This window comes from Phyllostomus discolor, chromosome 7 (genome assembly GCF_004126475.2).
Source record: "Phyllostomus discolor isolate MPI-MPIP mPhyDis1 chromosome 7, mPhyDis1.pri.v3, whole genome shotgun sequence".
In the NCBI taxonomy this organism is placed as follows: domain Eukaryota; kingdom Metazoa; phylum Chordata; class Mammalia; order Chiroptera; family Phyllostomidae; genus Phyllostomus; species Phyllostomus discolor.
In genome coordinates, this window is record NC_040909.2 from 14,055,613 (window position 1) to 14,199,791 (window position 144,179).

At 41.7% G+C, this 144,179-nt stretch overlaps 1 protein-coding gene and 1 long non-coding RNA gene across 3 annotated transcripts; one reads left to right on the forward strand and one right to left on the reverse strand.

Annotated features, from left to right (window-relative positions):
- Positions 1 to 44,389: 44,389 nt before the first annotated feature.
- LOC118501566 lies at positions 44,390 to 65,107 on the forward strand. Its single transcript, XR_004904187.1, has 3 exons — positions 44,390 to 44,399; positions 55,522 to 55,526; positions 64,004 to 65,107. It is a non-coding gene; the product is annotated as an uncharacterized LOC118501566 (long non-coding RNA).
- Positions 45,749 to 103,797, reverse strand: LOC114501438 (programmed cell death 6 interacting protein). Of its 2 annotated transcripts, none has more exons than XM_028517947.2 (18): positions 103,422 to 103,797; positions 97,526 to 97,580; positions 95,996 to 96,065; positions 90,083 to 90,210; positions 87,650 to 87,803; positions 86,420 to 86,520; positions 84,055 to 84,186; positions 76,688 to 76,910; positions 75,556 to 75,679; positions 73,350 to 73,527; positions 67,315 to 67,426; positions 66,328 to 66,497; positions 58,122 to 58,370; positions 57,646 to 57,780; positions 56,484 to 56,578; positions 51,296 to 51,419; positions 50,121 to 50,314; positions 45,749 to 49,284 (listed from the first exon to the last, which is right to left on the reverse strand). In XM_028517947.2, exons 1-18 carry the CDS (start codon positions 103,628 to 103,630, stop codon positions 49,110 to 49,112), a joined length of 2,628 nt encoding a protein of 875 aa, XP_028373748.1. In that variant the 5' UTR covers positions 103,631 to 103,797; the 3' UTR covers positions 45,749 to 49,109. The 2 variants fall into 2 exon arrangements, with proteins under 2 accessions (XP_028373748.1, XP_028373749.1); XM_028517948.2 differs by having other exon boundaries at positions 84,055 to 84,171; positions 103,422 to 103,790.
- Between the last annotated feature and the right edge of the window lie 40,382 nt (positions 103,798 to 144,179).

Sequence of the window (144,179 nt, forward strand, 5' to 3'; positions counted from 1 at the left end):
TTTTCATACCACAAACGATGGACCCAGTATACTTGCATTTCCTCACTGATGTCTCGAAATCTTTCTCAGGAATGAATATTTTCCCATTTCTTTGCATCTACTAATAATGACTTCACTGTCAAGGAAAAGGGAGAGCGGGAACACTCCCGTGTCTAAGAGGAGAGAAGTCCCAAGCCTCGGCCCTCCCGAAACTGCCTGGGAGGGCCCGAGATAAACCCAGGATTAGGATCCAGGTAGGAGAGGCGCTCCCAAATCCTGTGTGCTTGACACAGAATTTTATCCATCTTAGCGATCTACCTTCCCAGGCAAAATTAGAGGCAACAAATGAGAGAGAGGCCTCCTACAGGCAAGGATACAGGGGATCTGCTGAAGGGGGCGTGGTGCTTCGAGTACCATACTAACTACAGTCACAACGATGGCCTGAGGACAGCAGAAACAGGGTGCATTTAAATAATCTGGGGTCTCAGGAAGTGAGAAATACTGAAGAAATAAGGCTGGTCGTGAATCGATCGTTGCTGAGGCTGGCTGTTGGGATCACAGGTAGGGTTTATTATGTGATTCCCTCATGTTTGTATATGCTTGAGATTTTCCATGATAAAAAAAAAAAAACGATAGTGAAGGCTGAATTGATCTTAGGGTATTCTGCTTTCAAAAGGTGGAAATCATATCATGGATTTTAAAACCATTTCTTTCAAAAAAAAAACAATTCAACTAAAATAGAAGGTACTTTCAAGGCTAGCCTCTAGAAAATACACATGTACCTAAAAATAGCTCATTTCTTGTCAGTAATTTCTTTACGTGGAGAGGGAGAAGTGTGTTTGTGTCAGTATCTACCCCCCTCCCTCTGCCAGGGCCCAAATCTGCTCTTTCTCCACCGATAACCTCTTCTCCACGTAGACCAGGCAGCTCTGAGACAAGCCATGGGAGCATGGGCGGTGGTGATGCTGAGCCTTCTGCCAGCTTCTGCCTGAGGAGAGGCGCCCTCCCAGGTAGCCCGCAGGTGCCCAGAACCCCAGATTTCCACCTGCAGCTGGCTGTCTATGTTACCTGGCAAGGGGCTGAGCTGGATTCAGGCTCTGACATTTGGGCTCAGACACACATGTGTCATCCCTGGCCTCTTCCTGGAGGCTGGAGGGTTTCCCCTGCACCCTCGGGGTATCAGCCCTTCGAGGGGACGAGTGCTGCAGAGCAGTGCACTCCCTCAGGCTAAAAGCAAATTGAGTTTTCAGGAAACACGAGCCATCGAGTCTGAGGGGGATCCGATCAGTCAATTCCAAAGCGTGTTAATTTGCTCTTCATTTGTTCACATCAGGGTTGTCTCAGTGGTTGGAGCTCGACATCCTGGGCTGGGACCAGCAGCCATCCGTGGCATTCCGGAGGGGGGGGGCGGGGTCCTTTGCAGGCTGCAAATGATTTCCTGTTTGTGAACACTTAGAGCTGCCAGCCCTCTCTGCATGCTCCTGTCAAGAACCATTTGAGGTGATTATTCTTGAGGAAGCAGTACATCAGGGCTGTTCGTGACTAACGGACAGACACTCAAGGCTGTCGTGGCCATCCGCTATTTTTACAGCAGTCCCCATCCCACAAAAGGACACTGTCCGTCATGTTATGACTCGAAACGAGCCTGAGCACCAGCCCCAAAGCACCCCCTCCACCGCCCCCACTCCCAATACCGTCCGTTTTAATTCTTAAACATCTCTCAGTTCCGTCCAACATGCCATTCCCACTGCCAACCCCCTCAGTCACTCTCATTTCCTCGAGCTTAGTGACATCTGTGAGAAAGTTGGAATGAGGCCAAGGTCAGGAGGAAGTCCCTCTGTACCCGAGGAAGAAGGACATGCCACCCTTGTGGGGGCACTTGGCATCACAGAATGTTAAGTCCATCCTGTGTCCCAGAGAGTGGCTCAACCCATCACCGAAAACATAGAGGCTTTCGGGCTCAACATCCATGAAGGGGATTGGCTTGAATTCGTCCCTGAAAGTCACTCGAGGGGGGGAACAGAGAATCAAAAGCTCCATCCAAAAGAGAACGAGAAGGGAGTCGAGGGGCCCAGTTAAGGCAAGTCTTGGGGTTACTGAGATACAAAGTGGACGGCTGTGTCTCCATCAAGGCAGACAGACTCCACGGGAAACTCGTTCTACTCCTTGAGACGCTTCAAAGCAGTAGCCTGTTGACCTAACCCAAAGCAGCTTCTGTTCATGGTGGTTTTCAAAATTGGACTTTAAAGGCCTTCAGCTAAAACATGCCATTGTCATTTCTCCCCAGGCCCCACCACACCTGACAATATGGCGCCCGGCCTCATTCACACATTTCTGCAACCTTCTGAACCCTTGAGACATGTATGCTTTCACCCCCATAACCTAAGTATCAATGCCAGCACTAAGCCCTAAGGGAGCACGCCATATAGTATGGTACACTTTCCTCCTTGACCCAGTGTCTCTGGAGAAGGAAAGAGCTGGGTGCTGGCCCAGGACCCCAGGCCAAATCCAGGGAGTGAGGCAAGCCAAGTGTCCATCAGGCATTCACAGACGACTAAACCAACAGGGAAAAGCAGAGCATCCTGAAAGCAGACTAGGGCAAAGCAGGGTTGTATAGCCAGTTTCCAAGGGCAGACAAAGTGGGAGCAGAAGTCAGAGTCATCACCCAGCTGAGGAGCTGCTCTCTGGTTCGTGTTGCAGCCTCCACTTCAAGAACCTAGCACTCAGTCACATCAGCCACATTCTACTGGCCAAGCAGGTCAGAGGGCAAGGCAAGATTCAAGGAATAGACTCTACCTCCTGATGGGAGAAGCTTCAAGATCACAGAGCAAAGAGGTGTGGGCAAAGGAAGAGACAGGAGCTGTGGCCATTTTTGTAATCCACCATATTATCTTTGCGTTCCTCGAAGGAGGCCTCTGAGAAATCTCCCAGTGATAAGAGAGGACTTTTCCTTATATGCCTTCTTATCCCTTCTGGGTTTTAAAACCATTAAAAACCAAATGAATAAGTAAATTCAACTAAGCCGTTTTTAATGTGTAGTAAGGAAGATGATGAAAACTTTAGCTAAAGAAAATATGAGTCTTACCCTAGCTGGTGTAGCTCAGTCAACTGAGTGCCAATCTGTGAACCAAAGGGTCACCAGTTCGATTCCCAGTCAGGGCACATGCCTGGGTTGCAGGCCAGGTCCCCAGTGAGGGGCACGTGAGAGGCAACCACAAGTTGACGTTTCTCTCCCTCTCTTTCTCCTTCCTTTCCCCCTCTCTAAAAGTAAATAAATAAAATCTTATGTTGGGAACCACCCCACCTGGTTTCAGAAGCTGTAACAGCACCCTATGGCCAAGGCTGAGTGAGTGACCTTCAGACCACAAGCCACTAAGGAGACAAAACTTATCTCCCTGGCAGGAGCACCGCTTCTAGTCCTTTCTCTTCACCCTGCCTGGCCCACAATGCTTGATCAGTTAGCCAATGGCAGGTAAGATTCCCCAAGGGGGAAACAACCTAAGACAGGGCCCTAGGCCCTCCTATGATCATAGGAGGCCTCAGGGAAGGACTTGGGGGGCTACAGCAAAAGGGGGTGATGGACCCTCACCCCTTGGCTTTGACATAGCCTGAGTCCTCATTCTGTCTTTGAGGAGTCTCCTAGTCTCTTGGTACCTTACTTCCCCTGCCTGACTTAAGCCTGAAACAATGCCTTAAGCCTGAAACAATGCCTTAAGCCTGAAATAATGCCAGTGGTGGGTGCAGCCCTGTGCTGGAAAGGATGGGTTCCCTAGGACGATCAGGCCTAAGAAAGAATATGTAAAATTCTGTGAAACCTGCTTTGTTTAGAATGCTCTCAATTAAATGATGAGGGTTCAAGCAGGCAGTGAGTTTGTTCCCCAAAGTTTTGTAGCCATTTAGCTAACAGACCGTGACTCAAAATAAGCCCTCATAGTTCTTTGTATGCTATCTATTGTTTGATCCTTACTGTCTGACAATGATTAATGAGCTTTACTTGTATTCTTATGCAAAATGAACCCAATAAAAGCCCATGGAGGAAAAGGCTCTTGGCTCTTCTCCTGTGAGAGATCAGCCACCTTTCCTCCCCAAGCAGATCATGTCTTGGTAGACTTACTCTCATCCGTGGCAGTTGGGGGGGGGGGCATCCCTGAGAGCAGGGCCCCTCCCCCAAATCTTAAAAACAAAATACAAGACTTCATGATCCCCTTAGGAATTCAGATGGATAACCACATGTTGGTCAGGTCTGCATTTCCAACAACCCAGTTTGTTAACTTCCTGGTATTTTGGTTCTCTCTAAAAATTCTGTAAAGATTGAGGTGACGGAAGTGTCATTCCAGAGAGGTGGTATCATGTGATATTATGTACATGTGCTCTGAGGTCATACTTCATGGGTTCAAATCCTAGTTCTGCTATTTCCTGTCCGTGGAACCTCAGGCAATGCATTCATCCTGTATAAGTCCCAGTTCACTTCTCTGTCAAATGGAGATTATAACACTTATTCTGTAGGATTTGGGTAAAAACTAGAGGAAATATATAGAACACCTAGAAAAATGTGTAGCACATAATAGACACAACAAATGGTGTTATTCAGAAAGGAGAAACGTGTATTTTATTCCCACAAACCATTTCCTACATTGCCTCCAAATAATCCCTTTCTGATCAGATAACTGGCTAGTGCTCCCACAGGAAGTCCCACTAGTCAACCCTTAAAAAGAGATGTGACAATCTTCTTATTGGTTATGATTATCAAAGCCCAGGTGTCCTTGTAAATAACACCAGTGTTAATCGCTGTCACTCAGAAAGCAAATCTATCCCTCAATCAATTAACTGCACCATCAAAAAGACACTGGGCCTTTTTTATACCTCGAGATGAGTTGAGGCTCCAGGAACCTGCAGAGAAGTAACCTGTTTCGAAATAAAGTGTGGGGTGTGGAGAAAATGAGAGTCTAATTCGGAACTTAGACAGCTAATAAGAAAACAGTATGCGGCCATCTGCTCCAGGAGGTGCCCCGGTAAACCCCCGAGAAATGAGTCTCAGGTCGACAAGATGCCTCCTAGGATTTAGAAGGATGGCTAGGATGGATCAAGTGGATTATCAAGGCTTTAACTAGGCTGATTGCATCCTTGCCAGCTTAATCACAAAGGCACTTCTTTGGAAAGGTAGGGCTCTCTGTTTGCTGGGAGCTTAGAAACAAAGCTCATGGCACCCAACCCGTGGGGCCCAGGCCTCCTGGGAAGCTAAAATGTGGCTGAAGGCTGATGACAACCGCTTTCCCAAGACAAGCTCTAGCTCCCAATTGCTCACACTTGCTCACACACACACGTGTTTATGGGTCAAACACTGTCTGAGAAGAGCATTTTTGAAAGAGGGATTTACCACGATCAAGAAACAAGAGGAAGATCCTGAATGCAAGGAGTTCAGCGGTGGGAGAAAAACCACTGTGGCTGCGTTCCTTGAGGGCGTTCATCAGCATTACAATGAGGAATAGGACGCTTCCGCTGAGGAAGAGCCAAGGCTGGTAGAAGTGAGAAGAGAGCCAATGGGCTTCTCCAGATTTCCCTGCTGTTCTCTCCTCCACCTAGCAGGCCCGCTACCCTGTCTCCGTCCTCCATCGCCACAGCAAAGCTAACCCTGGGGAATGCCTCAATCCGGGCCAATTAGCTTTTCTACAGAGGGCCAGGCAGTAAATATTTTAGGTTTTACAGGTCATGGGGTCTCCGCTCAATCCTGCCACTCTAGTGCAAACATAACCAAAGACAACATGGAAATGAATGGAATAAATGTGTTCCAATAACACGTTTATTTGTGGACACAGAAATTTGAGTCTCATACCATTTTCATCGTTCATAAAATACTAAAATACACTTCTTATTTTTATTTTTTTCCAAACATTTAAACATGTAAAAACCATCCCGAGCTCACAAAAACAGGTGGACAGGCAGAATTTGGCCCTGGAGCAGCGGGTTGATGAGTCTTGTTCTAATCCACTCACACACACTGGGGATTAAATGACTACTAAGGATGAAAGCATCATCTCTCCAGGGCGACTTGCGTGGCAGAGAGTCAACAGAACCTATTCTTTCAATACCTAGTTACTGAATACCTTCTAAGTGCCAGCTACCATGCTGCACATTGAAGATACACTGGGTGCCCCCAAAAAGGCCTGGTCGCTGAACTCCTGTCGCTGACAGGTTATCAGGGAACTTCCTTAGCTATGTCATGTGCGGACATGTCTGAGCAGGAGGAGAGGGTACCTTAGAATGACAGGGAGGCTCCCAAGGATGCCAGATCCATACTCCTGAGCTCCATGCATACCATGGACTAGCCCAAGGGCTGATGTGGCCACCAAACAGCCCTGCCATTTCAGACAAGTGTCTTCTGGCTTTAGAATTCCCTGAGGGAGCCATGTCTGTTTTCTCCCTGCAACACTGTTAGACCTCAGGACGGCATGGATCATCAGTACCTTGGGAAGACAGCACTTTTTTTTTAATTGTTATTCAAGTACAGTTTTCTGCCCTTTACCCCCCATCTCAGCCTACCCCCCCCCCAGCCCTCCCTGCCTCCCTCCTGTCTCCATCCCCTCCTTGTTATTGTCCATGTGTCCTTTATACTAATTCCTTCCAACCCTCCCCCCCCCCTGAAATTCCCTCCCCTCTCCCCTCTGGGCACCTCCTGGTTGCAGGCTGGGTGGAGTGCAGTACAGAGGTGAGGGGACTGACACAGGGAACTAATTGAATGAGGGTAAAGCTCAAACCACAGACTCAGCCATGATGGGATTCACATCTGTTCCCAGGCACACGTACCAATGACAACTCGGAGCTTTACATTTTCTCTGCGACCAGGGCTCGTTGACGCAGAGCGTTTGAAAATGCTGTTGTTCTGTCTCCCCAGCCTGTGAAGGGCGCAGAACGCAATCTGCACTTGCTTATTTTGTATCTAAGCAACTGTCAGATTCCATATCTACTAATAAGAAAGGGTATAATTATACCCTGATACTTTAATTAGGAGCAGATGCCTGTGTTTGTGAACACAATGGAAGATTTCGAGAGACCTGGAAGCTCAGTTCTATGCAAACTTCAGGTGCCGGATGTTCGGGCACCTCTAACTCTTCCAGCGGGTCAGGGAGGACACCAAGGCCAGTGGCCTTTACTAGATTTGGTCACAGTGAGGAGGGCTGGGGACCTATTTGCATTCACTTTTAATATCATCAAAAATAATATATGCCGCCAGTCTCTAGCACTTCCGCAGTTATGGTTGGTAACATCTTTATTTCAAATTCACCGTTTCTTTCTACCATAAACTGTGGTGGGGTCACAGCCTGGACAGCATCATCCAGAGGGTATTTTTGAGTGTATCTATCACAGACGGTGTTTCCTGAGGCAAAAAAGAAAAAAAAAGGAAAAAGCCTTTCACTTTACTAGCTTAGTTTATTTTCCCCTCTCAGAATTCAAGGCGAGTTCCTACAAATAAAAAAAAAATAAAATGTGCTTCCTCAGGTCTGTCTGAAATCACTACCTCTGGTATGAGGCCTTTGGGGAAGGACAGAGTGATCAAACGCAGCCTTGGAATTGTTAATGTTGCTGCTTACTCACTTCTACGTGGTAAATACAAGGCCCCTGGGCTTAAAGATCATCGGAATTTAAAAACAGGAGAAAAACAGGGGAGAAAGAGAGAGAGGGAAACTAATATGTGTAAAAAATAAAAAAGAAAGGAAAGAAGAAGGGAGGGAGGGAAGGGAAGAGAGAGAAAGAGAAGAAGGAAGGAAGGAAGGAAGGGAGGGAGGGAGGGAGGGAGGAGGGGGGAGGGTGTGGGGGAGGGAGCACGGAGGTGGCAGGGAGGGAAAGAGGGAGGGACCCATCCTTCTGTAGTACCAATAGTCGCCACTCACCAGCAGGGTGATGTGGGCTATAAGCAGGTTGATAAACTGGACAGCAGTTGCTGAGCACTGATCCATAAACTGATGGAGACAGTTCCATGCTCCTGTGTGGCCTCAGGTTCTGGCACAGCCCCTGGCACCGAGGGGCACTCGTTCATGGTTTGCTAAAAGAAACCAAATGGTACTCTCTGGGCCTCAGTGTCCCCAACCGAACAAGACAGGAGAGGGCAGGACAGATGCCAACATCCATTCTATAATTCTACAACCTTCTCACCAACAGCCTTGAAGACTTCTGCACAGGTCAGCTGTCCAGCAAGCCTAAATTTGGGGTAGAGATAGAGAATAACTTGAAAAAGTCCAGACCCCAAACTTCAACACTAAAATCTTCACAAATAATGTGTCTCCACCCATCCTGACATAACTCCAAGATGTTTGCAGACGGCACCCTCAGCAGAGAGTCAGGAAAACATGTGTCTTCCTTGAGCGGATTTCCATCAGAGTTCTCTAACTTTGGGGTCCTGCTGGCCAAATGAGAGAGTCCCTTTGGAACCGACCACTATAGGACAAAAGCGATCAGGCTCTACCAGGTGACTTCACAATGTGGGGAATTTTAGAAAACCTTCCTTTGCTTTGTTTTTTTTTTCTTAGAAAACAAGTTTCTCAAGTCTCAAGATGGATTCCGGCCTCTCCAATATGCGTTACAGGGCTCCATCCCAGAGTTTAGACCCCGGGAGTCCGTGGAGAATGAGGAGAGAAACTTAGGAGCCAAGATAACTCTGCATTTTCTTTTCCCAGTCTGGATTCAGCCAAATAGCTGGACACAGGAAAGAAGCCTTGCCTTGCCCCCTTCGGAGCTGAGTTTATGGGCAGAGTGTGAGCACCGCCTGCCAGCCCAGTGCATGATGGGAAAGGATGCTCTCCTTCTGCCTTTGACTACCACATGCTGCTGACCAGCTGCCACTGACTCCCCTAACCTCAAGGAGCAGAACGAAGTGGATGGGGAACTTTTCTCCCCCACTTAATTCCCTTCAGCTTCACCGTACCCAGCTGCTGGCATCCCTCCCCCGTAGGAAGATTGTGTGTGTTTAACATAGCTGGAGGCAAAAAAAGAAGCAATTACTCTTGCCCAAATCTCTCATTCCACAAAACAGCCTCCCCGGACTTGCTGGTGGTGAAGTCTCAGTTTCTTTAATATCTTCCCAACAATCCTCTGTTCCCGACCAAACTGCGCTCCGCCTTCCGTCACCCCCACGCCTGTATCATTTCGGCTTGACCCTTCGCAGTGACAGAGCCTCGCCTGTTTTCCTGCCGGTGCCTGTCCATCCATTGCCATCTAGCGTTCGCACACTGTCAGATCTGCCTAACTCAGGCGACTGCTGGGAGCATTCTCTTGAGCTGTTTTGCTCATTCCTCTGGAAATAAATACCGGGAGTGGGGTTGGCTTTGTCCAGCATTTGTAGGGAGATTTCTGCCACTGGGGACACACCAGCATGGGGCTTCTCGGTAGTAAGACAGTCCAGGTCCGGGGCCTCATTCTGAAAGGAGCCCCCTGCACTAGCTTTCTCAAGCTTTTCCTTTGGGGAAAGGCACTTCGAGGGCAGGGATTCAAGCCTTAAGAGGATCTTGTTAAAATGTAGCTTCTGGTGCAGCACGCTTGCGGTGGGCCCCGAGACTCTGCATTTCTAAGGAGCTCCCAGGACCATGCTGATGCTGCTGGTCCAGGGACCACACGGAATATCAGGCAGCCAGAGGGGCACTGCGTCTCATCAGGCAGTAATCAGCTGCCGAACACTGAGAGGCAGCGTCTGCTCTGTCTCTAAGTTGCACAACTGGTTGCCCCAGACTCCAGTCCACAGGACCCACCTGTGTCACCGGCTTCAGCCTTCTCCTCGTGTGGGGGAGGCTTGCCCTGGTGGGCAGTGTGGGGAGTGGTTACGGGCTTGAGCCTGGGGTTTAAAACCTGACTCAACCGCTTATTCTGTGGCCTCGGGAAGGACACAGGACCTCTTTCGTCCATTTTCTTCTCTTGAAAACGAGGAAAAGACTCGCACTCGGGGATAACACACACATATGCAATAAATAACCCCACCGTTGGTGCTGAGTGGCTCGGTATTATTCCCATTCGTTGTTAAGAAAGCACCAAGTTCCCCCATCCTGCTGCCTTTAACCATTACTTTGTCTATGAAGATGATGACTATTTAAATAGACGGGGGAGCTTCCAGAGGCCAGAAGAGCAAACCTTATGTGTGAAGAAAAGCTGGGAGGTGGAGAGGGCCGTGAGGAGCAGATGGCTAATACCCGGTGCTGCCTTTGGATTTCTGCCGAAGCCCCTGGAACCCGGTTCGTGGGTCGTCCGTGGCTCTCCGAGGGGACACAACAATGGAGAGCCTGGCTCAGGGGCTGTCATCAGGCCACACTCGGGCACCCCCCTGTCTGTCCTTCTACTTGGTGGCAATGGCTTTCCTTCTGCATACCCATTTTTGCTCCCACCCCACCAGAGGCGAGGAAGAGCAGTCAGCCCCCAGCCCAGGGGGCCTCGTGCCCTCCGCGGAACTGCCACAGGTTGGCACCGTGGGGAGTGGGTGCCGCCAGGACACAGGTGGGCCATGGGCAGTCCTGCTCCAGTTCCCAAGCTGAGGCCCCAAAGAGCCGACAGTGTGAGGAGTCATGGAGGACAGGGATTACTTTGTTTACTCGAGATAGTCATTTTGACCAGCCTAACCTGTATCAAAATTCCCACATAAAGGAACACAAATTACAAACTTTTCTTCATCAAGTCTACTCCTAATTCCAACTTCCTCAGTCTGACAGCTGGAGAGTGTCCCCTATCCCTTCAACAAACCCCTTTGTTCTCTGGAGCCCTGATTGGCCCTGGGAAGCAGCCAGAAGCTGAAGCTTTAGAAGCACTGAGAGGTGAATACATTTGCATCGTTCTGATTTTTCCCAAGGCCCTTTCCATGCTTTTTTCTATACTTGAATAGCAATTCTAGATAAAACGGTTTTAAAAAAAAAAAAAGGCAGCAAACCTTTAGAGGGCCAGAAGCCTTCTGCAGTAAGTCTCCAGGAAAGTCATGGGACACATGACTTTTGGGTCACGGAGGGAACACGAAGCAAGTCCTTCAGCCCCTGAACTGTCAGAACTTGTAGCTGAGGCGAGCTCAGAGCAGGCATCTCGTCTCATTTCAGGAAGATGCCAAGGAGTGGTCTCCCACTGATGATCTTTCGAGATGCCGAGAGCTTCCCCTACCCTCCCTCCCTGCCGTCTTTCTAGTCATGGTGAGACAGGGTAGTGAGAAGCTAGGAAAATTCCTTGGTAAGTAGAATAGGGAAACAGGACACAGAGAGCAGTGGCTGAGCAATTCACAGCCTGGTGCAGATGGTCACCAGGAAGGAAGTCCCCAAGTGCCTGGGAGGGGGCAAAATTGGGAAACCAAGGACCTCTCCCCCAGGGTAACAACCTCTTCTCCCCTGGCCTTTCCTCCCTGGAGGTAACATCTAGGAGATAACATCGAGGCCACAGTTGTGTTTCAGCTCCAGGCCCAGAAAAGCAGCAAAACCAGATGGGCAACGCCAGGACCCGCTAGCAATGACTGAAGAGCCCCTGCCCTGTCACTGGCCAATCAGAGGAGACCACCACCCTAACAGAGCACAGATGGAAAACTGATGAATATTCTGCTGAACCCCTTCCCCCAGACCGCCCTAAGATTCCCGCCTGCAAGAAAGAGGTAAAAGCCTCAAGACAAAGCACCCAACACACTCAACACTCAACCCTTTCCCTTCTCCTTCTGTCACTTCTTTTCCCACAGTCATGTGTCTCCGAAACTCTGAGGCAATGGGCAGCTGGCCCCTTGACCCCCTGAAACTATCCCTAAAGCCCTCTTTTGTCTGGCTTCCCAGTGGGCTAAGGCAGCCCAGCCCAGGCTCTCCTGTTGCTTTTTCTGTACTAAGCCTTTCCTTGTTTCCTTGTCTCCAGCTTTAACAACTGTACCTTCATAGTCACCCGGACTGGCGAAACCTTTCCTACGTGAATTCAAGAACCCACACATTATAGCTAGCCATGGACAGACCCACTCAGGACCAAGCCCCTATCCGGTAACAACTGAACCTACGCTATATTCCCACCTATGTTCTGCATGTTCCTTTATGTTATACGATGCCGATCTGCTACCACTCACAGCCATCTGAAGACACTGTGCTGGAAGACAGCACCAACTGTCCCTACAGAAGTGGCCCCTACCTGAGGTTTCAGGGGCAGCTCCAGCCCCGTGCAGTGAAGGGCCAGGTCCCAGGACCCTACTGCCCTCTTCACTGCCCTTCTGGTGAAAGGGGAAGAAAAGAAAGTCACAGAGGTCTCCTCGTCCCCACACGCAGGAGGCCAGAGCAGGGATGACCGAACAGGTCAGGCACACATCTGCCCTGAGGCCTTGTTGCTCTGAAAGCTCTTCCCTCAAATATCCATGCGGCTCACTCCTTCACTTTCTTGCTCCTCACTCAGAAGTCTCCATCTCGGTGAGGCCTCCTCTGACCTTCCACCAATCCCTCCTACCCACCTTTCCTCCTTTATTGTTCCTTCTGAACGTTTATCCTTACCCACCGTACTATCCATATACGAGGTCTGTCCAGAAAGTATCCAGCCACATACTATGAAAACTAGAGACATTTATTGAAGAAGATACAATGTTGTACACAGGACAATGATGCACCTTGGGACCTCACACAGTTCCCCCAATCACCATCAGCTGCCCCATCATTTTTCCCGGAATCTCACTAATGGTCTGAAATCTCTTCCCTTTCAAAGATGATTTTAGTTTGGGAAAAACCAGAAGTCACAGGGCGCCAAATCTGCAGGGGGGCCAAGTCACCTGGGTGATTTGATGTTTTACCAAAAAACTCTGCACAAGACGTGATGCATGAGCAGGCGTGTTGTTGTGATGAAGCTGTCAATCACCTGTAGCTGTGTGGCCTTCTGAATCATCCTAATAGTTTCTATGAAGGAATGTTCAAGGTCAGCACAAAATTTGATGCAGATTCATTGCTCTACTCACTCAGTCATTTTGACTGTGAGGGCCACACAATAAACATGCTCACTCAACGGCATTTACCTACCCCCCTGACTAGCACAGTGAAGTCATCATTGTTCACACATATGCATTCCAGTCCATTCTCCTTAGCTGCCAGGTTACATCTATGTTACACAAACCATTCTTGTTCTATTAACAGTGGCTGGACTTTTTCTGGACAGACCTCGGTATATTTTACTGAGTTAGTCTTGTTTATTGTCTGTCTCCCCTACTTAAATATAATATAAGCTCCATAAGGGCAGAGACTATTGGATCCCAAGTCCTAGAACAGAGACCAGCATATAACAGATGCTCAATAAATTTCTGTGAAATGTATGAATGAATCAGCAAATCTGGGTTCACGACCGAGCCTAAACCCTCGGGTCACACGAGGTAGCCATGGAGACTTCATTGCCAGCAAAGCCCTGTGCTGGCTGCCGTGAGGAATTCAATGAGCAATCATGCATCATCCCTGTTTCAAAACGCATACTGTCTTATTTGGAAGGCGAGTCATAAATGTCAGGACAGTTAAATAATAAATGATTTCATCCTTTGTGACCTATCCGAATTTTTTGGTCTCTCTAAGACAGAATCCTAATGGTCTTAGATGTTGAACTTCTAGTTTAAGAAATCAGTGATCCCTTACTCTACTGAAGAGTCCTCCATCGTCACCATATGACAAGAGCCTCTGAATACACATATGAGCCCGTCTTAGAGATATGATAGGACCAGTGTACCAGTTGAGCACCAGTCGAGCTGCCCAAACAGCAAAAGAAAGCTACACACAAGCTCAATGTATTAATAGTTAAACAAGAATTTTAAATCATCACAAAAGATATACCACAAGCAGGTATGTTTAAAGTCACCCTGTGAACTCCAGAGAAGATTATTACTGAGAGTCACAGGCAGCAGGGCGGGTTAGAGAGGAAATACACTCACATACCGCCTACGGAGAGACCTGGGCTCCCTGCAAAGACATGGAGGCCTTTCCCAGAGCTGGAAGGAGCTCACTGACCCTTAAAGGTATCACTAAACCCCAGAACACCATGCTCCAGAAGCTTCCCCTCAGAAGCCCCCGCTCTCTCAGGACTATCCCGCTGACACGTCCTGAGAATTCCAACCCCCTTGGAACACCAGGCTTGGTTTCAGGACAACGGCCTTCATTTCCCAGACTTCCCTCTTGTCCTCACACTAAAGAAAAGCTGAGTCTCGGATGGCTTTTAGCATGAACTTACAGCTCGTTGCTGGTGGAGCAGGCCTGTCTTTTTACCCACAGCCTCACTCACCAGCTTTCATTCATAAGTGACTCTCACCCACACTACCAGGCTCAATGAGTCGCTACTTGGCAAGGCTCTGTTGTGTTGGAAATCTCCAGATTCGAGCAGGTGTCATGCTCAGGGGGAAGGGGGAGGACAATTATCTACTGAAATGTACAACCACCAAAATAGCACAGTGGTGAGTCATCAAAAAAAAAAAAAAATGCCATGCAAATCATTTACAGTAATGTCAACTGCAAAATGAGGAGAAACTTAAAAAAAAAAATTCTCAAATTCATCTTCTCCCTAAAAGAGTTGTAATATGAAATGAGGGTGAGAGAGCAAGAAATCGCTCTCAGAAATGAAGCTTATTCAGCAGAACACGACAGCCCTTCAGTGCTCCCCCTCTGGGAACAGGGGGTCGCCCAGGGAAATTCTTGGGATGGAGAACCCCAACAATTCCACAAAGAAACTATTAGAACTGATCGATGAATTCAGCCAAGTAGCAGGGTACAGAATTAACATCCAGAAATCAGTTGCATTTTTATATGCCATAACAAACTAACAGAAAGGGAAATTAGGAAAACAGTCCCATTCACAACTGCTTCAAAAAGAATAAAATACCTAGGAATAAATCTAACCAAAGATGTAAAAGACCTGTACTCAGAAAATTATAAGACATTGAAGAAGATACAAATAAGTCGAAGTATATACCATGTTCACGGATAGGAAGAATTAACATCAGTAAAATGTCCATACTACCCAAAGCAATCTGTTGATTCAACACAATTCCTATCAAGATCCCAATGACATATTTCACAGAACTAGAACAAATATTTCAAAAACTTATATGGAACCCCAAAAGGACCTGCATAGCAACAGCGATCTGAGAAAGAACAAAGTTGGAGGAATCACGCTAATATGAAACTATGCTGTAGGCCATAGTAATCAAAACAGCATGGTACTCAAATAAAAACAGACACACAGATCAATGGAACAGAAAAGAGAGCCCAGAAACAAACCCACACCAAATATTAATGTAGATTAATATTCGACAGAGGAAGCAAGCACACACAAGGGGCTAAAGATAGTTTATTCAATAAATGGTGTTGGGAAAATTGGACAGATGCTTGCAGAAAAATAAACTAGACCACCTTCTTATACCACACATAAGAATAAATTCAAAATGAACCAAAGACTTAAATGTCAGACCCAAAACCATAAAAATCTAACACTAGCCAGAGGGGAGGGGGAGGGGACAGTGGGGAGAAGGGTTTTCAGGAACTATTATAAAGGACACATGGACAAAACCAAGGGGGAGGATGGAAGCAAGGGAGGGAGGTGGGTTTGGGGGAGGGGGAGCGGGGGAGAAAATACAGACAACTATAATGGAACAATAATAAAATAATTTAAATTTTAAAAAATCCTAGAAGAAAGTACAGGCAGCAAAATCTCAGATATTGCTTACAGCAATCTTTTATCAGATATATCTCCCCAGGCAAGGAAAACAAAATTAAAAATAAACATTGAACAATGATTAAAATAAAATTTAAAAAAATTAAAAATAAACAAATGTGACTACCTGAAACTAAAAAGGTTTTGCACAGCAAAGGAAATCATCCACAAAATAAAAAGACAAGCCACAGAATAGGAGAACACATTCGCCAATACATCTGATAAGGGGTTAGTATCCAAAATTTATAAAGAACTTACAAAGGTCAACTCCAAAAGAACAAACAACCCAATTAAAAATAGACAAAGGACCTCAATAGACACTTCTCCAAGGAGGACATACAGATGGCCAATAGACACATGAAAACATGCTCAACATCACTAACCATCAGAGAAATGCAAATTAAAACCACAATGAGACAGCATCTCACACCTGTCAGAATGGCCACCATCAATAAATCAACAAACAGCAAGTGCTGGTCAGGATGTGGAGAAACGAGAACCCTCAAGCACTGTTGGTGGGAATGCAGACTGATGCAGCCACTGTGGAAGGCAGTATGAAGATACCTCAAATAACTAAAAAATGGATCTGCCTTTTGACCCAGCGATCCCACTTCTGGGAATTTATCTGAAGCAACCCAAAACACTAATTTGAAAGAACATACGCACCCCTATGTTCATTGCAGCATTATTTACAATCACCAAGATACAGAAGCAGCCCCAGTGTCCATCAATAGATGAGTGGGTAAAATAACCATGGGACATTTACATGATGGAATATTACTTGGCTGTAAAAAATAAAATTTAACCTTGTGCGAGAGTATGAATGGACCTAGAGAATATTACACTAAGTAAAATAAGCCCATCAGAGAAATGCAAATACCATATTATTTCACTTACATGTGGTACCTAATGAACAAACTAAACTAACAAGTAAAATGAGGACAGACTCATATATGGTGAGCAGGATAACAGCTAGTGTGGTTGGGGGTAGGTTAGGGGGTGGAGGGATCTCTCGGTGGACATGGACAACAGTGTGGTGATTGCTGGGGGCAGAGGTATATAAGGGGATTAAAGGGTAATGGGAAAAATACAGTAAAGATTAAATAAAATACTCACCCTGGCTAGTGTGGCTCAGTGGACTGAGCACTGGCCTGCAAACCAAAGGGTCTGCAGTTCGATTCCCAGTCAAGGCACATGCCTGGGTTGCGGGTCAGGCCCCTGCAGGGGGCGCACGAGAGGCAACCACACACTGATGTTTCTCTCTCTCTCTTTCTCCTTTCCTTCCCTTCTCTCTAAAAATAAATATTTTTTAAAAGATTAAGTACAAAAAAAATCTTGAGATGACTCACTCAGCAGCCATTTTCAGCACACCTACTATGTGCCTGGCTGTATGTTCAAATGAACTCAGTGAGCATCTAAAACAAAGGAGTTCAGTCTGCAAGGTACTCAAGTCTAGGTTCAACATTGCTACTCACAATCTCATCTCTTGATCACTTTTATCTTAAACCTGATGGAGAAAGAGCTGCCATCTAAATATCAATTCTACACAACTTAGTGTCCAAATGGAACGGCCTCATTCACCCCTTGGAAGAACCCACTACCTGGATTCACACGGAGCTGTGAGGTGAAGAGTGTGTTCCTTCAAAATCTAACATCAGAAAAGCTGGGCACTGTGGTAGCTCTTTGCATTCTCGGGGAATGGAAATTGCACCCCCAACCAGGTGCCCCCTCCTCAGGGAGTCCAGACATCAAAAGACAACAGCTGCCACCACACTATGGGGCCTCACAGAGCCCAGGAAGGTCCTTTCCAAGGGAGAGTTAGACTTCAAGGTCACCAGCCCCTCTAAGGAACAGTCTTAAAATCCTGCCAATTCCCTCATTAATTTAATGAGTTAAAGAAATCTTTGACACATTTTCCTTCTAGATTTGTAGGAGTGGTGTTTTTAATGTTTTCACAGTTATATGTTGACAAAGGCAATAGCATCAGACAGCATGTAAGTTCCAGCTCAGGTGTGAACCCAGGCATGTGCAGGAGTGGGCACATTTTTCAGAGGAGCAGGGGGCGGTGGTGACGCTGCTGACAGCTCTGGCTGGGGGCGGGACAACCCAACTGGAGCAGCTCCTCACCAGAGTTTGGGATTCACCCTCAGGAGCTGCCCAGCTCCTTTTATTTTCAATCCTTTTCTTTATTTCTCCCGACCCTGCAAACATTACCATTGATCGTCTTTCACAGAGAAAACGTAAAGTAAGGTCCTGCCCTCTTTTCACGGAGGAGAAAGGAAAAATTATATTGTTTCCTGCTTGGAGATTTATCAGGAAACCCTAGAAGACAAAATTAAATCTGAGATCAATCCAACCCTCAGACAAAGAACCAGGTTGCAGGGCTAAGGCCCAGAGGCAGGCCTGCCACGCTTCAGCAGAGAGGGGACATCAGGCAGCGGACACTTCAAGGTCAGAAAGCCCCACCAGGTGAGCCCATCCCCTGGCTCGAAAACGGGTGCCCCAAGCTGTCCTTCGGGTCCCAGGGCCTTCTCTCCAGGATAAGGTTAATACCCTTAAACTTGCTCTGACTCATGGTTTCGGATGTGTTTTCCTGGTCTTGTCTCCCCCCCTTTCCAAGAACAGAGATGTCAATTAGGAGGAGTGAGGAGCTGAGAGTGTGCTTACTTTAAATAAGCTGAGCATACCTTATGGCTTGTCAAAGAATGGCCATTAGCCGCCAAGTATCATGTCCTTCCTCTGCTACTTTCCTTAACTCAGTAACAAATAAGTTAGGTGGATATGGGGTTTTCTTTTTTCATTTTAAATTGCAAGTAGCAGGAGACGAAAATGTCACCCATACAAAAATAACATCTCTTTACATTTTGCAGCTTAAAGGCATTTCGCGGGGAGGACTGTAAGTTCTGCTTCCTACATGTGCTCGGCTTACATCATGCTTTCCCCGCCCATGTTCTGCCGACGAAGTCACTGACTTCTGTCCCGTCCCTCTGGTTTTGCCAGCTTTCCCGTCCTCTGCAGGACTTTTCTTCTCTCAACTCCCTGCCCTCCTCCAGGTTCTAACCCTGTCCAGCCGTCTTTCCAGCAGCCCTGGCCCCGGTGCAGCCTTTATCCCAAGAACGCCCATGACCTTGTACACAGGATCCAGTGTCCTTAGATGAAGGGGTCTTTCTTCCTGCTCTCACACGTGTCCCACCACTTTCTGGGCTGATGCCTGGTGGCACAGTAGTTGGAGCTGAGGCTCAGGTGACTAAAGACCCAGGGACCAATGGCAAGGCCACGGTTTATCAATGATGTGATCGCCGCCAACCGATGTCTTTGATTCTGCTGCTTTGTCTACGCGGTGAGTAATGGCGGCAGCAACACCTCCAGGGGGCAGTGGGGACCAATGAGATGACTGATGAGAAACCACAGCGAGGGGTCTAGAAAGCGCCTAGCAAATGCACCTACACAACTCTGGCTGTCTTTGACCAGAAGCCGGACTGTGGTTTCTCACTCAGACATTTTCTGCAAGGTTTTCCAAAGACAATCCAACAGGATGGCTGCGCCCAGAATAAGGAAGACAGCCCTGCCGGCCCCAGAGAGCTGGAGTCCCGGCCTCATGGCCGCCGTGTGGCCTCGAGCAAGGGTTCAGCCTCTCAGGGCCTCCACTTTTCTCATCCGTGAAGCGGGGTGGCAACCGCCTGCCCGGTCTTGCTCGAAAATCATCAGGAGGAACAAATGAACACTTTTCGGTCATTGTAAATTCTACAGGAATAAAAGGCATTATTATTCCTTAATTTGGAGAAGGGAGAACAGTGCTTGGCTTCTGTTCGTATTTTTCCCCCATGACCTTCTGTCTCTTTTCACAGGACAATTTGTCTCTTAGATTTCTCCTAAGAAATCTCATTCATTGATTCATTCATCTAATCCATCAACAAAAACCTCCTGAGCACCTGCAAGGTGCCAAGACCCTCCGCCAGGTGCTGAATAAGACAGAGGCCCTGCTAGCAAGACAGTCCCAGGCTCAAGGGAGGAAAAAACACAAGGTGAGATGGGCTGCAATGGAGTGGGACAGGCCCCAGAAACACAAGTAGGGGGTCAACTCCATCAGGGGGGTCAGGGAAGACGGTGCCCACACTTCCCTGGCTCCCGCTCTGGGCCTCAGCGGGCCCCTCATGTGAGAACTAAGGAGCTTGAAGTGGACAAGCCCTAAGGCTCATAAATGAGTCTACCATGTCCTGCTACCCCAAATCCAATGATAAGAAAAATATACTCAAGATGTTTTAGAAAGGTTCTAGGCCTCAGGAGGCCTTCATGCTCTGGCCAATATGAGAGACCACCCAAAAATTCATTCTTATTCCCATTCTCTCTGTCTCTCTGTCTCTGTCTTTCATTCATACGCACAGCCCCTTCCCCATCCACTCAAAGGGGATCTGGCCCATAGTTCTAACCAGCCAGCATGTCATCTCTCCCCCTCACTCTGTTCAGGGCTCAAAGGTATACTGCAGGAGTTCTCTGGGTGCAGCTGGAATAAATTCAGGCTGTATGTTAGCCTGGCACAAAGCCACTGACGTTAATATGGACGATATCGCAGCTTCTGGAGGAGGTTCAGGACTTGGAGCTATTTATAGACGTTTCAATATGCAGAGCTGTTGCTTTACAATTTCCATGAACCCCTCCGAGGTTGCAGCCATCGGATTCATTTCCCAGTTCCCCCAGCAACGCTGACCTTTATTAACCCCATTTGACTGTTTTCTTTTGGGTTTCATTTCCCAGTATGTGGGAAACACTCGACATCTTCGTAGGCTTAACCAACTTACCTTGTACTTCCGAAGCCAGAAAAGTGAAAGAGTTCCTGAATTGTGAGAATGCCAAGCACCCTTCCCCCAAAACCACTCATAGCAAACAAACTCACACAGGGTCATGCAGTTAGAAGAAATTACCCATGATCCCTATATAAGCATGGCCTTTTACACACACACCTTATAAAGGCCTTATAAGGCCTTTATAAGTACTTACTTAAATCATTTTTAAAAAGGGTGTATATGTGACTTGAGCTCTGGTCGTAGCTCTGCCACCGACTGTCCATGTGACCTTGGGCACAGCTTTCCATCTCTTTAGGCTCAAGTCACCTCTTGTGTCAAATAAAGAAATTGGACTAAGTCAGTGATTTTTAAAATTTTGAGTCCCATAATTCTTTCTTCAAATGATATTGTGGAGGAGCCTCCTGTATAAAAGAGGTTTTCCAATACACAATGGCAATGCCCCAGGGGTCCCCGGGGGTCCCAAATCCCACCCGATTCTCCTCCCCATCCTGGAATGCCCAGGGCATCTCATGGCACCCTTTGAGATCCCTGGAACTCAGGTTGAAACCCCTTGAACTGGGCAAGTTTTAAATCCTCATCGAATTCCGAGCTTTGCTATTCTCATCATCAAGTTCTTGCCTCTGTTAGTTCAACCGTCACCTTCTTAAGCTGTTGTGCTGTCTTCAACAGTTCAGACTTATAATAGAGAAACCTTCATGACAAAACCTCAGAATGGTTACTTTCCTTGGCGTAACCACACACGATTCAGTGTTCCCACCCCACAGCACTGGAGCGTGGGTAAGAGACAAGCAGGAGAAGAGGCTCCATTTCACAGGGGGACACTGTAGCATGAGCAGCTTGGACCAAGGCTTGGGACCTACCAGGGAGACACAGAGAAAATGATCATCCAAATCTCCCAGCATGTAACAGAGTATTTCTCAAGTACCTGGGTCCACCCACCTGCTGCCAGCCACTGGAAGAGAATGCAAGATGAAGGTGAACCCCCAGGGGAAGTCACTTCTGCTGGGGGACATTCAACTTGGGTTTGAGTAACCCAATAGGAGAACCCCACAGCCGGATAGGAAGGGGTCGCTTTGACTTCCATCTCAAGGGCATGGTGCACAAATGAAAGCTTCTGAAGCTCTGGCGGGGCAGGGGTGGGGGGGTGGTCTCCATATTTGCAGAGTCTCTGTGGCTCCTACAGCCCTCAGTCAAGAAATCACTTTAAAAAGAGTCTGCAAGCTCCACTGATGGTCCTACCAGGCACTCTCCCCCCAGATCTAATGAGGAAAAGGCACAATTCATCCCCTCCCTCAACAGATTGTGAATGCCTACCATGTGCCTTGAAATGCATCAGGAATTAAGCAATAAGCAAGACAAATGTATGCCCTGCAAAATCACGAAATCCAATAGACATTTATCAGTCTTCATGCTGCACAGCTTTGCAGCACTTGACACAATTGAACATCTCCTTCCTGGACCACTTGCTTCCCCTGGTTTTTATGAACAAAATTCTCATTGTTCTACCCAGCTCTCACATTCTCTCTTCCACCCCTTTGCAGCGTTACCCTCCTCTTCTCTGTTCAAGACTCCATCCTAGTAAGCTAAGCATACTTTTCCTCTCACTATAGACCCACCGGTCTTAATCCAGATCCCCAGGCCTCTTGAGGGACAGTGGACTTGGATATGAAAAAAAAAAAAAAAAACAAGCACTTTTATTTTACTTACCTCTTACTAAACTTTAGCAATCTCTTCATGATGAATGCAAGCAACAGAGCACAGCAGTGTTACTAGGACCTGCGACTCTGTCCCCAGTAAGAATACCAGGTATCTGAATCCCATGGGTCTCAAAGTCTGTATTTACCACTACTCTGAAATTATGGTGATTTTTAGAGCTACCACTGGGTATTGTTATTTGAAGGATTAATAAAGAAGCAACTAGACTTCTAGTATATCACACATTTATTTTAATATTTTGATCACTATATTTCCATGTGACTACTTTCCATTATTATTGATGCATTTTATTTCACACACTTGAAAACATAGGCCTTCCCAGACTGCCAAAAAAATTGGAAACGTGCACACACACGGAAAATGAAGAGCTGCCTCCCTAGTAGGGCTTTACGCATGCACGGCTATCGCCGGGTCACACACAGGCACCTGCAGCTTAGACTCCTCCTCGGGACTCCAGACCTTACATCTGCAGGCTACGCAAGAGCAACAACCTTCGACTACCTCAGAGTCACCTCAAACTCAGTGCAGGTCAAAGACAGATTCATAGTGGTGCCCTCCCCTCACTGCCAAATTCCTCAGCCTGGCTGAGAACACTGCTCTGCAGGATCTAGCCCTAACTCCTTAGGCCCCCGGGCAGTTCGTCCCCTCGCTCTCTGTCCTCTAGCTCCCCTTTCAGTCCTTTGTACCCCACCTTCTCCCTCCCACCAGAAGTCTGGTCACAGTGCCCTGGCCTCACTCCACCCCCTTCACCCTCAGCCTTTGCCCAGGTAACTGTTTGCTCCCCACATCTCAGCCCTGACCCAATTTCCCTACCAAACTGCTCCACTAGAGAGACTCCCTGGTGTATCATGGACCCCTCCTTCAGTAGAACCCCCTCAGCTGCAATGTTAGTTTTGTTTTGGTGATGATTTCTTAATGTCGGTGCTCTCGTCTGATCACATATCCGCTGAGGAAAGGAACTGGGCCTATTCTGATCACCGCCTGATCCCCAGCCCCTTAGGACAATGCCTGTCACATAACTGGCATTTCATAAACACCCTGGCTGGTATAGCTCAGTGGATTGAGCGAGGGCTGCGAACAAAAGTGTCATCGGTTCGATTCCCAGTCAGGACACATGCATGGGTTGCAGACCAGGTCCCCCAGTAGGGAGTGCATGAGAGGCAACCACACATTGATATTTCTCTCCCTCTCTTTCTCCCTCCTTTCCCTCTCTCTAATAATAAATAAATAAAATCTTTTAAAAAGTAATAAAATTAAAATAAACTTTTTTTTGTTTTAAATAAATAAATAAATAAACATTTGTTAAATATGTGACTTAATTACTTCAAGTCCATGGTGTCTACAGCCTGGGAGGAGACAGATACTATTAAACAAACTTTCCAAATAATTATTTCTTTTTTTTTTCTTTTTTTTATATATTTTATTGATTATGCTATTACAGTTGTCCCATTTCCCCCCTTCTCTCCCCTCCACGCTGTACCCCCCCTCCCACCCACATTTCCCCATTTAGTTCATGTCCATGTGTCATATTTATGAGTTCTTTAGTTTCTACATTTCCCGTACTATTCTTGCCCTCCCCCTATCTATTTTCAACCTACATTCTATGCTACTTATTCTCTGTACCTTTTCCCCCTCTCTCCTCCTCCCACCCTCCTGCTGCTAACCCTCCATGTGCCCTCCATTTCTGTGGTTCTGTTCCTGTTCTAATTGTTTACTTAGTTTCTTTTGGTTTTGCTTTAGGTGTGGTTGTTGATATTTGTGAGTTTGCTGTCCTTTTACTATACATGTCTTTTCTTTATCTTCTTTTCTTAGATAAGTCCCTTTAGCATTTCATAAAATAAGGGCTTGATGATGATGAACTCCTTTAACTTGACCTTATCTGAGAAGCACTTTATCTGCCCTTCCATTCTAAATGAGAGCTTTGCTGGATAGAGCAATCTGGGATGTAGGTCCTTGTCTTTCATGACTTGGAATATTTCTTTCCAGCCCCTTCTTGCCTGTAAGGTCTCTTTGGAGAAATCAGCTGACAGTCTGATGGGAACTCCTTTGTAGGTGACTGTCCCCTTACCTCTTGCTGCTTCTAGGATTCTCTCCTTCGTTTTTACCTTGGCTAATGTAATGATGATGTGCCTTGGTGTGTTTCTTCTTGGGTCCAACTTCTTTGGGGCTCTCTGAGCTTCTTGGATTTCTTGGAAGACTGTTCCCTTTGCCAGATTGGGGAAGTTCTCCTTTATTATTTGTTCAAATACGTGCTCAATCTGTTGCTTTTCCCCTTCCGATTCTGGTACCCCTATAATTCGGATATTGGAACGTTTAAAGGTGTCTTGGATGCTCTTAATCTTTTCCTCAATTTTTTGAATTCTTATTTCATCATGCTTTCCTGCTTGGTTGTTTCTATCTTCCTTCTGGTCCACTGTATTATTTTGAGACTCATATTCCTTCCTTTCACTATTGGCTCTCCTCCGCGTGTCTTCCTGCATCTGTTTTATGGTACTCTGCATTCTTTCATCTAAATTTCGTCCAAAATCCACCAGTTCCGTGAGCTTTCTGATCACCAGTGTTTTGAACTGCGCATCTGATAGATTGGCTAATTCTTGGTCACTCAAAAGGATGAGTCCTGGGGGACTGATTTGCTCTGTTGAAAACATGGTTTGTTTGTTTTTTTTTCCCCCTGTCTCTCCTTTTTTTTTTTTTTTTTTTTTTTCGGTCTGGTTGCTCTTGTTACGGTGGGGGGCGGAGCCTTAGGTGTTCACCGGGGATGGGCACCCCAGTCGCTAGATTGTGACGTTATATGTGGGGGCGGGGCGGGGCGGGAGAAAACAATGGGCGGGGCGGTAGTTCCGTTCCCCTGGACTCAGACCCTTGTCTGGGCTTCCGGGCCTCGAGTTCTGCCCTGGTCCACAATCGCTGCCCCTCTGGGTCTGCCAGCCGCAGCTTGCGTACTCAGGGATCACCGCTGCCTTCTTGCGCCCCTGGATGGCTTTTGCGCCGATTTCGCGCCAAACCTTCCCCCGACCTCCGCGCCGCCGACCCGAGCCAGCCCCGCGCCCGCCGGCTCGTCTTCTCCTACCAGTCCGGATGAACGCGTCTACTTCAGCTTCTTGGCTGCCCGACTTCCATTCAGATAAATCCTCTGCCGGATCTGGGTGTTATTCTGATAGTAAATTATTGTTGTAAATTATTGGTTTTCTAATCTTGGTTGTACGAGGAGGTACGGTGCGACCACCTATTCCTCCATCTTGCCGGAAGTCCCCCAAATAATTATTTCATTCCAACCCTTATAAGTGCCACTGAAAAGACAGCAACGTACACTGAGAACATGTAACTAGCAGAGCCTGACCCACTTCATCCAGGACTGGGCAACAAAGATTTCCCCAAAGAAGCAACATTTACACTGAGACCTGAACCATTATACAGGAGCAACCAGTCCAGCTGAATGAAGGACCAGCATTTCAGGCAAAAGAATCAGCCTACGAGCAGTCTCCGGTGCAGGGAAATCTCAGTAGTTTCAGGGGACAGAAAGAAGGCCTTTGGGCCTGAAATGCCCAGAAAGAAAGGACAGGCAGCACAAGGTGAGACTGGACAGGAAGCCAGGAACTAAATTGCAAAGAATTTCATAGGCCAGGATAGGAGTCTGGGGCTGTGGTAGATCGCAAAAATGGCTACAATTATTCCTCCCACCCAGATCTCGTTCCCTCTGCAAGGTGATGTTGCTGGCCCCTCCCCAGGAGATGGAGTTCACTTTCTCATCTCTTGAATCTCAGCAGACCTCTTCTCCTGCTTGCAACAAAAGAACGCAGAGGAAGTGAGGTGCCCGTTTGCGAGCCCGGGCCTCTGGGTGTCTTGCAGCCTCTGCTGTTGCTCTGAGAGCACTTCCCGGATCCTGGAGCATGAGAGAGTACGTGGAGCAAAGCCCAGCCATCTGAACGCATTCCCTCCTCACCCCAGATTCATGAGTGAGCCCAGCTAAGCCCACAGGAACCCCCAGGGGAGTCCACACCGAGTCACCAATCACAAGCAATGAGTGCTGATCTGTTAGGCCACTAAGTTTGGCATGGTCTGTTACACAGCAAGAACGATTACCGTGGTTTTGTCCTGAGATCCACGGGATGCTGTTGAAGGAAGTTAAATCTGGGCTGCTGAGTGAGCAATGTGTGGAGAAGGGGCAGGACTAGCTCAGAGACCAGTGAGTAAGTATACCTGTCATCCGCCCTCACCGCAACAAACTGTGATAGTTTAATTAAAAAAAAAGTGGAATTCAAGAACAACGGACCCCTCTGGACCAGCGGAGGAGATCCTGGGGCTGCCCTTCAATGCAGCCTCCCACGGCAACCATAGGGGCTTCGCAGTGGGCAGGCCAACACCGTGACCGACGGCGTCACAGCCCATGGACGGGGCCTGGGGCCTATCTGCCCACCTCTCCAGACTCCCCTTTCCTTACCCCATGCTTCCAGGAATGGACAGCAGGCCAAAGACAACAGTTAAGAGCACGGGCTTGGTCTTAAGGCTGCCTGGGAGCGAATCTCTACACCCCGGTTGTGCGCTTCTCTCCCCGGGTGAGTCACGTAACCACTCCCCAGTTCCCCATCTTCGAGGTGGGGGTGACAAAGTGGGACAGACGTGCAGGCCCCACGAAGTAACTGAGATAACGCTCCCCACCGTGCCTGCACTTCGTGAGTATGCAGTTATGTGCTAACTGCTATCACCAGATTGTTGCTGCTACCTTTATCATTACTGTGGACTTTTAAAGCCCAGCAAACGTGGTCCACTCCTCATTAACTCCTTAGTCAATAATGATTAGTTCATCTTCCCTCCACCTTCCCTCTTTCCACCAGCCTGTCCTGTGGCCCTCCCTGAGAGAGCCCGCAGGTGAGAGGGCCTCCTACTGAGGGAATGCCTTTGGGACCTCTCTCCTGCTAAGTGGCCCTCCTGTGCAGGTTTCCTGAGGCGCCAGCCCAGTCCTTAATGAGTTGGCAAGACAAGATTTCTCAGCCCAGTTTGCTGCTCCTGCCAGAGTGAAAAAAATGCTAAGTGGCGCCTCTCTGCTCCACAAGGAAGGAGGGTCTCGCGCTGGGCCTGCCCTGCTGGGTAACACTCCAGCAGGCCGGGACCTGTGTGAACCAGGGGGCACCTTCCTGCCACCTGCACTCCTGGTAATTGGTCAGGTCTCTCCAAGTAGGCCCTGCTCCCTGTGCTAATGGCCTCACAGGCTGGCACCTGCCAACGGCGTCACGTACGTCACCCAGTGCTGTCCGCAGAGGCTCTCGGAGCTCTCCTCCACCATTAATTCAAAGCTCCTCCTGTCCACACAGAGCCCAGGAGGGAGGGAGGGAGGCCTGGAAGCTGCAGCCTGCACACCAGCAGCTACACACCCGTCCTATTAACTGCCTCGCCCTTGTCAGAACTGCTGCAGGTGGGAGGGAGGGATGGACTTGCTGGGAAGGGGCAGAAAGGCGTTGCTACTTTCCTGTAGAAACCTTACACAAAATGGGAACTGCTCATTCATTCATCTGTTCTTTAGAAATTTACCAAGCACCCGTGAGACACCGAGTTCTACGTTATTGCTGGACTCACCGTGGTCAACAAGAGGCACAGTCCCTGTTCTCTTAGGTAGTCGGGTTCACGCGCTGGTAGTGGGGCCAGATGTGAATTGGGGAACCACATAAATGAAAGCGTGACTGGGCTCTGCAAAAGCTGCTGCAAAGCTCAGAGTGACAGTGTATGTCCCACGCTATAGAACAAGAAGCCCAGACTGAGTCAGCGGACTAGGGGTTTGCCTCTTCAGGATTCCTGGGGAACCCTTCTGCAGTCAACAATGGAATGCACCTGATGCAGAAACAAAGGTGACAACACCAGGCAAGAAGGGAGGGTAGCAAGGCGGGGAGGATTCAGAGCCTCTGACAGGAAACAGCATGTGCAAAGGCCCTGTGCTGAGAGGGAGCGAACCCCAGGAGGGCAGGGGTAGTCCCCAGCTGAGGCTGGGAAGGTAGATTGCGTCACAGAGTCCCTGTACAGCAGTAGCTCTCAGCACACGGAGGAAAACAAGTACAAAGAGGAATATACAGGATGCAGCCCCCTGCCAGCGGTAGTCCTGGCACCCCACACTACAGCACAGGCCAATGACACTGTCACACAAAGGTAGGGGATGTGGTGATTCCAGGCAGGGGTACAGGGTCAGCAGAGGCCATTCTCTGCGGGTCCTAGAGCCTTCCCTGGTATCCCTGGGCATAACCATGTATGCATGTGTGTATGCACATGTGTACACGTGCCCAGCCTCCTCCTTTACAGACCTAAGTCAGCCAAAAGGGACGCCAAGAACCTTGAGGCTTGCTGCAGGCCAGTCCCCTGGGAAAGGAACTAGTAGTGCGGCCAGTCAGGTTCTGAGCAGCCGCCCCCTTCTGTGGGACCTGCCACTGTGCCCGACAAGGTCAGGAGCAGGCCCCGTGTGTGTAGAGAGGATGCACAGGAATGTGCCCGATGACAGCTCCAGGAAAGCCAGGACCCTGAGATGCCAGAAGACCCCAGGAGGTCTGAAAAACTCAAGTCTCCGAGATGAGCTGGGTGCACTGGAGAGCAACACCTCCCTAAATTCTGCTTCTGCCAGCAGCAATGGCACAAACGATAGTCACCTACAAAAATTTTTCTTTAAAACAAGCAACCATGGATATGGATACCATCTCACTGATGAAGACTTCCTTCAGAAGGGCTGGGTAGAGAGGAGATTTCATTCATTCATTCACTCAGCCAATATTTATTGGGTATTTATAGTACTGGGGCACCAGCATTCCGTTCGCATGTAGAATTCACATTATATCATACAGCAATGAAAATGTGCCACCTGGAGAAACATAAAACAGCGTGGATGAATTTCACAGACGTCCCGCGTGAAGAAGACAGACATGAAAGGGAACACAGTGTACAATTCTATTTATAGGAAACACAAGAACAAGCAAAACTAGACCAATGCGATGGAAGTTAAAATAGTCAGGGGAGGGGGGCCCAAGAGGCTCCTGGGATGGGTGGTACCTACACTGGGGATAAAGCTCATTGAGCTGTACACTTAAGATTGTTGCAGTGCACACACTTTACGCACATTACACTGCAATAAAAAAAGAAATAAATAAATAAGTTCAATCAGACTCAGGTTCAGACCTCAAATCTGACCATACCCTAACCGTCTTAAAGAAAGGTATCTGGTCACTCCTCAATCCGATGGACAATACTGCACATCACCCAGAGATCCGGTCTTTGACCCAGATGCAGGACGCAAACGGGACTCCGTCCTCAGTAGGGGAGGGGTGAGTGGGTCCTAGATAAGGAAAAGGCACACACAGCCATTCAGCTAGCCACGGGAGTTAGCTACAGCACAGGCTGCCAATGAGCCTAATGTGAGAGGTATATCGATCTCGACTTTTTAAACCCGCCTCTTGTTTATCAGGACAACACAAGACACACTCCCATTAACATCAGGAACAAAACAAGAATATCTACCAGCACCTTTATTACTTAACATTGTCCTGGAAATACTAACCAATGCAATCAACAATAAATCGAAATATAAAGTACAAAAAACTTAAAAGTATGGGTTATCAGTATTTGTAGTTGCTATAATTATCAACCGAGAAAAGTCCCAGAGAATTAAATGAAAATCTATTGCAACAATAAAAAAATTTATAGTTGGATGGATACAAAATTAACATAAAGAATTTAACAGCAAATTAGAAGATATCGTGGAAGAAAATATATCTTATTTGTAATAACCATAAAAGGTAAAATATAGAGAAATAACCTAAGACAGGCAAAAACCTACGTGAAGAAAATTTAAATTGCCCTGATGCATGCAAAAAAAGACTTAAAGCCTTGACCACTATGGCTCAGTTGGTCAGGCGTCATCCAGCAAACTGAAAGGTCACCAGTTCGATTCCCAGTCAGGGCACATGCCTGGGTTGTGGGCTTTTTCCCCAGTCGGGGCACATACAGGAGGACAACTGATCAATGTCTCCCACACATCAGTGTTTCTCTCCCTCTCTTTCTCCCTCCCTTCCCCTCTCTCTAAAGATAAATAAATAAAATCTTGTTTTTTAAAAAGATTTACATTCATGGGAAGGTATATAATATTAAGTAGGAAATCCCTCATATGGAAAAAATAGCAAGTAAAAATTTTTAAGAACAGTCTTTTTTTTTAAGCAATGTGAGAGCACTGCCAGATACGAACATGTTACTACATTATAGTTATTAAAATAAAAAGGTGCTGACACATGGAAGGACAGACAGATCAGAGGAACAGAATGTAAAGTCCCCAGAAAAGACCCATGAGTCAATGGGAATGTATATAAACCGATACGCATTTAACATATGATAAAGATGATATTTTGCATCAGCACAGAAAATATTTTTTTAATAAAATAATGTTGGAGAAACGAAATAACCAGATAGGGCTGCCAATTCCAAATATTTTTTTCTAATTTGTTATTTTCTTACTTTACATATGGTGGTGGTTTTGGTTTTTTTTTTTTTACAATGCAGGTGTTTTTTATTTCTGTTTTTGTTTTACGTAGTCAAATATATTGATCTCTTTTACTATGATTTCTGGGTTTGTATCAGTCTTAGAAGTCTTGCCCATTTTGAGATTAAAACAATTCTCACACTCTCTGCTAATCCTTTATGACTTTACTTTTTAATACATAAACCTTCGATCCGTCTGGATCTGATCTTGACGAAAGACTGTGAGGTAAGGCCAAGTTTATTTTTTTTTTCTGCTGTGATTTTCCATAGAACCAAGGTGTGTTCAGAGGAGAAAAGTGATTCTTCCTCTGGTTGCAGGACAAGGTCCTGCGCCCACCTGCAGGGATCCAAGCAGCCTGCACTAGTCAAAGCCGCGCTCTCCGGGGCCAGTGAAACGTGCAGGCCCGGCACTGCCTCCACGATGAAGGTCAAAGGCAGGCGAAAGGCAGTTAGGACCCTGCTGTGCGTTCCACCCCAATCTTGCTCTGGCTTGTTCCCTTCCCAGAGCATCCTCATTATCTGAGATGAAACGCCTGTGCTTACCGGAGTTCACTCTTACTGCATTTGTTGCCCTGGCTCACTCATTTCTCAGATCTAAACCCAGCCACCACTTCTGCGTTGCCTCGCCTTATACAACACACACATACCCACCCCACACACACACACATTCTCCAGCCACATCCCTCCCTCTGGGCCACTCCTACAGGCCCTCAGACCCCTCCACACAACCACTGCCAAAGCCGAAACCACACTCCACACAGTGCTGTTCACTGGTGTGTATCTTCCCTGCTGGACTCCAAACAATTGTGTCTGCTGCTTCTGTTACCCCCTGCCTAGCACAAAAGATGCCGGAGAAATGACTCCCCAGTGAGTGAAGATCTTCCAACCTGGCTCCGTTAGGATTTTTCCAATGCCAAGAATAAGAAAATCCTCAAAAAATGTTCATAGCAGTGGTCTACTTCCAAAGAAAATGCAAATTATTAATGCTTAATTACTAATAGAGCTGATATTTATGATATACAACAATATGGTAGGTTTTGGGTTTGTTTTGTTTTTGTTTTGTTTTGTTTTAAAGATTTTATTTATTTATTTTTAGAGAGGGAAGGGAGGGAGAGAGGGAGAGAGAGAGAGAAACATCAATGTGCGGTTGCTGGGGGTTATGGCCTGCAACCCAGGAATGTACCCTGGCTGGGAATCGAACCTGGGACACTTTGGTTCCCAGCCCGTGCTCAATCCACTGAGCTACGCCAGCCAGGGCTTGTTTTTGTTTTGTTTTGTTTTTTTCAAAAATGGTCCAAATTCTTTTCATCCCTGTGTCTGTACTCTTTTCAAGATGATTTTGCAGTACCTCCCAATCAGAGGTAAAGTCTACCTCCTTGTCCTTGAGACTTGTTCCAAGTTCAGGCCTCAGGAATCCATGCAGGTTTCTGCTTGTTTTCTTAAAACGGCATCCAGCCATGAGAAAAGCCAGGGCTAGCCTTCCAGAGGATGAAATACACATGGCCAAGTCACCCCGTCCCACCAGGTGACCCTGCAGTCCCAGAAGCCGACTGTCTAACTGACAAGCAGTGGACTGCAGACACATGATTGACCAGAAGAATCACCCACGTGACCCCAGAACAAATTGCCAACCCACGGAACCATGAGCTAAATGCATTGTTTTTTTTAAGTCACTAAGTTTGGAATGATTTGTTACACAGCAAAAGCTAATTGATAAAGCTGATTGTTAAGTCATTGCCACTCTTCCATATCCGTTAGTAACTATCCACTCACTACCCAATCCTCCACCACCAACAAATGGACTCCCAGACATGACTGGTGTGGCTCAGTGGGCTGGACATCATCCCACAGGCCAAAAGGTCACAAGTTTGATTCCCAGTCAGGGCACATGCCTGGGTTGTGGGCCAGGTCCTTGGTTGGGGGCGTGCAAGAGGCAACTGATTGATGTTTCTCTCTCACATCGATGTTTCTTTTCCTCTCTCTCTCCCTCCCTTCCCCCTCTCTCTAAAACAAACAAACAAACAAATGGATCCCTGGACCACCCTACAACCCAGCAACAGAAGAGTTAATGCCCAGTTCCACAAGGGCACCCAGGACATGCTCTATGACTGTAGCTTGGTCTATACTGATTAACTGCTGTTAATGATATACCAGTTGTTAAATATTTTTAAAATAGCCCTGGCTTGCATAGCTCAGTGGATTGAGCACGGGCTGTGAACCAAAGCATCGCAGGTTCAATTCCCAGTCAGGGCACATGCCTGGGTTGCAGGCCACGTCCCCAGTGGGGGCCACGTGAGAGGCAACCACATGTTGATGTTTCTCTCTCTCTCTTTCTCCTTCCTTTCCCCTCTCTAAAAATAAATAAATAAAATCTTTAAAAAATATTTTTTTAAATACCTCAACTCAAAGCAGAATGACTAAGTCAACTCTAGCATACCAGAATATCATATTGTCACTAAAAAAACTATGTACACTGTCAGTCCATAAAATCATATCTATAAAATAAGTTAAATGTAATGAATACATCACTACCAATTGGAATATGTCCATTGTAATAACCTAAAGATGTCTATATGCACATTGACAAAGATGAGAATTGACATTATAGTACCAAGAGCTTGGTGTTTTTGTTCTCTGTAATTATTTGTGCATAGTAAGACAAAAACAACTATAATTTTTCTAAGTAGAAGGTATCTGGAAACTTGTCTTCTTGGAATTGAGATATCTCAGAGCTGAGGCTTCTGGTCAAGATGAAGGTCTGGGTAAACACAGCTTGCCTCCTCAAATGACCACAGCAAGAATTACAACTCAATTACAAAACAACTATCACCCAGAATCACCAGAAAATCGAGCTGTATAAAAGTCTGACAACCAAGGAACTAAAGAAGTCACATTAATCCAGACTGGTAGGAGGGTGAATGGGTGGAAACCTGGTGACAGATGGGTGGAAACCTGGTGACAGATGGGTGGAAACCTGGTGACACGGAACAGGCAGTCCCCCACCCACGTGTGGTGGATAAAAATCAGGAGGGAGACCTCAGGAGCAAGGGATCCCAGCCCCACACCAACCACTCAGCCCGAGGTTCCAGTTCCAGGAAGGTAAGTCCCCATCACTCCTAGCTGTACAAACCAGTGGGGGTTGGGGCAGCAGAAGAAACTTCAGGATTCTCAGTTATCTTCTGTTAAAGAGCCCACAACGGACTCAGGACTTACCTAGACTCACTCCCTCTGGGCTCCAGCACTGAGGCAGCAACTGGAAAAGCACCAGTGACATACGGGAAGAAAATAAAGTGTCTGGCATCAGGGCAAAAGCTGGGGGACACCTTCCTCCCAGAAAAAATTCCAGAGGCCAGGCCATGCCATCATCCCTTTTCGGAGCCCTCCCCGACACAGAGCCACAGAGCGGCCACACCATGTCTCAGACTACATCAACCTGGTTCACATGGGTTGCCTTGCCCTGGTGATTACCTGAGGCTCTGCCCCATCCAACTTATGGTTGCACTTTTCTGCAATAGCCCATGCTACTAAGACAGGGAGTCAAGGCAGACCTACCTAACACACAGAAACAAACACAGGGAGGCTGCCAAAATGAGGAGACAAAGAAATACAGCCCAAATAACAGAACAAAAACTCCAGAAACAGAACTAAACAAAATGCAGGTGCAGAGTTCAAAACACTTGTTTTTAGGATGCTCAAGAAACTCATTGGGTACTTCAACAGCATAGAAAAAAGACCAGGCAGAAATGAAGCTTACACTAAGTGAAATAAAGAAAAAATTACAGGGAATCAACAGTGGACTGGGATGAAGCCAAGAATCAAATCAATGATTTGGAACATAAGGAAGAAAAAAACTTTCAATCAGAGCAGCAAGAAGAAAAAAGAATCCAAAAAATTGAGGATGAGGTAAGGAGTCTCTGGGACAAATTCAAATATACCAACATTTGAATCATAGGGGTTCTGGAAAGAGAAGAGAAAGAGCAAGAACTTGAAAACATTTGAAAATATAATGAGAGAAAACTCCTTAATTTGGTGAAGGAATAGACATACAAGTCCAGGAAGCACAGATAATCCCTAACAAGATGGACCCAAAGAGGACCACACCTAGATACATCATAACTAAAATGTTAAAGGTTAAAGATAAAAGAGAGAATCTTCAAAGCAGCAAGAAAAAAGCAGACAGTTACCTACAAAGGAGTTCCCATAAGACTGTCAGCTGATTTTTCAAAAGAAATTTTGTAGGAAGGATTGGTAAGAAGTTCAAAGCAGACTTCCAGCCAAGATGGAGGCATAGGTGGACACACTGTGTGTCCTTGCACAACCAAAATTAGGACAACAAAAATTTGGAAACAAAAAAAACAACCAGAACAGACAGAAAATTGAACTGTACGGAAGTCCTGACAACCATTCATCCAGACTGTTAAGAGAGGCAGAGTTGGCCGGCGGTAAGGGGTCTCGACAGGAAAAAGCGGTGGCTGGCAGACCCAGATGCTCAGGGTGCAGGCGGTGGCTACCAGACCCTGGTGGCAGGCCCCAGGCACAGGCGCGGGGAGGCAACAAGCAGACCCAGTGAGGCACACAAGGCACCTGGCTGTCTGCAGTCACACATTCATGTACAGATAAACCAGGTAAAAATGGGCAGTGAGACAGACCATGCAATCCAGGGCCCCAGTGCCAGGAAGCAAAGCCTAAAAGCACCAATAGAAAACACTTGTGGAGACTAAGGTGCCAGGAGAGACTCTCAGCCTCACAGGAGAGTTCATTGGAGAGAACCAGAGAGTCCCGGAATGTACACAGGCCTACCCACCAGGGAACCAGCACCAGAAAGGCCCAATTTGCTTGTGGGAAGCGGCAGAGGGGACTGAAATCTGACAGAGAGCAGAGGAAGCACCATTGTTCCCTCTCGGACCCTGCCCCACACACAGCGTCACAACCCAGCCACTGGTTTGTCCCACCCTGGTGAACATCTAAGGCTCTGCCCCTCATACGTAGCAGGCTGGACAAGACAAAAAAATGGCTTAAAGGGAAGAACAAATCAAAGTCTCAGAGCCAATACTTTTAAGCAACGAAGAGATAGCCAACCTATCAGATACACAGAGTTGAAAGCACCAGTGATCAGGATGCTCACAGAACTGGTTGATTTTGGTTGCAAATTAGATGAAGCCTACACTAAGTGAAATGAAGAAAAATGCACAGGGAATCAACAGTGATGGAAAGAAAACTGGGTCTCAAATCAATGGAGTGGATCAGAAGGAAGAAAAAAACATACAATCAGAAAAGAATGAAGAAGCAAGAATTTTAAAAAAATGAGGAGAGGCTTACAAACTCCAGAACATATTGAAATGTTCCAACATCCAAATTATAGGGGTACCAGAAGGAGAAGAGGAAGAGCAACAAGTGGAAAAGTTATTTGAACAAATAATAAAGAACTTCCCCAATCTGGCCAAGGAAATAGACTTCTAGGAAGTCCAGGAAGCTCAGAGAGTCCCAAAGAAGTTGGACCCAAGAAGAAACACGCCAAGACACATCATAATTACATCAGCCAGTATTAAAGAGAAGGATAGAATCCTAAAAGCAGCAAGAGAAAAGGAGACAGTTACCTACAAAGGAGTTCCCATAAGACTAGCAGCTGATTTCTCAAAAGAAACCTTGCAGGCAAGAAGGGGCTGGAAAGAAGTATTTAAAGTCATGAAAGGGAAGGACCTACATCCAAGATTACTCTATCCAGCAAAGCTCTCATTTAGAATGGAAGGGCAGATACAGTGCTTCCCAGATAAGGTCAAGTTAAAGGAGTTCATCATCACCAAGCCCTTATTATATGAAACATTAAAGTAACTTATCTAAGAAAAATACCAAAAACTATGAACAGTAAAATGACAACAAACTCACAACTAACAACAACTGAATCTAAAAAACAAAAGCAAAAACTAAGCAAACAACTAGAATAGGAACAGAATTACAGAAATGGAGATCACACTGGATGGTTATCATGGGGCAGGGGGAGAATGGGGGAAAAGGTGCAGGGAATAAGAAGCATAGCTGGTAGGCACAAAATAGACAGGGGGAGGTTAAGAATAGCATAGGCCTGGCTGGCGTAGCTCAGTGGATTGAGCATGGGCTGTGAACCAAAGTGTCGCAGGTTCGATTCCCAGTCAGGGTACATGCCTGGGTTGCAGACCATGACCCCCAGCAACTGCACATTGATGTTTCTCTCTCTCTCTCTCTCTCTCTCTCTCTCTCTCTCTCTATCTCCCTCCCTTCTCTAAAAATAAGTAAATAAAATCTTTTAAAAAAAGAATAGCATAGGAAATAGAGAAGCTAAAAACCTTCTATGTACGACCCATGGACACGAACTAAGGGGCGATGGGGGGGATCCTGGAGGGAGGGGCAGTGAAGCGTGAAGGAGGATAAAGGGGAGAACAGAATGGGACAACTGTAATAGCATAATCAATAAAATATATATATTTTAAGAAGTATTAGGAGACCTAGTCACCAAATTGCCCTGCTTTCTAACAACCTAACCCAGAACAGACCCCCACTTCCTTGTACTCAAATCAAAAAGCACAGCCCAAATCCTCAGTTAAGCCTCTCACACTGCCCCTTTCCCAGACCCTCCATGGTTCTCTGTGGTGTGAGCTCTCCTGCCGTGCACAGCAACTTACGAACCTAACCTGAACTACCGGCACATCCTTGGTGGCCTTGGGCAGGTGGTCGCTGACGGTCTCTTCCTCTCTGACTTTCTCCAACGCAGCAGAGCAAACCTTCTCGCACCTATTCCTAAGGTCCCTGTGCAAGCTGCCAGCTTCCTTGAATCCTGCTTGGAACAACACTCGGGTGCAACATCGCTTCCTCTCTATGGTACTTCTTGGTAAAACTGTCTCTCCGTCTCTCTCCCGTGAGACTGTTTATTCCCCGATGACAGGGGCTGTGTCTTCCTCGGCACTGGGCCGGTCCCTAGGACATCTGTTGAACAACTGCAGCCCGGGTAGGCCTCGGAGCATCTCGGCCCCAAGCTCCAAGCCGGTCATGAGTCTTCCTCCCTCGCAGCCCCACGTCTCATGGGGAGCCACAGAGTGGGAATAGGAGAATGTTGCTTCTCGTCAGCACTTCAGCGAGTGCTTCTCATTTGTGCCTTGTGTGCTGTTCTTACATCTGCAAAGTTGCCCTGGACCAGGTGGCCAGTCCTCAGAGGCCACCCCCGGGACTCGCCCATCCCCTGCCGGTGCTGTGCCACATTATTGAAAGCAGATGACTGCAATGCAGGCAAATAACAGGAACACAAGTTAATCAGTGGAGGACATCAAAACCTTTCACCGGAGGGAAGAAAGGAAGAGTCGTCAGGTTTAAATCACCTCCATAAAACATCTGCAAACAGGGGCCGCAGAGGCTGCTGGGAGCCCGAGGTTCCTGTCTAACCTGCACAACTAGCAGCTTGAAGGAAGCAGCCTTTTGGAGATAAGTATGGCCTGAGGTGCACCCCTTTGTCTCTTCTCTAGTTTAAACTGTCAGCTTTCAGGCGAGCTGCATCTGTCTGGGCTCTGGCACCACAGGGCACCACCTCCCACAGGACAAGACCCAGGACCAGCCACTGGCAGCCCACCTCCAAAGGCATTCTGGGAAGAAATGGGCCCTGCTGTTGCCAAAGAAAATAGGATGTTTCTCAGCTTCACTGAATTCAGAGAAAAATTTTTTAAGTGGTCGAAAACAACATGTTGTGGGTATTTTTTCCCCCCTCTCTAAAATGGTTCCCTGGCCCTGGCTGGTGCGGCTCAGTGGATTGAGTGCCAGCCTGTGAACTGAAGGGTCACTGGTTCGATTCCCGGTCAGTGCACTTGCCTGGGCTGCGGGGCAGGTCCCCAGTGGGGGGCATGTGAGAGGCAACCAATCTATGTTTCTCTTCCTCTCTTTTCCCTTCCTTTCCCCTCTGTCCTAAATAAATATCTTTTTTTAATCAATACATACATACATACATACATACATACATAAAATGGTTCCCTGGATAGCAAGGGCAGGGCAAATAGCACTCACTCACCCAAGTTTAAAATGCCAACCCCACTGCCACTCCCGGGTCCTCTTCCTCGCTCTTTCCTGCAGAATCAGCCCCACCCCCAGACCCTCGCTCCGCCAGAAAGGAATTAGGGTCACAGACATAGACACGGGAGAGAAGGCGCCCAGCATGGCTCTCTGTAAAAAAGAAAGAGCTTTTCTTGTCGTCTCTTTTCCCGTAGTTGAGGGGAGGTTGAAATATCACACAATGGTCCTTTTTTCCCCCGGCAAAAATTAATCCCGCCAGCCACAGCAAGGGCTGTGAACCAGACACCGCCTCTCAATAGCCTAAGAAACACGTGACCTGGAGAATCACCTCAATTTTGTCACCCATAAAGCGGGGTTCTTTTATCTCACCCCCAACATCAAAGGGGCGTTATAAGAAACATTTGTACAATATCTTTAAAGAACTTGTGGTTTCTCGGAGGGGGGCGGAAATGGAATGTGAGGTGAGACTATGGAAAAAAAAAAAAAGGGTCGACACGTCCGAAAATGAATGAAACACGTTTCTAGACCACATGCTGCACCTGACCTGGCAGCTCGAATTCCAGGACCAACCCCAGCGGAGGGGGCATCGTCAGGAGGCCTGTGGAGCTCTGTGCCCACCCCACCCCCACGCTGCAGCAGGGACACACCCATCTGGTTCCCGAGGTCAGGCACAGCCAGGCTGGCCTCCAATGGAGCCAGACAGACGGGGTCGGTCTGCGTACCCCACCACTGCCTCTGCCCCCAGGGGTACATCGTCATCACTAAGGACCCCATCATCTCTCCCCCACCTAGACCACCAGCAACTACCTGCCATCAGCCCACCAGCACCATCCCCCCCACCCCCACCCCCGACCAACACATGTTGGTTCGAAAACTGGCCCCCTACACAGGAGGGAGGGAGAGACCAAAGCATCCAGCCACTCCAAATTGGTAGGCGGTGCATTTCACAAGCAAGGGACTTACTTGAGAGGTTTATCTTGGGCAGTCTAAGACAAGCAGGTATCCACACCAGCTCCCAGAATCTCAACAGTTTCTACAGAGGCCTCGCCTGGGCTCAGTCCTGTATTTCCTACAGAGGTCTCAGCCATACCGTGCTCTCTCTAGGCTGCATCCTCGCAACTGGCCCCCACTGTGGAAACGGGGGGCACAGAACATACATTCCAAGCACAAGGGAGCGGGTGAGGAGCCTCCAGTTGCCGGGGTCCAGCTCCCGGAGTACTAACCAGCAGTCATGTCCTCTCAATGGCTTTCCCCAACCCGACATCACCACCTCCTGTCCACACCCATGCCACCCCCACATTAGCATGTTGAGGAAACAGGGTCCGAGGACAGGAGACCAGTGGCCTAGACTGTCTAGTAGATTTACATCTGTCATCAGAGAACACTTAGCAAGTTGCTTAGGGTAATAACAACAATAATAAAAGCTCATAATTTGAGTGCTTGCTGTGTGCCAGGGACCACTCCCAGTGCTTTTCAAGTATTAACTCGTAACGACCTCATGCAGAAAGTACCATCGCTGCACCTGTGTTAACCACGGGGCAGCTGCAACACAGGGAGGCTGAGTAATTAGCACCAAGTCTTGTGGCCATTAAGCGTCAGACCTGGGACTTAGCCCAGGCCGTTCGGAGCCCATGCTGCGTGACCACTTTCTACGGCACTTTAATGAAGAGCATGCATTGCATTCACCGGGGCATTGGGGTCCCAGGGCCATGACCCGAATAGGAGGCTCCAGCTACTGATAACTGCCTGCCTCGTGGACACCACATGCTCCAGAAACAAGGCTGTGATCCTCAGTAATAACAACCAGGAGTGGTGCTGTGGATGCACTTTGCTTTCTGAATCCTCACAATCATCTCATGGGGTAGGGAATGTGATTCCTGTCTTACAGATGAGGAAACTGAGGCTCAGAGAAGATCAACTGACTGGCTGATGGTCAGGCAGTGGACCTGCCCTGAAAAGGCCCTCTGCAGAGGAGTCACATTTACCCACCATGTGCCAAGCACCCTCCGCACTCCCCGCAGCCTGACCTACTTCAGGGCCAGGGAGGGTTGCAGAGCTGTGCCGTGGTTTGATGCTGACTCGTAAAAATGGCTGCTGCCGTTTGCAATTAGACACTCGAAGACCTCTATCCTGAGCCCTTAAATATATACAGTGACCTATGTGCTGATGTGGCCAAAGGACAAGGAACATGTGAAATTGTTCCCATTAAAATCAGCCCTGGGGGCAACCACCGCATAACCAAGTGGAAGGCCTGGCTAGGCCCTCGGGTTTTTATTATTGGATCACTGCCGTTCTCTGCCTATAAAGTTCGGCTCTCCCTCCCTCCTCCGCCATCAGCCTCCGGCCGCTGCCCCCTCCCACTCACAGACACAACACCTTCTTCTAACAGCCTTTAATTAATGGAAAACCTTCAGCTGTTTCTACCCTAATAGGGGGTCTGTTCCTATCAGAATAACAAATCAAGTATCCTGTCTGATTTACAAGGTGTATTTTTGCTTGGCATGGGTGGGAGGGGGTGGGGGGCGGTAAACAGCAAACACGCTGCGGGCACTAAGAGTTCTCATCTAGCGCCTGGGAGACTCACTGTTTTGTTTCACGGCTTCCTGGATTCACAATGCAAGGCTGCTTCAGCTCTTGGCAGGGAATCAGCTACAGAGCTTCCTCACAGGACCCCAATTACATTGCTAACAGTAAAGAAGAAAAGTTGAACCAATTTTAGAACAAGAGTTAAGAGGGAATGAGAAAAAAAAAAAATCCCTGCTGTGATCTTTTTAAACATTCATTGGGAAAGAGTTCCCTCTTGTGGTGGAACTGGGAATTGCCGCTCTTACCCAGAAAGTTTTCTGATGTCCAAAAGTTAATAAAACTTTTTGTGCCATGAACCATATGGGCAATCAGGTAAAACCTGTGTATTTTATAAAGAAAGCCAATTACATTAGACTTATTTATCCAGCTGTTAAATAAACAGGGGCCATCCAAACATAGGTGCTTCTTTAACAGGGTGGATAATAAGACCTAGTGCAAGGTCTAATTAACCATCGATGCAAAGTGGTGAAGAGTGTAAGTGGCATTTTGAGAAATTAGTGGCAACTGTAATGAGATATGCAAATAACCAGGGCTTCTAGAAGTGGCAAAGTCATAGGTTCTGGTAATACTGCAAAGGTCACTATTTGACCTTTTGTCGCCATTTGTAAAGGAAGGAAATCCTACACTTTAGTTCGAGGCTGGTCAACACAGTCTTTTCCCATTCTGGAGCCTGCATATCCTGAATTCCATCCACGCAGCCTGGTGTGGATGGCGCCCAGGTATTCTGATCTAGCTTAATCTATTCAGTTGACTAGTTTCTCCACATAAGGCAAGGAGATCACCGGTTTTGTAGTATTTCATTGCAGGTGGGGGGCTGCGGGGCAGGGGCAGAAATGTTACTGTTATCTCCAGGGTATGTGAGAACTGGGGAATCTGAGTTAAGTCAAGCACATTGAATGTAACTGAAATAATATCAGTCTAATTACTCGCTTCTGCCTCATCCTGGCTGAACAGGCCAGACACAGGCGAGCTTTCAGCAACAGACAGTCCGGATGAGCCTGAAGACACAGAAGGGCCAACCATCCCATCAGTTCCCCGCAGCGCAGGGCGCACTGCCCTGTGCTCGTACGGCAGCTGAAACAGCCAACAGTGTTGGCGCTCCGACCAGGCGCCGGTCCTTCAGGCATTCCTCCATCCTGCGGAAGGGTGATAGCTCCCTGCTTCAGCAGCATGGGCGTGGAGGCCGACAGGTGGAATGTCTTGCTCAGAATCACACAGCTGCCAGAGTGAGGCCGGGACTGGAGCCCAGGTCAGGCTGCTGCTAACGACTCAATGAAGAGGCCACTTCAGGTGGGTAGGTGGCTGTTTAACAAGCCCGGGGATTTAGTGACCGGGCGTGTCTCCTAGGCACACAGCAGGAGCGGGTCTCCACACTGCCCACCAGAATCTTCAAAGTTTCTAGAGAGGCCTGAACATGGTTTCAGTCAGGGGTTTGGTCTAGATGATCTCAACAAGCACCTACTCCCCTTTAGGTGCCATCCTTGAAAGCCAGTTTTTAGTGTTAGAATGGTGGACTGGGCTATCTTCCAAGGACGGGGGAGGGGGAGCCTCCAATACCCATCCGGGAGTAAAAGGTCAGGTCCTCTCACTTGGCCTCCTCCCACACTCCAGGCCTTGAGGGTGGTTTCTGCCATCATGAAGTCCCACAGGGTGGCCGAGCACCAGCCAGGGCTTGCCTCCACCTGAAGGCAGACGCCCCAGCAGCAACTCGGACACAGGAAGGAGAACACGCAGAGTGGGAGAGCGTGCATGCAGCGCTGTCGTCAGACCTTGGCTGCAGGTGTGCACGCGTGAATGTCCTCTGCTATCCCAGAGAGGGCCCCTGTGCAGGAGGTGGCTGTGAACTGAAGCTGACCGACCACGCACACAGGAGATATCCACTCCTTCCTTGATGGAAGTCCCTCGCTCCTGACTCTAAAGCCCATCCCACATGGGGTGATAAAAAATTCAGACTCGCCATTTCATGCCACCCAGCCTCATGGTCCCTTCAGCTACGGAAGCCCCACCTTGTTGGGACCGTGACCCGCTCTGGGAATGCCGTGATCCCTATACCCTCTGAGATTTTGTCGCTTCCATCAAACCCTGGCCCCAGAGACTCCAGAGTCTGCTCCCCCACCCAGCAACCCACCCCCCAGGGGCAGGAACCTGCAATGGATCTAGCTAACTTGGCTGGAGCTGAAAACAGGGAGAAAGACACAGAGACCTCCCTCCCACAAATTCACATCTTAATACCCACCTTCCAAGGTTACCGGGGAGAGCCCCAAGCCAGGCACCACCCCCAACCGGAGCTTGGTCCTCAGCTTTTTGCCTCACTCCCAGGAGACAAATTCAAGCGAGAGACAACATATAAGAAATGAGAAAGCAAATTTATTTATGAAACGCTCCCAGCCAAGTCTGAATGCCCCACATATACAGGAAATAAAGTTGTCCGTAAGTTTGTTCTATACACTTGAGATGAGGCTGCAAGTGGACACCAGGTAATCTGAATGCACCATCTATTGGGTTAAATGCTTCAGTCAGTTTCTAGGTACCCCTCCTTCCCCCCTTCTAAACCTTGGGAATAAATGTACAGCTGCAAAGGCTGTCTTTTGCAGCTAGCATAGGCTCTTTGTCTTAGTGAAATTGCTACAGAGGCTCCTTTTCCCAGGACAGTTTCAAGGACCCCCCTCCTCCTGCACTATCTTTGCTTGTGATGTTCGGAACACCCAGTAATCTTATCTGACCAGGCTCCTGGGCTGCTGAGTCAACGGGTGAGACAGTTCTCCCTCCGCCTCCTCCCTGCCTTAGCTTACAGCCTATCCTACCTAACAAAACCGACAGTCACTCCTAGTTCAATTGCACTCCTCCTGGAAAATAAATTCCTTGAGGGCAGCTGTATCTAGGATAGTTAAGTAGTCCCTCCACATTTAATAACATCGTTGAGCAGGGGAAAATGGCTGAATGGATAATGGATGTGTGGAATGAGAGCAATCGCCCTATAAAGCAAATACTCTGAAACCAGGGACACTTTTTAGAAAGTCTTTAACTTTCCAACTTCGTGAGGTCCCAGCTCCACTGCAGGCCAGCCCCAGGCCCCCACCCGACTCTGTGCCCAGGTCTCCTCCCCTCCTGTGAAACGGGATGAAGTCAGTGGACCCCCTCACCGGTGGCTGCTCTGCTAAAATGAGTTCATGGGTTTTAAATGCTTACAAGAAAACCCAGCACAGTGACCAGAACCCAGTAACACATTTGATGTCTTTAGCAACAGCAGCAGCAGCACACAGGTGAAAGGCATGTTTGTCTTGACAGGTGTTCCAATTAGAGGGGACGGGTGCAAGAGACCTGGGCCCCAGCTCAGCGCCTCAGCAGCCATGTGACCTTGGACAAGCTGCTCAACTTCTCAGCAAGCTGATTCTTCTGTTTGGGGTATGAATAAAAATGTGTGATGCCTCAGCTGAAAGTACAGGGCAATGTATAAAGGCAATGGTGAGAGCCCCCTACACCTGTATCACTGGAGGGTATTAGTTCAAAGGGACTTAAGCAACTTGGAAGCAAAAGGCAGGCCATCAGGACCCACGGAATGACAGCAGGGTCCCTTGCAGCCAGGGGTGCTAAGGCAGACTCCTTGGGCGTGCCCCCAGGTTACCCACAAAGGCAAGCCTAGTCAGTGGGCAGAAACCCTGTTGCACAGGCTCGAGGCAAGTTCAAGTCTGCTCCCAGATAGTCCTAAGCCAGTCCCGCCCTGTGGTAGTAAATGCTAAAGCAGTCAGAGCATGCTGAGCTTCTCCGTCACCTTCCTGGAGGCTGGAGCACCGCCCGAGTTCCAGGGAGGGTCCCTCAGAGCCCCCTGTCCTCCCACCTGACACGCCAAGTTCCCAACCCCTCAGTGTGAACTCTGTACTCTCCCACCCGGATGCCAGGGAGGTGAAGACAAAAGAGATTTAACTGACCGATTTTTATATACTTAAAACATACATCATAGGGATTCAGACAGGTTCATTCCTGGAGCTAGCTTTTTCACCTTGAACAAACCTGAAAGGCATACAAAAAATCCACACATTTTCGGATAAATTGTGTATTCTCAGCTTCATAATAAAAGTTACATCTGACCTTAACACATGGGTGAACTCGTTAGAAAATAGAAATGTTTTCAGAGACGAACACATTTCACCACCCTCCTCCGCTGAACAACTGAGTAACATAATCTTGCCAAACACTTCCAAAATTAACCCAAAAAATGACACTTGAAGACATTACCCATCTGAGAGAACTGGGGCAACTCAGAAGCAATGAAAATATGGTCCATCCACGATAAATCATAGAATTGACAGCTACTGATAAAACACTGAAACATTATCTTCCTTTTACGGTCTCATGCATCTAGTCCAAGGGGGTATTTTTTATGTCCCAACCCACCATTTGTTGAAGAAATTACAGAAACGATAAAGCTGAAGGATGAAGGATAAGCACTTTAAATAAGAATTCATACTCCAAGGAAGTAAGAATCTTTCAACTTTTATTTCCAGGATACATTCATCTGGAACCTTTTAGTTTCTTTACAATTTTCCCCCTAAGAGAAATGAATACAGTAAAAATATAACCCAACTACCAGCAATGTTTTTAACCAGAAAAAAATCTCAAGTCTCTGGTGTGATAGATAATATAGGATTTTTTAAAAAATATAAACTTCATACCAGAAATAAAGCCTGAATATTCTCTTTTTCTTTAAAAATAGAATTTTTCCTTCTTTTCTCTCCATGTAAATCTTATTATCATTTAGTTCTAACGTCTACTTTTAAACTGATACTTACAACACTGTAGTGCTGTTTTCTGGCCCTACTTTGTATCCTGTTCTGTGAACCAACTAAGAATTTAAAGTGTTCGACAACAACAACAAAAAGAGAGATGCAACTAGGTATAATAGCAAGGTTCTTCAAGATATACTGGTCGTTTTTAAAAAAACCATTAGCAACCTAAAACCTACTTCACAAGTTGCATTGTACAAATCGCTTTTGCAAACAGTAAAGCTCTAATGGAAGACTTTTTTAAAAAAATCTGTGCTGGACTAGAAAGGCTGCTGACGGGGAGAGAATGTCAAGGACGGAAGGCTGTGAAATCGTGTTCTTTGTTCGGTAACTATTTAGATCTGGGGGGAGAGAGATTACGAACTGCCGAGGGCGGGTGCGGGTACATGGGCAGCCCACAAAGACTGAATGCTCCGCACTGACACATGAGTGTTTTTCTTAACTGAGAATCAAGACCAAGGGGCAGAGGAGCCGCCCAGTACTTGACACCACACTGAGGAGTCAGACCATCTGTCTCCGACTAGGAAAAAGAAATGAGAGAAGTTAGTGTTCACCGACTTCTGAGTAGCTCTTTATGCAAAGCTCCGTGACTTAAGGTAAAATCCATTTTAAAACAGTATTCCCAACTCTAACACAAATGGTCTGGGAATGGTTTCCTTTCTCTAGGATAGGAAGATAATAAAAAAAAAAAAAACCCTAATTATAGACATAGGTACAACACACCTGAACCAAGTGACACTCTCCTACCTCTAAAACAACCGCATTATCCAGAACGACGTTTTAGGGTATTTTGGAAAAAATACTCAATGTTAAGCAAACATAAAAATAATCCCAGTGAAGGCTTCACTCTTGTTTGCTAGAATGCGAAACAGATGTAAGTGAAACTTCTCCCCATGAGCCATCACAGTGAAATCAGACAGGCCTGCAGACTCGGACCCAGCCCTGAGGGCCTCGGGAACCCGTCCATCTGCACCCAGACACGGACGACCCATCCTCAGTTGCCTACAGAATGAGCCAACGGGTAAGAGGGAATGGGCCCGGGTCGCAGCATAAAGAGGCTTTGCGGACAGACTGGGGCGAGGGAGGCATGCGGGAAGAGGCTGCCTGTGGGGGCGCTGGGGCGCCTCCATTCCCGGAACCTCTGGAGCTCTCAGGGAGCAGGCCTAGCTTCGCACAGGAAATGGGCTAAATGCCTTGCAACTTCTCCTTTGGCCCTCAATGCACTTCCTCTCTTCTTTAGCGGATCGTCCCCCAAGAGAATATTCAGGCCAATTTTGTCTTTGTTTTTTCTGCATTAGTAAGAGTTATAAACTAGCAATTTGGAATACCCCGCTCACTGAGTATCTTAGGTTAGTATATGATAACTTGAGTAATAAGAATGTAGAACTTAAATGTCATTTACACAAGAGTCAAACAAGCCCATGTCATACTTTGATGATGCCACAATAAAACTTAGCTCTGATATGTTAAAAAAATATTTTTTCCCAAAGTTTTAACTATTGGACTTTTAACCAATTGCAATATTCCATGTAAAGGTCATTCATATTGCAGTAACATGCCTTCATGTTTTCTACATACAACAAAGTAAGATTTTTTAAAAATACACATGTATTTTAAAACCAACCCACTCCTTTTTACAATCACACCTTCAGTCCAACATTTAGAATATAAACCCAAACTGTCAATGAAAACAACAGTGGACCAAGTGACAGTGTCATTTAAATGCAACAATGCAAGAAAAAGTCAGCATCGAAACTTAAAAACTAAACATAAACCGATTCACTGGAGAACTGTTCATATGCCCAGAGTGTTCAGAAATGCACCCCACACAGAACAGACCCCACTGTGACATCAAACAACTCATTCCTTCCTCATTTTCTCAGTCCATGAAGCATGTCTATTTTTACCGAGGTCTGCACATTGATTAGCTATCCTGACAGCAGAGACTAATATTAAATACGCAGCCTGTTCCAGAACTGGCACATGCTCCCAACAACTGTTTTCTGTGCATCCTGAAATATAAAATAGTCCAATCCTTAGGAGCATAAAAATGGAAGGGCTTATCAAATCTATTCACGTACATTGTGCATTAAATGTTACTCAGTTAAGACAGTAAGGCGGAAAAAAAGACTAGAAGGGTACAGTCAATTTTCTTTAAACAATCCCATTAGGCAGTATTGTCAATACGGTATTTTAACCAGGTTATAAAAAAAATTAATTACCAGAACTGTACCAATTTCTTGGAGAAACTAATAAAACATTAAATATACATGATTATTTGTATATTTCTTTGAAGCATCTTTGGTACCAATTGTGTTCCTTCCATATTATAGGACTTTTCAAAATTAATTTACTAATCAGCATACGAAAGATAAATTATGATACTATTCTTTTGGTTTTCCTATAAAACGTACTTGAACCTGACTATTAACCTGCACTAACCATGCACTTAAACACAGTTCCTGTTTAACTCACGTACATATAAAATGAAACTAATACCAGAAAGAAATTAGACAGTAATGAGAATCAATGACAAAACATAACAATAACAACTGTTCTTAAGTAATTTATTTTTAAATTATAAGATTACAATGCTTTGATTATGCAAAATAGCATAATGGAAATTAAACCAAATCAATAAACCGAAAGAGAAAGAAAACTTGGTTTACTTGAGTATCAGTACTTAAACCATTCTAAGTATCTGATGTCCCAATCGCATCTCATGTAGACGTAAGTATAATCATTTCAAAGGTTTGCCTGTGGGTTTAATTTCTCGTTTCCGACTTTTGTGAACTGGAACATAACTTATCTCAAACCCCGTTCTGCCTAAGAGTGTTCACGCTGCACCGGCAGCGAGCCTCCCGTGTGCAGTCGAGTGTGGGGTGGGACACTGAACAGCTTCCAGCGTCTGGCCGCAGGCAAACGCTGTACACTGCATTCAGCGCGGCAGAGTGCGTTACGTTAGATTAACCGGAGCGCGGAGTTTAGTACACTTATTGCAGGACTGGCATTCTTTCCCTTCTGACTGAGCCAGCTGAGCGTCTGAGCTGACACATTACTGCTGTGGGTAGTAAGACTGCTGTGGGGGCTGAGGGAAGGGGTATGAAGGCTGCGGGGGTCCCGGGTACGGAGCCTGTCCCGGGCTCTGATGATACAGTGGCGGATATGGCATGTTGTACTGGCCGTACGCGTAAGGATTATAGCCCATGGGCATGGGCATTTGGCAATACCTGACGGGGAGAAGAAAACAAAAGAGATGGATTGGTAAATCAGGTACTAAAACAGTGAAACACGTAACAATTACTCTGAAACCCAGTTTTTTGAAGAAAGCATTGGCCTGCATTTCTCAGTCTATAAGAGAACAGTGGGGAGAAAAAACAGCCTGTTCAAGGTACCTGTTAGGGAAAAGTGTTCCTAATCCTGTTATTAACTGACATAAAAGAATATCAAGTTCACTGTAATGCACATAAATCTGCTGATTAAAAAGTCCTAATGGGAAAACAGAATGGACTTACTAAGTATAGTCTGAAACACACCTAAAAAAGTCAAATGCCTTGATTTTTAAGATTAACAAATTACCACAAAGAATGCTGATCTTTAAGAAAGTACATTCCATAATTACATAAATTTCTGCTCAACAGCTTATCAAAATGCCAAGATTTCAAAGTACAGGTTGGTGAATAAGACCGTATCAGTCTTACTTATGCTAAGGTCAAAAAAGACACCTTGTTTATCATCTAAATAAACAAGATCAAGAAAACACATGTGAATCCCAGATTTATTTAATATAAACCCAATATGAAAAAACTAAATATATATATTTATATGCTTAGGAAATGTATATATTTATATATATTTAAATATATATATGTATATTTATATGCTTAGGAAATGGCTATCCAACTGCTCAAGCAACTGTAATATTATTTTTCTTTGTGTACCAGCTGACAAGGCAGCTTATTCTTCCACGACACACCTGTGCGGAGAAGCACCAACCCTGTTTTTACAAGGTTGGCCAGCACTAGAAACTGAGCCACTTTTGGGATATGCAAAGTTCCAGCCTCACCCGGGGTATCCTGGATAGGTGGGGTAGGGGGGCCCCTGGGCCTGCGGAAGGGGGGCTGAACCAGGAGCCGGCGCTGGAGCGGGCGCAGCAGTTCCCGTCCCCGCTGGGGCTGGAGCCGGAGCCGTGGCAGAGGCAGCTCGGTTGGCTGGAAGCACAGGAGGTGGAGGCCGGGCTGGGGGCTGGGGCTTAGTCGTCTGTAAGGAAAAATCAGCACTGACTACAAAATGCTTCATGTTTCTCTCAAATTGCTGTTGATTAAAATGAGTAACAGTGTTTGAGAAACTCCAGAATCCAACCAGATACACTGCTAATTCCTATTCTTAAATGCTGGCCTATTACTCTAGAAATGTATCATATTTGAGGAATAATCCTCCAGTGTGCGGACCCTCCGTACCCACTGCGCTTTCCTCACGCCTCACATTCAATCACTCCCTGCTCATCACAGCCCCCACCAAAGGTCAGACATCTGAGGTGGAAGGAAGGAGCAGGTCAGATACAGTGTATTCCTGCAATCTCGCCCCGGTCCCAACATGCTATGAAAATTTTCAAATACCAGGAAACTCAAAAGAATAGTATAATAAACATGTAAGTTCTAATATTCTCCTGCATAATCACAATACCATTTCATCCTATGAAAATTAACACATATTCCCGAATATCCTCAAGTACCTACTCCACACATTCAAGTTTCCCTATTTATCAAAAACAAACAAACAAAAAAAACTCTTACACGTGTTTTGATGAGCCAAGACCCAATCAAGGTTCATGTATTGCTCCTGATTATTATGACTCTTTCCCTTTTTGTAATCTAAAGCATTCCCTCTGCCTAATTTTTTTCTTTCTATGACATTCACTTCTAGAAAAAACCCAAGCCAGGTGTCCCACAAAATGTCCCACTTCTAGAATTGTCCAACCGTTTCCTAATGACACAATTTAACTTCTTGTTTTATCACCATATTTTCTACAAATGAAAGTTGTTTCGAAAGACCTGGTTAGATTCAAGTTCAAGATTCTTTTTTTTTGGCAAGAATTATTCACATTGCAAAACATCAGGCTGGCCACCTGATGAAAATGGTGACACCAGATTTCCCCAACGTAAAGTCTGTTTCATCCTCTACAGTGAGCGAGCTGTCACTAAGGCGAAACTTCGATTTTAAAACCGTGTGCTTACTGACCGCCATGGTCCTCGGTGCTGGAGTCGGAGGAGTGGGGGTGTGCCCCCCCGCCGGAGAGGACTGATACGCAGGTGTAGGAATTGAAGGAGCACTAGGTTCTCTGGCAATGCTTTGTTGCAAGTCCCTTAATTAAAGACAAAAGTGTTCGAAATTAACACAGTATAAGAAAACCCAACACATAAAATACCAGGTGTTTTTCTTTCCTTCATACACGAAACACTGAAAACAATGATGGTATTTTAACATATCCTACATTTCTGATCTTAACTAGAACTAGCTTAAATCTTCTTTCTCTCTACTATTTAATAAAATGGAGTTAGTTCTTAGTACTTCTGAAGCCTAGGAAAAAGGTAAACTTTTCAGAGATCACAGTCATGGCTACAGAGTAAAGAACATGTCAAACCAGGCAAGTGGTCCTAAAAGACAACCCACTCTTACAAGGTCATGCCTCGGAGGAGAAACATAACTCCTAACAGAAGGAGCTGTCTAAAAGTTGTCAGAAAATTACAACTGCGCACAGTCACGTAGCTAATATTTTAATCACTGTATTTTATCAGTGTTTGTAGAGACCAAAACAACAGGTAAAAAAACTAACCTATAGGCTCAAACCATTTTGTAAATTTCTAAACACTTTCTATTTTTTAAACATGGACCACAATATTTCATGTTAAAAAACACTTCAGTCTTTTATGACTACTGTACTTGAATAACAATTAAAATTTTAAAATATTATCAAAAATTTAAAAATTTTTAAAAATTAAAAAAACAACACTTCAGTATCTACTACTAAGGTAAATTCTTAAAAGACAGATTGTTGGAAAGACCATTAAAATATAGTATTAGAAACCAGGAAAATATTTGAAAATCCCGTCTAACAATAAATTGAAACCCATCCCAAAAATCTCACTAAACAAAATGGAAGTGCTGTAAGTGAAAATTATACACCAGATTATCTAAGATTTAGTATGGGGGAGGGAAGGAGTAAAATACTCCTCCATAATTTCTGCATTGACTACATTTTGAAATGATACTACTCTGGGTATACTGGGTTAAATAAAGTATATTACTGAACTTTATTTCGCCTGCTTCTGCTAGCTTTTGTGATGTGACTAGAGAAATGAAACGGTGGTATGGGACTGCACGGTATACATACATACATACATACACACACGTGCAGCTTCATTCACCAACCCCAGACATTTGATTTGCTCCTGTTCTGCTACTGTGGCCAGTGATATTGGACAGTTGTGTCTTAGAACACTCAGGCCCACTATTCACAGTACAAGAGCCCCAAACTAAAAAGTACTCAAACTGTAATAGCACAGATGAACAAACTTGCAGTATATTCATACAATGAAATACACACAGAAACATCACACAGATGAATCTCACAAAAAGAATGTTGACTTCTGAAAGCCATCACTAAAAAGCGCACATGACTCCATTTTACAGGGAAAAACAGGAGAAACTAGTGTTTTCTGCCACAGCCAAGACAGCGGCTGCCATGGGGGAAGTGGGTGCCAACCAGGTGATCCATGAGCTGTGCTTCCGGGGCGCCTACAAGTGCTCCTCCCGTGGGTGTACTCGGTTTGTGAGAATGCAACAAGATGTATTTATCTATGTATACTTTTCTTCTGCTTTTATTTTACATTCAATGAAAACGTTTTAAAGAATGTAGGCCCTGTCAACAGTGACTTGAACGAAGTCGTCTGCTGGGCCTACTTCCCCACCATTCATTCACCTTTCAGCCAGGGAGCTGAAATCACTTGACAACTTAAGTCAGTCTCACTGATACTAAATTTCAAATGTGTTTCCCAGTTTGTTACATTTTTTTAAATCCTCACCTGAGGACATTTTCATCTGCTTTTTTAGAGAGGGAGAGAGAGAGAAGGGAAAAGGAAAGGAGAAAGGGAACACTGATGCGAGAGAAGCATAGATGGGCTGCCTCCACACACACCCAGACCAGGGACCCGGGCCGGAACCAGGGTCCCATGTGCTGACGCCTGGACCAAGGATGAACCTGCAACCTAGGCCTGTGCCCTGACCGGGAATCAAACCGGTAACCTTTCAGCCACAGGACAACGTTCCAACCACTGAGCCACACTGGCCAGGGCCCCAGTTTGTTACATTTTGATTGTTTATCGTGTTATGATTAACTTATCCCTTTTTTTAATGGCTTCTGCATTTTAAGTCAGAGTTGACAAGAGACTTCCCATTTCAGCTTTATTAAGGAATGACTCCATATTCTCTTTTAGACTTTACATTTCATTCTACACATTTCAAGTCTGGTCAACTTGAAATATGAATTCATGTATAAAAATACCAAAAGTTTTCTAAATGGCTAGGCAGCTGTCTCTAACTTAATCTGATTGTTTAAGAGCATTTTTACACTAAAGTCACATATGCATATGAATCTATTTTTATTTTCTATTGTTTCGGGGCTATCTAAACATGTACCAACCGTGTTTTAAAAGACAATATTACATATTTTAATATTGGGAAAATTAGTTTCCCTTTATTATTTTTATACAACTTTCCTGGCTAATCTTTGTTTTTCTGCTTAAGCTTTAGAATCCACTTGTCTACTTTCAAACAACGATCTGTTGATTTTTTTTGTTAAAAATATTATTTTTTTTTTAGAGAAAGGGGTGGAGAGAAACATCAATGTGTGGCTGCCTCTCATGAGCCCCCAACTGGGGACCTGGCCCCCAACCCAGGTATGTCCCCTGACTGGGAATCGAACCAGCAACCCTTTGGTTCACAGGCCAGCGCTCAATCCACTAAACCACACCAGCTAGGGCTTTTTTATTATGTTTTTTAATCAAAATAATATCAAATGCCTAAATTCATTTAGAACTGACATCTTTATGAATCTGAGGCATCGTATCCAAGAATATTATATGTCTTTCAACTGGCTCAAGTCTTACGTGTCCTTGAATAGTGTTTGAAAGTTTTTATCATACAGATCTCATGTATTTTACCATTTTGTTGCTATTGTAAGTAGGGTCTTTTCCTCCATTATATTTTCCATGTCTATTTATATGAAAGTTTTTTATTTCTACAAAGTTTTTAATGACCAATTATGTTCAGTAATAATTCTTTTATTATTTGCAGTTGGGGGGGTGAATCTCTTATGTTTGCAAATTGTGCAACCATAAAATCTGTAAGTAGTGATAGTTTTACCTCTTCCAATTTTTCTATTTATGACATCTTCCTCTTATCTAAATATGCTGGCGGGTAATGCCAATGCCTTACTAAATAATAGTGTTAGTGGGCATCTATGGTCTTTTCCTGGCTTTAAGGGGAATGTTCACAGTGTTTCTTCATTAACCAAGATGCTGAGTTTTGTGAAACAGATACATGCATATATTTTTTTTCATATGAAGGAAGGAGCCATCTACTCCCATTTTATTGAGTACCAGAATAGTTATTTTCTCACTTTTTCTTCATCTATGAAGAGATTCCTCTTCTCCTTAGATTGAGAAATACTCATCCAATCATTTCATTACTGGAATAACTGCCCAGCTTCCCCTTGGTAATGGTTCTTGTTTAACTTACTGCTAAGCATCAATGGCACGTGTTTTATTTAGGACTTTTATACCCATATTCATAAATGAAATTAGCCTGAAGACTGTGTTCTAGTTTATCTTTGTTGGCTTTTCTTAACAATAAGACTAATTTGCAGGGAGATTTTTTTAAAAGCTCTGGAACCTATTAAAAAGCATTCTAACTATTTGCTTTTTAAAGGTTGACCAGAAGTACTCTGTAAAAGCAAGTAGCCCTGCTCCTCCTTAGGAGTGGAGGGAGGTAGCTCCTTGATGTCTTCTCCCATCTCTTCCTCGGACAGCTGTTGGAACAGGGACACAGTGGTGAACAGTGTGCGGCTGGCTGAGAGCTCGAGAAAGGCTCGTGAGTACAACAGACTCTGAGGTCTACATGTTCGTTACTGATGAACACCAGGCTTTGCACACCCCCGAATGACAGTCTGGCTCATGTCTGCTTTCCTGCAGTCCCTACACCAATCACGCCACTCTCTCCGGTGCTGCCCGCCTAAACTTTTTTACCTCTTTATGAACTACTTATGTTTTTGCCTGACTATGTACATAAAGGATCCTGCCATTATTTTAAGGCTAATAATTCATATGCCTTTGTACTGGCTGGCAGTTCTTGTTAATTTTTTCCAACCATAAGATATATCCTTTCAACAAGCTTGTACTTATTTTAAGAACAGGTTCTTGAGCATTATCATTAAATGTTTGTTTTATTCACTGTTTTGGTTTTTCTTCTATAAGGGAAATTCAGTCTTGCACATACCGGATTTTCTTTACCCATCTCTAATTTTTTAAATCCTATCTTTACTTGGGTTTCCTTTTCTTTCGATTTTCTCATTGCTACTCTCTGCACTCCTGTTTTCTTCCCTGCCTCCATTCTCCTTCGGTGCTCCTTCCCATCTCATCTCAGACAGGTGACGGTTTCATTCCTCTTCTTTCATGAATTCTGATACCACATGCTACCACCTCCTATTTACGTAACATCTCGAGTTCTGGCATTTCTGTTTTGGGTGTGTCTTAGAGAGATTGCTTCCTAACCCTTTTTTAAAGAAGTGTCATTGTGAAATCTAAGCTTGGAATACTCATCTGTCCTGTGACAGTATTATTCCTGTGAATGTCCTTCATCTATTAAGTTTTGTTAAATATTTCCCATTTTTTCCCCTTAATACATATAAAGCCTCTTCACAGCAACTCCCTACTGATTACTCAGCATAGAATGAGTCCTATGTTACTGGCCCAGCTTTCTCAGTAGTCTCCTTCAGAAAGTGACTTCACTGGTATTTTCTGAGCTATTCACCCTGTCTTCCCATGCTCTGTACCTCTAGTTCATGTAAGGAACCTATTTGCCACCACAAGGTAAACTGATTATGTTTACTGGCATTTCCTGGGATCTGCCACCCAGAGCTGTTTTATCATCATGTGACATCACTGTACGTCTTGCATCTAGAGTTTCTGCTCCTTTTTATCCTTCTGTGCCCAGATCATGTAGCTGCTTACTTATTGTTTTGTGAAATACCCAGGAGAAAAGGAAATTGCTATCTCACACTGCCAAGTTTACCCCAAAAGTCTCCAAAACGTTTTGTTTGTTTTTTTAAGAAAAATACCTAAGTACAATTTGATACAGAACACAAACTTACTTTAAGAGTTCATCTCTTTCTGTTTTCCGTGCAAACACTATGTCACTGCATTTGTTCTGGAACCTGACCAGGATTTCAGTCAGCTCGTTGTAAAACTGTGAGCAAAGAACAAATATAACTAATAAACCGGAACAATTTTGTAATTCGAGACAATATACAATTTACATGTCATTTTTCAATAGTTAAAACTGAAAAACTAAAATTGTCTGCATGAGACACTACTTATTATACTACTTAATATTAAATAAGAGCTAAAGACTCCTAAAGAAAATAAAATCTAATAAAATCACGTTTAGAGAACACTGTCACCGAACATTAAATGGCAAACGTTAAAAGTCAATTATTTACTAAAGACGCCAGGCCTGTTTCACTGGAGGGACTAGATCTGCACATTCGCTTCAGAAATGCAGGCATCATTTCAGAAGCCCTTCAGAAGAATTTTCAAAGGCTCTCTGGAGAGTTTTCTCAGCTTATCTGTTTCAACAAAGCATTTCAAACAAAATTAAAATAATATTTTACTACACTGCTCTGAGAGGCTCTGCTGTATTTCTACCCTCTCTTCGGATGCCTTCACGTTGTTTCTGCTGTATTTACAGCAAGACAGCTTCATTCGGGGTCATTACAGAGCTGAACTACCAAAGGAGTGGTGTTTCTGAAAAATTTAAAAGTCACTGGTTCCCTCGTAAGCCAAACAATGGATAAAAAACAAATATAAGCATTTCCCTAAACTTTTTAAAGAATAAGCAATGAAATACGTAAATACCTGCGAGTCTACCATCACCCAAAGCATGAGCACAGAGTGCAGAAGCCACACGACCCACCGTCCCCCACAAAGATCGGCTCTGTGTCCTCATGATTCCTTCACACAGGTCAACTGTCCACCCCACAAAAAGTGTGATTAGCTTTTAACACCTCTGGGCTATTTCTGCCACACCAAATACCTAACTCCTTTCCTACCTGGTAAAACACACAATTCACCAAAGTTCCCGTGAAATGCTGCCACCTCCATTAAGCTCTTATAACAAAACTCCCAGAGGCAAAGGTCATTAAAGCTAACAAATCTGAGGCAAAAATAACTTGGTCCAACTGGAAAAAATATTAACTTCCCGGACGATATATTCCCATCTACGCTGGACAGCTGTTTTTTCTTTTACACACATACCTTTGTGCCCTCCTCCAAATTGGCTACAAGTTCAACAAAGTTATCATATGCAGTAGCCAAATTCTTCAAAACTTCTTCTCTTAAGTTAGCTTCATTGTTAGATTGTTTCATTTTCGAAAATTCCTGGTGTGAGACCTTGTTTAAAAAAAGACTTGTGTTATTTGCATTTATTTATGAAATTAACACAGCTCCTAACATTTTTATTGATACTTTCCCAACTATGAAAATCTTATGGTTAACATGCAGGAATTACTAGAAATTTATCTAATATTTCTTTTGGGGTAGCACAGTGCTTTAAATCTTTCCTTAAGTAAAAATATCATAAAGTCAGTGCATGTCAAAACAACAATAATTACAGATTTCTATTAACACATAACACTTGTAAGAAAGACAATCCTAAATGAACACAGATTTAAACCAGGCTTACCCCTTTCATTTTCTAAAACACATATCTTATTAAAGTATATAAACGTCACCTGAATATTTTGAAGAAGCCCTTCTTGTTTCTTCAGAGACTCTTGGACTTTAGTCTTAAGGCCCCCATAGATCCGATCCAGCTCGGTAACAGAGAGAGCTTCCTCGTTTATCACGCCGTCTTGAGCCAGAGCAGTCAAAAATTTGCTCGTCATGTCAAAATTCACCGACTTCAGGTCACTCTCGAGACCCTCTCTTTCCTTTTTTACCTCATCAAGATTTGCCAACAAGGATTTTAATACGTTTACAACCTTTAAAAAAAAACAAACAAACCTTAGTTTAATTGCCAAAAAAAAAAAAACAGAAGCCAATTTCAAGAAGGGATTTATAGACAAAGGCCCGTCCAGAGTCAGGAAGGGGCGGCCTCTCAGAGGGCCAGGCACAACTGCCCATCGGACTGACGCAGATGCAGGCGCGGCCCCTCTGCGGGGCTCCCCGACTGCAGCAGCAGCAGCAGCAGCAGCACCAGGAAGAGTGACGAAGTACCAGGCAGTGTCCTCAACACTTGAGAAACGTAATTTCGTGTTCCCAGGTGAAGAAAATGAGCCTCAGAAAACTGGTGCAACAGGCCCAAGGCTGCACAAATACTGAGGAGCAGAGGTGAAACCTGAGACCTAGGCCTGCCTAACCCCAAAACCAATGTCTTGCCCTTCTACACTACACTGCCCACCTCTCATGAGGTGCGGGAAAGTGAATTCTGACAAGTCAATACCCTATTCTGCCCACAGAAAAACGGACAGAGAGAGACATATGGAGAGAGTCGTGGAGACGCCAATACAGATACACATGGAGAGAGCACACTAGACATGAAAGGAGACAGAAAGATAAAGTATAAGCTGTTTACTTCATGTACTGGGAGAGAAAGCAGGTTCTTATACAGCTCTTCATATCATTAAGGATTTTCTCTCTCTTATTCAATCCAGGCAGTCTCTGACTTAATTCCACATGATTCAAAAATAGCACTTTACAGGAACAAGTATCAAGACACATGGACAAAAACTAGGGGGATGAAAATGGGAGGTGGTGGGGAGCACTAGCGGGGTGGGCTGGGATGGGAATAAAAGACAGAAAACTGTACTTGAACAGCAATTAAAATAAAAAAAAAATTTAAAAAAGCACTTTATAGTGTTATAGTGCCCATGGGCCCTCTACTGCCACTGATGAACTACCCTCTCTCACTCACATCTCTTCACACTTTTGCTGGGACCACCAAGGATAACACCAGTCCCAGTCCCCCTACCAGCATGCCCCAGTGATGCTCATGAAAACGAAGCTGGAGAAGAGGTGAAGGAAGGGGCATCCACCAACCCCACCTGCATCCCTGTGTGCCTGCTTAACAGCAGCATCCCAACTCCAACGGATTTCCTCACCAACTGCTTACTGGCAGGAACCCCCCGTCCGCTCCTCATTTGGTCCCAGCAAGCCCCTACAAAAGGACTGTGCAAAGTAACCCTCTTTTGTGAAGATCAAGACCTGAGGGAAAGTCTCAAGTTTCTTCTAAATGTAGGTGATCTTCCTTTTGGCCTCTGTTTACCAACCATATCTCCTAAGTGTCCTAATCTTAACATTTGGAGTCAATTAAAAAAAGAAAAAAAGAAAGAAAATGAGGGGTAGGCAGTAGAAAGAAATATTACTCTTTGAGATCCAAGAAACATCACATTACAGACACGCTAAAGGAAGGAAGAGAATGAACCCTAACTGCTCGGACATGACAAACTCTGTTTAAGAAATCTAGTGGAATGTGATGTTAGACAATGCTGGATAAAAATCTTATTTCCAAATAACTTCCAGGAAATTGAAAAAAGGTGCAGAAGAATATATAAAACCTGCATTCTGATAAACAGAAATGAGCATATACACGTGCATGTGCAATTTTTTTTTTTTTTGCAAGAAGAAAAGCATCAAGGACGAACCAGAAACTAGTGAATATATTCCCCACAGAAAGCGGGTGGGAACCAGACGGGACAAGAAGGGGTGAGATTTCTCTGTATGCATCTTTTGTATAACATTTTTTCACACTCAAAATTAAAATGAAATCAAAACTTGAATACAGAAACAAATGAACTAACTGTTCATCAAAGTGAAATATAATTACATAATAAAATATTTCAACTCTGACTGCATTCCCTTAGTGGACTTAATGGACTTAGTTATTGTGTAACCAAGGGCAGTTTGCTACCTAAAAAACTTCATTTTCTCACCTGCAAAATGAGAATAATAATAGTACCTACCTCAGGAGTGTTGTGAAAACTAAAATAATCCATAAAAAATATGCAATGTAATTTCCAAAAGAGAGTAAGTGTTCAATCATATCAGCCATTGTTATTAACTGGTAGTCAGGTTTTATGGTTTAACTCTATATTTTGGCTACATTGTAGGCTAAAGAAGTTAGGCATCTATGCATTCAGACAGGGACAGAGGAAAAGATTAACAATTAAAGTATCCTTTTTGCTGAACTATATTTCTGTAATTATGTGGCACCTTTTGTATTGGGGTTATGTAATAGGATAAAAATTTTAAAGGGCTGCAACAGTATTATCTGTTAGCACATTTAAACTGATAATGGAACCTCAACTATGACTTTGAAGACTTTCCCCTACAAATTCTGTTTAGCTGTTAGAAAAAAAAGAAATGTTATTTTATTCTCTCTATAAGTTATATCAAACCAAGGGTAGAAAGAAAGAGAAATAGTACTCGCTTCAGCAGCACATGTACTAAAAAAAATAATAAAAATAAAAACAGCCAGGTTAAATAAAACTGGGAGAGAAACAGGAATATGCAAAACTGGTTAAAAAATAGTCTAATTAAGGACTTCCAGCCAAGATGGAGGCATAGGTAGACACACTGTGCCTCCTCACACAACCAAGATACGGACAGCAATTTAGAAACAGAATAACAACCAAAACTGACAGAAAATTAATCTGAATGGAAGTCAGACAACCAAGAAAATAGACGTGTTCATCCAGACTGGTAGGAGGGGCGGAGCCCGGGCTCCAGGTGCGGGTTGTGGCGCAGAGAGCAGAGGGAGTTGGGACCGTGCGCCCGAGGCATCCAGGGTGCGCAAGACCACAGCAGGTGGACCCTGAGTGCGCAAGCAGCAGCTGGCAGACCCCGACCGAGGGGTGGCAACCGGTAGACCAAGGGAGGCGGGGATTGTGAAGCAAGGCACTGTGCGCAACCCAGGATCACAGCACTGGGAAATACAGCCTTAGGGCACTGATTGAGGAAAGCTGTGGGGATTGAGGCGCAGGGAGGGACTCCCAGCCTCACAGGAGAGGTCCTTGGAGGGTCCCAGGCGTGCACAAGCCCACCGACATGGGAACTGGCACCAGGGGGGCCCAGTTTGCTGTGGGAAGCAGCAGAAGGGACTGAGATCCCACAGAGAGTGGAGCAAGTGCCATGGTTCCCTCTCAGACCCCACCCCCACATACAGCGTCACAACCCAGCGACTGGCTTGCCCCGCCCTGGTGAACACCTAAGGCTCAGCTCCTCATACGTAACAGGCGCAACCAGACCAAAGGGGGTGGGGGGCGGGGGGGGGGGGGGGGGGAGAGATGGCTCAAAGAGAATTGAAAGCCACAGAGCCAGTTTTTTTTAAGTGATCGAGAGATAGCCAACCTATCAGATGCACAGTTCAAAGCACTGGTGATCAGGATGCTCACAGAATTGGTTGATTTTGGTCACAAATCAGATGAAAAAATGAAGGCTACAGTAAGCAAAATGAAGAAAAATGCACAGGGAACCAATAGTGATGGAATGAAACCTGGGTCTCACATCAATGGAGTGGACCAGAAGGAAGAAAAAAACAACCAACCGGAAAAAAACAAAGAAATAAGAATTCAAAAAAATGAGGATAAGCTTAGGAACCTCCAGGACATCTTTAAACGATCCAACACCTGAATTATAGGGGTACCAAAAGGAGAAGAGGAAAAGCAACCAGTGGAAAACTTATCTGAACAAATAATAAAGGAGAACCTCCCCAATCTGGCAAAGGAAACAGACTTCCAGGAAGTCCAGGAAGCTCAGAGAGTCCCAAAGAAGTTGGACCCAAGAAGAAACACACCAAGGCACATCATAATTACATTAGCCAAGGTAAAAATGAAGGAGAGAATCCTAGAAGCAGCAAGAGACAAGGAGACAGTCTCCTACAAAGGAGTTCCCATCAGACTGTCAGCTAATTTCTCAAAAGAGACCTTACAGGCAAGAAAGGGCTGGAAAGAAGTATTCCAAGTCATGAAAAACAAGGACCTATATCCTAGATTACTCTATCCAGCAAAGCTTTCATTTAGAATGGAAGGGCAGATAAAGTGCTTCCCAGATAAGGTCAAGTTAAAGGAGTTCATCATCATCAAGCCCTTGTTTTATGAAATGTTAAAGGGACTTATCTAAGAAAAAGAAGATAAAAAAAACATGTATAGTAAAACGACAGAAAACTCACAATTATTAACAACCACACCTAAAACAAAAACAAAAAGAAACTTAGCAAACAACTAGAACAGGAACAGAACCACAGAAATGGAGATCACATGGAGGGATAGCAACAGGGGAGTGGGAGGAGGAGAGAGGGGGGAAAGGTATGGAGAATAACTGGCATAGACAATAGGTAGAAAATAGGGGGAGGGCAAGAATAGTGTGGGAAATGTAGAAGCTAAAGAACTTATGACGGATGGACATGAACTAAAGGGGAGGAATGTGGGTGGGAGAGGGTATGCAGGGTGGAGGGGAATGAAGGGGGGAAATGGGACAACTGTAATAGTATAATCAATAAAATATATTTTAAAAAATAGTCTAAGTTGAGAGTTAGGAACACTATAACTGGATCTTATATAGTATAGAAACTGAGATCTTCTCAACAAATAGTGAGTTAAAATTGTGGTGATAACACCCCCAAGTTAGCTAGGAAGCATTGTGAGCAGACAGACGCGGTTCACGTAAATACAACTTCCTCCTCGGTGAAGAACTAACTGCACTCACCGCAGGAGAGTGATGTAGGAAGAGAACCCCGTCAGGATTTTAAGAACCACAAGTTCTAACACCACCTGTGTTATGAAGAAAAGCTAACTTCCTAACTTTTATGTCAGTGAGTTTTCTAATCAGAATAGTAAAGAGGGACCAAAGACCTATTTAGTAAGTCTTGTGCCATAATGCTATGATTCTAAGTTTCTGAAAAAGAAAAAAAAAATGCCCTTTGAAACAATCAATTTATAAATGAACTTTTAAATTGTTACAGAGAAAAAGATTCATTGTATGACAAACATCCTTTTTTCTAATGGTCAAATTTACAAATTTAGCCATATTTCAGATACTAGCCTCATTTTAACAGAATAAATAAAACAGAAAAAATGAATTAGACTGCTTCCACAAATGAAATACCAGAATAGCAAGAAAAGGAAACCACTGCCTAAATTTCTTATAAACCCCAGTTTACGACTTAACATGTTATCAAGCTAAAGTATATAAATAATTAAAAGAATCCTGGGGTATTTACTTCTATTTTATAAACCACTCCAATTAGCTTTCAATGACAACCACATTCCTTTACTATGTTAGGGTGCCAGTGGTTACCAGTCAATCAAACACTTTTGAATCACTATGTGTTGGGTACTGTTCTAGGTGCTAAAACAGAGTTCCTTCCTTCCTGGGAGGAAGAGCAGGGCAGAGAAGAAAAGAATTAAACAAATACACAATAACAGAGTCACATGGTACACAAAGATTCTTTTACACCAGGGAGAAACGGAAGCCAAGCAAAGGGAAGACAGTCTCCAACAGCAGGTGAAGCAAAAGTAAAGTCCTGAGGTGTGAACAAGCTTAGCACGTTCAAAAGCGTGAGGGGGGGGGGGGGCAATCTGGTTGAAATATAGCAAAGAAGAAACAAAACGGAGAGAAAGGCAGGAATGAGACCACCTACAGTGTCTGCACTTCATCTTTCAGAGCAGGGCTAGCACCCTTCCCCTGGAAAGGGCCGGATGGGAAGTATTTTTGGCTGGTGAACCAGTCCCTGCTGCAGCTATCCAACCTGCCTTTGTAACGTGAGTGCGGCCACAGACAAAATAAACGAAGGAGCGCGGTTACGTCCCAACAAAAATCTACCTACGGACACTGAAACTGGAATTTCATACCGTGTTCATTTGTCATGAAACACTATTCTTTTGACTTGTTTTCAACCATTTAAAAATGTAAAATAGATTTTTGGTTCTTGGACCATACCAAAACAAGAAGTGGGCTGGATCTGGCCCACAGGCTGTAGTTTGCCTGTTTAGATTCGTAGCATTTAACAGCACCAAATGAATAAGAAATGCTCTCAATAAAATTCTCAAGTCTACTCCTCAGACCCTGTCATTTACTTTCAGAAAAGGCCAGCACGAGAATACCTCCACACAACACAACAGCAGGAGGCCGGCCACACTCACCGGACACGAAGGCTAGCCCAGAGGGGTTTTCTGTCTGTGTTAAGGACCACGGCGCCCAGCACAGCTCCTGGCTTCCAGTGGGCCCTCAGCTAACATTTGGTGAACACACGAATGAATGGATGCCAGCCGTCTCCGCACTTGTCTATGAACCTTCTGTTACTAAAACTAAGAGTGAACGTTGTGTCTGTAGATCATCCATCAGTCTAGAGGGTACCTTTGTCTGAATCAAACAGAGCACCCGCTGGGAAGCACAGCTTTAGTGGCGCACGGCCCCACTCTGTGCACCACCTCTGAGGAGAAGATGTTTCCCAGCCTCCATCACCCCAGGAAGATGCAATACTGCCACTATAAGTGGTTATGTTATCACCTTTCTGCAGGGCAGAGACCTTTCTTTGAGCGAGAGACCACATTCACATAACTTTTACTATAACCGTTGTCTTTTATTATTGTTGTTAATAAATTACTGTACCTAATTTACAGATTAAACTTTATCATTGGTATGTTGTATAGGAAAATATACAGTATATATAGGATTCAGTTATTTTCGGTCTCAAGGATCATTATTCCCCTTGGATAAGCAGGGACTCCTTTGTCCATCAGGTTCCCCATCCAGAGCCCCTTTAGGGATTCAGGTTCTGTGCATACTCAACTGTGCCATCTTCTCTTAACTTAGGGGCTGGTTCCCACTGAACCTCTAGTTGCTTCCCTGGGCACACCTACTCACTCAATCCTTGGATCCTAGACATGCTCGCTTCTCCTGTCCTTCTACTCTTCTCATAACGTGCCAGCTTGCTAAGAAGTCTCTGAAGAGAGGGGCCCCGAAATGCTGAGATCTGAGGACTGTGTCATCTACGTCTTCATAGCGTACTTTCTGTAGCTGTGCTACGCAGGTTTCCACCCAGTACTGCAGTTACCCTTGTCCATGCCTAATCTTCAGCATGGGACTGTAACGAAGGGTGAAGGCTCTGTACGGCTCCTTTGTGAATTTCTCAAAGTACCTAGCATAGTGCCCTACACAGGTTAGATGTATGAGTCTTAGATGAGTAAATACAAGAAATGCTTCTGTGAAAAGACAAGTGAGAAACAACCCTGACAAATTCTGAGATCTACTGTCCCAAGGAAATTCATCTTTTTCTAGTTCTCAGCAGTATTTCTTGCCCTGTGGCTTATTTTCCGGCGCACTTCCGGGCCTCTACCTTATCCCACTACATCCCTCCTCAGGCGCTAGATCATACTCGCATTTCTCCTCTTTCAGGACGCTCCCAGTCAGACGGCCCACTATTGATTTCTTCCTTCCCGTCAAATGGAGGGAGGCCACACCACTGCAGGCGCCGCCACCCGTGTATTAAGGTGCACACTGTGTCAGCACTCCCTCCAGAGGCAGCGCCCAGGGAACATGGTGGGATGGGAAAAGGCAGCGCAGAGAGACGTCAGACACAAAGGACGTGCGGTCAGGAAAACATCTAGTGAAACCTAGTCCTTCCACTTCAGGGAATTTTCTCCCTTCTATAAAACCTTAATCAAATACTGTGAACATAAAGGGTGTATACAATATAGTACCCAACTAACGAGAGGCATTCAATAAATGCAAATTATTATTACAGGATAGTAATGATATCAGCATAATTACCTATTACTCAGTGTATATATCCTGCTACTTTAAATATAACAACCTCAATTAACATCTGTATTCTCAAAAAGACGCCAATAAGAAAGAAATGGCCAATCTGCTGTTTGTAATAGCTTGAACACAGTGTTCATAAACAGATGACCAGCCACATCAAAATGCATCTCTCACCTCGCTGCCCTGCATGGTCTTCGCCGGGTTGGCAGAAGGGATGGCAGCGTTCAGCTCAGGCTCCGGCTTACACAAAAGGGCAATGGTGTCTCGGTGAGACTGGTAACGCTCTTTCACCTGTGCATCTGCCTGCACAGCTTTATCCAAAACTGCTCTGAAGTTGGCTCCCTCTGTGGGAAAACAGAATGGTATCAGAGGACAGCACTGATTTTAACAGTAATGTTCATAGATTGATCGTACTTTTAGTTCTGAGGTGCTCCTACACACCCCAATTTGTTGTACTTCAATTTCAGCATTTTGGAGCTCCACTCTTAAGAGGTATATGACTTTTATCTCCCTTCTACAGGCCCCAATTTGCTAGATAACAGAAACAGCTCCAGTCCGTCTTTGCATTTCTGTTTTTGAAAAACCAACCATAAAGCAAACGCACAGTTATACCTTACATCTGTGCTCACTGTTCACCAAATAAAAGGTAACTGACATTAATCTTCCCCCACAGCTCATAAATATAGAAAGAAATCATTCATCCCCTAGTTATAACTTATTTAAAAAGCATCCTCTCTCAAAGGATCACTGGTTCAATTTGACTTAAAAACACCAAAGTTTTCAAAATAATAATTTGGCTTCAAATTAACTGTTCTCTTAAAATCATCTCTTACCACCCAGGATTCAAGTAAAATGAAATTATGAAGTCATATATATAATATGATCTCATTTATGTAAAATATGCACAGGAAACGAAGAGTTATAGGATCATTTTAATTTTCACTTTATATCCTTCTTAAGAACCCAAACTTCTTATGATAAACATGAATCACCTGTTATATTTTTTTTATCTTACAATGAGCCAAGGAACAACACCTGGGTTTTCACACTGGCAACAGCTGTAGTAAAAACAGGTTTACAATCGAGCCTAATTTAATCAAGCAAAAATATGGATCCAAATTGCAACTTGATCATGTGGAAGTTATTCATGCACATTTTTACCTGCTCTTAAAGGCTTGTAGAGTTCATTGGATGCTGTCCTTTGCCAGCGTTCTTTGAATTTTGCTCTTAAATCATTGTCAGTTGCTTCTTCTTCATCCAACAATCTTAGTGACTTTCAAAAAGGAAGAGAAGAATGAGATATTTCTAGGGTAAATTTTTTTAAATTTTTTAAATTATCATACTCAAAGTATGTGAGAATTAGTGAGATGGGACTACTCTTTACTAGTTAGAATATAAATTAGGTACAATTTTTGTTGCAAAATTCATGTTACAATGTATTTAACAAAAAGTCCTGTTAAATTAAGGAATAGGTGAGCCATTACCTTACCCAGCAAAATTAAAAAAGGAAGAATAACTAAGAGATTATGTACAGCCATATACCAAGACAACTTTAAGCAAAAATAAAAATAAACAGAAAACTTTGCACCTTAGAAGCCATAAACAAAATAGAGAAACGGATTAACTACATGAAAATAAAAGATTTAGACTTCTATCCCCACAATGCACTATAAAGTAACGTAAAAAATGCCTTTGTAACACACAGCTGAGGAGACAGGCAGTGGGATCCAGAAACACAAGGAGGCAGAAACCAGTGGAAACAAACTAGAGCCCATGGTATCTGCAAATCTCTGACGGCTAGAGCACAGGGCCACACACTTTTCTGGCAAACACTGCAGTGAATGTTTTAGGCCTGAGGGGCCACAGTCTCTGTCATATAGTCTTTTTTTTTTTAACAACCCTCTTAAAATGGTGATCATTAGTGAATCATACAAAACAGGCCACAAGCCAGGGCTGGTCCACTATCTTTAGTTTGCCAACTAGTGGCTTACAGTGTGAACTTAACAGAACATGAGTAGAGAGAGCCCTGGCTGGTGTGGCTCGAGTGGTTGGAATGTCGTCCCGTAAACCAAAAGGTTGCAGGTTCAGCTCAGGTCAGGGCGCATGCCTAGGCTGTGGGTTTGTTCAGTCCCTGGTTGGGGCGCACACGAGAGGCAACCAATCAATGGTCCTCTCCCTCTCTCCCCCACTCCATTCCCCTCTCTCTAAAATCAGTAAGCATGTCCTCAGGTGAGGATAGAAGAAAGAAGAACATGAGTAGACACAGAAATTATCAGTGGGCTACTAAGAGCAGGAGGACAGATCAAAGGCACTATTCTCTCTCAAACTGGGACATTTCCAAATGAGTGACACTCGCTGGATGAATTTTGAACAAGAAAACTTCCCAACAGAAGGAAAATTACCTGTATGAAACCTTGGTTCTAAATAGAGAGGAAAAGTACCACCTAAGATTCTGAATTAAAAGCAGTGAACTTAGGACTGAAAATTACACTACCTATATGACACAAAGTCCCAAGATGCACTTTGAACTTAAAAATTAACCACACACACAAAAAAAAACCCTCAAGTTTAAAATGGTGTCAGGTATACAATGCCTTTCCATAGCAGAGGCAAACAAATATCCTCTCTAGAAGAATTCACTTTAAACCCAGCTCTCAGAGAATTCCTACAAATAAAATTTCAGAGTATGTGAATTCACAAAAAAAAAAAAAACATTGAACAGTAAATGCAATGTAGTATTCTGGACTGGATCATTAAGCAGAAAAAGGACATTAATGGAGTAAATGATAAGATCTGAGTAATAATATTGTACCAATGCTTATTTCTTCATTTCCACAAATGTACTGTGGCTACATAAAGCTTTAACTTTTAGGGAAGCTGAGTGAAGAAACTCTCTGCACTATTTTACAACTTTTCTGTAAATCTAAAATTATTCCAAGTATAAAATTTCCTGGAAAGGAAGTGCTGAAACTATACTTGCAGATGATGTGACCTTATATACAGGAAATCCTAATGAATCCACAAAATAACTATGAGAAATAATAAACAAATTCAGTAAAGTTAAATAATACAAAATCAGTTGTATTTCCACACTCTAGGAATGAATAATCAAAAAATTAAATCAACAATTCCATTTATGATAGCATCAAAAAGGATAAAATACTTAAGAATAAATTTAACCAAGGCAGTGCAAGACTTGTACATTAAAAACTACAAAACACTGTTGAAAGAAATTAAAGGACTAAATAAATGAAACCATCACCCTGTGTTCATGGACTGGAAGATTTAATATTAAGATCAGCAGTACTCCCCAAATCAATCTAGAGAGTCAATGTAATCCCTATCAAATTATACTAACTTCAGGATTTTCTATGTATAAGACCAAATCAAAAACACAATTAGATTCCACTTCATACCCACATGAATGGATGTTTTTTTTTTAAAGAGAAAACAATTATAAAGAGTTAATGAGGATGTGAAGAACCGGGAACCTTCAAACACCGCTGGTAAGAATTAAAATACTGCAGCTGCTCTAGAAAACAGTTCAGCAGTTCCTCAAAAAGTTAAACATACTGTGTAACCCATTAGCTCCACTCCTCTGTACATGCCCAAAAGAATTAAAAACAGGTGCGCAAACAAAATGTATAAAGAAACAGCAGCATTATTCAGAATAATCAAAAAGGGAAAACATCCCAAATATCTATCACTAATGAATGGGTAAACAAAATGTGGTACATCCTAGAATGGAACATTATTTTAGGCATAAAAAGAAATGAAGTACTGATACACACTATGGATGAAGCTTGAAAACATGCTACGTGAAAGGCAGCAAACTAAAAAGGTCACATATTGTTTATGATTCCATTTATACAAAATGCCCAGAATAAGCAAACCCATAAAAACAGAAATCAGACTGGTGGTTTTTGAGCGCAGGGGGAAGGGAGAATAAAAGATGACTGCTAATGGTACAGGGTTTCTTTCTGGGGTGACAAAAAAGTTCTGAATTTAGAAAGTGTTGATGCTCATGCAACACTGTGAAAGTACTGAAAGCCCCTGAATTGGACACATTAAAACGGTTAAAATGGTGCCCAGACTGGCGTGGCTCAGTTGGCTGAGCATCGTCCCACAAAGCGGAAAGACCAGTTTGATTCCGGTTCAGAGCACATGCCTGGGGTGTGGGCCAAGTCCCCAGTTGGGGGCATGCGAGGGGCAACCAACCAATGTTTCTCTCATACACTGACGATTCTCCCCCTCCCTTCCCCTTCTAAATTAAATAAATAAATAAATAAATGCTCTTTTCTTTAAAAAATGTAAAATTTTATGTGAATTTTACCATTTAAAGAACCCCATGCATGTAATTGCGAGATAAACATACATGATTTTTTAAACAACCAATTAGATATTTTAGAAATGAAAAATATTTAAAAAATCATTTTAAAAACTCAACAGAATGACTGAAGAACACAAAAGGCAGAGCTCAAGAACCAATTAATGAGCTGGAAGGCTAGCCTGAGACATTCACCCAGAAAAACAAGAGCACAGAAAGTAAAAGAAATATTGAGAGGTATGAACTGATCCAAAACCACCACCACCAATCTAACAGAAATTCATTACGACATAATAGAAAAAAACAGAGAAAAGGGAATAATTGAAGAAAAAGAATCCATGAACAGGAATCTAAGATCGAAAGGGCCCAACAGGTCTCCAGCAGGATAAACTTATAATTTAAAAAATAAATTAAGCCCCGGCTGGCATAGCTCAGTGGACTGAGCTTGGGCTGTGAACCAAAGTGTCACAGGTTCGATTCCCAGTCAGGGTACATGCCTGGGTCGCAGGCCATGACCCCCAGCAACCGCACATTGATGTTTCTCTCTCTCTCTCTTTCTCCCTTCCTTCCCTCTCTAAAAATAAATAAATAAAATTTTTATAAATAAATAAATTAGTGGACACTTCCACACTGCTGAACAATCAAGATTTTCTAAAATACAGAATCTAAATTTCTAAGACCTGCCAGACAAATGGATACTCAAAAAGAGTACCAGCTTCACAGCCTATTTACTTCACAACTTACTGAACATGAGACTCTCCAAATGCAGCTGGCAACAACAGTGACCCTAACTCGCAAGGCTGTTGTAAGAACATCAAATACGATAAATAAAAGTACCTCATATTAAGAGAGGCAGACAATAGACATATCATGTGTATCATTAATAACACACATTAATGTGTATTAATAATGCCAGTTTTTCCTTAATTATAACATGAGCTTTCTCACAATATTTCCAATAAAGATGCTCCTCACAATCGATATACAGTGCTTCACTAGGCAATGTTCTTTTTCCATAAAACTTATTTCAAAATCAAATATGCACATCTTCCAATCAATGAGATCTTAAAAACCAAAGAAATACAGTAATATTTAATATTTAAATAACTAACAACTAACAGGCACATGTATGTCCCACTTCACTATCTGCTCAAACACTATTGTCTCCAGTTTTTGGATGAATACACTGAGACATAAAGATGTTAAGTAATTTGCCCAGATCAGTTAAAAGAAAGAATTGGGAATCAAGTCCAAATATAACTTCACATTTAGAAACTCTAACAACTAAATTATGTGTGAACTATTAAATCTTAAATAATGATTTATCATTATAACTTGTACTTACTGAACGCTCCAGACTGATTCTCACTTGACTTGCGACGCCCCCTTTTCCAGTGTTTATCTCCTCCCTCCCTATCCATTACTTCTTGCTGCTCGCACTTAGGTGCGGCCTCAAACAGCGCTCTCCACTTTCTTCTCCCCAGTGTCTGCCTACTAGTCCAATGTTCTTGCACTTGCGACACCAGATAACAAGCTTACTGCACCCACAAATGAACACATTTTAAAGGACTACAAGGTAAACTCACTAATGAAGTCTAGTATGACCTTAACAGCAGTGTTTGTCAAACATTAATGTGCACCCAAATCACCCTTGGATCTCATTAATTGCAGATCCTGATTCAGTAGGTCAGGGTAGAGCTTGAGATTCTGCATTTCGAACAAGTTCAGAACGAGAAGGCCTTGGTACTGAACTACGTGACACCAATTCTGTTTGCTTTCGTTTTTCTGACTATTGACTGATACCTATATAGGAAGGGCTGTTAATGTTGACTGTATAACGGATGTAGAATCCCCCATCAGTTTCCCCAGGCCAATAATGCAGTAAGTAAGTTTTCATTTAAGTTTCCTGTTTTCAATAGCTGATTTGCACCCAAAGGTGAATAACTACCATGAACTGAACAACAGTCCAGATGCCTGCCTGTTCAATATTGTACCATATCAGTTTTAACAGCTACAATGTTATCATCACCATAGTAATATAACAGTAACAGTAATAATAGCTATAATTTATTAAGCATATACTGTGTGTCCGGTAGGCTAGGCATTTCAGTGCTTTAGTTTCATTCACCCTTCAAATAACCCTGGGGGGGTAAATATTCTTATCCCCAAGGTTCACACAATCACAAGTTTTTAAGTGCTCTACCCCTGCCCCAAAGTACTTGGAAATGATGTAAACACAGTATCTTCTGAAAGTTAACTGGAAAGTCAGAACATCAGGGATGAAAGCATTGACATAAGAGTCCCCTAAGAGAGACGTGACTCCTAAACTAGCTCTTGCTTGACTACATTTACAGTTGAAGACAGATGTGTGTCAATCAGGAGAACAACACTGACGAACAGTTGGCTTTAGCCACAAAAAGTTGGGTGTTCCATTCCTACTGATAAAATACCCTCTCTACTGGAAGATGGATTTAGTGGGTTCATAAAACATTTGATTGACCTCACTTCCTTTGAGTCCATGTTCACCAAAAACCCAATCTTTAACATGAGGAAATAATGAGTTATGAAGACTTTGAACAACAGTTTGTGTGACAGCAGTTTATCCCAGTACAGTAGTACTACGCAGCAGTCACATGAGTTTAATTAGCGTGCATTTACATACCCTTACGGACATGTATGAATCCATTCTCACTCGATCAAAATTCTTCTTGAGGCTGAAGGTCAGGCTCTGGGCCACAGTAACTCACCAAGATGAGCACTGCCCTGTGAGGTCCAATAGGAGGAAGCCTCCAGGACTAAGGAGTAAACCCTGCTAGACACCAAGGAGTCAAACTGTCTTCATTTGAAAGGCAAATCTCTTAAAACATACCTCATCAAGGATTTCTCTATTTCTCTGGAGTAGTTCAGGTAGCTCTTTGATCAACTGATCTACAGTCTGGATGCCTCCCTGTCCTATCACAGACGCAGACTTAGTCAGTATAGACTGAGGTACGGTATCTCCAGATATATCTTCAATCGCTGCTGGGAGATTAAGGGAAGCTAGCACCCTGAAAAAATAAAATACTATGTTATACATAGGTCTAAACCACATCTAAAACATGAATCTATATCCAACCCAACAGCAATGAAGTTACCATCCCAAAAGTGGGTAAGCCCAATCAACAGAAAAATAAAGCAAAAAGAAAGGGAAAAAAAGAAATTCAGTGATTGATAAAATTATAACAAGATCATAACTTAATCATAACTTGATTAAAAATCAAGTTATTGAAGGTCACAGTTCAGAATTAAAAGCCAAAAAGTTGGAAATATGCATTAAAATATAATAAAGACCTGACAGTTCAAACTTAACTTCTTTCAGTCTAAGTAATCAAAAGTCAAAAAGTCTATCTTAAAACTGCAATCTTTTTATTATACTTCTGATTGTTATACTGTCACTGACAATCAAAACAGTTATAATTTTGTATCATCAAGGCAAAATGTCAAGAAAGCATGGTTGATCTAAGTATTAATTATAGAATCTTCATCTGTTCTCGGTTTGTGGCACAGTAACAATTATTCTGTTATTTCATTTATATAATAAAGGCAATGTTACACTTATGTAGCTTTCTTGCTAGAAAAAATGAGGTAAAAACTCATGCATTCATCAAAATTAGAAAGATGAAAAAGTAAACCAGACTATGAGAAAATATTCTCAATAACATATTATCTGGCAAAAGGCTTGCCTCTAAAACATGTCGAGTTCTTCAAAGATTCATAAGAAAATCAGCTTTAAAAGATTTTAAAAAATTAAAAAAAAATTTCAACAGACACTTCACAGGAGATATATGAATGGCTAATAAGCACATGAAGAGTCGCTCACCATCTTTATTATAATCAGGGGAATACAAATTAAACCACAATAAGACACTGGTACACACACAAAAATGGCCAAAATTAAAAAGACTCCATTTAAAAAAAAAAAAAAAGATTGACAACACTAAGTGCTGCTGAGCATGCAGAGCAACTACAATTCTCAAACAGTGCAGGTGGAAATACAAACTGGAACCACCACTGTGGAAAACAATCTGTCCATTTCATGTGATGTTAAACATACACTAAGCACAGCACTCAGCAAGTCTAATCCTCGTTATTTACCCAAGAGAAATAAAACATGTCAACACAAAAGCTTGTGCATGAGTGTTCACAGCATCAACATTCTGAAACATTCACCAACAGGTGAAAGAATAAACACACTGGTAATTAACCATAAAATAGTGCTCAGAAATATAAAGAATCAAACTAACACCTACAATATACATATGAATCTCAAAAACATTATGCTAAATGAAAGATGCCCAGTACATTTTGAGTATATACTGTTGATACTTATACATACCAGAAGTATTGCATAATGTAATAATAGCATACTGTACAATGTACTATAATATACACAGTGCACAATTATAATGATTACATTTATATTAAATTGTATAAAGAGAAAAACTAACCTATAGTGACAGGGAGCAGATCAGCAGTGGCTGCGGGGCAGGGGGAGGAGAAACTGAAGGGAAACAGGCATGAGGGAGTATTTTAGGTTGATGGAAATGTAGTCTCAGTTGTGCTGGTGGTGGTGGTGACAAGGGCCACTCACATTTATCAGTGGAACTGAACTATACATTTAGAATGGGTGTATTTCATTGTATGAAAATTATACTTAAGATATTTTTAAAACCAATGAATCCACCAAACACAAAACAGATTCAGAATACTGAATGCATCATGTATCTTAACTTAAAAAGTTTATTTTTACTTCTCATTTCCCTCAAATAAATATCCCCTAACATATAAATTAGTGATCAGATAGTTTCACTTTGTTTCAGTAATTAAATTTCTTCCGACATTTGGTAAGCCTTAATAAATACAGTGTGCCCAAGATATGCATGTATGTGTGTGTGTGCCGATATTTGCCATTTCACATAGCTTTGACACTCATCTCCAAGCTCAGAAAGGAAAATGTTCACGGACTGTTTCATTAAAGAATAATCACACATAGAACGTTAATCTTGAGAGATAAATTCATGAGGAGCTCTACCTACCCATTTGCCAGAGTGGTAGCCTCTCTCATTTGGGCAATCAGTCTGTTCACCAACTCAGCTTTCCTCTGGTTGCAGGCCGCCAGGGACTGCTGCACTGACACGGGAACCATCTTCTCAAACAGATCTGCGGTTCGGAACGGCAACGCCAACATGTGGGGACAGAAACTCAAATTACAAAGTGATTGTTCGTATTTCCTTCCCAATATTCTTATAACAGTCTACAAATACTCAAAGGTAAAACTAAGTCACTATGGGAAGTACCATGATGAAGGGAATTTTCAGATCAGTGTATTCACGGACAATGACAATGCAGTGTCTTCTCTGACGGAAATGTCTTACCTTTTAGATGTGTCTGTCACTAAGTTTAAGGAATCTTTGGTGAAGGAGAGTTAAACACAAGAAAACACCCTTCATTTGTTGTGTTCTACAGTGCCATGGTTTCTACTTCCTAACTCTGCGGCCCTGGACAAGTAAACTACTTAACCACTGTGCATCAGCATCCTCGTCCGTCCTGTGGGACAGCAGCACCAAGTTCTGCTATGGGACTGTTGTGAAAAATAGGTGAACTAGTATTTGTACAGTGCTTAGAAGAGTCCGTGGCACACGGCAGATACTTTGTGTTTGTTAAATAGACATAAGTAAAATAATCACCCTTTCCCAGTAACTTAGATTATTAACTATATTTGGGGTTTCAGCTACAGGCTACCATACACTGGATGTACCTACAATATCCAAGGATATTATAACATGTATTTATCTAATACAATCATGATTCCAGAACTTGATAGGTTTCAAGTCAGATTTATGAACGTTAATTTTTAACAGCAGAATCTTAAATAACATAACAAATGTTAACAAAATGACAACTGCTTAGTCTTAATCATTACTCAAAAGCAGTTCCAAGTTTTCTTATTGTTATATACTCTATACATGCTTTATTGCCATTTACTTCCCATCTTGAACTTTCACTGTAGACATAACAATTTTTATTCTCATAATCATTTTGAACAATATGAATGCAAATTATATTCAAAGCATACAATTACATTATGTGATTTGGGGCTACAAAAAAAAACAGATTAAACCAGAGAAAAGATGAGTAAGATAAACTGCATCTGAATACTTGACATACCAGTGAATTTCTGGCTAATGGGTACATTGATTGGGGTAGATTTCACAAGTGTGGCTTTGCCAATAGGGTCTAGGTCTTTGAGGTCTGGAACTCGATCATGGTATATGAAGTCATTATCCTTCTTTGCTGCAGTAAGGGCACGGCTGATTTTGTCAGAAAAATCCTTCACATTGACATATTCATCATAGCGAGCTGCCACTGTTTTAATCAGTTCTGCTGCATGCTAAAAAGAAAATGTGGAAATTATACATTTTACTTTTTCTCAAGGAAAATTACACATTTTACTTTTTCTTGGTTGAGAAAAGAAATTACTTCTTTTTCTCAACCAAGCATTGGTTTTTGTAAATTAAAAAAACTCTCTAATTTGAGGATTTGCATTTCCAGCAATGTGGTCAACAGAATAACCTAGAAATTTTCCCATCACAAACTACCCCCAAAATGAAGAGTAATACATAGCAGACATCCCTTTAAACACATGTGAATTACCAAGAAAATAAACGCATGGGCCAATAAGTACACACTGACACTGAGGAAGGCTGCAAGTCTAGGATTTTTGTAACCTAAAAAGGAGTCAATAAAATAATTAAACCCCCCCTCACAGAGACCTGAGATGGGGTCTAAAAACAATGTATGACAGAGAACTGAGAAACAGCCCCTTTACTACCTCATATGAAGGCAGGAATGTCCAAGGACAGCACTCACAGAGAAAAGAGTGAATCAGAAAAAAACTACCCAGCAACACAAAAATCAACAAAGAAACGAGTTGTCTCACATCAACAGAAATTTTTTTAAAAGGGGTTTGCCATTATAATTCATAAGATGAGCATATGCCTCACATAAACTTAGAGCCCAAATTATATGACTTAGGTGGAATCAGCTATAATAACACCACATAAAATAGACAATAAAGCCAAAAGCAGTATTCAAAATAAATTCAGTACATAATGTTTAACATGTGCCAATTTGCCAGAAGGATATGAAACTTCTTAAATTTTGCATTTAATACTCAACAGTCTCTAAACTAAGAAATTAATAAATCTACCCATCATCACAGTGGAAGATTTTAACACTCCTGTCTCAGTGATGTCTGGACCAAGCAGAAATTTTTAAGATTACAGAAGACTTGAACAACATAATTGAATCTAACTCATCCAACATGGAAAACCCTGAAGTCCACCAGTAAAGAATACATAATATTCTCAGGCATTTAGAGAACACCTATACAAAGTGATCACATGAGGAGACAAAGCAAATTTAAAACGCCAAAATTACAGAAATACAAGAATGGTTTAATACAGTATTAATGAATCTACTTATTTAATTCTTCAACTAATAGATTTGAGTTTTTCAACAATCAAATTATCTCCACAGGTATTTAAAAAAATTTTTGAACCCTAACCAGATAGCTCAGTTGCTTAGAGCATCGTCCAGATGTGCCAAGGTTGGGGGTTTGATCCCCAGTCAGGGCACCTACAAGAGTCAGCCAATGAATGTATAAATAAGTGAGACAATTAATCGAGGTTTCTCTCTCTCTACCCCCCAAAAATCAATTTTAAAAATATAAAATTCAATATTCATTCTTGATTTTTTAAAACCTTACTCATAAAACAGAAATAGAAATCTAGTTCTTTGACATGATAAAATCTTAACCCGCAAAGCTGATATCATGCTTAACAGAAAAATATAAGAAACATCCCTAGGAAAAAAAAAAAAGAAACATCCCTAGGACCAAAATAAAACAAAGATCACCAGTATCAGAACAACCAAAGAACATGTGAAAACAACTAGACAAAAGAATGGAATCAGTTATTAAAGTCAGATAAGAGAAAGAAAAATGTGTCATTTACAAGTGATGTATCTGTATACCTGGAAAACCTACAAGAATCAACTGCACTATTCTAAGAAATGAGAAAGGTAGCTTAGATATGAAACCAACAGTGCAATACAGATAAACAACCAACAATTTGAAGAGATAACAAAATAAATAAATCCACTGTTACCAGCAACACGAGGACAAAATACCCATACATGCAAGGTCAGTATGAAACTATGGAGAGGAGTAAGGACAAACAACAAAAGCTACATCTTCAGTGTAAACTAGAAAATGGAAAAATGTACAAATTTAAATCACTTTTAAAATCTGTAAGTCAAATTTGATTTGTAAATGTGATCAAAGACTCCCTCAAATAGCAAAATTAGTACTAGAACCATAAAATACACTAAATACATCAGGAGAAAAAGGGGACTGCTAAGGGCCCCACCTGGAGTGGGAAGTGCTCTAAGTAACCTGAAAGCTATGAATTGGAATGAGGTACCAACTGCCAGCTGATGACAAAGACAAAGCCAAATGGCCCATATGTTGAGCCACCAAGGGGTCACAAAAAAAAAAAAAATGGAGTGCTGAGGAGCCTCATCCCAAGAGGGAGTTGCTGAGAGCAAGAGGCAAATTAATTACAAGGGCAGGACTGCTGGGGAAGCAAAAAAGAGGAGGACTGAAAAGTGGGAAGAAGAGGGGGGAGCACTCTGAATACAAACTCTAAAAGCAGAGGCATCACCTTCTCAAGGTACAACTCCAAGTGCATCAAAGATCCAAGCAAATGCTGTGAGGAAGTCAGAGAAACAGAGGTACAGAAGTGGAATCCTTCCACTTCTAAACCAGGCTAGGCTGTGAGAAGTGAAGGGAGAAACCTCTTGGAAAGCTGCAAGACCACACCCAAACACCTCTTGCTCTTTCTCTACTAAAATCAATCTGATTCAAACACAAGTACCTGTAAAGGCATCTCATCCAACTGAACACAGAGAAACCATACGGAAAAGGATGAAAATGGGCAATGTAACTTTCCAATAGATAATGAAAATTCACCAAAGAAATGTAGCCACAAAGCAGATGAAAATAGCATGGGGGGAGGGGGGGGAGACTAAAAAAGCCTAAAGGCACAGTCACAGTACCAAAAAAACTACAAAATATGAAGAGTACCAGCTGGCCCAGATAACAATGGGTGATAACCAGATAGCAAGGGAATATGGAACAAAAACTGACAGAACTTAGGAAAGTGAAATATGAAATCATTTAAGAAAAGAAAGACAGAAATATTTATACAAGGAACAAAAAAGGGATAACAAGACATCAGAGAAATAAATCATTGTAAGAAACACAAAACAAGAAAAAGTGAGGAAAATTCAGCAAGGCAGTTGGGGAAGGGGAGGCTATTAGGAATTAAAAATTTATGAGACACACCAACCACATGAAATGTGAGGATCTTATATGAATCCTGAGTTGAACAAACTGTAACAAGACACTTTAGGAATAATAAGGAAAAACTAAACTAGGTCTGAATATAAGTTACTGGTACTAATTATTAATTTGTACTAACTAGTATTAATTTTGCTGGATGTGATGACAGTATGGTTTCAATTTTTTTAATCCTTGTCTATTAGAGACACATACATACTTAAGGATAAAATGATACGCAATTGCTATAATATACTCTAAAAACATAAGAGGGGAAGAGGGAATCGATGAAAAACAAGTAGCACAATAATGATAATTCAGGCTAGGTAATGGATATTTGGTAATTCATACTTACATAAATACATTTAAAATTTTCCATAATAAATGGTTTAATAAAATAAAATTCATCTAGAAGCATAAACAAGCAAGAACAATCAGGAAAATTCAGAAAATGATGACAATACCTATCAGGCTTTAAGTTAAAACATTCTAACAGTGCCTGGCCTAAATGGTGCGGAACTGAAACATGAAAAGGTAAAGAAGCCAAAGAAGGGAGAACAAAGGGTTTAGAAACGGACCCCGATACTCATGAAAAATTTAGAATGTGGTAACATCAGAATCCCAAATCAGTGGGGTAAAGAAAACCATAATGAATGGTTTGAAGACAACCAGGTAGCCACGTGGAAAAACAAAAATTAGATCCATACTTCCCATCATGTACCAGGATAAGCTCCAAGTGGATCTCTGATATAGTATAATATAGCAAAGTATAATATATAATAAATTACAGATATATTTATACTTTGATATCAGCAATCCTATTTCTAGGAATTAAAGATATACCTGCCGTGATGGACTGAACGGTGTCCTCCCCAAAATTCCAATGCTGGCACACTAACCCCCAAAGTGATGGGATGTGGAGACAGGGCCTCTGAGAGAGATTATGCTCAGGTGAGGTCATGAGGGCAGGGCCCTGGTAAGAACAGACACCAGACAGCTTGCTCTCTGTCCCCCAACCACATGAAGACACAGACAAAGGACAGCTCTCGTCAGAACCCAACTGTGCTGGCACCCTGGTCTCAGCCTTCGACGCTCCAGAATTGTGAAAAAACAAATTTCTGTCGTTTGAACCACCCAGTCTGTGGTATTTTGTTATGAAAGCCCAAGCTGAGACACACCTGCTAAGATACAAAACGCCAAGTGTACATAATTACTCACTGCATACTGTTTGCAGCAGTGAATCTTGGAAACATGTAAGTGTTCAGCAACTGGTTTATACAATGAAGTACAATGCAGCTCTTGAATGAATGAATGAATGAATGAATGAATAAATAAATAAATAAATGCCCTGGCCAGTGGCTCAGTTGGTTGGAGCATCATCCCCAGTCAGGGACACATACCTAGGTTTCAGGTTCAATCCCCAGGTCAGGGTGTATACGGGAGACATCCAATCGATGATGCTCTCTCACATCAATGTTTCCCTCTCTCCCCCCACCTCTCTAAAATCAATGAAGATATATCCTCAGATGAGGAAAAGGAAGGAAGGAAGGAAGGAAGGAAGGGAGGGAAGGAGGGAGGGAGGCAGGGAGGGAGGGAGAAAAATGAGAAAGATCTCCCTATTGCTATATTAAAATGAAGAGACCTTCAGAATAAATTATGAGAGAAGCAAGAAACAAAACTTGCTTTCATACTTCCCTCTTATATAAGAATTGGGAGAGTTAAGAATGTGCACTGTCTGTATGTATGCATTGTATGTACTTGCTTGTATTTCAAAGAAAAACAACTTTGAAAGGATTAAAAAAGAAACTAATTGAAATTACCTATGATGCAGTGGGTAAAAAGGATGGAAGGAACCAGACAGTAAGAAATGGTAGAGGGAATGTATACCTTTATATATACCTGTTTCCCAATTTTTATTTTGAAAATTCTCAGGCCCACAGAAAAATTAACAAAACAGACCCTCTAACTAGATTCAACAATTGTAACCATTTTGCCATATTTGTTTTATCTCTCTCTTCCTCAAATATACACATACACTTTTTTGGCTTCCCCCACCCCTCACAGAACTGTTTAAAAGTATTAAATTCACACATCAAGACCCTGCATCCCTAAATACCTCAGTATGTATGTCCTAATAAGAACAATTTCTTTATTCCTGACTGGTGTGGCTCAGTTGGTTCAGCACCGCCACACAAAGCAAAAGGTCTCCAGTTTCCCTTCCGGTCAAGGCACACGCCTGGGTTGTGGGTTCCATCCCCCACTAGAGCACGTACAAGAGGCAACCCACTGATGTTCCTCTCTCACATCACTGTTTCTCTCCCTCCCCTCCTCCCTCCCTTCCCCTCTCTCTAAAAAAATAAAATCTTTTTTAAAAAAAGAACAATGTCTTTAATATCCACAAGCTACTATCATAAATAAGGAAACAATACTTTCACAAAATCAGTTTTCCTATTTCACAAGGCTCATCATTAATGAGTTAAATAAGCCTGACATGTATTCATTCTATAGGAGTCAGATTTTTACATCTACGTATTCTTAGGTCTTTTTGAAAATTGTACTTTGACAGCTTTAGCAATTCCACCAAGATGAGGTGGACCCACCTTCTACAGCCAAGTAAACTGCATTGTCACAGAAGCCCGGGCACAGTTTTTGTTTTTCTTGGCTCCAGAAGTGAATTCCAAGCAGGAATTTTACCTTTGCTACAATTTTACCTACTGTTTTGATTTTCCTGACTCTGACTTTGTTTTTGTTTCTCGTTTGCTCATAACCAATAAGTATTTTTCCCCACTGCTGACAGTAAGGACTGGAAAGCTGGGTTAGCAGTTTGGTCACTGGGTGATCTCTGTGAGATTCATGGGGTACTACTCTTCACTACTGAGTGAGAGGCTACAAAGAGTATGATTTGTTGGTCACCTTCTTCGGTCTGTTTGCCTATTTCTAACAATTTCTAAGTCAATAAAAATATATTTCATGCTTACTGGATAGAGGAACAGCCCCTTGACATATAAATAAGTAAATGTTTATGTTCTATATTAACTTTTGACCTACGTACGATTAAAGCTGTAAAACTGAAACCGCAAACCCTTATGCGTCTATAACCAAAACAAAGTCCTCACCTTTCACTGCGGGAGTCCGAAGTAGTTTCGTTTTTCCACAGTGGACTTTTAAAATTACATTAAACTTTCAAAAGGATCTCTCTCTGACTGGTTTACAGAGACTAAATAAGGGCCTGCTTGAATCTAACAGTCCCAGAATCACCAGAAAATAAAGAATCTGAACTTCTAATACTTTAAATATGCTAGCCTAAAAAAATCTTTCCCACAGAAACCTCATTCTTAGAAGCATTTTCACTTAAGAATATAAGTTACTGTGGTCAAAGTGAATCCCTGGACAAAAAAGATATGTCTGATAATCTGGGTATTATGAAAAAGTATGCTTTCCTCTGATTATGTCAGACTGGGGTATAATACCAGCACACATTTTACTTTTACAAGACTTGGGTTTCTTTTCTCATGAAAAGACTCATTAATGTGAACTTCCTAAAAGATACTCTCATAGTTTATCTTGTAGTATCCAGGCCATTTTAAAATTTTCTTAACAGTCTTCTTCCTACCCTCTGCTCACCAATACTCAAAAATATAAACAACTCAGAAACAGCCCTTACCCCTGCTACAGAGTTGCACCAGAAGTCACAGCAGTTTCTGACAACCTCAATGCCTACCGTACAGATACCACTGCACAGAAGGTTCTCACTCTGCTGCTTACAAATGTATCTACATTTTACCACTGTCCTTCTCAAGCTAGACTTACATGCTCCAATTTAGACCAAGGTTAAGCCACAAATTAAATACTGGAAATCCTTTCGGGAGCCTGGTAATTAATTTAGAATATTTTATGTTAAAATGAATATGGGTAAATAAAAGAAAACTGAATGTCAATTTTGCACAAACTATTTAAATAAAATGAGACTTATAAAGCACACAGCAGGTATAACCTAAAGGTAAAAGCAACCACTCGTCTCTGTTGATGAGGCAATGAAGTAAGAAAGGTTCTCACAAGTAAGCCTGGGAATCTCAATAAGAACAAAAAAAAATGGAGAAGTATGTTGCTTAGTATTTACTTCTAGGATACCCACCTGTAGTCTTGCAATCTCTTCTCCAAATTTCTTTTGCTGTTTTGCCAGGACAGACTGATGATACTCAGCATAGGCCTGCATGATACAGTGCTTGGCAGCCAAGATTGGGAACACCTCCTGGAAATAAAAATACTGACCAGGGGAGAGTCCAATGACACAAACCACCACAGACAACATGGGATGCAGGAAGGAAAAGGAAAAAAGACAGAAATTAGAATTACCCCATTAATGGTTTAGAGAGAGGTTAGTGATTAAGTGTAAACAGAGAAGACCACATGATTTTGCATAGATGGAATTCAATAATTTAAATTTTTTCTTCCAATTAAAGGTTTTTTTAAAAAACTTTTAAGTGAAGTCAATTATAATGTCTACGATTCTCTTTATTTGGGCCATGAAGTCAACACTTTGTTTACAAAGAAGGAAGGAAAGCATGCATTAGAAAGAGGAGTAGAAAGGACAGGGAGGAACACCAAGCACAAGACTTTAGCAGCTTTCTTATGAGCCCTTATCCAGCCCTTCGAGTTAACTGGAGCCATTACTCACAGACACTAATCAAACTGCTCTAGAGCTGACTGTTTCATCATGTTTAAAAGACAAAAGACAGCAAAGTCAATCCCACTGACATTCACATCCTGAGACTTTTTAATAAAGATGATGTTGAGCCACATAAAAATGTAGTATCATATAAAAACATTCATATCATATACTCAAAGACACATAGCAAACAAATGCACCGAACTAATAACTAATATGATTCAGTGTTATTTTGCCCTAATCTGTTTTGATAAAAATCCCAGTCAAAATTAATTTTAAAAGATCCAAAAACATGAACCAGGAAAGCAATTATATGGGTGAAGGCTCTTCCAAAATATCAAATCCTAGCCTGCAACCTCTGTTTTTAGGAAGTACATGTCATATAAAATCCAATAAATACACCATGAAATCACTGTCCAGACAAAAAAAAAAGAGAGAGAATCAAAAACTAAATTACTACCTGTGTGCTTTCATGTCTCCCAGTGAATAATATCCTAGCTTCCTGGATCACTACTTGCAGAAATTTCAGTTTTATAACTAAAATATGAAAATATCTTATGAGCTTATAGCAAAAAGGCAAAAATAAAAGACACCCAAATCTCAAACTGCACTCATGCAAGTTCTCAAGTTAAGGCTGGAGCAACTTGGTGCTTAAACAGATTTTCAAGGAATGCTGCAGAGGCAGTTTCCAAGTCTTTGTAGGTGACATCCTTCTCTCCAGGACAAGACTGAACTAATGGCCCAAGAGTATGTAACAGCACACTGTGCAGCTGACCGTGAGGTCTTTCTGACAAAAGAGCAAAGAGGAAATCCCAAGTCTCTTTTTAAAAAATAACACTATTAATACACCCAAGAGCACCCTGGGCAAATTTCATCTGATCTCTGGGTGCATTTTAAATCTCCAGGAATCTTCACATTGTACATTTTTTTTGACTAAACTAACATGTTCTGTTGATGCATTATAACATGTTTTTTACTCCACTACAAAATTATCTGCAATTTCATAATTTAAAAAAAATTCCTGAATTACTTAAATAAATGCCCCTAAAAGATCATGTGACAAACACCATATGCTATCATACAGGTGAAACCAATTCCTTGAACATTTCTGAAAGAGTAGCTGAACTGTACTACATTCCATTCAATCACTAAGTTTCCCTTTCTAACCACTCTAAATGTACTTATTAGTCTAATCATCTGCTTTATCATTTATAAATAATCATCACTGACTAGTCATTTCAAATGCCATTTCAGAAAGTTTACATTAAAATAATTAATACTTCCTGTGATATGTGGGTTAAAGATGGTTGTTTCCTTAGCTGTCCAATAGCAGCCCAATTTTCTATCCCTGTTGACAAAATTTAATTCTAATCAAAGTATTGGATGAATTTGTTAAGTTTCCTTTTCCTTTTTCTTTAAGTCTGTTCTGGCGCTTTAAGACTCATCTTTAAGAAAACAGGACAATAATTAAAAGTGTGAATAATCAACATGCTCAAGTATTCATGCTTGTACCAAATCACCAATGATTCAGAACTACAAAATGCCTTGACTTGATAAAGTCACTAGAGACAAATACTCAAAAATTTCCAGAAAGAGATTTAGCTTGGAAAAACAGGTTTAGTGAAGAGCAGAGGCAAAGGCATCCCCTAAATATAAATGTTCATGCATCTTAAATTTTAAAAAAATTCTATAAATATAATTCTTCAAATGCCTCTCCTGAAATTTCAAAAATCTTTATAAAACATAATTTTCAACTTGCTTCTTGTACACAAAAATATCCAAATATTTCCACATGCAAAATAATCAAGTATATATGAAAATAATAACTGACCTTGGGGAAAATATCTTTATACTGACACTGCTTGAAAGCATCACCAAAATAATCTGCAGCCTGATTAGCCAATTTAGCTATGATGGCATCTTTCATTTTGTCTGAAATAAAATAGTAAATTGACCATTACAATTTAAATAAATAATTAATCTGATATATCATGATTGTAGATCTCTCTTAAGAAAATCCTTATCAATGAAATCAATTCATCTGCATGAAACTTAACTATTCCTCAGGCAAATACAAAGAGTCAGAAAATAGCTTAGTGTTGCCCGGAGCTAGGAAAAAAGGGAGTAGAGAGTAACTGCCAACAGATATGAGGTTTCTTTTTGAAATGATGGTTATGTTTTAAAATAAGATAGTAATGGTTAAAAAACTCTGGATATATTAAAATAATGAGGTGTATACTATAAACAGTGAATTTTATTGTATAGGCGTTCTATACCTCAATATGTGTTACTCTGAAAGAAAAAAGTTACTGCAGTTCATACTGCTCCCACATGATGACTGTCCCCTTACTTCCAATTCTCCTGCACTTACATACTCAGCCCATATTCCAATCTGTCGTACTAACTTACATGCCTCATAAGAATTGATCTTACTCCTCATTCACAGAGCCAGAGGACTCCGCCTAGATGGCTCAATCTCGTCAGTTAGGTCTGGATGAAATAAGAGCTCCTCACAAATACTTATCCTGACTAACGAATCTAAATCGGCATGACTCCCCCTGTATCCTTATCCCACAGCCAGACCAGACCACCAGCCATTATCACATAACCCATTTTATTTTCTTTATAGAAATAATCTCTCTCTAAAATTACCTTAGCTGCTTAATTTTTAACTCACCACCTCTCCCACGCTAAAACACAAGCTTCCAGAAATAGGAACACTTGTTTGTCTCCTAAGTCTATCTAGAACCTAGAGCAGTGACTGGAACACAGAAAGTACCCAGTAACTGAATGCATTTTTGACATATTACAAACCTATGTAAATATTCCAGAGTTCAGTGTTTTAAGAAACAGCTAAGTATCCATTACAGCTTACAGTCTTAAATGTGCATTTGTACCACCTTAAGTTCAGAAAAGGAAAGCTGAAATTTTTTAATAATGCATGTGTCAAGTTCAAAGAGAAAAGCTCTACACCAAACATGTATATTCTAATCACCTTCTAATTTTAAAAACCTATTACTTCTTTTCACACGCAACAAAGTGGAGGACAAACTGAAATTACCTCTTGTGGCCTTTAAAAAAAACACTTCTTGGGCCTGTGCCAGCATAACAAGGCTGAGGGTCCCAACAGTGTCCGGGGATATGTCCACAGTTGGCTCTCGATTTAAGGCAGATAAAACCGTCTCTTTAATATGTAAAAAGGCACCACTAGCAAACTAGAGGGGAAAAAAAGAATTTCTTTAAAATTTATAGGAACTCAGCAAGACTTAATTTTCTACCATTACACACACAATCACTCCAATTGTTAACTCAGTTGAACAGTTACTGTATTTAAATTTTTATACTGTGCAAAAACAGATCTAGAACATCTGACATACAGACAATAAGGGTATTTTTGTAAAACACTATAGAGTAATAGGAAATTTAACAAAGTCAGCTGCAAAAAAAGTATATTAACAAGACAAACTGGGAAAGCTTATTTTTAGATATACTTCCTCAAAACTAAGATGAGAACAGAGGCAGGGATAAAATATTAAATGTTTTTAGTTCTAAAATGATCTTGGTTTGGTTCCAGACAAATTCGTCTCTCAAATAATTAAATACACCATACCAGGAGAAACCTCAAATACCACAGTACAGATACCTAGTTCTCTAAGAACAGCATTACCATCCATCACTAACTGATTTCTATTTGACTTTCAGAGCTCCTTAGTGAAACGTTACCCATCAGATTTGTCTTCCCAATTACAGTTTTCTAAGATTAGCATTAAAATAACTTGGCTTTTGTGAAACAAACGACGCTAGGGAAAAAGAAAGCAGTCTGTCTGGGGTTAAAAGGTGTTGTGGGGTTGTACAGATAAGCTACACAGAGTTAACACAAGGTTAACTGTTCAAAATGAACATGTGATGCCAGTGGCTGGTGCGGCTCAGTTGACTGGAGCGTCTTAAAACAAAAAGTCGAGGGTTCACTCCCCTCTCAGGGCACATACCTAGGTGGTTTGTTCAAATCCCCAGCTGGGATGCATACAGGGGCAACCAATCCACGCTTCTCTCTCCCTCTCTTACTCCCTCCCTCTACCTCTTCCTTACTCTCTCTCTAAAAGCAATGAAAAAAATATCCTCAGATGAGGATAAAAATAAAATTATAAAGTGAACAGAACATTCTCTGTAGTTGTGAAGTATCACAAAACAATGAACAGCAAGGGATCCAGCCTCTCAATCACGGAAGTGAAACTGGAGGCCTACATAGGTTCAAGGAACTTACACAGGGGCAATGTGGCTTCTGGGTGGCAAACAGCCTAGACAAGCATCTATGTCTTATAATACCACCAAGTTCTCTTTCTACCACAGTAGACAACCTGCTGTGAACCAGAGATGACTCACCAAACAGAGTGTGTCCTCAACAATTCAGAATGCCCTCAAAGATCTCACATGCCAATTAACAATTACAGTTAATAGAAAACTAAATAAAAGTTTACTTCATCATACTTTGAAATATGTGCTATTTGTGGTCTCAAAAAGAAAAGGCATAAATGCATCATGCTTGTTTGTCTTCTGATTGTATAGCAAGCAACAACATACAGTACGTTGTTTGCTTAGCCTTAGAATATGTTTTCCTCTCGCTTTGCTAAAACAGCATTCCTCTCCCCTCCCCTAAACCTCAGCAATGGGAGAAATCAGACTCCACCTCTGAGACAATCAGATTCCAGAGCCATTGGAGACAGTGGAAGGTCCATTTAGAATTCCATTAAATTTGGAATCAGGGCACCTGAAACCCCAATGGACCACTTTATTAACACTTCTGCCTTTGGTCTCCTTGTCTGTAAATGAGAATGACATTATATAACATGTATCACAAGGCTTATCTGAGAGTCAAATAATGTATATGAAAGAACTCTTTAAATTATAAGGCAACATAAAATATAAAAACATGACTACAGATATTACCACTGAACTAAAATCACTGTTCTTTAAACTGAAACAAAAAATGAAAGCTGAATAAGTAATAAACTGTCACAAAAATCATATGCCATATTAATAAATGACAGTATAACATTACATATCTGACCATATTTAAATACAGCCTCTCCACACATGTCAGAGTTAATTTGGTGAAATTTTACATGTATCTCACTGTAAGAAAAGCATATTATGAAAATAATGCACAAATGTCTTAAATGAAGTCATTCACTTAAAAGGGATTTACTGAAGATTTCATCTCATGTACTTCATAATTTCTCCCAACATTTACTGAGCCTTTACTATGTGCCAGGCACTGTGCTAGGTGCTGGGGACACAATGGTGAGGAAAAACAGCTGTTTTACAGGTAATTCGTTTATCTAAGGGCCTCAAAAATATAAATCAACTCATTAAAAAGTTACTTTTCAAGAAAATATCTGTGTGTAGAGAAACATCTGTAAACCTAAATGCAAATTATTTTCAATTTAATCCAACTTAGCATTGATCATCATGTAGTAGCCACTGTTCTGCATACCTGGTAATGCTTAGCAGCGATTTTCAATCCTTCATCATTATCCAGGTTCTGTTCTGCTGCAATCTGGCTAGCTAAGGCTGCACAATTGAACAACACACAGCTCTTTTCATATCCTAAGCTTGCAAGAGCTGTAAAAAATTAAGAAGAAAAAATTTATCAGATTATTTTTCTAAAAAAAATTAATGTTTCAAAGAGAAATACTATAACCTCTATTCCATTGCCTCTCACAAAAAAACAAGTTTCCAGACCCGTTTTCTCACCCATAACATGCTCCCACATTTCTAGCTGCACTAGCAGGCATTTATTGCCATAGCCATAGTCCCATCATCTAAAATTCAACAGATTAATATATTATTCTTTCCTTCTCTTTATATCCACACTGTTATTAGGTTCAAAATGAAAAGTCATTCTCACATTATTTCTCACTTAATTTCAAATAAATTGTTTCTATTTTTCCATCATTTCTCTCAAAATGATATCCTCCCACCACATTTAAACCAATCCTCACTACTACAACCCTAAGCCAATGCCAGAACCTCCAAGATGGCCCTCCATGCCTCACTCCCTTATGCCCATACAGCCCTCAGAAGCTAGAAAATTATTTGTTTATTTGCTTAAAATACAACTCTGGTCAAGACTCTACACACCTCACATCTACTTAGAGAGCTACTATTTAAAAGAAGAAGAAGAAAATAACTGTTGGCAAGCATGTGGAGAAATAGTGATCATACAATGCTGATGGGCTAGCTGCTGTAGAAAACAGTATGGCAGTTGCTCAAAATATTAGAAATAAAATTACCATGTGATTCAATAATTCCACTTCTAGGTATCTACCCAAAAGAACTGAAAGTACGGTCTCAAAGCAGTATTTGTACACCCTTGTTAATTGCAGTATCATTCACAATAGTCAAAAGACAGAACCCAAGTGATACATACACACAATGGAATATTATTCAGCATTAAAAAGGAAGGAAACCCTGTCACATGCTACTACATGGATAGATGAACCTTGAAGACATTATGCTAAATGAAATAAAACAAATTCTATATGGTTCCACTTATATGAGGTACTTAAAGCCAAATTCATAAAAAAACAGAAACAGACTGGTGATTACCAGAAACTAGGGGAAAAGGTGAAGAGTTGTTATTAAAAAGTATAGAGGCTTAGTTTTGTCAGATCAATAGTTCTAGAGATCTGTTTCACAACAATGTGAATAAACTCAACCCTACTGAACTCAGAATTGGTTAAGATAGTAAATTTCATGTGGTTTTTTACCATAATAAAAAAAAATTTCAATCACAGTCCTACTTCAAGGAATGTGCCAGGCACTGAGCACCAAGCAAAATAACGAGAAGTCCCCTTACAAAAAAAAAAAAAAACTTGAACCATTGAGAAGAATCATAACACTACAGCTGTCTGTGCCACAGAGAAGTGCCAATTCCATCTAACCTCCCAGTGCTACCCTCCTCACCCTAAAGTGAAGCAGTCTGTATATCAGTTACTCTAACCTACTTTCTTGTACATACGAAAAACCCAAAATAACCAGGATGTGAGGAAAGCTTGCAAGAAAATAAAGATCAAGGTAAACTGACAAATTGTGCCCAGTGTAAACAAAGATGATTCCAATAATAAAAAACACTTCAAACATCCTAATTAGCATCCTCCAAGAGAGTCAAGGGTGGTATATCCATAAAACAAGAACAGGATGTTACTTAAAAAAGGAAAATCCATAAATAAGAAAAAGCTAGTAGAAATTAAAAAACCTGACTGCTAAAAGTTTTTCAAAAGAAATGTTGGAAAATAATATCTAGGTAGCCCACAACATCAAAGAAATGAAAAATGTAAGAGTTATGAGTAGCTCAGAACAGCCAACAGCCAACTAAGCATTCCAAAGAAAAGAGGAAAAAAGAGGAAATTCTCAAAGAAAAGAAAGGAAATTTTCCAGGGCTAAAGGAAGTTATGAGTCTTCAAACTGAAAGAGGCAACAATAAATGCTGTACAGAAGGAACAAAAAGAGAGTTATTAGATCTTTTGAGGTTTCTAAACACAAAGGATAAAGAAAAAATTGTAAAACAAAAACAAAAACAGGTCGTGTACCAAGGAAAAAGAATCAGACTTTTCATCTGTAACACTAGATAGTAAAAGGCAAGGAAACAATGACTTCAAGTTCTGAAGAGACATCATTCTAATTCAACAAATACGTATTAAGGCCAGTGTGGCTGGAAAAAAAGAGAGCAAGGGACAAAACGGCAGTCACTCATGTCAAGGAGGTAGCAGAGAGACAACTTGTGCTGTCAAGCTTTCAGCTTTTCCTGAGTGAGATGTGAAGTCAACACAGTTCTGAGCGCAGATTCACTCAGGCCCACGGCCCACGTGTGGACAGCAGACTGGCCAGGAAGCAACACCGGTGAAAGCAGGGGCGAAACCGCTGCGGTCAGGTGCGGAAGGGACAGCGGCTCCAACCCGAAAGGCAGGAGTAGATGTGTTGAGGGGGATCTTCTGACCTTTCCTTGGAAAGTTACCTGAGAACATATTTTCTTTCCAGCAAAAGAAACGATATGATATCCAGAAAACAACGGCTCTCACTAAGGGAGCAGTAACGATACAGGATGCTAGTTTGCAGCAGATTTAGAGAGCAAAAAGTCCAGACTCAAGTAAGAAAATAAAGGAAGGCCATAAGTGAGACTTAGGAAAGGGACTGCCAGAAAAATAAATAGTACGACTGAGAGTTTGGAAAAATCTCGAGAATATGATAAAAGCACAGAATGTACATGGTGGTGGAGCAACTGCTACACACACACAGGGCAATGCCAGTCATGGCTAAACATGAAGCAACTGGTCCCACTGTATTAACAAGGAGTCAGTGAACTTCAGGATGAATGAGGTATATTCCAAGCAACAGATAAGGGTAAACCTTGAAGATACAAGATACAGATCTATTATTAAATTTCCATAAACACTGTATTCCCATAAACATTATCAACTCAGGCTGTAGTCTATGTTTTTATTTCACATTTCTCATTTACAGAAGACTGTGTGGAAACTTTTTTCATACAATTAAATCTTACCTTTTTTTCTTTATGATCTCTTCTATCAGATCTAAATTTAAATCAAGTTTTAAAAAAAAATAAATATTCACCCTGGCCTGGTAATTCAATTGTTTAGAGCATCGTCCTGATACACCAAGGTTGCAGGTTCAATCTCCAGTCAGGGCACATACAAGCAGCAACCAATTAATGCACAAAAAAGTGGAACAACAAATCAATGTCTCTCTCCCTCTCCCTCTCTCCCCTCCTCCTTTTCTCTCTCAAATCAAAAGTTTAAAAAAAATAATAAAACAAATATTCAATTCTCCTTTCAAAGAACTTTTTTCTTAATATTTAACGCCTCTCTATTGTTACCTGAGCTCTTCTTTTTCACAGTAAGCTTTTCAAAATGAAAATAGCTTGATTATTTAGTATTTCTAAAATTTAAATAATTGTTTAAAAAAACTACAAAAGAAAATTAAAATCATCCAACAGGCTACACCTCCCAGAGTTGTTCACTTGTAATAATAACGCAGCAGCTCTGGCCTGTAATAGGCCTTTTATTCAATATTCTACGGAGATAGCTTTAAATGTCAAATATATATTTACATTATCACTCTTAGTATTCTAAAATTACACAATATTCTAATGAATGAGTAGCTCATGCCTTATTTAAGTAAGACATTACTAAAGGACATTTAATTCCCAAAATTTGCTACTAGAAATGTGTTGATAAACTACCTCCTGCTTTATTTAAGCTTTTTTTTTTTTTTTTGCCACCCACGTCTTTCAGGACCTTCGTCATTTAACCCATCTCACGTAAGTGTATTATTTTGTTCTCCTGCCACCTGCTCCTTATTCCAGCCTACAAATCTGCTTGTCACAACAGCACTAAAAATCCTTTTCTTGACTTTGCCTTTCTCTCATCATAATGTGCTCTTTACCCCAAATCTTTACTTCAAGTTTTCCAAAATAACCTACATTTGCTGTTTCCATTTCATTACTTCTGGTCCACTCCTTAACCTGATGCAATCTGGCTTCTTCAGCATGCCCCTAGTGAAACTTCTTTCATTGCCAAATCCAGTGAAGATCTTTGCTACCTTACATAACTTGTCCTCTGCCCTAATGACTCTGTCAATAGTGTTCCAATCTGGATCAACATCAGAGTCGCCCAGAGATATTTTCAAAGATACTAATACCAGTGCATCATCCTGAAATTTCTTCCTATTACATCTGGCATTCTGTAAATGTACCTTCAAGATATATCTGTATCTTTAACATTTCCCCAGGTAATTTTAATGTGCAGCCAGGGTCAGGAACTGCTGGACTACATGGTCTTTGAAACTCTTCTGGCATTCAATGTTATGTCTCTATTTTCCCCCTGGTTCCTCAGAGATCTGAAAGCTTTTTCTCAACCTCATTCCCACGACTCTCTTCCACTGTTTCCCCTAAATGTTGTATTCTTTAGCTCTGGCTTTCACACTTTCCCAAGCTATACTCTACCAGAAGACACAAATTTATTATCATTTAATGACAACTGTTCCCAAATCTATGCCTCTACCTCTTTTGAGCTTTAAATCCATTATTTCCAAATGCCAAAGAAAAAACATCTCCCCAGATGTAACACAGAAAGCTCAAACTCAACCTGTCTACTGAAAGGAATAAATATCCAATCAGTCCAACCAAGTCAGAAATCTTGAAGTCCACCCTCAACTCTTCTCCTCCCTCTGACTGACAGCAGACCTGATCAGTTCCTTTGAAATGTCTCAATCCCACCCCTTCTCCTCTGACCCACATATGCTCCTTGTCTAATTTCATCCATAACTCTGGCAAATCTCCTAACTGGTCTGCTTCTCCCTAGTCTCTGGAGTTAGGCTCACTGGATTCGTATCTAGTTTCATTAAATCCCTTCCATAGGACCTTTGCGAGTCATTTAATCTTTCTAAATCAGTTTGCTCAGGTGCTAAAACCAGTGCCTTTCTTTATCAGGCTACTGGGGAATTCAGCAAGACAGTATGGGTAAAGCCCCTTCCACAGTACCTGGATGGAATATGTACTCAATAAATGTTAGCTATTAACATATATGAGGGAAGAGGACAAAGCTCATGAATATACTATTTATAACTCCTCACAATCTACTTTCCACTGTCTTCACCCTCCATAATCACTAATTCAACCTATAGTTTCAAGCCTTAACAATAATATTATATGAACATGTACTATATATAATTTATACCAAATATTGTTATGTAACAGTATATAATATATTCTATAATACATATGGAGCACATATAACAAATATGGTTATTTATAATATTACTATTATTATTCACTGCAGCTAGTATTTACGAAGCACTGTTCTAAGGACTGTACGTGTATTCACTTAATACACACAAGAACCCAAAAAGATAAACAGTACCTCACAGTACTATTCCCCACTTCACACAGCTGAGAAAATAAGGCACAGAGAGGTCATGTGCCCAACCTAGCAACTAAAAAAAAGCCTCACTCTTCTGACCTTTGGTCATAACGCTCTACCTGTAATGTTATTTTCTACTGGGAAAAACAAAAGTCTTCCTTCCAGGGCTAACTCAAACACTGCTTACTTTCCATCACCCAGGCTCCCCGCGGTCTGTGCGCCCACTTCCTTCCCAACCAGCCTCAACAAAACTGTCTTACTCTCTTTCACAACTAGGACAGTGCCTGGCAAGGCAGAGGCTCTCTACAAATATCTAGAAATGGCATTCAAGTTGACAGCAAAAAGAAAACAAAATGTAAAAAACTTTATTATTTAAAAAGAGTCATTAGGAGAGCAATTTTAAAAACCTAACTAAAATACAATGCTTAGACCAAGTTTCCTATCATTTTTATTAAAAAGTTACATACCCAACTTTACAGATCCTCCAAATAGGGAGCCTTTATCAAAAGCATCCTTCCAGGTAAATGTCAAGCAGATCTTGATAGAGAAAAAACAACAGATTACGTTACCTTCTTGGATCTCATTAAATATTAAGTCTCTTTCAAAGAAAAATTCACAATGCTGAAAAAGACAAAAGCTTCAACCCATTTAAAACATTCTCTTCTCCAACCAACCAATACAATTCCTTTTCCTTTTTCTGGCCATACATTTTCTTTCTTTCCCTTTTTTTTTTTTACATAAAACACTGGCAGTAAGTTATTTCAAATGGTCACACTGCTTCAGTAATTGTGCATATTTTGTCTTCTTCAGAAAACATGATCTTATTCATCTTTATAAACATACAATGAATTGAACAGAATAGGAACTTAATTGTCAAATAAGCCAAGAGAAGCCCAGACAACAAAGTACGTACTACACATTTCCCCAGAAGATAAAATAAAAACTATTCCATGAAGACAAAAGTAAAAGAATTCTTATCTTGGTGGATAGGATAAGATTATTTATTTCTTGATTTGGGTAGTGGTTATACACATGTATTCACTTTATGAAGATTCAAGCTATACATATATGTTCAGTTTTCTGTATGCTATACATGAATAAAAGGTTTAATTTAAAAAAACTGAATCTTGCACTTTCAAAATATTCCACACATGAAGACTTAAAAGAACTTAACCTCTTTTAAATTATGTGTTGCAATCAAATTTTTAGCTCTAGAGAAATTTTCAATAGACACAAAACTAGAGAGAATATCATAAGGAACCCACATATACTATCACCAGTTTTTAGCCTTTTGCCCACCACCCACCCTAAACACTCACATACTTTTTTCCCTGGAGTATTTTAAAGTAAATCTCAACATACTATTTCACCTATAAAAGCCTTTAATACAAGAATGTCTGAAGTATTTTTCATTAACTATTTTAAAATCTAGAAATGTCACAGAAATTAAAAACTTTCAAAAAGTCCACTAAATAAAACTGTAAGAAATCATCAGCCTTTTAGAAAAAGTAAAGTTGACACTTAAAAGTAAAGTATAACATCTGATCATAACAGCATTTGCAATACATGCAATATAACTTATGAAAATAATTTTTAAAGTACATAAACTACAACATACTTCCTGAATTATATACTTTCCTTCTTAATTCTATAAAAGCCAAATGGTAGAACAGTATAAATCAGGCAATAGGCCCTATCAATACATAAAATGCTGTTTAAAAAAATGTGTGTTTATATGTATGGACGCAATCCAATGCTCTACATGAGCCCAGAAGTTACTGAGGAATGACATGAACAGAATTCCAGGAGACATTCTTCAGAAAGACATAGATTCATATCAGATGGGCCTAAAAGCTTCTAATTTGTATTAAGAAGTCTCACGAAAGCCTGAAGACAGGAAGAGGCACCATTTATTTTAATAAAATGATACCACGGGCAGGAGGAAATGGATGACTTGCCATTGTCATGTAACTTCACAAATTAAATAAATGACTTACTTGATTTTCAGAAAATGGGAACTTGGGTTCAATGGAGCACACCTGATCATAGTACCTAAAAAACAGAGCAAAGGTAAAAATTAATAGAGCTAAACACTGTACACACTTATGTAAATACAACTGGTTAAAGAGAACACACTAAAATCATGTGTGCTTTCTTTGAGTGACCCACAAATCAACCAGCCATTCTGAAGTTAATGAACATGTTAAATATGTGCACCAGAAACAAAATGCATGCAATAAAAATGTTAAACAAAAACTCATTCTCTCACTGAAGAAAAATATTTATCAACTATTACTACCTAAAAGCAAGTATCTACCCAAGAAAACCAAAATATTTCTTAAAATACTACTTCTTATTAGGATAACTGTTGATCCATTGAGTGAATTAATATTTCTGGCAAACTGCTCATTAAAAACAGGTATGCCAACTTTCAAATATGTTTTGGGTGTGCCCGCTTCTGTCAATCACCACTGCCACACAGTTCATCAAAGCTACTACCCTCCCTTTCAAGTAGGCTAATCCAAAAGTTTCCTGGTCAGCCGGTCCCACTTTCTCCTTTCTCATTCTTTGCATCTGTTTTTCACAGAGCAGCCAGAAGTGACCTTCAAACATGAAGCAGTCTTCCCCTTCACCAGGATGACCTCTGAGCTAGCAAGGGGATGAAGAGGATTCCAAGGCCAAGCTTTCCAACCGGCCTCTAGTATTTCCTCCTTCCCTTATCATCTCCCAGCACCCCAAGCGCCCCACTCCCTCATCAGCGCTATCTTCCCAATGGTTATGTCTGAGGCCAAGGTCTTGAGGGAAGGTGCAACAGTGTCTGAGATCCAGTGTTTGGCTGGCATGGCCATGAGTTTGGTTACAAACAGAAAGAACTGAGCGGTTAAGTAAATACACTGAAGACAATGGGAGCCAGGTTTCTAACTACCAGAGAAAGGAATTACTAATTAGGGAAAAATAAATTCTGTGGCTTTGGACCTTTGGAATTAGAGGTATCAATGTGAATTCATGTTAATATAGTAGAAAGTTACAAAAACAGGTACGGGGGCGTGTGTGTGTGTGTGTGTGTGTGTGTGTTCCCCGTCCATCCGTCCTAAATGAATCTGTTGAGAGGCTCCAGAAGCAGTAACAGCAGGTAAGTGATCCTCTGCATTAAAAGGAGCCAGTGTTCCTTACAGACATGAGTGACCTCAGAGCTCAGGACTGAGAAAAATGAAGATTCAAGCCTAAAACATCTTGCTACACCAGAAAGTTAAGGAAGTACTCAAAAATTGATGAGAGTGCGTCAAAAGGACACACAAACTAGCTTTAAGGAGCTCCCCCTAACCAAGTCTAGAAAAATTTAAATAAGATAAATCATAACCCATTTGGGAAAATAAGAACATCATCCTGAAGTAAATAAAATAAACAGGTGAATAAGGAAGCTCCACCCTACTATACAATGTCAACTAATAAATCTAAAAGGAATAATGAAATTCAAAAAAATCAGCATTTGGCACCTTTTAGAGTATAATACCTGATTCAGATAAGATTCATCAATTGATGCCAAAACATAAAAGTCTGATGGAAACGGGATTACACATAATCTCAAAGTATCTTCCTACAAAATAACTGCTAATTAGTACAATATATTAATTAACTGTAAAGTTAAGAAACCTGGGAGACACCACCTTAATCAAGAGATAAAAGCTAACATTACCAGCAACAGGGCAAATCAAATAATGTTCCTGATATGCCCTAAAAAGAACACAGCGCCACTTTAGAGCACAGGTGGCAAACACAAGGCCCGAGGGCCGAATCCGGCCCTCCACCGTGTTTCATCCACCCAGCACCTTGTTTCTACCCCGCAGCAGCACCGAGCTCCTTGCCCCTACTTGAAGAATAGTTACATTTATACAGTCCCACAATTACATCTGGCCCTCTGAAGGCAACCACGAGGCTGATGTGGTCCCCGGTGAAAATGAGTTTGAAAGCCCTGCTTTAGTGGTACTACTGCCCAAAAATGCATAAATCACAAGAAAATATGAAACAAATCCTTACTGAGGAACATTCTACAAAGTAACTACCCTGTATTCTTCAAATATGTCAAGGTCGTGAAAGACTGAGGAATAAATGAGAAACTCCTCCAGACTGAAGGAGACTAAAAAGATAACATTTAAAGGCAACACAGGATCCTGGATTCGATCCTGAGCCTATAAGCCCATTACTGGGAGAATCAACAAAAGTTTAATGAACTCTATGGATTAATGGATTCAATCAATGTTAATGTCCTGATTTTCAAAGTTGTACTGTAGCTATGTAGGAGAGTATTCTTGTGCTTAGGAAACAAACACTGAAGTATTAAGTGCTTAAACCCTATAATGGAGTCCTATGATTCTGAAAGCCATATCCAAAAATGTTGACAAGATATGGCATTACCTGGCCATCATTGAACTCTCCAAGCCTCATCTCAGAACATTCTCTACACATTCTAATCTAAAGTATACTCTCTCCTAGCCCTAGGCCTGCACACATTTTTTTTCTCTGTACCTGGAAATTTTTCTTATCACAATTTCCCACCTTTCTTGTCTAGGCTAACATGCCATCAAATAAGCCTTTCTCCATTCATTCATTCATTCATTCAACAAATACATACTAATAGCTTACCATGCAAAAAACACAGTTTTAGGACACAGGAGTTCAGCAGTAGACAAACATTTTAAAATATGTGTACCCTTGTGGCCCTGGCCAGGTAGCTCAGTAAGTTAGAGCGTCACCCCGATACACCACCTGCATGCAGCCGAAAGCAGAGTCAGAAAAATATACAGTCTTAAAACCCTAAAATAAAACTATACTTAGTTTCTAAAAAGAAAGAGGTAGCACCCTGACTGATAAGGCTCAGGTGGTTGGGCATCATCCCATAAAACAAAAGGACGCCAGTTCAATTCCCAGTCAGGGCACAAGCCTAGGTTGCAGCTGTTCCTCCAGATCAGGGCACATATAAGAGGACACCAACCTATCAATGTTTCTCACATTCATATTTCTTTCCCTCTCTTTCTTCCTCCCTCCCCCTTGTTCTAAAAAATAAATAGATATTTTAAAAAAGAAAAACAGAAAGAGATGGCTGCAAACCTTTAGCAAATCTGATCAAAGGGGAAAGTCATACATAACACATACACAATATTAGGAATAAGAAAAAATTGTAAATACAGATTACAAGAATAAAACATTTCGCTAGGACTTCTGTGCAACAAAAGATACCATCATAAACACAAATGAGAGACAAGAAACAGATTTAAGATAATACTTGCAATATACATAAGAAAAAGGGATAAAATGCCAGGAAAGGTAAATAACTCCTAAAAATTACTAAGGAAAAAACAAGCAACCTAGAAAATGGGCAAAAAAAAGAACAGGCAATTCACAGAAAAAAGAAACTAAGTGACAAGTAAAGGCAGAAATCAAGGCACTGCAACCTAAAACGAGGTACCACTTCTCATCCATCAGTTTAACAAAAAGCAGTAATTGGAATTACTAATCAACAGGTATTACAAAAAACATTTTTTTATTTATTGCTTTGAGAGAACTATTGATTTCGTCGTTCCACTTATTTACATATGCATTGACTGTCTCTTCATTTGCCCTGACCGGAGATCCAACCCCCAACCTTGTCGTGTAGGGAAGACACTCTAACCAACTGAGCTGCACAGCTGAGGTGCTAGCTTCTATTCATCAGGAATTATCTTAACCTCCCCTTTTTGAAATTTTATTTACAAGTTCATTAAGTTAAAGTATCTAAATTAGCATTCAGTTTACACAATTATCCAACGTAATTATTAAAGATCTTTTGCTTGCCCTGACCAGTGTGGCTCAGTTGGCTGGGAGTCATCCCACAAGGCAAAGGGTAGCCAGTTTGACTCTGCGTCAGGGCACAGCCTCAGTCGTGAGTTTGTCCCCAGTTAAGGGGCACATGAGAGGCAACTGATGAATGTTTCTCTCTCTCTTTCTCCCTCCTTTCCCCTCTCTCTAAAAATAAATAAATGGAATCTTTTAAAAAGAAATATTTTGCTGCGTGGAACAAACATCTCACAAATCTTCAATTTTTACAGCATATATACCCATTATAAAATTTAATAGGCTGTAGTGTATCTGTTAGCTTATGCTAACCCCACTAGAAGAGTAGGAACTGGGGAGAAAAATGTAGTTGATAATGGTCTAGGAGATGATAATACGGAGGTGACTAAAGAAAGATGTTTAGTTTCACAGAGGCTATCTGTGCAACAGCCCTATTAGGAACAGTTCTCACATTTATGCCTGGGAAAAGATTAAAGGGATGAACAAATGAATGAAATGTTCAAGTCCCCAGCAGAGCCCCATCAGTACCACCATCCACTATGCTCTCTCGTTTGTTAGCCTTAAACCCATGCACCAAATGTCAATGAAGAGCCCAAGCATCTTGAGGGTTGGAACCAAAACACTCTAGTCAACAAGATTGTTATCATGTATCATAGTGTTTATTATACCCATGCTTTCTTAATACCACCTGCAGGGAAACCCTCACTGAATACTATCCATGTCTACATAAAAACTGCTTTGGAGATTTCTGTAGAGTGTGTTAATTCTCAAGAATGCCTAAGTATTCCTAGATTAACTTTTTTAAAAATGCTCATATAAACGAATGATTTTTACAACCCAACAGTCTTATCTTTAAAACTGATACCAAAGAGATCTTGATCTCTCTAAGCAACCTATTCAATATTCTCCTTTTGGGGAACCAGATATTTCATAATCCATCCACATTGCCTCGATCCATGGGGGATGGAGAAAAACCAGCTGAGTGACTCAGACAAGGGCAACTACATTAGCACATTTTCCACCATCATAAATGGGACACCAGCCAACCTAATCAGAGGCCTGCCATGAGCTACGTGGAAAAACGCACTCTCTTAAGTAAGGTCCTGAGGGTTATGACCACTGTAATTACAGAAGACCTGCCGGTGGCCATCTCTCCCAATACAAAACTAAGAGAGAATAACATGGAGGCAAGAGGATATCCAGCGATGCCAAAATCTAAAGAAGCAGTATTACTTAAACTTTTCGGTTACCGGAACAAATAAACTAGCTTAACGTGGGTTTCTCCTACTTCCATCCTAATGCAGTTGTTTCTCCTGTTAAACAAGGAGAGTGTGTTACATGCAGGAAATGAAATCATCAACAAGATAGGCAAAAGAAATTTCTTACTTTATGAAGTGCTATAAAAATGTTATTCTAACCGGGAAGTACCAGCATGAGCTCAATAAGCATTTGCAAAATAACAAATGTACTCCAAAATTATTTTAGGCCATTTATTTTGAACCTTCTATTATGTCCCTCAAATGTAATTTCAGATCATTGAAGCTCCTAACCCTTGGAATTCTCCATCTATCTTTAAATTATGATGAACTTGGGAAGATGGCTCATTTCAAGTGGACAATATAAGTAACAGCGTTTGTTCCAATGTCCCAATTCTCCCACTTCCCTTAAGCAACTACTATGTCAAAATCTAAATCTGGCCAAGAAATACATAAACACGGGGGAGGGAAGTCTCAGTTCAAGATCCCCCCCCACCCCACCCCCAAAAATGTGGCGAAACAAATCAGTAACGCACGGACGGTCCCTCCCTGGTATCCGATCCACGGAGCCGCGCGGACCGTGGGCCACGGCGGGCCGGGAGGACCGGCGGGCAAAGTCAGCGGCAGCCAGCGAGGCCGCTTCGGCTCACCAGGAAGGAATGCAGACCGCACCTACGCACCCGGCGGGGCCAGGGCGGGGCGGCCGGGACCGGGCCCCGGCTGTGACTGTGGGAAGCAGGAAAGGCGGGGGAAGGAAGGGGTCTGCAGGCTGCACACTCCGGCCCCGCGCCCAGCCCCGGCCCACCTCAGCAGCGTCTCCAGCGCGCCCTCGTGTTTGTCCAGCGGGCGGCCGAGGGCGGCGCGGCGCAGCTTGCTGAGCTCCTCCGCCGCCCGGCAGTACTGGGCCTGCTCCTCCCCGCCGCTCGGGTAGGTCTGCTGGATGAACTTCACCAGCGGCTTGGCCAGGTCCACCTCCGAGGTCTTTTTCAGCTGCACCGAGATGAACGAAGACATGGCGAGCACCTCGGTCGCCGTTCCGGCCCAATAAACTGCGGGGCAGCGACGAGGCCGGGGACCGCGGGGTACCGGGCGGGCTCACTGGCGGACCCACCAGCTGACGGACGAGCGCTCGGCCTGAGCTTGGGTCCGGCCACTTCCGGGAGCTCCCGCGCAGGCGCCCTCGGCGCGCCGGCCGGCGGTCACGTGACGGAGTCTGGGCGGTGGCTCAGCTCACCTGGGCCCAAGTGGGCCTGGGCTACGAGAGGAATTCGTGCTTTATCCCCAGGTGGAATTCTTCGTTTCCTTACCGCCGCGACGGTTGGACAGACGCTTTCAGCGTAAAAGTAGCCATTCCTCCCGTCGCAGAACTCGGTGAGGTCCTATTACTGACACCCTCCAGGGTTTGTGGCGGCCACCTGTGCAAGACCTTGCAGTCTCAGTGTTACTGTGACCTATGGTGGTTTTCCTTTCACGCGCTGCTGTGCACAAGCACTGAATGCACAGTAACCCTAGAAAGCAAAACCCCTACCATTTATAGTGCAGGTAAGCACACAGATACTAAAGTGAACAGAAAAAGTTTCATGGTACAAAAAACGGGGTTCTTGGGATGTGGGATATTAGGGTCCCTTTGAAGAACCTAATTCAAATAAGATAATTAGAGAAGGCTTTTCTGAGAAGGGAGACTTAAAATGACCCATTTGAGCAGATGGGTGACATTAGAAGAAGGGGAAAATGGCAAGGAGAGTAGGAGCAAGGGAGAGCTTCCCAGAGCCAGGGACAGCAAGTGCAGAGGCCCAGGAGGCAGCGCTTCCCGTGTTCAAGGAGTTGAAGCCAACACTGTGGCAAAAACTTTAAAAAGCAAGTAAAGAATGGAATGAAATAAAGTTGGAAGAGTAAGGAAGCATCAACTCATTGAGAGCCTTGTATGCCAAGTTAAAGAATTTGTATTGTGGAATAAAGCGAAGGAAGCTCTCAAATGGCATTTAAGCAATAGTGACATATACAATTTACAATTTAAAAAGGCCACCTTATGCCCTAACTGGTGTAGCTTAGTGGATTGAGCGCAGGCTGTGAACTAAAGGGTCACCGGTTCTATTCCCAGTCAGGGCACATGCCTGGGCTGCGGGCCAGGTCCCCAGTAGGGGGTGCTCAAGAGTCAGCCACACATTGATGTTTCTCTTTGTCCTTCTCTTCCCCTCTGTCTAAAACTGAATAAATAAAATCTTTAAAAATAAAAAGGCCACCTTATGCATCGATCCGATATTGAATCTCTTGATGAGATGTAGTATGAAGCATACAATATCATCTGTGATATATTCCAGGCAAAAAAGTATTTAACTTGAATCTCTCAAACCTTCACATCTAACACAATTTATAAGAAACACAGGGGACAGAAGAGCAAATTAAGTGATATCATAGGAAGTAAACAAATAAAAACAGAAGGTGAAAATTCTGGAAGATAACTGACTCCATCTTTTCAACAATTTGTTGTTATGAAAAAACCCACTACTCTGTGAAAAGAATTGTAAGGGACATAACAGTCTGGAGTGAATTCTGGTTTGAACAGACCATCAATTAAATGCATTTTCAGGACAATTGAGGAACCTTAAATATAAATGGACTGAGTAGAAGATGGAAGGAATGTATTGCCAGGGAAGATGGAGATCATTAACTGAAAAGAGGAAGCCACAGAATGGGATACAGGGGTGGACAAAAGTTGGTTTACAGTTGTAATACAAACAAATAATACAATAATTAATAAACAATGAAAGAATAAACTCTGTTTCCTGTACTTACAACTATAAACCTACTTTTGCCCACCCCTGTGTGTGCTACAATATCTCATTTTGGTTACAAAATGCACATGTGTGCCTTAGGCACAATGTAAAAAGCAGTAGCCTTGTAGTGGAGTGCAGAGCGGGGGTCCCCGAAAATAGCAGAGCACATTCCCCACAAACCTTAATTGGTTGGGAGAATGGAAAAGTGGATAATAAAGCATTTAAGATATTTTGTATAACAATGGCAAGGTAATAGCTTTGGTGCCACCTGGGCAAAGGTGATTTTAAGAGCCTCTAGGGACTCATGACATAGCCAGGGGGGGGGGGGGGGGGGGGGGGGGCCGCAGATGCCCCTGTGTCACAGGGAGCTCTTGCCCTGACTAAAGATGGCAGCCAAAAAAAAAGTAAAAGATGCAGGGAACTAGCAAATGTAGCACATCATAGGAGGGGCCAAATAAGAGGTCGCCTAGGAAGTTCTATATTTAAAATAAGGGTGGGCTGAAAGAGAAGGGGATTCGGCCATGCAGCCTGGGGTAGTAGGGAGGAAGATACCATGTGGTCTGTAGCAAGGTAGCAGCCATGCAGGCTGAAAGAAAGGGTGCAGGGAGAGAGCTGATGGGGATGTGTGAGGACCTGCCTAGCCAAGCACGGGTTCATGGGAGATGCTTAGAGCTGAACCGAACTGTGGCTGGGAATGCTGAATGCAGACTTTGGCTTCTCTGAAGGACGTACAGAGAAGCCGCTCTCTTGGGACGTGTGCCTTCCTGGACTCCACCATGACCCAGTGTAACACGGCACCTGCTTCCCTGAACCTTACATGGAGGCTCAGAACAACCTACCCCAGATCCTGAAGGAGAGAGTTGCCGTGAGAGGATGGCAACTCTGAAACCCATGAAAGCACCTTCCAGAGGGGATGGAGACCTGTTTGCACAGCCAGCCTAAGTGCAGAAAAGGATACGGGGAACTTTGGGGCATGGTTTTGGCTTACAGCCTGGTGGGGAACAGTGGAAGTGCTGGGTCTCATGGGAGAGCAGGGCTCTGAGCAGCAATGTTCTCAGCACCCCCACCCAGAGGTTGGAACCCTGTAAATAAAAACCTGTTTCCTTCAGCTCTGATTGTTGGGTCCTGCATCAGAGTGCCATGTGGATGAGCCCCGGTTTGCTCCGTTACAGCATTGTACCCTAAACTGTTAGCACTTGTAATCTTTGGAAGTGGAAATGTATACTTCTATTTTCTTTATTTTTGCCTGTCGTTTCATGTAATTTTTACTACTTTTGTTATAAAAGTTTATAACAATCTTTATAAATTTATTTTAGTTAAAATTTTGTAGGTTAAATAGATAAAATAGCTACTGTGTAATGAATACGTTAAGAGGAAAGCAAGATGGAAACTGGGAGGCAAATCATGAGACCATTTTTCAGAAATCCAGGCAGGAGATCATGAAAGCTAACATTAGCAAGAGCGAGCTAGGCTGATTATTTTAGAGTTAAACATTGAAGAACTTAACTGATAATCAGGATAGGAAGGTGAAGGAAAGGATGCAATTAAAGTAGTATACGGGCCTGAACATCTGAGTGGTGGGAATCATTTACTGATACTGTAAGGAAAGCTGATGAATAATGCACTGATGGAGTCGGGGGTGGGGTGTGTTTAAACGCAAGCACTCAGGTGGAGCCGTTAAACTGACAATTGGGTATATGAGGTTACAGCTCCAAGAAAAGGTCTTGTTTGGGAATCAACAGTCAGCATACAAATAATTTTCAAGTCCTGGACTATAAAAGAACACAAGCTATCAGGAAATACAGTATCAGATTAGGTGGGTTTTTTTTTTAAGGCAGAAGATAATAGAAGTATCTCGTGGGTTGCTCGACCAGACTGATCCACTGGAGAGAGAGTGAAGATTCAGAAGAGCTGAGGATAACCAATGCAGCAAAGTACACGGTGAAAGGAGAGGAGGTAAGGGAGGGGTATACTTGGAGGGATTCAGCTGTCAGAAAGACGAGAAATATGTCATTTGCTGATGCGGGAGAAGGAAAAAAGGAAATCCACACAGACGTGGTTCATTTGGGGGCACTGATCAAGGGAAGACTAAGGCACTCCTATCTGACGGGACTTAGAAAAAAATCCGAGCTCCTTCACAGAGCATGCTCTGTCTCTGCGTAGCCCTGCAGTTTCCTATTTTGCCACTTGTTTCTCGTTTTTCACTGCCCAGTCTCGTCAGTCTTACTTCAATTTTTCCAGCTCACGACGATTTTTCTTCCCTCGAATGACCCAGAATACTTTCCCCTTCATATCTCCATTGATATGTCTGCTCCCTATGATACCATTTACACTACATTCTTCATTTGTTAACATCTAGCTCAGCCATTGTTTATTTCCTCCCAAACACCCCAACTCACCAGTGTTTTGTCTGTTAATTTTCTTTTTCCTGTGCATTCCCACTAGAACATAAGCTCCAAGAGGGAAAAATTGTGTTTGTTTTGTATACCGCTCTATCTCCATTACTTGGCCTCTTCTATACACTCAGCAAATATTTTTGAATAAGTAATTGAGTTTCACTACTTGTACAAAAAAATTAGATTTCTGCTATCAAAATAACATGCCCTCCCCAATAACAGGTCCCTTTATTAATTAAGCAATAGGCCAGTGGCCAAAAAAAGATGGTATATTAGATTAGGCTAGCTCATGCTCCGGTAATAAACAATTTCAAAATTTCAGTGTCTCAACAGAATAAACATGTGTTTCTTGCTCACACAAAGTCTAACGGGAGAGGCGGGTGTCCAGGGTAGCTGTCCTGCAAGCGGTGTCTCAGTAAACCAGACCAGTTTGATCTTTTAGCTGAGCTAGCTCAACCTGAGATTCCACGCAGCAGATTTCCGCTGTTTCAGCCCTCCCACATCCACTCACACTGTACTGGCGAGACCTCAGCCCTCCCACATCCACTCACACTTTACTGGCGAGACCTCTCACCGTGTCCCATCAAACTGCTGGGGGCCTGGGACGGGTTGTGTTTTGTACGCCCAGGAAGGAAGGAAGGGGAAACTGGAATTGGGGAGCCCCAGTGATAAATTCCCAGGACACGTTTTGTTGCTCCCCAACTTGCTTATGGTCACATTGGTTTTCCATCTCTGTGTTGAAACTTCATAAATTGTGTTCTCAGAATGGATTCTTAGTGCCATATTTTGGAGGATATTAAATCCATAGATTTTCCTCCCTGATAATTCACAGTTCCAGTGGGCCCATCCTTACCCCCACTGATTGAACTAAGGGAAATAATTGCCTCTTTGGAAAAACAGAACCCTGATGAAAACAACTTTGAGTTTCAAAACAGAGTTTTCCAAGTCTCTTGAGACAACAGCCTGAAAGTAAGCACTTGAGGGTTTTGGAGGAGCCGATCTTTACTGAGGAGAAAAGCAGCTTATAAAAGCCAAGCCCAGAACACTCTAATAGTTTTTATAATGAACGAGAAAGTAACAGGACAAGGATTTTGATGTAAGGAAAGTTCCTGAAATGCAAGAAAGAAAAATCCTTTGGGTGCTTTGAGAGCATGAAAGTGAAAGGCAGCAGGTAAATAAGGTGTCCTCAGTGCCCTGACCCGCACCCTCAGGGTAAACCTAGAGTCTTGGGCAGGTGGGGTGCAGGGGCAGCATAAGGGGAAGGGAGGTATGGAATAGAAACGCTCAGATAAATGGGTGAAACCAAGAACATCCTGTGGAAGGAGTGGAAAGAGGGGAATGGTATCAGGCGGGGGCACCAGGCACTTGGCAACGTGTAATAACTGTTTGTCTCCTTAATCTATTTGTATATTTAACTTTTATACAAATAAAACAAATGAAGGCAAAAAGAGAAAATTACCCATTTTTCACATATGGGTGTTTAAATTTTATCCACATGGCATCAAAAATTATAGAGAGTAACAGGAAAACTATTAAGCCTTTTGTTTAGAGCAGGGGTGTCAAACTCCTTTGCACCGGGGGCCCCATCAGCCTTGCGGTTGCCTTCAAAGGGCCGAATGTAATTTCAACTCCTTAGCAGTGAAGTAGTTACATTTACACAGTCCTACAATTATTTCTGCCCTTTGAAGGCAACCATGAGGCTGTTGGGGCCCCCGGTGAAAAGGACTTGGACACCCCCGGTTTAGAATTACTCCAGACGCAAGCCCAGTCCCATCCCATTTTCTGCCGACCACATTCCCATCAGCTGCCTGTTCCCCGATATCACTCAGAGCCACTGAAACAACTACCGCCCTTTTCCCACCAGTGTCTGTTCTTAGACGAGAGTCGTTTTGCTTGGGTAAAGTAACTTCTGAGAGTAAATGTCAGCATTATTCTGGAAAAATTGCTTTATGGAGTAGAAACAAATATTTCTAGAGAGCTGAAAACTATCTTGTGGTGATTTTTGACATTGAGGTCAAGTCTCCTATTTTCACTAAGACCCACTATTTGTTTAAGTATTTCAGGTTGAGGGCGGAGCACCCTCAACCTCTCATCCTGACTTTTGGTGTTAATTTGCTTTCAGAGCTCCACGAGAATGTTTCTCCGGTCTTCCCCCCCAGGCATACATCATCCCTGTGTCAGATTCAGGGAGCAGTAAGAAAATGGTTACTGGTGTCTCTTCATAATAAATACACTTGTGTCTCCCATTAAGGAAATTATGCATATACACAGAATATATGTGATTTCATTTATCTTTATTTATTTAATATTTATGACCATGCATTCAAAAACAAACCCTGTAAACCTTACAGTACAAACTATCAGTAACACTTGGATGAGCATGTTGAGTCATTCAGCAAACAGTTTGTAACCAATCTGTCATCTGCTCTATATACCTACAGAAGTCTGGATTCCACCCCCACCGAGGACAGCTCAGGAGACGGTTCATAGGAGGAGGTCCAGGGAAGCAGCTCAGCAAAGCCCTAAAACGGCACTGTGCAGCGGCCCTGAGAGTCACCCACCCGGATTCGAGCAGCAGGATGAAGGGCTCCAGAGGGAAGGTCCTGGGGTGGGGGGGGAAATAAAGAAAGATTGGAGGCATTAAATAGAATACTTGACATGATGAGCTTTCAGGAAAAAAATTACAAGGAAGAAGAACAGACAATGACACTAGAAGAAAAATGAAACAGTAAGCAAGTAAGGAAATAACATCAGAGCACGTAGCTTGGTGTATGCTGGCAACAAAATTTACGGTCACAGTCAACACCAATTTTTCCAAGTGAAGCCCCCCAGGTTTCTTCCTGAAAAATGTATTTTCTCTTTGTGATTAACAAGTAATTTGTGGAAATGTATGTTGAAACTATTGTTCCTCATTAAACTTTTTCCCACTAGTTTTTATATCCTTTGATGATTTTTTGCCTGAATTTATTACTGCTATGACAGCTGCCAGTGGTAATTTTCTTATCCATCAATTCCTCTTATATTTATTAGTTAGCATTATTCTATAAGGAAGTTTTCCTTTCTCTCCCATTTATTATTCATTCATTTGTGTACTAGTATCATCATGGACTTGTGCATTTTTATTCAGTATATTATAATCCTTTACTATCATTACTTATTTTGATGCTCTGTTTTATCCACAGTTTGGCCAGTGAGAGAACCTTCAGGCTTGCTCCTATGTTCTCTGTCCCCCAACATTTTAATTTTAAAATTTCAAGCACAGCATAGAATTTATACCGAATACCTACATACATACCTCCTAGATTCTAACATTAATATTGTAGTTTCTCACATATCTATTTTTATCACACATCTATCTAGTCATCCCCCTACCCATCCATCCATTAATCTATCTTGCTTTTTAGATCCATTTCACAGTACACTGCAAACATCAGAAAGGAAAAATAGAATAAGTAACTCAATTGGTGAATTGGGAGTCAAAACAAATTATTTAACAAATGTCATTTAAATGTGACAAGTCAAATAGCAAAAGAAAGTAAGGAAAAGGGGGCCAAATTAGGGGGAGAACCATTAGTATAAAGGTAACCATTAAAACAAAAATATGCCCTGGCTGGTGTGGCTCAGTGGCTTGACCAGCCTGCCAACCAAAGGGTCACCAGTTTGATTCCCAGGCACATGCCTTGGTTGTGGGCCAGGTCCCCAGTAGGAGGCACATGGGAGGCAACCACACATTGATGTTTCCCTCTCTCCCTCCCTTTCCCTCTCTAAAATAAAAAAATAAAATCCTTAAAAATAAAATAAAACAAAAATATAGACTTTCCCAAACACCAAAAGTAAATTAAAAAGAGCACACAGACTGCCTGTAACAGTTGTAGCAGAATAGACAGGCTCATCTACAACTCACAAACATGAGTTCCTTCGTCTACCTTGTACTTTTTGTGGGACCTGGATTGTCAAAGTTCCCTGCCCCAACTTGGACTATAAGAGCTCTCCACTGCCCTTGCCTACCATACTCTCCCCCAGGGTGTTCACCCAGTGGTTCTCAGCCAGAAGTAATTCTGCCCCTCAGAGGACATTTTGCAGTGTACAGAGACATTTTTAGTTGTCACATCTTGGGAGGGGGGAGGGAGGTGGGGAGAGACGCTGCTGGCATCTAGTGGGTAGAGGCCAGGAATGCTGTGTACAAAACGAAAGACGGTCTTCCACCATGAAAACTCAGTCTAAAATGTCAGTAGTACTGAGGGTGATAGTCACTCTTGGGAAGCATTCTGTTCAGAACAGTCTCCAAATTTTGAGGAACATAGTTCTGGGGGACAGTCCAACCCATCTTGAAGGGGTGGGTGGCTGCAAAGAATGAATGAAGGCTTGCTTTGAGAGATGAGAATGAAACATTGTTTCAGAGAGATTGGTGTCCAAGAATAGCGGAGAAAAATTGGGAACTGGAATGTGACAGCAAGGCAGTACATCGTGTGTACTGTATGTTTGTGTCCTTTCCTGTAGGCTCAGGCAGAGTCCAGAGGGTCGATCCTGCTTATAACTGGCTTTAAGAACAAAAGGTAGAAGAACTCAGTGAAGCTGCAAAACACAAAATCAATAAACAAAAATCAGTTGCACTTTTATATGCTGACAATAAGCTGTCAGATAAGAAAACAGTGTTATTTATAATAGCACCAAAAACAATAAAATACTTAGGAATTTAACTAAGTAGGTGAAAGATCTATACACTAAAAACTATTAACACTGATGAAAAAAATTGAACAACACGCAAAGATTGAAAAAGTTAGCATTGTTAAAATGTCCATACTACCCAGAGCCATCTGTAGATTCAATTCAATCTCTATCAAAATTCCAATGATATCTTCTCAGAAATAGAAGAAAATAATCCTGATAGTTGTATGGAACCACAGTAGACCCCAAATAGCCAAAAAAAAAAAAAAAATCTGGGGAAAGTTGGAGGTATCACACTTTCTGATATCAAACTATATTACAAAGCTATAGTAATCAAGACAGTGTGGTATTGCATAAAAACAGATATACACACACAATGGAGCAGAATAGAGAATCTAGACATAAACCCATGTACATGTGGTCAATTAATTTTTGACAAAGGAGCCAAGAATAGACAATGGGGAAAGGATAGTCTCTTCAATAAGTGGTGCTGAGAAAAGTAAATATCCACATGGAAGGAAGGAAAGGAGGGAGGAAGAAGGAAGGAAGGAAGGGAGGGAGGGAGAAAGGAAGGAAAAAAGAGAAGGAAGCAACTGGATCCCCATCTTACACTATATACAAACATCAACTCAAAATGGATTCAAGACTTCAGTGTGATACCTGGAACCATAAAACTCCAAGAAGAAAACATAGGGGTCAGCTCCTTGACATTGGTCTTTGCAGTGATTTTTTTTGGATTTGACACCAAGAGCAAAGGTGACAAAAGCAAAAATAAACAAATGGACCACATCAAACTGAAAAGCTTCAGCAAAGCAAAGAAACCATCAATAAAATGTAAAGGCAACCTATGTAATGGGAGAAAATATTTGCAAACCACATATCCAATAAGGTGTTAATATTCAAAATATGTAAGAAATTCATACAACTTGATAGCCCACCACAAAGGAAACATTTTTAAAAATGGGAAAAAGACCTAAATAGACATTTTTCCAAAGGAGACATTCAAATGGCTAACAGGTACATGGAAAGGTGCTCACTAATCATTGGGGAAGTACAAATCAAACAATGAGTTTTTGTCTCACATCTGTTAGAGCAAATATTATCAAAAAGGCAAGAGATGCCAAATGCTAGTGAGGATGTGGAGGAAAGGGAACCCTGTACACTGTTGGTGAGAATGTGAGCCAGTACAGCCACTTTGCAAAATGGTATGGACATTCCTCAAGAAATTTTAAAAAGACCTACCATATGATTCCAGCAATAGTCTCCTGAGTATATATTATATCCAAAGCAAGTGAAATCATTATCTCAAAGAGATCTGTATTCCCACATTCATTGCAGGATTATTCACCTTAGCCAAGGTACGGAAACAACCTGAGTGTGTGTTGGTGGATGAATGTGGTATGTATCTATATCTACATTGATGCATGCACCAGCCTGCAGTGTCTGCGGTGTTATGGATGAGATACGAGATAAATTCACATGGACTACCGAGTCCTGTGGAGGAAAAGGGACGGCACGGCTACTCTCTCAAGGGGAGAGTGCCTCTGAGTGGCCTGGCCATTCTCTCAAAGGAGAGCACCCTGACCCTTGCCTTGACAGGTTTTTACTGGGTTTCAATTTGCACAGGAATACAGGTAAAGTTCATTAATCATTGTCAGGCAGTAAGGATCAAACAGTAGATAGCGTACAAAGAATTGTGAGAGCCTATTCTGAGTCAGGGTCTGTTAGCTAAAGGGCTACAAAACTTTGGGAAACAAACTCATTTCCTGCTCAGACCCTTATCATATAATTAAGAGCATTCTTACCAAAGCAGGTTTCATAGGAGTTTATGTATTCTTTCTTAGGCCTGATCACCCAGGGAACCTGCCCTTTCCAGCACAGGGCTATACCACCCTCTGTCACTGTTTCAGGCTTAAGTCAGGCAGGGAAAGTAAGGCCGCCAAGAGATTAGGAGACTTCTTGCAGACAGAATGAGGATTCAGGCTTTGTCAAAGCCGAGGGGCAAGGGTCCATCACCCCCTTTTGCTGTAGCCCCCCAAGTCCTTCCTTGGGGGCTTCCCACGTGATTGTGCCTGTCTTAGATCGTTCCCCCCTTGGGGAATCTTACCCGTCATTGGCTAACCAACCAAGCATTGGGGGCCAGTTATGGATGAAGGAAAAGGAGCAGAAGCAGCGCCCCTGCCAGGGAGATAAGCTTTGTCTCCTTAGTGGCTTATGGTCCAAAGGTTGCTCACTCAGCCTTAGCCATGGGGGGTGGGTTACAGCTTCTGAAACCAGGCAGGGCAGTTCCCAACACTACATAGATATAGATATATAATAGAATATATTCAGCCATAAAAAGAAGGTAACCTGCTATTTCTAACAACATGGATGAACCTGGGGGTGGGGAGGTATTATGCTAAGTTATAAAGTCAGACAGAAGAAAAAGAAAAACAAATACTTCAGGGTTATCACTTATATGTGGAATCTGGAACAAAATCTAACTCATAGAAACAGAGAGTAGAATGGTGGTAGGGGAATAGGGAGAAGTTGTCAAAAGAGTACAAACCTTCAGTCATTAGGTGAATAAGGTCTGAGGATCTAATGATGGCATGGCGAGTATAGTTCAAAATACCGTACTGTATAATTAAAATGTGCTAAGAGAATAGAATTTGTGTTCTCACCAAACAAAACAAAGAGTGATGGTTCGAAGGTGGGAATCCTTTCACAATGTATGTGTATATCAAATGTCACATTGTACACTTAAAATACATTACAGTTTTATTTGTCAGTGACATCTCAATAAAGCTGGAAAAATGAAAAGGAAAACTGCTATGAGCCCACACGGTCTCCAGTCTCTACTACTTCTGCCCACAAGGTGTCACTGTTGAGACACAGAAGATCTATGTCCAAGACTGTTCACAAGATGGAGCTATTACAACTTAAGTGTTTGGATAGTCTGCAATTTCAATACTAAAAAATGCCAGGGCCTCTTTTTCCTAGGACACATCTGTGATGTTAGAGTAGGATTTATACTTACTGAGCTAGAAACTTGTCCTCCTGGGCAGCAATGTTAAGCCCAGATAGGCAATCCAGACTCCTTTCTCCTTCAGGGTGAATTCATCCTGGGTAAGGCCCTGGTATCTTGTGCTGCCCTCCCAGGGCAGGGCTACTTCAGTGCATCGGAGGTGATGTAGTTAACACTGACCCTCCTGAAGAAGGAAGTGTGCAGGGTCCCAAGAACTTCCTTCCTGGAGGGCTCCTTAGTGTTTTGGAAAGTTTACTGAGTTCCTAGCAAACTTAAAACTCCTCGTTCCAAAGAGCATGGCGGAAAAGCAGCATTGATGGCTCCCAAAGTGTCCAGCTGTACCCTCCCCTGCTTGCCTTACATCTAACTACTGGAAAGGAACCCGCCTGCCAGAGCCAAAGGTCATTGGCAACCTCCACGAACAGAGATGCAGCCGTCCATTTTAAATGGTGGTAAATCTCATTTCCGTTACCCACGAGTCTGGTTCTTGCCACTACTGATCATTTTTCATACTGTACGTTTACTCCTGTATTCTGCCAAAATATCCTGTTGCTATAGAAGTGATTTTCACTAGTTTTGTTAGTATGTAAACTGTTTTCATTTTCTTGATATTATATACAACATGGCCAGGATGGTCATTTTACTCACATTTATTATTTCCTTAGAATAGATTTCCAGAAGTGAATGTTTTAAATGAAAGGACAAGAGCATTTTTTAAGTTTTGATCTGACATAAAATTGTGCATCATCTGAAACAGATGTAGGACTTCACATTTCTGTCAACAGGATGTGTGAAAGTGCTGAAACCCGAACCATCATTGGCTGGGTTTTTTAATTTCGCCAGTTGGAAGAGTGAAAAATACATCTTCACAGTTTTTTTTTAATATTTTATTTATTTATTTTTAGAGAGGGAAGGGAGGGAGATAGAAAGAGAGAGAGAGAAACATCAATGTGTGGTTGCTGGGGGTTATGGCCTCCCAGTCATGTACCCTGGCTGGGAATCGAACCTGCGACACTTTGGTTCACAGCCTGCACTCAATCCACTGAACTATGCCAGCCAGGGCCATCTTCACAGTTTTAATTTGCACTTTTTTTTTCTTTCTAGGGAGGCTATGAATTGTTTCACTTGCTTCTTAGCCAGTTTTGCATTCTTTTGTGAATTATGGTTTTTTAAATTTTTCTTTCAGAGAACTCATTTTTTCATATCAATTTGTAAGACTGTTTCCAGTATAAGGAGAATAGCACTTTATTTCAAATATTACCAATATTCACTCTAGTTTGTTATTTCCTTTCAATATTAGTTATGGAGTTTTAAAGCTCCAGCTTTGTGACACACAGAATTTTATACTCTTTTTTTTAAGTTTATTTTTTTAAGATTTTATTTACTTATTTTTAGAGAGGGAAGGGAGGAAGAAAGAGAGAGAGAGAGAAACATCAATGTGCGGTTGCTGGGGGCTGTGGCCTGCAACCCAGGTATGTGCCCTGGCTGGGAATCGAACCTGCAATGCTTTGGTTCACAGCCCATGCTCAATCCACTAGAATTTTATACTCTTAAAGGCACAAGCATTGTGAAACAACAGGACATTAGAGACAAAGAGGTGATACATTAGTGTCCAGGGAAAAACAGAAGAAGCTCACATGCAAGGAATCATAATCAAAATGACTCTAAACTTCTCAACAACGTTTGAAGGAGGAAGACGATGGGACAATATCTTCAGTGTGTTGAAAGGAAATGCCTTCTCACCCAGAAGGGTGTAAGCAGTCCAACTATCAATTAATGTGAAGATTGAATATAGACACTTTAAGACCTGTAAAATCTTTTAAAAATGACCACCTCTATTGTTTTTCCATTGCTGGTATAACAAATTACCCCACAGTTAGTGGGGTTGAAACAACCCAAACTTACCCTCTTACAGTGCTAGAAGTCGGTTATTAAATCAAGGCATTGGCAGGGCTGCGTTCCTTCCAGCGGCTCTGGGAGAGAACCAGTGTCCTCGTCTTTTCCAGCTTCTAGAGACTGCCCGCCTTCCTTGGCTTGTGGCCCCTTACTCCATACAGATATAAAGCCAATTCCCTCTCTCTCTGTGTCTCCCCCACCCCCACTTCCTCTCTCTAAAATCAGTCAACCTATCCTCAGGTGAGGGTTAAAAAAGAAAAAAAGAAACAGAGAGGACATTCTCATTCCTTGAAGGCGTGTGTGTTATCACTCATTAAACCGGCTGGATGAAGCGAGGGACATGCTTAAGAGGATCAAACAGACCCGGGCCCTCCTCCAGCTCCTTCACAAGAAGTGGAACAAATAAAGCTCTGTAACCCGGGCAACTTACTTTAGTTCTTCAAACCGAATTCCTTCTCTGTAAAATGCTGCTAATAATAATACCTTTCTCATATTGTGGTTGAGGATTTAATAAGATACTTCATAAAGTGTTTAGCATGCCACTTAAATACAGCTAGATCTGTAGCAAGGCCAATAAATGTAGTTACTCTCATGAATGATTAGTGTTTTTTAGTAATTTTTCCCCAAACTCTTCTATTAGTTATTGACCTACTAATGTTTTCTGTTGCTTCTTCCATTAATTTTTGCAGAAATATAATTGGTTTTATCAGCCCTGGCTGGTGCAGATGAATGGATTGAGGATGGGCCTGTGAATCAATTAGTTGCCAGTTCAATTCCCAGTCAGGGCACATGCCTGGGTTGCGAGCCAGGTCCCCAGTTGGGGGTGTGCAAGAGACAACCACACATTGATGTTTCTCTCCCTCTCTTTCTCCCTCCCTTCCCTCTAACTATAAAAATAAATAAAATATTTTTTAAAAGGAAATATAATTGGTTTTATCAGGTTAGGATAATTTGGCTTTGCTATCAGGTTTGGAGTTTTAGCTCATTTATAAACAGCAGGCTATAGGCTAGCAGATGGGAAAAAAATGAGGCCAAAAGAAGGAAAGGGGAAAATTGATGAGCCAGAGTCCACAGAGAGATGGGAGCGGCGAGGCCAGGCATGCAGACCGATGTGTTGAACGAAAAGAAACGACAGCTACTGAGGCTGACAGTGAGGGATGGACTGGAGGAGACGGTGTCAAACGTGGAGGGAGGGAGGAAAGGAAGAGGAGAAGGAGTTTCCTGTTATACGCACATTCTAATTATTCCACAAAAGGCTTTGAAATTACAATTTATGGTCTCAAAGACTGTGAAATATTTTGGCTTCCCTGGACTACATTAGCATCATCATGTAGAACTGCACTTCAAAGTATTCACTTGTGACTGATGTAAAAACACTAAACTGCGGGCCCTTCCCAGAAGAGGTAATGTGGAAAAATACACAGAAAACTGTACAACACACTGAGAGAAAAGAAAAGCCAAATTCACGAGCAAAAAAAAAAGCAAAGCATTTCGGCAATGCGCATCATCTCCTGAGTGTTTTTACCATATAGAATAATTTTGTTACATAGCCAGAAGTCCTTTGTAGAAAGAGAACCACAAAGTATGTATTATGATCATGCTATGTTTATTAAATAAATCATTTTACTCACAAAATTACTGAAGATATTCATTGTTTTATTTTATTTTATTTTTTTATTGTTTTTTATGTATTTTATTGATTATGCTATTACAGTGGTCCCATTTCCTCCTTCTCTCCCCTCCACCCTGTACCCCCTCTCCCACCCACATTCCCCCCCTTTAGTTCATGTCCATGTCATACTTATGAGTTCTTTAGCTTCTACATTTCCCGTACTATTCTTGCCCTCCCCCTATCTATTTTCAACCTACATTCTATGCTACTTATTCTCTATACCTTTTCCCCCTCCCTCCTCCTCCCACCCCCCTGCTGCTAACCCTCCATGTGCCCTCCATTTCTGTGGTTCTGTTCCTGTTCTAATTGTTTACTTAGTTTCTTTTGGTTTTGCTTTAAGTGTGGTTGTTAATAATTGTGAGTTTGCTGTCCTTTTACTATACATGTCTTTTCTTTATCTTCTTTTCTTAGATAAGTCCCTTTAGCATTTCATAAAATAAGGGCTTGGTGATGATGAACTCCTTTAACTTGACCTTATCTGAAAAGCACTTTATCTTCCCTTCCATTCTAAATGAGAGCTTTGCTGGATAGAGCAATCTGGGATGTAGGTCCTTGTCTTTCATGACTTGGAATATTTCTTTCCAGCCCCTTCTTGCCTGTAAGGTCTCTTTGGAGAAATCAGCTTACAGTCTGATGGGAACTCCTTTGTAGGTGACTGTCCCCTTATCTCTTGCTGCTTCTAGGATTCTCTCCTTCGTTTTTACCATGGCTAATGTAATTATGATGTGCCTTGATGTGTTTCTTCTTGGGTCCAACTTCTTTGGGGCTCTCTGAGCTTCTTGGATTTCTTGGAAGACTGTTCCCTTTGCCAGATTAGGGAAGTTCTCCTTTATTATTTGTTCAAATACGTGCTCAATCTGTTGCTTTTCTCCTTCCCATTCTGGTACCCCTATAATTCGGATATTGGAACGTTTAAAGGTGCCCTGGATGTTCTTAAGCTTTTCCTCGATTTTTTGAATTCTTATTTCATCATGCTTTCCTGCTTGGTTGATTCTATCTTCCTTCTGGTCCACTGTATTGTTTTGAGACTCAGATTCCTTCCTTTCAGTATTGGCTCTCCTCCGAATATCTTCCTGCATCTCTTTTATGGTAACCTGCATCCTTTCATCTAAATTGCGCCCAAAATCAATCAATTCCGTGAGCTTTCTGATCACCAGTGTTTTGAACTGTGCATCTGATAGATTGGCTATTTCTTGGTCGCTCAAAAGGATGAGTCCTGGGGGACTGATCTGTTCTGTTGGAAACATATCTTATATCTTTCCCTGTCTCTCTTCCTTTTTTTTTTTTTTTTTTTTTTTTGGTCTGGTCGCTCTTGTTACAGTGGTGGGCGGAGCCTTAGGTGTTCACCGGGGCTGGGCACTCTGGTCGCTAGATTGTGATGTTATATGTGGGGGCGGGGGCGGGGGCGGGAGGGAACAATGGTGGTAGTTACATTCTCCTAGGCTCAGACCCTTCTCTGGGCTTCTGGGCCGCGAGCTCTGCCCTGGTCCACAATCGCTACCTCTCTGGGTCTGCCAGCCGCAGCTTGCGTACTCAGGGATCACCGGTGCATTCTTGCGCCCCGGATGGCTGTTGCGCCGATTTCGTGCCAAATTGTCCCCCGACCTCCGCGCGCCGCCCACCCGCGCCAGCCCCGACACCGCCCAGCTCATCGTCTCCTACCAGTCCGGATGTACGGGTCCACTTCAACTTCTCGGCCGCCCGACTTCCATTCAGATAAATCCTCTGTCAGTTCTGAGTGATATTCTGTCCGCAAATCTTTGTTGTTCTAATCTTGGTTGTGCAAGGAGGCACGATGCGTCCACCTATTCCTCCATCTTGCCGGAAGTCCTGATTGTTTTATTTTAAACACAGTAGAAAAAAAATGTAAAAACGAGAAAACTTGTTCATCCATAACAGTGTGTCATCAGTAAGATGGCCAAATCTGAGATTTTCTTGTACATAGATCACCAAGCATGGAAAGATCATATCTGCTCTTTTTTTAAAGGATGATAGCAAGAGTACATCATCGCCGGAGTGCTAGCTGGGGACTGACTATAGCGGGGACTACATAAGGTGGGAATACCAAGAGGTGGACATCACTGAGAGGCCACCTTAAAAGCTGGGCATCCCACACACGTAAGAGCAAAGACTCCGAAGAGATGCCTTTTTACCAGTGAAGCTGCCTCGGAAGGCGGAGTCTTTACATATGCTTAAAGGTGCTCAGCAGTGTATTCCATGAATAGAATTCACTCTTCCATCCCAAAGGGAAAACAAGCAAATGAATGCACCACTTTTTCTAAAAGGTTTTATTTATTTCCAGAGAGAAGGAAAGGGAGGGAGAAAGCGAGGGTGAGAAACATCAGAGTGAGAGGGAAACACTGATGAGCTACCACTAGTGTGTGCCCCACCAGGGACCAAAACTGTGACCCGGGCACGTGCCCTGACAGAGAATGGACCCAGCAACGTTTTGCTTTGCGGAATGACACTCAACCATCTGAGCCGCACCGGTCAGGACTCGCTGTCTCACTGTCTTTTTTTTTTTTCTCAGCTTGGACTTGGGTTGGTTATTGTTCACAGCTTGGCTGTCTGTGTCTGTCAGAGCTGATGGTCAGCAGAAGTGAGGAAGTTGGTTATACAACTGGACATCTAGGACAGTGAGGAGATCATCAATGACTACAAGTTTCCATGCTGAGGGGAGGCAGAAGGGGGATATGGCAGGATGTCTCCACAGCACCTGGGAACCTGGCTCCTGGCATACAGTAATCCAGGGAAGGGGTCTTTGGAGGACACCACGGACATTACAGTCAAGAGAGAATACCTGAAAATATACAATACCCAGCATATCATTTCCTCCTTATTAATGCGATGTATGTATGGTCAGAATATCTTAAGATTTTAGCAGACACTCTCCACTTTTCATTTCTACAACCTCAGTCCTTATTTGAAGGAAGATAAGGGGACCCAGCTGCGATCTCATACCCATGGAGATAACAGTTGTTGCAAACAGCACCTCAAGCTAAAGCCAGCCAGCCTGTACAGACACTAGAAATGGAATGACCAGTTTTCTAAAACACTCCATCTCAAGAATGATGCTGATAGTTCTTATTTATCCACAGACGGTGCTTAATATCTATTTTTAGATGAATAAATAAAGAATGAATGTAAGTGTTTACATGGGAATTCAAGCTTTGAAAACACTTGGTGGGAGACCGAGTCAACCATGGGATAGGTAATACCGCATCATTCAGCCCATCAGTGCGTCGGCACAAGGTCATCCCCCTTAGACCCAGGCTTGCTGCTGCACCCCATTCTGTGGCAGAGACGCATACCTTGGGGGAAGCACCACATCTCCCTGGAAAGCTGGAGAGACGGGCACAGTGTTCCTTCTGCGGAATTCTAGCCCCACAACAATGAAGTGCGTTAATGAGTGTGCACTGACTAGGGAACAGTGTCTTCTAAGTGATTTAGTGTCTGTCAGCTCCAGCAGCAGTAAAGAATAATTGCCGAACACTTTAACGAAAGGGATACCTTGCCCTGGCTGGTGTGGCTCAGTGGACTGAGTGCTGGCCTGCAGTCACCAGTTTGATTCCCACTCAGGGTACATGCTTGGGTTGCCAGCCAGGTCCCCAGTTGGGGGCGTGCGAGAGGCAACTGATTGATATACCTCTCAAACATTGATGTTCCTCTCCCTCTCTTTCTCTCTCCTTCCCCTCTCTAAAAATATAAATAAATAAAATCTTAAAAAAAGAAAGGGCTATCTTGCTTGTCTCATTCCCTGCTGATGTATAGAGTCACTCAGCAAACATTCCTTGAATGAATACATGTTGCACTAGCTATATTATCTGTTCAGCCAGTGCAAGCTCCATAACCAGTTAACCAGAATTTTAAACTGGACTATGAAGCTCTTAAATCTCTTAAAAGAGTTATATTGTAGCTTATATGAAGAGGAGACCAAAACATGAGCTAAACTAGGAAAGTATATTTGACAAGAAAGTGATTTAAGAATTGTTAGCCCTGGCTGGTGTAGTAGCAACAATACTTTTAAATATGTATATATGTAATAGTCCATCAAAACATTCAGCAATGTGGCCCTGGCTGGTGTGGTTCAGCAGATTGAGCGTGGGCCTGCGAACCAAAGGGTTGCCAGTTTGATTCCCAATCAGGGCACATGCCTGGGTTGTGGGCCAGGTCCCCAGCTGGTGGGTGTGCAAGAGGCAACCACATTGGTGTTTCTCTCCCTCTCTCCTTCCCTTCCCCTCTCTCTAAAAATAAATAAATAAAATCTTAAAAAATAAAAACATTCAGCAATGTAAGTTTCAATAGTTCTGAGGCAATCAGCCTTAGTTAAGGAATAATAATTTATGTTCCTAACATCTCATAGACAGAGCAGCTGATAATTACTTAGCTGTATGCTATTCCCATGTATTGCTCTGTAATGTCAGCTGTCATGTAACTATGACAATAATTGCTGTTTAACAATTTCGTGTTGAATCCCTCCATGTTGATTTTTATCCTAAATACTAAAATACTTTGTCATACCGTGGACCCAAGAAAGGACACCAAAACCAGAAATGACTACAATTTATTCTTGCTTTTCTGGATATATATGTAGATAAGTGAGTAGGAATTGAGGACAAATAATTCAATTCCAAAACTATAGCAATTAAAGCTCACCAGTGTCCAGTAAATGCCTTTTAAAAACTGCCTCAGATTTGATATAATTACAGTAATTAAAAACAAGAGTCTAGAATAGTGGTTGGGTTTCTCATTCTCCCCCCAAGTAAGGGTATATTGATGCAAATTATAGTCACTATAAGTCAGAGCAATGAAAAGCTAGAAAAACTGACAGATTTTACTGAAACGTTTTTCCTCAATTTGTTTCAATTACTTAATGAGCTCACCTTAAACAGAAGTCTGAGCAGTCATCCGTCTTTCTCTCTGAAACAAACACATGAAACAGACTCTAAGTTGTATTGAGATCAAATTCCTCCAACATAAAATTCGCCATTGCAAAGTGATCAGTCCAGTGGTGAAAACCGAAAAATATATTCACAGTGCTTTGCAACCTTCGCCACTCCCTAATTCCAGGACATTTTAATCACCCTAAAAAGAAGCTTCACGCCTTTTAACAGCCACCCCTGTTTCCCTCGTCCATGGATCCTTGGCAACACTAACCTACTTTCTATCTATGGAGTTGCCTACCAGGGCATTTTGTGTACAGTATGTGACCTTTGAAAAATAACAGCTTTATTGATCTATAATTGAAATACCATGGAATTCACATATTCGAAGTATACCGTTCAGTGGTTTTTCATATATTTACCAATATATGCAACCGTCATAAAAATTTTAGAACATTTTCATCACCCCCCAAAGGAAAGTCTTAATATTTAGTTATTACCTCTCTATTCCTCCATCCCTCCCCGTCAATAGTCCACTTCCTGCCTCTATAGATTTGCCTGTTCTGGAAATTTCAGACACATGGAGTTATATATAACATTTGGTCTTTGTGACTAGTTTCTGTCACCAATGTATTATTACCTGACACTTTTTTAAAAAAAATATTTTATTTATTTATTTTTTTAGGGAGGGAAGGGAGGGAGAGAGAGAGAGAGAGAGAGGGAAACATCAATGTGCGGTTGCTGGGGGTTATGGCCTGCAACCCAGGAATGTACCCTGGCTGGGAATCGAACCTGGGACACTTTGGTTCCCAGCCCGCGCTCAATCCACTGAGCTACGCCAGCCAGGGCTTACCTGACACTTTTAAAAATAGCCATCCTAGTAGGTGTGAACTGGTACCTTGTGGTTCTAATTTACATTCCCTGGTGACTAATTATGTTAGTATATTTTCAGGTGCCTATGGGCCCTCTGTATATCTTCTTTGGTCACTTGTGTATGTTCTTTGGAGAAATGTCAGTTCAGACCCTTTATCTGTGTTTTAATTAGAGAATATGTCTTTACATTGTGTTAAGAGTTCTTTGTATGTTCAAGGTATTAGTCCCTAATCAGATATATGATTTGAAAATGTATTCTCCCACTCCAGGGGTTACCCTGTCACTTTCATAGTGTCCTTTTTGAAACATGACATGGGGGGGCTTACTTTTGATAAAATCCAACTTATTGTTTTCTTTTGTTGCTCATGCTTTTAGTGTTGTATGTAAGAATCCACCGTGAACTCTGAGGTCATGGAAATGTACTACTGTGTTTTCTTGTAAGAATGTTATAGTTTCAGCTCTTACATCGAGGGCTTTGATCTATTCTGAGATCATTTTTGTATATGATGTGAGGTAGGCGTCCAACTTTATTCTTCCGCCTGCAGATGTCCAGCTGTCCCAGCACCAGACCATTTAATTGTCTCCCCATTAAATAAATGGTCTGGGCATTCTTGCTAAATTTTGAGTGACCATAGATGTAAAGGAGTTTCAATCCTATCCCATTGTTCTATATTTTTGTCCTTATGCCAAGACCATACTGGCTTGATTCCTGTTGCTTTGTAGTAAGTTTTTAAATTGTGAAGTGTTGAGTTCTGGAACTTTGTTCTTCTTTGTCAAGATCTGTCATTCTGGGTCCCTTGAAATTTCATATGAATTTTAAAACCGGCTTTTCTATTTCTTTAAAAAAAAACACCTTTAGAATTTTAATAGGGGTTACATTGAATCTGTTGAACAATTTGGGAAGGATACTACAAAAACAAGCTTTTGGACGAATTTTATTCTAGCTTAGCAGGTTGGGGTAGACTGTTTGCATAATTATTCTCTTCTCCATATCTATGCAGAGATGCTATGGCTTCTGAGCTCTGCCCATGAACTAGTGGAGTCTATATCCCATCCTTTGAATTGAAGCTGGCCTTGTGACTCACTTTGACCAAAAACAATGAGGCAAGAGTGACACTGTGCTCGTTCCAAGCCTAGACTTAAAGATGCCTTGCACACCTCTCATTTTACTACCATGTAAACAAGCTCAGGCTGAGCCATCTGGAAAACAAGTGACCACATGGAGCAGAGACAAATAACCCCAGCTGAGGTTGTCCCAGACCAGCCGGCTCCCAGCCAACCAAGAAAGTACCACAGATATCATAGCCAGCACAGCTGAGGTCACTGAAGCCTGTTCCAAATCAGCAGAATGGTCAAGTATAGCCAAAGACTCAAGAGTAATTTTTTAAAAAGGTTGTTATTTTAATACACTTCATTACAAAGTTCTTTTTCTATAGCAATAAATAACTATTTCATAGACAAGCTAAAAAATAAGTATCCACAAAATGTCCTCTTTATAGATGAACCAAATGTGGTATATGTATACAATGGAATGTTATTCAGCCTTAAAAAGAATGAAATTCTGCCTGGCTGGTGTGGCTCAGTGGATTGAGTGCAGGCTGTGAACCAAAGGGTCACTGGTTTGATTCCCAGTCTAGGGCACATGCCTGGGTTGTGGGCCAGTTCCCCTGGCTAGGGGCGTGTGAGAGGCAACCACACATTTTTATTTCCCTCTCTCTCTTTCTCTGTCCCTTCCCATCTCTCTGAAAGTGAGTAAATAAAATCTTAAAAAAAAAGAAAAGAAAATTAGAACACAGCTCAATCTGCTATGTTTTTATTCTTCCACAGTAGAAAGGTAAGTGTGCAAAGAGCTGGGAAATGTGTGTCTCTGGCAAATAAGAAAAGCAGCGGTTTAAATGCACAATTTCCAAAAGGAAACTTCACTCATTTCATTATAACTGATTGAAATTGTATGAAATTTTATTCAGTAAAGATGTGTCTTAAATTATTGGATAAGTATGGAGTTAAATATTACATGTATATAAATTCCGAGTTAATTAAAATAAGTACACAAGGGAAGTTTTGATACTTAAAGTCATTCTATTGTTAATTTTTAATAAACAAAACCATATCGCTTTTATTTATGTAAATTCAGACTTATGCATTAATATTTAAAAAATAAAGGTTATGCCCTGGCTGGCGTAGCTCAGTGGATTGAGCGCAGGCTGCAAACCAGTCATCGCAGGTTCGATTCCCAGTCAGGGCACATGCCTGGGTTGCAAAGTTATTATATTTCTGAAAGAAGTGAATTAAAAAACTCACATTAATCCTTCCCTGGCTTGTGAAATTCTATGCTGCTTTGTTTTTACTTTTTAACTATATTTTTGCTGCTATGAATTTTCCAGGATCATATTCCAACAATAAGCATGTATTGTCTTTATCATGAGAAAAAAGATTATAAAAATAAATAGAATATATACACATCACATACTTATTTTCCCAAATTATGGGAATCATCTGATTGAATTTCCAAACTCCAGTCATTTGTATGTCAACTTCATGCTTTTTTTGGCCAAAATCTGTGTATGATCTTTATCATATATATTTCAAATCTTATCTTTCAAAGATTAATTGAAATGAAATTCTATATCCCAACCCTACCTGGAAAATGAATATGATTTACCATGAAGAAAAGGAAGGCATAAAATAAATGTAATTAGCACAGTAACATTAAATTCCAGTCAAACACCATTTCTTATCAGTAAAGAAGAAGAGTGTAGGGTAACAAAAGACTATATGGCCAAGTACTTATTAAATCAAAGTGATTCATGAAAAATATCTTTAAAAAACTCATGCTCTGTCTTCACTTCGCTTTTGGACCGGACAAGACAGAAAAGAGGAGAGCTGAAATGTGGGTCTCCAGGTATGTGGGTGCGTGGTGAGGCTGAGGAAAGCCCAAAGGTAAGGAGTCTTGCTGTGAAGATTCAAGAAGATGATTGGTCCCTCCCTCCGGTGGTGCTTGCCAAAAGATGCGATGAATTTGGATCTGCAATGCGGCTGCCACATCATTTTACACTCTGAACACCCGTTTCCAGGCTACACAAAGGACCTCTCGGGTACCATTTGTAAAGTAGGCCGTTCTGGTCAATGTGTGTGTGACTTAAATGAACCATCTCTGTGGAGAGAAGTAATGATGAGGCTGGCGAATTCACATGTGTAAAACACTGGGAACCCTCTGGAAGAAAGGACTTCTGCAGAGGTACAGAGGGTGAGGGGACACTTCTCTCCGAAAGTCTCAGCCTCGTGGTAAAGGGACTCTTTAGAGGGACTTGCCTGTGAGCTTTCCCCTCCACAGCACTTCGGTGTGTGACCTAGAATAGGCAAGTTCATAAAGACACAAAGTGTAATGGGGTAACCAGGGACTGGGGAGTTATTGTTTAATGAGTAGGTAGTTTGCATCTGGGAAGATGAAAAAGTTCTAGAAGATAGTTTCACAACATTGTGAATGTACATAATGCCACTGAGTGATACCCTTGAACGTGGTTAAAACCATACATTTTATGTCATGTATAATTCACCACAATTTTTAAAAATGTCCTCTTTGAATTTTTAAATATATCTGGTCAACTCATTCATCTGAACGGGCAGTAAAAATCTGCCTGAACACTTGAACCTTCAGAGCAGCTCCGTGCATTCCCTTCACTGGCCAGGCTCCCGGCTGGAGCTGTTTGCCCTATGACAGCGCCTCTTGGCTCCTGGCTCAGAGGCTTTAACTTTCACTCCTTGGAACTGATAACAAGATTCCACTTCCTGGGTTTGGCCTTTGGTATTCCCCAGCACTGGACTCAGACTCGAGCCTGCAATTCTGTGCAATTCTGGCACTGCTGGAAACCACCGTGCTTCCCCCACCTGCCTCCTGCAACCCCAGCGCAACTTTGGGATGCTCAGGTAGGCTTTTAAATAAAATACTTGCAGCATTTAAGATCTACTTACACTAGAAAAAAATTTTTATCTGAAGTTCAAATTTAACTAGATAGTCTGTATTTTTACTTGCTTAATTTGGCAATCTTAGCCCCAAGGGCTCTGCCAAAGGGATTTTGGGGAGAAATGCTCCAGGAAAAATATATGACTAATGTTTATTTTTATTCTCTTTACTGATGAAGCCATTTTTCAAAGCACTACCTATGTATTTCAGCAGCCAGCTCAGATTTAAACAGGATACATACAACTCTGCCCTCAAGAGAAAAGATAATGGATGTACAGTGAATCTGGTTGTATTTTATTCCACTGGGATTTACTGTCATCTAATGTATTATTTTATAGCAAGCTACACTGCATGTGTATTTAACCACATAAATTTGTACTGTTCATTTCTGCTGAAAAAGCATATTTTCTCAAATTATTTACAAAGCATGATTCTCAAATAAAACATGAGCATGTCAGAGTTTTAATGCATCAATGAAGGAACCAGGAGACAGGGAAAATAGTTGGATGAGGAAATAAGGAACCGTGATGTAAATGTCAGTGGGAAAAGGAATGCTGAAATCAGATTGTTGAGCTAGATATGGAACTGGTTTACATCAGAGGCGGGGGTGGGTACTGATAAGCCAACATCTAACTTTAGAGAATTGTGAGCCGTCTGGGCCCTAAACAATTGCTAGCCAAACAAGTTACATTTCCTGAGAGATAATGACCCTCAAATGTGTCCATCAGAAAATGCTCTCCTCTGATATTAAAAGGTCACTCAATCAGCTTCTTGCCTTTTGTCCAATTTCTGGATAATTTTTTTCTGTACAACATATGCTGCATTCATAACTACATTTGGTATGGAAAAAATAAAAGAGGCAAAGCAGTATGCTTGGTTCTCCTACTATTCCGTCCTGGGAAAGCCTGGGATGGGAGACAAAAATCCACTGTTCTTCGGTTCCTCTTTGTATCTTAGAGACTCTCATCAATGAATATGAGTCCAGTGTTTCAAGTTGTGGGTTTTTCAAGCAGAAGGTCACCTACATGCAAGCCAACAATTTCATGTGGTGCTCGTCCAAAAAAACACAATTTGTTCCAATAGTGGTGGAAAAATTGACTAACATGTGGTCCCAAGTTGGAGTCTTGTGAAGGATTTCTAAGGCTAACTTTCTGTTTAAATTCTGGCATTCATGCTGAATTTAGAATCTAGACAAGCCACAAAAAGAGACCCTTCTTTAACACTGTTATGTGTGTGTATTTTTTAAAATTTTTTAAAAGATTTAATTTATTTTTAGAGAGGGAAGGAAGGGAGATAGAGCGAGAGAGAGAAACATCAATGTGTGGGTGCTGGGGGCCGTGGCCTGCAACCCAGGCATGTGCCCTGACTGGGAATCGAACCTGCAACACTTCGGTTCGCAGCCTGAGCTCAATCCACTGAGCTACACCAGCCAGGGTGTGTGTATTTTTTAAAGGAGGTAAATACATCCCCTTCAGATTTCAAGAAGTACAAGGAGGTTGTAGTGGACAGCTAATGGGCCCAGATCCCTTTTTCTAATCTGGTTTCTCAGGACCTATAAAGATCGACTATTAACTACTCAGAGCTGACCCCTTTTCTAGAGATTTGCTTTTGGCCAATAGGAGCCACCTCTCCTGAGAAGCTTTTCCTCTCCTCCTGAGGGTGGCTCACAGCCAATTGCTGGACTGAAAAGGATACTGAAGCCTGGACCCTAAGTCTCCTGGAAGGACCGGCTCTGTGGCACAATCCACACTGCAGAGCTCTTCAAGGTATCAAGCTTGACTCCAGCCAAGGTGTGTTCTTGCTAAGCTTTCAATCCCTGCCCTATCATTCTTACCTCATTCCCCCTTTTCCTGAAAGCACACTCTCAAGAATCCCTGTTGGACATTAAGACAAAATCACAGAGTGAAAAGTAAGCTTCCTTCCTGCGTCTTTCCTTCAGGTACCCAGTTCACTCATGAGAAGTGAACAAGGTCGCCAGTGTCTTGGGTAAAATTACAGAAATCAAGGAACATATATGATATGTAAATATAAAAATAGCTATATTAAATAAGTGTTTCAGTGGGTTTATTTTTGTCTTATAAAAATACATGGTATCACACACTATCACTATTTTGCCTTTTGCCTTTTGTTTGATAATGTATCTTGGAGATGGCTCCTCACCAGTGTATACAGTGCTGTTTCTTCTGTGAAATCTGTTGAGTGTTCTGTTGTAGCTACTGGAATCAGAAAATTGGTCCCCTAATTACGGCCATTTGTTTGTTTCCAATGTTTAACTATTAAATTAACATACACAGCAATACTATAGTGAATCCTTGTTTGTATGAAATATTATAAATTATGAATATCTTTGTAGGATAAATTCCTATTAATAGAATTTCTGGCTCAAAGATTACATGCATTCATATTTTGGGCAGATATTGCTCATATGCTTCCCACAGAAGTTAAATCAACTTTCACTACCACTGAAAAGATATGGTAATGGCTACTTCTCCCAAACTCACCAACATGGTGTGTAGCCAATCTGACTTGCAAAAAAAAGTGTCTCATAATGAATGAGATTATGCATGTATTTATTAATATATGTTTAAAAGCCATTTGTATTTTCTGTGCACTATTTATGTTCTTTGCCATTTTTACATTGGTTATTGGCTGTTTATTATGAATTTGTAGGGACTCTAAACATTAAGAAAATTAACTCTCAGTGATATATGTAAATATGTTTTCAAGTTTGTCATTTGTCCTTTTGTTCATGGAGTTTCAGGCTATGAAGAATTCTTTCTTAGTCCTGGCTGGCGTAGCTCAGTGGATTGAGCGCGGGCTGCTAACCAAAGCATTGCAGGTTCGATTCCCAGTCAGGGCATATGCCTGGGTTGCAGGCCATGGCCCCCAGCAACTGCACATTGATGTTTCTCTCTCTCTCTCTCTCTTTCCCCCTCCCTTCCCTCTCTAAAAATAAATAAATAAAATCTAAAAAAAAGAAGAATTCTTTCTTGTTTTTAGGTTGTGTGAATATATACACCGGTTGTTTTACAGTTTCTTGATTTTTCTGTGATATCAGAGCAAGTTCTTCTCTGGTTCAAGATTATTTTGGAAAATCTCACACATTTTCTTCTAGTACTTGTATAAATGTATCTTTTCTTTTTTACAGTTAATCTAATGCATCTATGCATCTGTAATTTGTTTTGGTATAAAGTAAGAAACAGTAATCCAGTTCTCTGTTTTTACAGATGACTAGCCAGTAATCTCCATAAATTGTATTGAATAACCCATCTTATTATTCCTATTTTATTAATAACTATTATACAAAATGGATGTTGGCTTTTATCAAAATCTTTCAGCACTTGAGGAGATGGTCATATGATTATCTCACCTTTTCTCTAGTAAATGTGAATTACTGAACAATACTGGCATTCTTGAAGGATTGCCAGCACCCAAATACCACTTAGTAAAGTTGTGTTATTATTTTAATGTACTCTTTAATTCTGTCTTTTCCCTCCATGCTTTAGAAAACAGAAGTACAGAGACTTTGTTTCTTAAAGGTCTGGTAGAAATTTTCAGTGAAAATGTCTGTGCTAAGGTGCTTTTAGGGGAGTAGCTCTTTAATATTTGGCCATGTATTTGTATGGTAATCAATCTATCTATATTTTCTATCCACTTTGATCAGTTTTAGTAATGCCTCATTTGAAGCATGGTCCCAAATTTAATTTGTAGTGATATATATGGTAGTCTGTCCTGAATCTTTTAGTTTTTCTTGTATCCAAACTTAATTCCCTCGCATAAATTCTTACTTTGTGTATTTATGATCTTACTCTTTTAAACTTTATTAATTAAACCAACTAATAATGCATTTACCTTGTTTTATTTTTTTGAAAATTTGCTTTAGAATTTCTCAAATCTGTCCCTCTTTCCAAAGTTTTTAATTTCTGCTTTTAGCTTTATTAATTCATTGATTTTATATCACTGTGCTTTTGTCTTGTGTTTTCTTTAATTTCTTGATTTGAACACTTAATTCTTTTACTGTCAGTCTTATTTTTTTAAAAAAGAAATTAATGCAATAATTAGGACTTTATTTTCCACCAAGCACTGCTTTGTATGTATCTCAGATGTTTTATTATGTGGTTTCACATTTCAATCTCAATTTCTTCTTTGATTCAAAAAATGTTTCTGATTTGTTGTTATCATTTTGTTATTAATTTCTAATTTAACTGCACTAGGTACAAAGTAATATTGCCCCAAACTACTGTTACGTACATTATTTCTGTTTCTGAAATTTATTGACTTTTTAAAGTCACATTTTGTGAATATTTCTTGGACACATAAAAAGAGGGATTTGGAGGATATATATAGGGTTATATAAATCGGAGCTATCTAACTAATTATGCCTTAAGATGTTTGCATTCTTAGAGAAAATACACAGAAAAGATCATATTTTTAAAAGATGATTTTAATACTCCTTTGTTGTAGAGTACAAAGTGCTATCGGAACACTTTCTAGTGTTATAGGGACAAGAGAAAATATTGTTTTAAACATTACCATTGTGATTTTTGTTGTCTTTTGCTTTACAGGTTGTAAGAGATGTATGGTTTGAACAAACTCTCAACAGCCTTTAGTTGACACAGAATGGCCAAGATTTTGTAGTATGGCTGATTTAGGAGTGGTGATTGATATGAAAACTGATTGATATGCAGATTTAAAGTTCCATTTTCTCTGTGTTAGTACTCCTATATTATGTTTAAACCTTTGGTAAGCCTGATATATGGCATGCTTTGGGTAAAGTAAGGAGAGACCTCTGTGAGCATTTGAGACAGTGGAGAGTTTCAGCTAGGACTTGAGGATTGAGACCTTAAGGTGAAGGTCTCAAGAAACAGAGAGGCAGGATTCAAGTGTGGGTCAGTTCGAGAGTGGACTTGAGATACCTTCTGCTGGAATATAACAAGATATAATCTTGAAAGAAGAAGCTACAGCTTGCTAACCCAAGAGCTGGGATAATCTATCCAGCAGACATCTATTTTATATTACTGCAAATAATAACAGCTCAGTGCTTTATTGAGCACTTACTATGTGTCTGGCATTGGCATTGGCTGAGATATATATGTATATATACATATAATATATAGATATATAGATAATATATATATATAACATAAATATAGATATAGATATATTTCAACCTGTGTGTGTGTGTGTATACTTAACCCTTACTACAACTCTATGAGTCAAATGCTAGTTTAACCCCATTGTGGACAGAGGAAAACAGGGACTTAAAGGATTAACTAAGATGGCACAGTTGGGATTTAAATACAAGCAACATAACTCCCAACTAGTTGTTTGAGGTATGAAAAGTAACCTAAGGAGGCTTCTGGCTGTGGACAAGGTGGAACAGACACACTTCTAATTTTTCCTTCCACTAAGTAGAAATAAAAACCCTGGAGATTACATATATATATATACACACACACATATATGATAATACACACACGCACACACACATATATAGAGCAAAGAAAACAGAATGGCTAAGGACCTCAAGACCCAAGGAATGACATGCATTGAGTTTTAAGTTCACTGGGTTTTCTTTTTCCCTCAAATTTTCAACTGGGTGCTGGAGAAGCTAACAGCCCAGAAATGCCAATAGATCTGAAGAAAGAAAAGTGAGAGAGACAGAGACAGAGAGGGAAAGAAAAAAAGGAGAAAGAGAGGGAGAGAGAGAGAGAGAAAGAGAGAAGAGAAGAGAAGAGAAGAGAAGAGAAGAGAAGAGAGAAAGAAAGAAAGAAAGAAAGAAAGAAGAAAGAAAGAAAGAAAGAAAGAAAGTCTAGCAAGACTGACAATTTTTAGACAATAACAGCTCTATTGCAGCCAAATGACACAGGAAAAGCTGAGGCTCCACTCCAACCCCTGTCAACAGAGTCCGAGCTGGGAACCTAGACTTCACCCTCACCCAGCTGGAATAAGGCATTCCTCCTCCCAGCCCTTCCCCACACTGGGGTGATGTCAGAGAAGGCCCAGTGAGGAGCCAGGACTTCCATCCTAAGTAGGCAGCAACAAGCCCCTCTACCCCCAAAGTCTCCAGGGGAGACCACATGAAGACCTTGGACTTCCACTGCCAAGTGGCAGTGACAGGGCAGCATCACCCTTCCTCCAATGATGTGATGTCAGAGGAAACTTGCTAAAACTGAAGATTTAAATGAGCCAGAGTCTCATAACATAATAGCTAAAATGTCTGGAACTAATTTTAAAATAAGTCATTTTCCCAAGAGTCAGGAAAATCTCAACTAGAATGAGAAAGACGAGCAACAGATGACACAGACATTGGAACTCTCTGACAAGGACTGTAAAAAGGCCATTATAGGAATGCTTCAAAGAGAAAAATTTAACATGTTTTAAGCAAATGAGAAAAGAGAAAGTTTTGGCAAAGAAACAGAAACTATCAACAAGAGTCAAAAGAAAATTTTAGAACTGAAAAACACCATAAAATATAAAAACTCACTGAAAGAGCTCAAAAGCTGAGTGAAGAGAACAGAAGAATAAATCAGTGAGTCTAAAGTTGGATCAATAAAACTTACCCAATTTGAACTCTGAAGAGAACACAGACTGAAAAAAAAAAAATGAACAGAACTTCAGGGACCTGTGGGACCAAAGCAAGTCTTTCCAGAAAGAAGAAAAGGAATGAGACTAAAAAAGTCTTCAACAAAATAATGGCTGAGATTTGGCATAAGACATTAACCCACCCTCAAAAACCTAGTGAAGCCCAAACAGGATAAACCTCACAAAATACATGCCAAGACACATCATAATAAAATTTTAAAAAAGAATTGGAGAAAGAGAGAGAGAGAGAGAGACATCTATATGAGAGAAACATTGATTGGTTGCCCACCATACATCCCAACTGGGGTTCAAACCTGCAACTTAGGCATGTGCCCTGTCCGGGTATCAAACCCACAACCTTTTGGTTCATGGGATGATGCTCCAACCAACTGAGCCACACTGGCCAGGGCCATAATCAAACTTTTGAAAACCAAAGGCAGAAGAAATCTTGAAAGCATATTTTATTTTCATTTGAGTTGGAAGACAGCTGACCTTCATATTTATTTTCAAAATATATTTTAAAGGGTATCATTAATCATTGTGATTGTATTAGTTGGAATTCTTTTCATTTTAAATGACAGAAACTGACCCCAGCTTACCTCAAACTGAAAAGTATTGTGGCTACTTTCAATCACACCTGGATTTAGGGGACTCAAACAGTCTTCAGGGCCTCATCATATCTCCTACAACCACAGGCTATGTCTACATCTCAGAAAAGTCTTTCCAACAAACAAGCGAAAAACTCTGGGGAGAACTGTAATTGGCTCAGCTTAGTTCACGTACCTATTTCTAAACCAATCACTGTTCCACAGAAACTAATGGCCAGGCCTGGTCACCTGCGAGTGAGCATTGAGACTCTCACCAGATCGACATGAAATGACTCCCCCACCAGGAAAGACGTGGCCTCATATTGGAGTAGGAGGAAAAGAATACAAATCACACCCCAAATTTTAAATGTCCAACAGATGTCTACCTATTTTGCTTGGCGATATGAATACAGAGGTAATAAAACAAGGACATTACCCTCAAGGGGCTCATCTCCCCTTTTTCTTTAACAATTAAATTATAAAATAAATTGCTTTACCTCACTTGTAAGGTGCTGTTCTGGACTGGAACCTTCTGACTGCTATTTTAAAGGCCTTTGAGATCTGGGAGTTTCAGTTTCTGAATTATACTAAAGAAAAATTCCTGATTGCTTTGGGACTCTCCCATTCACCGTGAGAAGAAAAACAGTTTAAATTAAAAACATTATTTGCCTACTGGGATTGTGAGCAAAGCATAACTGGTAAAACCAGAGGCTACTTTTGTTAAAAGAAGTAATGCGTGATTAAAGCAGTTCTGAGGAAAGGCATTCCAATCTAGATCCACCAAACATGGTATAGGTGTGCCTCTGGCGTGCCCCTGCATGTCCTGGGCATACTTTACATATATGCATCATTGAGACTCACTCCACCCATCCTAGAAACCTGTGGAGTCAAGGTCTTTTTCAGATATTATTATTAAGACTTGGATAAGGGTTGGACTAAGGAGAGAGGAAGGAAGGGCTATATATGAAATTGCAAATGCCAAGACACACTATCTAATTTCTGCCTCTTTCATTTTTAATATCAACCACTTATCATATAACCACTTAGTGAATTTATTGAAAAAGAAAAAAATCTGAAAGATTGGTTAGTCTGTTCTCTTGCTTCAGGGACAGATCTGTACCTGATTGAACTAAGGAACCCTCAGGCAATGACATTCCAGCCACCTTTGGTAATTCATTGCATTGGGGCCCATCCCTAGGACCCAACCCAGAACTCGGTTGGGTTGGGAACACGAAGAGGCATACATTAATGGAAGTACTAGTGATAAAGAGAAATAAAGCAAGCAAAAGTTTTCGTAAAGTTTTTGGAATGAGAACAGCTATTGTGATGTAAAAAGCTATGTGATTGGATTTTCAGTTAAACACAGTAGATAAACCACATCTATTTCTGTGCTCCATCCTGAAACCCAAGCAAAATAACTCGAGTTGAATTTTTTAATCAGCTTTACTGAGGTGTACTTGGCATACAATAAAGTACACATTTAAAATACAGCAGGTCCTCAACTATTGTCATTTCATTCAAAGTCGTTTCATTATAGCATTGATGAGAAGCTGGAGGAACTTAATGCTTATTTATATCCATTAACCTACAGTAAAATTGATTATACTATACGTTGTTTTGCTTGAGACTGCAGAACCTATCAATGAAGACATTGAGTGAGAACTTGCTGTACAATGTTTTACAAGAGTATGTGGGTGTACGTGTGTGTATACACACACCCCTGCCCCACCTCAGTCTAGGAAGTGAACATACCCATCATCCCCAAAAGTTTCTCTGCGCCCTGTTGTAATCTCTCCAACTCCACCCAACCCTACACCCACTCCCAGGCAACCCCGATCTGCTTTCTGGTCATACACATCCGTATGCATTCCCTAGAATTTTATGAAAGTTAAATAATACTGTATGTAGTCCTTTATGTCTGGCTTGTTTCACTCAGCATGAGTATTTTGAGATATGTTATAGAATGTATCGATAGTTAATTCCTTTTATTGAGTATCAGTTCATTGTATGGATATACAACACTCAGTTTGTCCATTACTTATTGATGGACATTTGCACTATTTTCAGTTTTGGACAATTATATAACGTTTCTGTGCATATTTGGACACAAGTCTTTGTATGGAGATATGCTTTCATTTCCTTTGAGTAAATACGTAGCATTGGAATAGCAGAATCACATGGTAGGTGTATGCTTACCTTTTACAGATATTGCCAAGTTGGCTTTCCCAGTGGTTATTTCATTTCACATCCCCACCAACAGTGTAGGTAAGTCCCAGTTTCTCCACATCCTTGCCAATAGTTGGCAGCCAGTCTTTTTAACCGTATCCATTGTAATGGGTGTGCGGTAATACCTCATTCTGATTTTAATTTGTATTTCTCTAATGACTAATGATGATGAATATCTTTTTACCTATGTATCTTCTTTGGTGAAGTGTCTTTTCAAATATTTTGCTCATATGTTAAGTGTTATTTCCCTGCTATTAATTTTAGAGTGCCCTTAATATATTCTAGATACAATCCTTTATCCAAATTCTTTCTACTTTGCAAATATTTTCTCCATGTCTGTAGCTTGACTTTTCATCCTCTTAATAGTATCTTTTGAAGAGCAGACACTTTAAATTTTAAGTTCAATTTATCAAGTTTTTTATAGAGCATTTTTTTGGTGTTATATCTAAGAAATCTTTGCCTAACACAAAGTTACAAAGATTTTTTCCTATGTTTTCTTCTAGAAAGTTTATGGTTTTAGGTTTTACACTTAGTTCTGTGATCCGTTTTGAGTTCATTTTTTGTATGGTCATTGAAATTTGTTTTTGTTTGTTTGTTTTTGCATGTGAATGTTTAATATTTCATAAAGAAACATTGGTTGAGAAGACTATCTTTTCACTACTGAATTGCCTTTACACATTTCAGAAAAATCAGTTGTCTGTACATGGGTACCTCTATCTCTCTTCTCCCTATACTGCTGTTTTTCTTTGTGCCAATAGCACACGATCTTGACTTTTATAGCTCTGTTTGTCTTGAAATTAGGTGGTATTAGTCTTCTAACTTTGTTCTTTTCTCTAGAAGTTGTTTTAGCTATTTTAGGATCTTTGCAGTTTCCTTTCCATTACAGAATCAGCTTGTCAATTCCTACACAAAAAGCCTACTGGGATTTTGATTGGAATTGTATTGAATTTGTAGATCAATTTGAGGAGAGCTGGCACCTAAACAACATTGAATCTTCCAACTTATGAACGTGGTTTATCGCCTCTTTTATTTGGGCCTTTAAAATTTCTCTCAGCAATATTTTGTAGCTTTCAGTGTATAGATCTTTAACATCCCTTGCCAGAATTGTCCTGCTTTATTTTTATGCTATTGTAATTTATAATGTTTTCCTAAAAATTCAGTTTAATATTGTTCTTTGCTACTATGTGGAGATAAAATTGACTTTTATAAACTGATCTTGTATGCTGCAAACTTGCTAAACTAACTCATTACTTCTAGAAGCTTTTTAGTGCATTCTATTGGATTTTCTGTGTAGACAATCACACTACCTACAAATAAATACAGTTTTACTCCTTCCTCCTAATATGGGTGCCTTGTAATTCTTTCCATTTGCTTTATTGCACTAGCTAGAATCTCCAGGACAATGTTGAGCAAAACTGGTGAGAGTGAACACACTTGTTTTGTTTCTGATCTTAAGGGGAAAGCATTCACTCTTTTGCCATTGCATGTTATATTGGCTGCAGGTTTTTGGTAGATGCCTTTAACAAGTTGAGCAAGTTCTTTTGCAGTCCTACTGAGCTGACAACTGGATTTTCCAAAACATTATATAGATTGGATTTTCAGCCATACATGATTGAGTACATCCATTTCTCTGCTCCTTCCTGAATCCTCACCAAAATAATCACAGATGATTTTTAAAAAATGATATAGACCCGTAAGAGTAAAAAATAAAAGCTAATGGTGGTGGGAGGAGTGGTGGGGGAGAAATGGAGACAACTGTATTTGAACAACAATAAAAAAAAACAAATAAAATAAAAGCCAAAATATTAACAGAAAAGAAGAAGCAGACGAAGGAGTGAAAACTGACTTAACAGCACTGAAAAAGTAGAAAGCCTACCTACTTTTCAAATATGGAGGGAGCAGGTTAGAACCAGCTAGTATGAAGGATAAAAACCGCAGAGAAGATTTGAACTCAGGACCAAGAACTTCTCTAGGTAGGATGAGAGGGTGAGAGGATCGGGTGATAATATGTACAAGGATCCATTAAAACAGTTCAGAACAGGAGGTCACTTCCTCCAGCCTGTTCCTCCAGAAGGCTGCCCTTCCTCCACTGCTGCACAATACTGGAGGTCTAGACAGTGGAAAATTGACCCAAACAGGATCTGCAACAGAGCTGAGCGCAGAGGCGAAGTGCTATATGAGAAAAGAGGGAATCAGTAAAAGTCTAAATACTAAATGAGGAAAACCTCTTACATCCTTTTCCTGGTGGTTGCTGGAATCTTAAAAACCAGGCAAATGCATCTGTATTCATTCCCTAGGGCTGCTATAACAAAGTACTGCAAACAGCTGGATTTAACAGCAGACATTTATCATCCCACAGTTCAGGAGGCTAGAAGTCTGAAATCAAGGTGTTGGCATGCTCTCCCAAAGCTGCTAGGATTCTCCCTTGCCTCTTTCAGCTTCTTGGAACCTGAGGGGTTCCTTGGTGCGTAGGTGCTTCCCTTCAGTCTCTGCGTCCATCCTCACATGGTCATCCTTTCCCTGTGTGTGTGACGCTCTGTCTCTTCTTCTGATAAGGACACCATCATATTGGAGTAAGGCCTCACCATACACCACTATGACCTCATCTTAATGGACTATATCTGCAATGACCTTATTTCTGAAAAAGGTCACATTCTGAGGTGCTGGAGGTCAGGACTTCCATCTATCTTTTGGGGGGACACAATTCCACCCAAAAACACATCCTGGGCAGGAGATTGTAGGATTACACTTAAAGAAAACTGACAAAGTCAAGAGAAAAAACCCTACAGATCGTCACATTTGCTGAAGTCCCTATCAAATATCCAGGTTCTTGGCTGATTGCCCACTAGTGATCTCAAAGGTATTTCGGGTAAAGAGAATGTGCAGAGAATGGGAAAATTTTGTAAGAACCTTTAGAGAGATAACAGAAGGCATTACATGTATGACACAGATTTCTTAAATGTACATTTAATAGAATTAGAAAAAGTCTTGGAAATAAAAATATGACAGCCTAACATATTTTTAATTTAATAGACAGATTGGAAAATAAAATAGAAGAATTCTCTAGAAAGTTAACAAAAATTAAAGATATTAAAAATAGGGAGAAAAAGATATAAAAATTAGTGAGTATAACTAGTGCAGGAATTCTAACATCTAATAGGAGTTCCAGAAAGAGAAAACAAAAAAAGAGAAATTTTTCAAAGAAATAAGACAAAACTTGTACTAACACCAATTTCCAGATCGTAAGAGTTTACTGACTGCCCAGCAAAATAAACTAAGAAGAATTATATCAAGACACATTAACCTGAAATTTCACTACAATTAAACTAAATAAAACATTATAAAGTTTCTCAGTAAAACATTCTAAAGTTCCTCAGTAAAAACATTAAAATCCAGGAGGCTTTTGAGCAATGCTTTCCAAAATGGAAATGAAAATGATTTCAACGTAGAATGTTATAACTGCAGCACCCAAGTATGAGGAGAATAAATACACAATCAGAAATGCCAGGTCTTAAAAATGTATTTTCCAATGGAGGATGTGCTTCCCAAGGCCTCCATTGGAAAAATATGGTATAAACCAAGGGAAATAAAATATAGAATCCATACACCAGAAAGGACTTTCATAAGTTATGGTGAAATGAAGTCCCACAACAGCTGTGTAGCCAACCTGGAAAGACATCACCCTCGACTAGAACAGGTTAGAGGGCTCCAGGAAAGGGGTGATATTAAAGGGAAACCTTTATATTGATAAACTAGTATGTGTTCATAGCCACTGGGAGGAGTTTTATCATTCTGACACAAAGATTTTAAGGATGATTTAATGATAGGTATATAAAAGATTAATCAATCCAATAAACAGGCAAGGTAATTTTATATTTACAGGTTGAATAAACAGTAAGTTACACAAGAGAGGAGATATAATCATGGTTTCTATGTGTCTCAGGAGTAAACAATAGTTATATAGTCCATAATAAAATAAACCATAACTATTGAGCCAACCACGAATTTTGATGTTTTTTTATCAGGAAGAAGAGATGGGAGGGAGTGGAGGTGGGGAGAGGAAGATGGGCGTGTAAGAAAAACAAATCCTCATCTTCCATTTTGAAAGACAGTGTTTAATTTAGAAAAAATCAAGAAATAATCCCATAAATTGGCATTTATAAATATGGTAGGAAATATCTAAAAACCAGCTAGAAATGTTTAAAGAGGTTAGTTCTGGGAGTGGAAAGCAAGAACAGGGAAAGAAAGGGCTTGAGGATGGCTGTTGTTTGCTATCAGTGGTATTGATCTACCTGACCTTTAAAATTATTTATAGATACAATTAAAAAATCTTTATAGCATTATGATATGTGTACAGAAATATGAACATGAAAATGAAATATTCATGAACATGAAATATGAAATTTTCATGAAAATTTTTAAAGTCAAGTTTTAAAAAGTCAAAGGAGCTATACGAGGCAGTATAGGAGTGGCTTTGAACATCACTTACTGTTGATGGAAACAATGAACCATTCAAAATGTTTCTGAAGCTGTGAACCCAGGAGCATTGGTCTGTGATTCGCAGGCACCTTGGAGGTTCCTGCAGAAAAGCAATAAACAATTTTAGTCATAATCTTGAATAAAGGATTTACTGTGGCTATCTCAGAGAGCTGATTACAGTCTTAAGATAATCATTGCAGTCTTTAAAGAACTGTTATTTTCTAGCCCTGGCTGGCATAGCTCAGTGGATTGAGCGCAGGCTGCAAACCAAAGCATCGCAGGTTCAATTCCCAGTCAGGGCACATGCCTGGGTTGCAGGCCATGGCCCCCAGCAACTGCACATTGATGTTTCTCTCTCTCTCTCTCTCTCTCTCTCTCTCTCTCTCTCTCTCTCTCTCTCTCTCTCTCTCTCTCTCCCTCCGTTCCCTTTCTAAAAAATAAATAAATAAAATCTTAAAAAAAGATTCTTAAAAAAACTGTTATTTTCTTTTTATCATTTTCATTTTTTAAATTTAAATATTTTATTGTTTATATTACAGTTGTCCTACTTTTTCCACTTTTTCCTCCACCCAGCCAGCTCCCGACTCCCACAGTCAATGCTCACACCATTGTCCATGTCCATGAGTCCTTCATACATGTTCTTTGACTAATCCCTTCACCTTCTTTCGACCAGTCGCCACCTCCCCAGTCTCCTATTACATCTGTCAGTCTGTTCCATGTTTCCATGCCTGCGGTTCTATTTTACTCGTTAGTTTATTTTGTTCATTAGATTCCACTTATAAGTGAGATCATATGGTATTTGTCTTGCACTGAATGGCTTATTTCATTTAACATAATAGCCTCTAGTTCCATCCATGCTGTCACAAAAAGTAAGAATTCCTTCTTTTTCACTGCTATGTAGTATTCCATTTTGTAAATGTACCACAGTCTTTTATCTACCCATCTTATTTCTGTCTTAAATATGGCTGTTAAGTTGTTCTTAAAGAACAACTTATTTTGGCTAAAGTTCAATGAAATTACCTTAAATATATGTAATACAATTCAATTAAATATAGTTTATCTCAGCCACAGTGTTTCTGAGTTAGCTCTAAGCGATTATTTACTTTTGTTAAACTTGGCATTTTTGATGGTGTCTGCAGTGTTGTTCCTCGTCCCCAAGTCATCTGACTCAGGGTCCAGCAGAAGTAAGGCCTGCTTGAGTGTGGTTGGTAGGGTAATAATATGGGTGTAATAATTTATAGTTTTAATTTGAACATTTCACCTAAAATGTTATAGAGTGTGCTTGAGTGTGATATTGTTATGTTACGGAACTACATGCTTATGATTTTTTAATAAAACATTTTGAAATTAAAAAGGGCGCTATCTGGGCCAGACCCTGTCTATCAATCATTGAGACATGGTTCTTGGAAACTCGAAATTAGTCGTAAAAATAGTAACCTAAATACTACCACTCTAAGAATGACTTGGCTGTTCTAGGCACTTACCAACATCACTTGTCTGGGCTAGGCCTAATTTTAAGCTTTTAAAAATGAGCAGCAAGTGGAAATTTC

Coding starts and splice junctions, on each gene's coding strand:
- LOC114501438 (XM_028517947.2), bottom strand. CDS start 103,630: ATGTCTTCGTTCATCTCGGTGCAGCTGAAAAAGACCTCGGAGGTGGAC. Junction 86,521..87,649: donor TTTTTTAAAGGCCACAAGAG/GTAATTTCAGTT, acceptor ATTTTATTTCAG/ACAAAATGAAAGATGCCATC. Junction 75,680..76,687: donor CATTAGCCAGAAATTCACTG/GTATGTCAAGTA, acceptor TCCGAACCGCAG/ATCTGTTTGAGAAGATGGTT.